Source organism: Anomalospiza imberbis, chromosome 1 (assembly GCF_031753505.1).
Source record: "Anomalospiza imberbis isolate Cuckoo-Finch-1a 21T00152 chromosome 1, ASM3175350v1, whole genome shotgun sequence".
NCBI classification, from domain to species: domain Eukaryota; kingdom Metazoa; phylum Chordata; class Aves; order Passeriformes; family Viduidae; genus Anomalospiza; species Anomalospiza imberbis.
This window is the reverse complement of record NC_089681.1, coordinates 67,688,586-67,832,764: the sequence shown is the minus strand read 5'-3', so window position 1 is coordinate 67,832,764 and position 144,179 is coordinate 67,688,586. Positions and strand designations below refer to the sequence as shown.

The 144,179-nt window shown below is 36.8% G+C and overlaps 1 long non-coding RNA gene across 1 annotated transcript; it reads right to left on the bottom strand.

Moving 5' to 3' along the window:
- Positions 1–39,524: 39,524 nt before the first annotated feature.
- On the bottom strand, positions 39,525–111,715 carry LOC137479561 (uncharacterized). Its single transcript, XR_011002386.1, has 3 exons — positions 111,265–111,715; positions 52,036–52,123; positions 39,525–39,698 (listed from the first exon to the last, which is right to left on the bottom strand). It is a non-coding gene; the product is annotated as an uncharacterized lncRNA (long non-coding RNA).
- Positions 111,716–144,179: the final 32,464 nt, after the last annotated feature.

Below are 144,179 nucleotides of genomic sequence, written 5' to 3'. Positions count from 1 at the left end.
GAAGCGAAGTTCCAAATTTAATTATTGATAATTGCCAGTGACTAGCTCCCTTTGTTATATGCATAGAGTAGATATAGTCAGAATATACAGATATTAGCAAGTGCTGAGACAACCAAATTTACCAACCACAAACTCCAAGTCCCACTTTAATCTTTGTAAATGTTATTGTTCATCTAAATGAAAGAAGAATTTGGTTAACTTCCTGAGATTCAGCCAGCTGTGAAACTAGCCCACTGTGTTAAATAGCCTATGAAGCAATATTGTACAATAAAAATAGTTTGTGCTATGCTCCAAGGATTTATTTAAAAGCTCTAAATGAAAAATATTCTGAAAAAAATGAAAAATGAAAACAGCAATAGAAAAATAATATAGAGATATAGTTATAAAGAACTTGCTCAAAGATTTTGGGATCATGAAGTCCAAAAGTCACAGAAAAGCATTTTTATTAGTATCTTCCAATGGTGTCTCATGAAATTTCATCTCAGCTGGGATATCCATATATGTTTTTGCTCCCCTTAGCTCACACATGTACTTTCAGGCACAAGCTTACTCAGAAGAAAATTGAAATAAACATCGGGGAATATTTCAGACAAAAATCAGCTACAGCCATCATTCCCGGCCCCACTTTGGAGAATCCAATGGCTACAAGACTTGTCAACATATACCAAAGAGCTTATTAGCAAGGAGAGGTGGATGGTTTCACAGCTACAGATGATTCTCACAGTGTATCATAGGTAGGTTCAACCTCACAGTGGCACATAGGTAGGTTTCCTGTAGAGCTGCATCCCTACAGAATCCAGAGATGAGCTCAGTAATGGATTTTACTGGCCACAGCCACTGAGTCTGAGCAGCCCTCCTGCAACTTGCATGATGTAGCACCTCCAGACTGCTCGTGAGATACGAGTGAGTCATGACCAGCAGGCTGCCCATTCCTGCGCAGGAGTTTGAACAGGGTCTGTTGGAAAACAAGTTAGATTTTGAAGAAAACAAGAACCACAACATAACAATTCAACATCAGGAAATAAAAGCCTTTGTGGGAAAATAGCTGTCATGATTCTCATTTTGTGATTCAGGTTACACAGTCAAAATTTATTTCCTGTGTTGCATCATATGCTGCTATAATAAAAAAAAAAAAAAAAAAGTAGTTAAAAACTCCACTTCTAATCAAAAAAAGGGCCTTTTTCATCACTATCCCTTAGACATTTTCACCTTGATGTATAAACAAAACATTTTTTATGCTTTAATATTTACACTTTTATCACATTTACAGTGGGGCAAGGTTCACATTTAAGCACTTTTTTTCCCCAGAGATTGAAACAGTAGTTACATCAAATGCCACAGCATCTAATTTACTATCTTCAAAATGGTGGCATTTCATCCAGATCATCAATGCACACGGAGACCGTGGATATATTAGACTGGCTACAGGGAGAGCAGCTTCTTCCTCTCCTCCCCTCAAGCACATCACTCACTGTGCATGCACACATACCTTGCTACACAGCATAGGAGAAGCTTCACCTTCATAACCTCCACTCTGGTCAGGAATATGGCCACTGCTACCTGCCCTGTCATTTGGACAGACAAGAAGTGATGTATTTCTGCCTCACCATATATCTCAGCACATGGTGCTCATCATGTCACTAATTAACTGGCTCTGGTCTGCCCAAGATTTATTCTTCATATCCTCCAGCATACTTGGAGATCTAAACATAAAGCTGAGAAATCTACTCATGCATCTGCAGTGCACTCCAGAGTACTCCAAATCTTTAAAACAATGAATTACCAACTAAGTTACTCATACTAAGAAACACAGTCAGACAACCCTGGTAATTGTTTTACAATGTTATGTAGTAATAGGACAAAGAATAATGGCAATAAACTGAAAGAAGGTAGGCTTGGATTAGGTATTGGGAAGAAATTCTTTACTGTGAAGGTGGTGAAACACTGGAACATTGCCCAAAGAAGTTGTGAATGCTGCAAGTTGTGGAAGTTGTGGAAGTACTCAAGGCCCGGTTGGATGGGGCTCTGAGCAACCTGGTCTAGTGTAAGGTGCACTTGCCCATGACAAGGGGATTGGAACTAAATACTCTTCAAGGTCACTTACAAGCCAAACTATTTGAGACCTCTAGAATTTAATAATAAAAAAGAAAAAGAAACCAAGACAGAATAAATTTATCACACACATTCTCCCCATTCCCTCAGTGCATTTAATTTCAGATAGATGAAGTTAGATGAGGAAGCATTGCCTTTGACATTTAGAAATAATTGTTTTCTAGTTTCTCAGTATCAGCTACCCAATGTAAATTCACATGTAAAAAGACAGCTAAGAGATTATGCAGATATTAGAATAAAACTAAAAGTCCCCAGGTACACTTTTTAAAGACAAACCACTTCGTCAGGCTAAAGCAATGTTGCACAACACCTGACTTAGCAAATCCCATCAACTATTCATAGTGTTTTTAATGAGCAATACTACTCAGTTTCTATACATTAGAATGAGAAACAGAGGTAATCTTCATTCACTTCTTTAAATTTTCTAAGTGATAACCAAAAATCTTCTATTCTTGAAATTGATATACATGTAAAACAGGTCCATCATCTGCAGCATGGTGGTTTTAACTCCTTGTTGTTTCAGACCACAAAAAGGCAGCTTTAATAAACAGGAATTCCAATGAGCCATGCAGGCCTAGCACATTTAAATTTTTTTATTTTTTCTTCAAAATTACTTTCAGCAAATAGTTTTGGTTTTGTCTAAGATACAGTGTTTTCTATTCTGAAATAGTTCAACACTGTAATTTCTTTAAAGGAAGGTTAGAAAAGACTGACATGAAAGCAATAAAATCCCTCAAGAGGGGATTAACACTTTGGGAGGGGCAAGGATACAAAATCAATTATCATTATTTAACATAATTAACATTGCTGTTTCATTAGACATTTTCTAACCTTGTCATGTATTAGGAATAGTTTGTCCTTAACTTCTGCTACAACTTCAACAAGTCCAAAAATATTCTCAGAAAGCAGGTAGCTAATCTCAATAGCATTTTCCTTATGGCTGCCTCCACTTATCTAATTGGCATAAGTAAGACTGCTTGCACTCCTGACAGCCCCAAGGAGAGTTTGAATTTCACAGTATCCAATTTCACCCTCTCTTTTCTCCTCATACACAGGAAGAAGATGCTCCTCTGATTTGCTCAGGGAAACACTTTAATAAAAACATGATTCATGGCATGAAGCAAAATACCCACAAAACAAATGTGAGATACTGGAGCACAAGGAGAGGTTTTTTTCCTTTTTTCCAATGGCTCCAAGAGAATCAAAGTGAGACAAATATAAGTTTGTTTTTTTTTTTCTAATTACAGATGTGACACAGACAGAAACCTAATGAAGTTACCACATCACTAGTTTTTTACATATATTCTGCACCAGTTATCATTCCAGATGTTAATCATTTCAGATGAAGCAGACTTCAGATTTTGTGGGTGGCAGGTTAATGAAGAAAGATCTATTTATAATTAAAATATCTAAATAATCTTTTTGTACTTACTAGTTACACATAATACAGCATACATGCAAAAAAGTATTCAACTTTACTCGAGAAAGGACCTGTAAAAAATATCCTCAATGCTGCATCTTGATCGACAGAATAGAGAACTAGTTATGGGTCATAATCCACTTGTGATCATTATGCAACATTTCCCAGTAGTACAAAGTTATGAAAATGACTGTGGAGAATAGGAGTAGTTTGTGGCAACTCTGTTCAACTTTACACAAATTCTGTTACTTCTATGACTGGGATGCACTAGCATTAACATGTCTGAACAAAAAAGGCACAGTACTGCAATTCAGGGAATCTGTACTCTGCTGGCAAGGATCTGCTAGAAACCATCTTTCACACATCAGTGTGACACTGCTCCCCTTTCTACTTCTTTTATCTAACAGTGCCAAACAGTAAATGTTTGGGACTAGAATAGCATATTATACTGTATTTCTATTTCCCAAATGCTTGCCAGCTTGGCTTCACTTGAGGCCTTTAGGTGCTAATGAAATATAAATGATAATGCAGACACTGAGCTCTAAGTGCTTCCTAAAAGCTTAGCTGAAAAATACATTTGAAATAATACAGAATTTGTCTTACACCATTTTTTAATATTTTGCACAGAATTCACATTTCTAGATGAGTATGCTTTGAGGTCAGGGCAAGAATTCTCGCATAAGCAACTCAGCTGAAAGTAATTTACTTGAGAGGCTTAATCAATTCTCCTTTTGAATGCATCCAGCTTTGCAGCAAAGCAGCATTTGATGGAGTACATGTGATGCAGTACAAAAAACATACTGGAAAGGTTCCTTTAAATTATAGCATTTTAATTTGACAGAACAAAGTTTGTCTTTTGCAGACTGTGGCTTGTTAGCTAGAAATGCATTAAATTTTGAGACAAGAAATTTCTGTCAGATCAGTCTAATATGTTTGTCAACCACCTGATGTCTCTACTGGGATAATATAAACTTTTCTGTATTGTCATATCTTCACTGAAATCATTGGTTATCCTTTAGACACTGAAAATACCCAGAGGACCAGTCTTTAACAAGAATGATAGCAGAGTGATTATCAAGTCAGGCCCCAAGTACTTTGGACTGCACAGCAGCAGGTGGTACAGGTTTATTCTTTGCACTTCCACAAGTTATTTAATGCATTAGTTGGGCAATCTCTGGCTATCCTGCATAAGTTAAAATATTCTTTCCCAAACAAAGATTAGAATCTGAATTGGATCTTGATCCCTTGACCACAATTTTTCCACATTCCCATGAAATCATTAGTATATTGGACACAATGAAGATGTCAGAACTTGGTCTGCCCTATATGCCTGGGCTGTTGAAATTTGCTACTTTGGAATTAAATGCAGATTATTGCAGAAGCCAGGAGTTGCTGTACCTTCACAATAGTCAATGGCTTTTTATCTGTAATGGCTACCCAGAAGCCTTTGTGTATATAGACATTATTAGTTATTAGTGTATGCCTTTTCAAGCCAATTTCAAATATATACAAGGATGCTTTATAGCAGGTATGCTGGACTGAAAAAATAATCAACCAAAAAACCCCAAACTAGAATACCAAAAATCAACCCTCCCTATCCCTATCCAAAATCCACCCTTTGAACATTGGTGTTCACTGATGAACAAAAAATCTGAGCAATAAGGGAAAAAATCCAAAGAAATTTGGTATTTCAGATGTTTTGGAAAGAAAAAAAAAAATAAATTGATGCAATTTGCAATGAAATTAAAGTCAGAATAGCAATGAACAGATTACCTTGTAATCCTGAACCCAGCTAGACAAAACCAAAACCTCTGGATACTAAAGTATGAATATTCAATAAAATATAAAGATCACTATGCAGAATTTCAAACTGAGAACTTAATGAAATTCTCCAACGAGCACTTCACAAACTGCTGTTTTGAAGAAATTTTCAGTATCTGATTACCAGGGAAAATTACAAGAAAAGGCAGAAATAAAGCCATGTGGGAACAGAAATAACTGATCAAAAATTGCAATATTTGGAATGCCTAAGCAGTAATAAGATTCACATGTGAGAAGAATATTAAATGAAGAACACTGAAGCAGAAATAATCAATTTTTTTTAAAAAATAGAGGCTTCTTAGAAAAGAATTAAGATTACAGAGACGTTCATAAAAGACAAAGATAAAATGGCACAACAACCTCAACTGCACTCCAAAGTTATTCTAGAAGACTAAATGGACAAATAACTATATTCTTTTGCTGCATTTTTAGGCAGACCTTCTGGCTGGTGCTTTTAACACAATAACAATTCCTTCTTGATCCTGCAATGGATCTTGATGACTGCAAAGTCACCTCAAAAATATATTTCTATTGTCTGGTTAACTACATAAAGAATGACTATTCTAAAACCACAATGGTGCCTCCCTGAACATGAGAAATAAGGAAATTTAAAATATGAGAAATTTAGAGGAAAAAGGACAAGGTGTCCTGAGGTCTACCAAAAGTAAGATAAAATAGGATGTTTAAACATGCTACACTTCAAGGGACCCAATATAAAAAAAAATACATGTTTTGCCATTAGGGAACACTAGATTTCCAACAGATTTGCGTGTGAGGTAACACAACTATTTCAGAATGACTCTCAATTATGAATGATTTGGTGGACCAGAATGCATCAAGTTGTATTATGCTACATCCCCGGTGCAGTTAAGACAAGAGGCTTGTCTCAAAGTGCAAGTGCTTGTCTCTCTCCCTGTAAGCAACATTAATCAATGCTTCTAGGTACTTCCAGGGCCTTAATGCTCTTACACTGGTAAATCCACCCTTTAAAAATTTTTTTTTAATATATTTCTCACCGTTTTGGGATATACACTGATTTCCAGATTTCTTCATGCAGACCAGATGGCAATATTCACCAGAAACTCTGGAACTATAAATAAATGTTCATATTTCATTTGTTGTTTCTTTTCTTTTTTTTTTTTTTTCCATAAAATCATCCAAGAAGCAAAATCTGTACAGATTACAGAATCACAGAATACTTGGTCTTGGTAGAGGCCTTAAAGATCATCTAGTTCCAACCCCCCCCACCACAGGCAGGGACAATTTCCACTAGACAAGGTTGCTCAGAGTCCCATTCAACCTGGCCTCGAACACTTAAATGGAATGGCATATTCACAACTTCTCTGTGAAATCTGTTCCAGTGTCTCACCACCCTCACAGTAAAGAACCTCTTCCTAATAGCTAGTCTAAATCTACCATCTCCCAGTTTAAAAACATTACCACTTACCGTCTCACTCCATGACCTTGTAAAAAGTCCTTCTTCAGCATTCTTGTAGGCCCACCTTTTTATCCTGGAAGGCCCACCCCCAGAGCCTTCTTATCCCAACTCTCTCAGCCTACCTTCATAGCAGAGGTGGTCCAGCCCTCTGATCATCTTCCCCTGGGCTCACTTCAACAGGTCCATTTCCTTCTACTTCTCATTTTTGGGGCCCCAAAACTGGACACAAAGTGGAGAATCACCTCTCTCAAAGTGCTGGCCACACAGCTTTTGATGCTGCCCAGGGCATGATTGGCTTTCTGGGCTGCCAGCACACTCATTGCTGGGTCATGTTGAGCTTCTTATCAACCAACACATCCAAGTCCTTCTCCCCAGGGCTGCTCTCAGTCCATTCTCTGCCCAGCCTATATTTGTACTTGGGATTGTCCAGACCCAGGTGCAGACCCTTACCCTTGGCCTTGTTGAACTTCATGAAGTCCTCAAGGGGTCACCTCTGAAGCCTGTCCAGGTCCTTCTGGATGGTACTTCTTCCCTCAAGTGTGTCAGCCACACTTCACAGCTTGGTGTCATCAACAAACTTTCTGAGGGTTCACTCAACCACGAGTTGAAGTAAAAAATTTACCTTCATTCCAACTTGGATGAAGTTATTTTCCATGGTGTCTCGTGGTGTTTTCCCGGTCCCCAGGCAGCTCTGGCACCTAGAGCGGTACTACTTCTCTCGACCCAGGATCACCACGTGTTTCCAGACTTGGCTCCGTGCCACAGTCTGGGCGGGGTTGGCTGCAGATTCTTGCCACTGTGAGCGAGAGACACCAGTAAAGGGTTGAAGGAACGTCCGGATTCCCCACACGTGGAAGGCTGAAAGTCCTTTATTGCTGCAGGGAGCTGTGCAGAGGCACCACGACCCGCTTCCAGCTGGCACATGAGGAAAACGGCCTCGGGCACTCCAAGGCACGGGATTATATTGGAGGCGGGGTTAGGAGAGCAGGGGCCCTCCCGCCCAATGGGGGCAGGTGCCGTGGCGATGACACGGACCACAGCATCCAACGGGGACATGACTGGGGCAGACCCTGGGCTCTGGGGTGAACGGGGTTGGGAGATCGGAGTGGCAGGCACCGAACCCTCCGGGCAGGACGGGGAGTGGTCACAGGAGTGATGGCGGAAGCTCCAATAGTCAGGGACCTGGAGTGAACCGCTGCGAGGGGGGGAAGAGACTACAAGGAAAAATTCTCATTCATCTTAAAGCCTATAGATTATTTTCAGCTTGCTTTCATTCTTACAAAATTGATAATCAGTATCCACTAAGAGCAACAGAGCAGGGTAATTCATGATATTTTCATTTTAATGGATATATACAAGTGTGATGAAATTTGCCGTGTTTGTACAGAGGATGTGCAAAGGGGGAAACTTTTTGTTTAGAACACAAAACAAAACAAACAAAAAAATGAACAAACCTTTCAAAGCCAAAACACAAACAAAAATTTCACCACCACAAAACAACTCACACACCTCCAATCTCATATGATTAGACAATTTAGAAATATATAATATTTAACAAGTGGTAGTTGCTGCTAAGTTGATATTAAAGCATTAAAATTAGTGGGCATGCTGATCACAAAGTAGTTTTATAATTTTTGTTCAGTAATAAATTTATTTTTTAAGGCTCCGACCTTTTAAGAGACTGGAGAATTGAACACAAACTTCCTTCACAATAGGAATAGAATCAATGGCAGAAGTGTTAATTGGAAAGGCCAAAAATAATCATAGGATCATTATGGTTGGGAAATACCTTTAAGATTATTAAGCCCAACCATTAAACCAGCATCACAGTGCTCACCACTAAACCATGTCCTCTAGTACCACATCTACATGTTTTCATGAACACTTCCAGGGATGATGGTTCCACCATTTCTCTGGGCAGCTACTTCCAGTGTCTACTGCCTTTGAGTGAAGAAATCTTTTCTAATATCCAATATTACCCTCCCCTGTAATCTACCATGTTGCAAAATTTTTGTCCCCTTGGTACCACAGGGCACTATTTATGATCTCACCCCCATTTGCTGTCAGTGAGCCCCCAGCTGTGTCGGCACAACAGGAGAGCTGCCTTGATACTACAATCAAAGGTTCTTGGAAATGTCTTTGTAAAGCCTTCTTTAATAATTCAAGTAACTTACATTTTGGTAGTAAAAAAGGTCATAAAAATAAGCTGATAGCAACTCCAATTAGTAGCTCTCTACACTCTGGTAGCATGGATCTGAGAAATCAATCTGATGTTTTGTTTTCCAAGATCTTCCTTTGTGTAATCAGTGTCTGCACCCAGTATATTTATGATTGATTTTTTCCCCTGTTCTACTTCTCTAGACATGTTGCAGACATATTTCAGTTAATCTGTCACCTTTTAACAGCTTCTCTGTGTCCCTAGTTCCATTTGTTTTTAAATTAATTTCCTGCTCATTCAAGCGAAGGATGAACTCCTGATATATAACTGTGCTTAATCTGACTGATCAGTATCAACTTATTGAATAGCTATTTCAAAGGAGAAGGGGACCAATGTGACACTGGAATGCTGGTTCACTGGAGATCAGGGTGATAACAGTAGTACCTACACTATGCTTCTCTATAATAATTTATTTTTACTGCCAGAGTTATTGATGCATGTACAACAAAAATAAAAAAAATATAAATTAATATGACTGATGGAACTCATACAACAGCAAGCAGATTCCACCTGCTAGTCTTAACCAAAAAATTCTGAGACAAAACATAAAAGAAAAACACTCAGAAATTGAACTTGCTGACATCCTTAGCACTGATTTTCCAGCTGTTGAAAAAGGAAGGGGAGTGCTAGCTAGTTTTAGCACTGCTCAAAGCAATACTACTCCTTTTTTCCCCTTCTCATTTTTCAGCAGCAGACTAATTTGGTCTGTACAGTACTATCTACTTTGTTGGCATTGTCAGGAAGTAATTTCCATATTTTCAAATGTGTACTTGGGAAGAAGCAGAAGCCTTTCACATTGTTCACCAAGAAGAAACTGCAGATGTCCATGCATAGGAACCACTTCCTTTATTTCACCAGTTTCTGCTGCTTGGACACACCCTGGATTTCTACTTCTTTGTTAACAATTCATCTGCATGGGAGAGTCAGAGGACATGTTTGTTTGACCACACTCTCTCCTGATGTGCACTGATGACATGTTTGTGGTGTGAAGGCTCAGCTGAGAGGGACAATGGCAAATGTAACGGTCCTTTCATCTGAGAGGCACATTTTTTAACAGTGGAGTAAACCTTATCAAAGGTATTTCTGCAGAAACACAGGAAGGAGTTTCAGGGAGGTCACTTCTCAGAGAAACCTGTATCTGCATGTGGAGATCCATCTCTTCACAGCTGGGTGGGAAATAAGCAGAGGCAGCATCAGTCTCTCCAGGAGGTAAACAGGATACACAATGCATAAATCCAGGAAGTTCCAGCAATGGGCGTCTCTAACAAGGCCATGCAGGGAGTCTGTCATATAACAAGCCACACTAATAACTGGCTGGCAAATACTCTGTAATAGGTTCCTCTAGTTTAACTCTCTACTCAGTTCCAAGAGAATTTAAAGAAACCCTTATACTTTACTGTTTATTATTTTGTTTTTCTTCTCCACATCATTATGCAACTTCTTACATGCATAGCAAAACCAAGGTCTTTTTCTGATTTCATGAATACCAAGAGGAATGTTCTCCTAAGCAATTAGCAATCATCCTAAGACATAGTTTCACTCACAGTTATAGAAAGTCAGGATAAGAAAATATTTGAAATGCAAAGCATATCCACTACTAAATTATCAAAAAGACATAATAGCAGGATAGTAAATATGTGGTATGTATATTTAGTATTTATTATAGAAATTTACTGCATATAAATTATAAGAAAGTGCCAGATGCATCTAATAAACCTGAGTAAGGAAGGTTTCATACCCCCAGAGCTATATATGATGCTGTCTTATGGCTCTCTGGTTGAAAACATTGTGTGAAAATCACTTCACCTTGTTTAATTGGAATTGGATCCTCTAAGTCTTCTATCCTGCATTAACCAGCTAGTCCAAAGCAAGTTTCTATTAACCTATTCTCCACATAAGAAGAAAAATGCAGTCTTTACTAAATAGTATTCCAAGGAACAAAAAAAGAAGTACTTTTTTAGCAGAAGATATTTTCTAACTGTAGTTCTTCCTCTGAAGAAACACATCATAATGGATACATTTTGACCTTAAGTATTATTTTGAAATTCTCCTTTTAATTTTTAAAAGAAAAAAAAAAAAAAGAAAAATATAATCATTATCCTCAGGCCACCAGACCTTGGAAATATGAAAGGGAAATGTTGCCTAGCAAAAAAAAGTAGCTCCCCTAGCTATATATATGCATGAAGAAAGAAGTAAAAATAATGTCTTCACTTCCCCATTAAAACATATATAGATTTTTTGAAAGGAGAACTTATACTCTTTCACTAAGAAGGAAACAAATTTCAAGGAAAATTGCTACAGAATTAGCACAGAGTTTTGTCATTGTTCTAGTGATTGAGAAACAGGGATTAAAAACATACAGATTTCCTCAGACCCTTGATAAGGAATTTTTATGTCAATCCATGTATTTGAGACAATAAAGAGCATTGCCATATTTTTTTCCTTATTTCTTCTGTGACTTTTTCCTAACATTTTAAAATTTGTTTACTTTTAATATGTTTTTCAGTGAAATAGACATTTATGCACACAGTTCATATAGAAGATAACGCTAGCACATCCTCTAGCTAGCTTTTATCTTCTAAAGACAATGACAGCTTAGCATTATATTCACAAGTGAAATAAAGCCAGCTCTACTCACCAATTTAAGACTACTTTGAGCAATTTCAGCCACTACTTTGACTGAATGCTATTTGTCACATATCAAGAGCTTTTCTGACATTCACATTTACTTTGAGGGAAAATGTTTCCCATGCCCATTCACTTTTCAGGCTGGGTAATGTAATGAACAAAGTTCCTGATACTCCCGGGCAGGGCCTCCCTAGTTCCCATGGCAACACTGAAACAACTACTAACTCTAGCTGAGTACCGATATTGAAATGTTAACTAGCTAATTGCTCAGTTTGTTTTTTCTAAACTACCTGGAGATAACCAGCCTCCCACCCCCCCATGCTGCCATTCTGGGACTAAAATACAAATAAAAAACCCTCGGGATCATGGGAATGTTTTCAGGAGATAAAGACACCCCTAAATAAAGAACTAAACACAGTAGAGGGGGGTAGACAAATGCCCTATCTGAGGAAGAGGGAAACACAACCCCTAATCAACATTTGCCAGTCACCATCACTAAAAAAAGACTAGACTAGACTAGGCTGTGGGAAGCAGAGACAGAGAGACAGAACTTCCGAGGCTGCCACAAGGGAAGGAGAGGGGACAGCTGCTGTTCTGGACTTCAGCAACAGACTCTGCATGCCTCCTCATCCTTCAGCTGCTGGTGTGCCACAAGGAAAGAAGAAGGGATGGCTGCTGCTCTGGACTTCAACGACAGACTCTCCACGCCTCCTTCTCTTTTGACTACCTGGGAAAGCTACAGCAGCGGGGGCGAGCTCTGTGTCGGGCCCCCTGCCCAGCTGATCTTTTTAATAACGAGCTGAACATTAATAAAGGCATTAGCCCTGTTCATTTCAGGTAATAGCTCAGACTGCTTGTCAAAATGTAAAGTTCTTTCTGAGTCTGTCTTTGGTGTTGATGGCAAAAAAACAGTGTGAAAGAAGTGAGAGAAATGCTGAAACAGGAGTAACTAAACTGTTTTTGTTTAGGATGCACACAGCATTTACACTACTTACTTCAAGTCAGCTTCATGATACTGATTTTAAAGTGAACAATGAACCAACGTAAATGAATACATAGATGAAGTTATTGAAAACAAATATTGCCCCAAGTCTGTTTATATTTTTTATGATACTATTGCAAGACCAAGCATCAATTTTTACCTTCACTGCCTTTAACTTTTTTCATGTTGCTGAAAGGTAGAACTTAGGAAGGTTCAGGATCTCCTGGAGTCACTAACTTCTTTCAACAATTTAAAGGAAATAAAACCAAATTGTAGAAAAATATTGGATTGTTACCTGACCTCTTTTTTAATCTCATCTGAACATTTTCTACTGAAAACCGCTATTTTCATTTCACTGGGAAGCACTTAAGATATAGTCAGGATACCATTTCCAGCTATGCCTGCTTCAGAGGGTGATTGTCAGAAGTCCCCGCTTCACTAAGTGCTTAGTCTTTATTACAGCAATAGAGGGGACACCTGATATATTTTGAAACCTCCTTGTTCTTGCAGTTGATGCTCATTGGAACTAAAGGTGCAACTAAATATTGTTAGCAAAAGAACTGCCTACTGATTGGATACACTATGAAAGGGCTTCTAGAAGAAAATGTTTTGATAGGCAAGGCACAGAAATACTGGTGTTTGACAGTCATGATATTATACATAGAGTGTCATAAGGTATCTTATCTGCTCGTTTTGAGAGAGCAAAGGACAAATGTAAACAATGTGAAAAATAGCAAGCCCATGCAACCGACAACACAAGTTTTGGCCCAAAGCATTAATATTGTGCTAGGCTATGCTCATGAGAAACTTGCAGACTTCCACGGATCTTCCTCTGCCCTGTCAATCCGCAAATGCTTGACATATAAATCCTAACTAAAAAAAGAACATGCTGTACATCAAAAATGTATGCATGCTGCAGCTGCATTCAATTCTTCCAAGCTGACTTGAAGTCGTTATCTCTAGCTAATTAGCTCTTCAAAAGCCTGTTAAGTCCTGAGATACTCAGGTGATACTGTTGATAACATGCCAATTATGATGTAAATTACAAAGACCTGAGGTTAGGAACTGGAAAGAAATGGACTTACTTTGTCCTTATTAGAATGGGCTATTATTAAAGAGCTGACTTAAATATGACAGATTACATATCACTTCCTACCAGTCTTCTGAGATGAGCATCTTATCTTGAGATCCAGTGTCAGGGATGTTAATTGCTGTGAAGTACAGGAGCACAGAAGTTCAGCTAGGAACCCTGCACATTCTGATTCATGAATATGAAAGAGACTGAAGCAAGTGATAAACTACCCATCTACAGCTAAACGCTGGTAATCTTCATATTGACGCAAGAATCTGCCCAGAACTTTAAATTCACAAGATCTAGAAGCTAAAGGCTCATATTATGGTTTCAGACTTTCTTTGTTACAGCTGGGTTTTAAACTGTGTAGAAACAAAGGTCCTGAAAGTATGATTCATGCCCCAGCTGGAAAACACATAGCTTTCTAATAAGTTTTCTGCTTTTCCCTACAGATTCTGGTATCATTGTGGGCAGGCAGTATCAAGCATGCATTCTCTAAATGGCTGATAGTGGAGCATAACAACTGACTGTGCACGGAATACTGCACTGGCTATACAAGCACGTCTGGTTTGTTGTCATTTCACAGTCAAATTCTTCTTTGCAAATACTTGGAAGCAAATAGGATTGCCTTTCTGATGTTTGGGGCTTTTTCTCTGTTTAGTAAAACTGCATTAGGAATAACATTTCCTGCAGTTTAGGAATCTGGAGTGCACAGTTTTCCATACTCTTAGAATTTGAACTCCTTTCTCTCATGTCCAAAAACAGAACATTTTTTTTTGTCTTGAAATTGTCATTACTGGAAAACACAGCCATAAAGTACTTTAAATATGTTTTATTTTAACACCTACCACCACTTATATAATTGTAGCATTCAGGATCTATCCGCAGCTTGGACCCATTCTGGAAGGACTTGGGGTATACATTTATGAAGAGGCAATTCCTGTCCTGATTGTTTTATCTTTCAGGCAGGTAAGGTGATTAACAGATTACAATTAGAATTTGTGTCCTTTTGTAACATGCTCAAAGTCAAGCTAGCAAGAAATTAAATCATCAGCTGGAATGACTATGTGGAGCAGAAGCAGAATTCGCTTTCTTTCATTATTTCAGTAAAAATCTTATAAAAAATTCATGTTTTGTTTCTAGTCTCTCACCAAGTAAGACTCTGGAAAGCAAACCCATGGTAAAAATATTGTTCTAGAGAAGAATTAAAGGGAAAATTAGCAATTCCCAGTGCTCTAAGGAGGTCTATCTGCTTTCAAAAATATCTCAAAACCCCATTATCCCCTTCAGCTGAAATCACCCCCCTGTAACAGATGATATAGTAATAGTGAAATGGTCACATTTCTCTACTGAATTTACAACCCAGGTTACTCGAATGAGGGATTTTGTCCAACTCAACTATAAACAAGCTTTCCCCTGTTTAATAAAATTAATTTTTAGGTAACTTGATTTGTGCATTTTTCTCCCCATTCCATGTGTCATGTAGCTTTGTTATATTTCATATTACCAGCTAAAATCAAAACCTACTGTATATTCATAAATTCAAGCATGGGACCTGTGACAAACTCCCTGAATTTTTGTGGCAATGGTATTGTGTAAAACTACTCAGTTTCAACTGAATGAAATACAAAAAATACTGTAACCGCTAACAATATTTATTCTCATAGTCATCTTGACAATCAATTTTCAATTTATTGTATTCTTGCATTTTAAATTTTTCAGTGTTCTACAGAACTTCATTCAGAAAATACATTCTAAAAAGTAGGTCAGGGACATTCAGAAATGTAATGCAGCTAGTACTTCATTCAGAAAAGTGTTGAGGGGACTGTAGAGCATGATGGTTGTTGGTTTCTGTAATATCCATATGCAGTTAAACAGCTCATCACTGAGATTTGAAAATCATTAATGTTTACTACAGAGTTAATATTTTTTGGAGTAGGATGGACTGTGGGCAAATTCGAACTCTAAATTATTACGCGATCGCAAATACATTTAATTCTTAATTATTAATCCAGATTGGCTTGTCTCTATTTATAACAATGTGCACCCCACCAACCACTGGATGGTAAGATGCATTGAATCCTAAATTATATTATTTCTTTTCCAGCTGTAACATTAGTAGCTACCTTTAACCTCATGCTGTACGTATCTACTAATAGTCTCTTTGTCCTTATTCCTGTGCAGTATTAGTTTATTTTAAGTCTTATGTCTGTTAGTTTGAGGTCTATTAGATAAATAATTCATACTATAATAGACCAAATCAGCCATTATTAAAGAACTTGTGAACAAGAGTGGGTTTTGGGGTGCTGGCCATTTTAATAAACCTACTGTCTGCTGCCAGAGGCCTGGGCAACCCCAACCCAGGGCAAAAGGCAAGGACTTACCTAAACCCCCACATCCATTTGTAACACCAGGCTACCAGTAAATATTGTGAAATCTCTCACTGGAAGTGTTTACAATCACTTCAGGTATGATTTAAATAGTTTTGATACTATATTGAGGTAAGGAGATGTCCAAGACAACCTTTTGATCTCTTCCGGCCATATTATTATTTGAATATACCTCAGCAGAGCTGTAAATTGATAATTGCACTTGCAGAATGGCATATATGTAATATTGATATACTGCACTCAACTAGACCTATGATAAGAGATATTCAAGAGACAGGTCTGATATTGTTTAGCTATAGGTTTCTGGATTTTTTTTCATCTACTATATAAGCAAAACACTGATAAATTATTACTAATTACTCCTTTGAAAACCCTCCCTTCTTTTCCTTCTGTCTTTATTTTTCCCCTACTAAAATGGGGAAACAACTGTTACAGAAAGAAGTAAATTTTCCCCACTATCCTCCAACTATGACTCTTGAAAGAAGATTAAGAGCCCTAGATATTATTAAACCTGAAATTTTTTTAGTGGTATTATCATCACAAAAGGATTGTTGTTGATATGAGATAAAGCAGCCCCTGTTCACCAACAATCATGTTTTCCCTGTTTTCCATGCTTTCTAGCTTAAAGTAAACCACACAAGAATGCAGAGGAGGATAAACTGTGCATGAGGAAACTTCTTAAAAACATTACATAATGTTTCTCTGTGTCCAAAAGCAAAAACGTTTCTATTCTCTCAACTGTTTTCACCAGAATTTTGAATACTATGTGTTCTTATCTCTGTGAAAATCTTTTGTCAATTCTAGCTCTACTAAGATTTTTTTCTTACTAATACACACTGTAACACAAAGTTCCTGGGGCTGATTATACATTGTATGAAATTATTTTTTTAAAATAATTTTACATGTATTGTAATTTAAGTTTTTGTCTCCTACACAAAGGGGGTGAATGTAAGTATCCACCTGAAGTCCTTCTCTGCAACAGCTACTAATTATTTCCCCCATCTTCTTTCTCCAGCATTCTTTCCTCTGACCTAAACAAAATTTTGAAGTATTTCACCTCATTCGGGTTTTAGTATACATGATTCCACCTTCTACAAGAATTATACTCTCCACTGTATTTTCCTTCCCTAGATATGATGGCACTTTCATACACGTTGCTAAACACTGTACAGATGTTTCCATTGAGCCATCCCTAATTCCAGCTAGAGCTATATGTTTATTTTGGTTTATGTTACATGAAATTTGCTTTGCAGTAACAAGATGAACAGCTTGTATTTGTTCTCCCGATATGGATGGTAATGACATAAATACTTCCACCCTCTATTTTTTTATCATCTATTATTTTTGCATTTCTTAACCCCTTGTTCAGACCATTACAAGATTTAAACTACCTACAGAGACATTTTTTGCTAAAAAGCTTTTACAAGAAATAATAATAATTTAGTAATTCTTACAATGATTATTTGCTTTTACTGCAGTAGTACCTAGGGATCCGAGACACTGACTGAACAAGCTATGTAGCAGAAGAGAAAGAGTAGTTCTCACTCCACACAGTTTCCAGGTTAAAAGAAAATCAATCACTTTTTATACAGATTGGTATTCTCAACTGTAAATATATAAGGACAAACCTACTATGGGTGCAGATATTAATGCAGCTGAGGTGAGTTAAAGCATGCATCCCAAAAACTTTTCATTACAACCTGCATTCTCAACTCCCCTTTCCCTACTGTTCAGTGCTTCCTGAAGAACTAATGACATCCTACCCAAACTACTTTACTGTGAATTTTATGTGACAGATGGTATTTATTTGCAAATAAAGGTGTTCATTAATTCTTCTTTGTCAAGTTTTCATATTTAAAAATTAGAATCACAGTTGGTAAGGTTCAGGATGCAGTTTGAGAGTTTTGATTTTTATTTGAGCGCATCTTGGGTTACAGAATTTGAGTTGTCATTAAAAAGAGAAAAAAAAGAAACTCTACTCACAGACATAACTAAAGCAACAAACATATAAAATGAAAAGTTGATGCAAATCCGATATTCATACCTTCTTGTTTCCAAAGGGAAGCCACGTAGTTATTCAAACCATTAGATTGCTGAATATGAAATCTCAGCATTTTAATTTTACTTTAAATTTTAATTTTTTTTAGCACAAAGTCACTTCTACACAGAATTTCAAGAGTGGCCTTGGTTTCTTTGCCGAACAGAAAAACCTGAATCTGGTCCTAGAAATCACTGTCTCACCAACTGCTGCAACACTACCAGAATAGACTATACTTGAAGAGAGAACCAACCTGTCCCTCCTATCAGAGCAAAGCCATTGCTTAGCAAGAATTTAATGGTCAAAGAAAAGAATAAGAAAGATGGAATGTATGCCTATGCACTCAGTGCACCTTTGGCAGATAAAGTGTTCCTGAACTCTGATCCTTGTTCAAGGCATTGCATATAAAGTTGCATTGAAGAGACATTCTGCAACTAAAAATAAGTAAAATAAAACTCAGAGAATAAACTCTTCCCCATACATTCTGTTCAAAATGCTGCTAGACTTATTTTAGTGATATATTCACTTCCAATTCTACTTTTTATGGAAAAGTTAATTATTTCCCTTTATTTACTACATATTATTAAAAAAATACTCACATTAAGACAGACTTTTTTATGCTTCTAATGAAAGAAATATGACTTGGACTCCCCAGTTGAGGTAAATATGTGACTAAAAAAGCAGTATGCAATGAGCCTAGACAATTTTTGAATAATAAGCAAAACTTCACACAGCTAATTAGAATATTTTTGACTTATTTTAATAAACTTTAACAGAAGTATCAAGGAATATATCTGTCCTTACTGAGAAAAAGTGAAGTATGAATATTTCTGGTTTTTTTTTTCTGGAGAGGGAAAATTTCAAGAAAAACTATGTCGTATTTGGAGCAGAGAATATGAATATTTTAATCTGATGCAGTGATACTCTTAGCTGCCTATAATACACTTCCTTCACTAATTTTGGATCCATGCAGGAACATTGAGTTGATCTACCTTCTTGTGAAATTTTATTTGCACTAGATTTATGGCTACAGCAGAAATACTTTTTAAACTTTCTTTGCGCTGACTAATGGTCAGCATTGTCTTTGTTCACCAAGCTCTGACAAAAGGTCAATTGTATTAACCTGTGATATCTCAGTGGGAAAGAGCTTAACCCACCCCTTCTCAGAACACTTCAGGAGTCTGATTTTTAACAACTGAAAGTGTGCTTTAAATCACTATGTTCACTGTATAGACAGCACTCTGGTTTAAAATTTGGCTCAGTGTACAAATCGGGGATCACACATGAGTAAATCAGTACAGGGGGAAACATGAGAGTACTTCTACACCTGGGCACAGAAGTAGGTTGTAAGCTCATGCCTGCCATGAGCAGCTTACAAGGGAAAAGCTACTTTCACATGGGAACTTTTAAGTGACTGAAGTCTTCTCACTACTCTTCTTTAGTATTTCCAAAAAAAGGATTTATTTTTTAAAAATATCACATTTAAATAATTTTTTTCTAATGATGACAAAGCTCCAATTAACCACACTGTTATACAAGTTTGTTATTCTGTTCTTTATAATGTTTTATTTTTAAGTGTATAGAGCCATTTTATTTTTCTCAGATAAAAAAGCACCGTTTTTTGTCAAATAGAGTGTTCCCACATACAACACATTTTTTTACTATCAGGGAAATACTAAAGTCACCAAGACTCTAGATCTAATTATATAATATTTATAAAGGAAATTTGAGGCTCATATTGTGAGGGTTATTATGGGAAGTCTCTGAGAGTGGTAAAATAGTAAGATCACTCTGGAGCACTATAACGTCTTATTTTAAAGCATGGTAAAGATGGGGGGGGGTGGAAAACAGCACCAATAGACTCATATTTATAATTAACCTAGCCTGTAAAATCCTTGCAATAGTGTCAACTAAGATATTACTGTCTACTTTACTCAAATTAATTTGTCTGAAGCAAATGGGCTTTATGAAAACAAGGCTATCAAAAAATAACATCAGTTTTAAATAGACTTAATAAACATTGAACAACATTAGAATAACCATTCAGTGCTACTTTACTCTGTGTAAAGATATGGTCTGGGTGAATACTCTGAATTACCATTTCAATGTAAAAAAGAAATTTAGAACTAGGGACAACTTCTATACTCAAAATAGTAGTTTCTTTTGATATTTCTAAGCTATAAAAGGGTTGGTAACTGTTTTTGCCTTTTGCTGTTTCATTTTCCCTACACAGGGAAATGCATTACTTTATAAGCATTTCAAACCACTGATTTAATTTACTTTGAAGTGATAAAATGCAGCCATTGAGCAAATAATTTGCCCTAATATTCAGTGTTTCACTGCAAGTTCTGTCATTGGAATACCACGTCCTTATATCTTTCATTTCCCATGGAGAGGAAAGGCCATAAGCTCTCATTTTCCTAATGATGCCAAAAAAGCCAATCCTGCAGAAGAAAAGAGTAATTTCTGTCATCTTCCCCTCTAGTCCTTCCAAAAACTGCATTTTGAGGAGGATTGGGAAGGAGGTTTAAGGATAGAAGTTTTGAGCTACAAAGCTGCATTAGCTGCATTACAAGACACAAACAGATACAGTACATCCAACTTAGAAGTTACCACTGATAAAAGCAGGGCACTGCACTAGTCAACCACCGGAGTCCCTTCCAGACTGCCTGAATCCTTGTTTCTATGCACTGGGGCTTAAGGAGCAAACAGAAAATGCAGAGGATTGAAAAAAAAAAAAAAAAAAAAAAAAAAAAAAAGCAGGGCAGAGCTGGGAACCTCTAAAGTCACAACTGTAGTGAATTTGGAAAAAAAAAACATCTGCCACAAGCTACAGGCATGTTGATTACAATTTATGAAGTAAGATGATTTACAGTCATATTGCCATACTGGCAAGACATCTAGGTCACCTCTCCAGACAGTCCTCAGCTGCTGTGTTGCCATGCATTTCCCAAAGTCCAGAGTAAGCTGGATGCAACCATCACATCCCCCACTGGAGGTTATGGCTTAAGGTGGGGGAGAAGGGGGGACACAGAGGCAGAGAGGCTGAGCAACCACACCTTTCTGTAAAACCAAGACTTAGAGGTATCAATAATATCCAGACACAGGAATAAGATATTTTTGAGGCAAACGTTAAGAGATGCAAGGTAACAGATGGTAATAATGAATGCACATGTGACAGACAAAGACATATAAACCAGTTATTTGTCTGGGCTCAAAACTCTCAGCCAGGCAGATAGGGTGAGTGTCCACTTCCCAGAGCAGACCTTCCTCCAGGCTTCCTGCTTCCCATTGTCCAAGACCCTTCCAGATGACAAACACCTGGGGTGTGAGCTGCTGCCCATGAGAGGCCAGCAGTAGTTCAGATGACAGAGGGACAAAGGAGAGTGAGGAGACTATCCCCCAGCAGCATGAGGATGTAATGGGACCCCCATTGGGATGAGGGACCCCCCCAGTCCTTCCAGCTTTGCTGCATCTCTGTCCAGGCTCTCTGGTGAGGAGATGCTTCCATAGTTGCAATGTAGGGTAGAAAATGTACTGAGATTCTGACTTCATTACTGCCCACATGTGCACACACTTGCTTCCATGGGGCAGAGATGGCTGCCTCTGTGCACAGCTGGGGCAAGTAGTTTCGTGGCAAATATCAAAAGATGATATTCTACATATACTAAAGAACCCAACATTTAAGTCAACAGTATAGGAAACCTCATGTTATATGAGATTCAAGATCTGCATTAGCTTAGCTCTGCTGACTGCACAGGCCAGATTTTCAAGCACATTGGGAATCTTTTATCTGCTTTCTCTCTTGATTACTAAGCACCACACATGAAAGGTAAACCAAAACAATTATCTGAAGATGCACCGTTGAATTTAGTACTACAGATATCTCAGATTCTGATTTTCACTGGAATTGTTGAGTGGTGCTTTGCCAGCAATGACTTTGCTGCAGTGTAGGAAACTGCCAGAAAAGAAAGAGCTGACGAAAAGTAACTTGAAATGGAAAAGTACCCTGCACAACTCCCATACATGTTCATATTACCAAGAAGCAATGAGTATGTATTCAGCCTTAACAACCAAATAGTGTAATTTACAAATAAAACATTGCAAAGTAAATTTCTATAGAAATGGAAGTTCCTGTGTGAAGAGAAGGCCTCATAAATGAATATCAAGCACTACATAAACTGCTGAGATAATACATTTTCCATGCACTAAGAGTATGCATTTAACAGCTTTTATCTGTCCTCATGCATGCAGCTGATAGTCATTACAGTAGCATTAGAACTGCACCAGATTTATCGCATTTGCAATGTAAATTTATCACCATTCAAATAGTCCTAGCACCTGTGCCTTACCACTAATAGACATGCCATTACATTTGCAGCTTCCCCCGCATCATTCACAGTTGAATGAACCTATAAGTGAAGCTGAAATGTAAATTTAAAACCACTCTTTCAGAAGTTTTGCCCTTAAAATCTGTTCAGGGCAGTCTCTCCCACTGCAATGGAAAATAGCTCTTTTTGTAATGCTTCTTGTACAGACCCAAAGTTGATTCAGGGTGATAAAACAGTCACATGAGCAGTGTTCATTCATATTTATTCCACAGATGGCATCAGGCATTCATTTTCACCTAAAATACCGGGGAAGTACGGATTTAAACTACCTCCCTTCTATGAGTGGAGCAGAGCAGGTTAAAGGGGTAACAGAGGACTGGACTTAGTCTGGTCGTACTGCAAGACTGCAGGTCCCTGAGAGCCCTCATGGGTCACTGCAATTTGTATGGAGGCTTCTATACAGACACCTATTTCTAAAGCAGCCCCCATGAAGAACTATCTAGAACAACCAGAGGATCCCTTCTCACACCTGCCTGTAGACTGCAAAAAGCAGACTTGGTTTTTTCTCTCTTGTACAAACTGTAAGACTGGTCTGCTATGCAGTGTGGAGAGCTGCTGGCAAATATTCATGGCACTGTTATCTCATAAAGTTATTCTACACTGTATTCCAGGTGAGATTCATAGCTATGGTACCAAGAACAGTTTAATTTAAAATCCCCTCCCCAAATAAATTTAATAGAGAGATTTATGACAAAAAGTAATTACATCAGCTTAATATGAACAAGATGGATTAATTTTAATCAAACATTTCTATGATGACACAAGCATACTTTATGCTGCAGATTCATGTGTGGTTCTTGAATAAGAAACATACAGAAAATGTTAAAAACAAAATTATTTTTAGAATTAATACAGTGAATATTAAATTATTCTGGAAGTCAGGCTCCCTAAATAAAGTTGAAAAAAAAAATCACCCTGGTTTGTTTTGGTTTTTTTTGACTGAAAATATAAATCATTCAAGTTCAAGAAAAAAAGAGCATTTAAACTAAAATAAGCCAAAACCACCCTAGCATTAATATTTTCTTTTAGGAAATAATGTTAATTTATATTTCAACACTTCAAACTTCTAGAAGATACTTTATTAATTTTTCTAAATCTTTTACTATGTAAAGATAATAACTTCATTACTCATAACAATTCAGGAAGGGAAGAAAGGAAAGAATATGCACAGAACTGAACAGCTTTTTATCAAAAAAAAAACAGGGAGAGGGGAATGTTTTTCATATTTTCTGTGTATTTTCAAAAATCTGTTTAAACTATCATGAAAACAGAATTTTTTATTGGATAATTCTTCTTTATTAAGTCCTTATTGCAGCCAAATATCTTCATCCTGAGCTTCATATAAATTCACTCTTCTTAAAAAGCTTGATTTACATAAACCTTTACTTGTGTAGTATTATAACTAGTATAGTATGGTATAATATTAAAGCTAGACTCTCTATTTATGAAGGCAGGAGGTGAATTTTTTGCACATTGTACAAGGAGAAATCAAGTCTAGCAGTAATACAAACTGATATAGTTGCTCAGAAACAATGTAATTTGCATAATCTAAGAATAACACATGATCCTTCTCCACTATTTTATGGATCTTTTAAAATTATTTTAAAGTAATATATTAGTATAAACATTAAAAGTTTCTTCTTGAAAGTTTAAACAATTTCAGATTTACCTTTGCCTGACTTTGCTTGATGTATATGCTTGTTCTTATTGTCTAAATGTCTTTGTGTCTCATAATTGATAGGTTTGATCTTAAAAGAATCCATAAAAACATAAGGGCAATTACACCTCCAGGTATCATTCTCACACCATTGAAAATAGTATGACACAATGCTTACTAGATCAGGCTCTAATTACCCATCCCACACTGCAACACAAAAATTACCTTACAAAAGGGTTTGAAGTCAATGTTATAGATGCTGTGAATAGGTACACTAAATGATTTCCAGAAAATGTAGCTCAGTTATAATTAGATTAGCTTGGCATTAATAGAATAAAACCTTTAACAAGGTACAGCTGAAAATACCATGGAGTAGACTGTTTGTATGATTGCACTAAAGACTCAGTAACATATCTACAAAAAATTATTTCTTCACACAAAAAGTACTTGATTTCTTAGCTGGGAAAAAAAAAAGATTCCATAATTTTTCCATTTCTCTTTGTGGTTGTTAAATTATAAAATTAATTTGGCCAGAAATGGGATGCAATATTTACTCTCATGTCACAAAGGTATGTTTAAATGAAAACTAGTATAGCTGAAGAATGAGTTATTCTCTTCTGTACATTTGATATACAGCAATAACATTGTGTGTAAAGCTACTTGAAGAATTTATTTATTATTGGTTCATATTAATAAATTTTTAAACAATTTCCTAATTAAATTAGGTCAAAAACGCTGGTACGGGACATAAATAAAATTATTTCTTTATTCTCTCCCATGTACATTTTCTGAATGCTACTTTTATTACAAAGTATGAGAGCAAGTATAAGGTGTCTCTAAGTACATTCATACTTTCCTAGTAAGTTTGAGAACACTGATGAACCATAACTTAAACTACATTAACATAATAATAAAAATAGGAATTTTTTTGAATTTACAATAGCAAGTGGTTACAATAGTAATTTCTTTTTCATTCTAGAAACTGTATGTAAAATACAGCAAATGCAGCTTTGTTTCACTTTGAACTGTTCATTGCTGCAATGCATGCCTTCTACAAATTCAAGGGACTTTAACAGAGGACACAGTGATATTCAGACTTTACCAAACAAGAAACAAACTAAAATGTCACTGAAACCATCTGTTTCTTATTCCTCCAATCCTCATGAGAAAATGAACCAGTGAAATATTTTAAAATTTCTGAAAGCTTCTGTATGAATTAAGTTCATTTACAAAACCTGAATGGGCAGAAAACCCTCCCTTAGTGGCACAAAAAACTTAAATGATGAATGTTGGCTTAAGGAATGACTCTTCAAATTGGTAAGGGTAGCTTCAGGGATCACCTTCCTAGGCTGGTCCCCTCAGCTGAGCACAGCTTGTAGATGGAGGGCAAGAGTTTTCCTGATTGGAGCGTTCCCTGTTCTTTGGTTTGAAGGAAAGAATGAGATCATTATTCTTCATTTTTATGCCCAGTTGCCACACACTTATCCCTGCCAAACAGCAGGAAGCACAACGAGTCTGCCATCTGACCATGACTTGCATTGATGACTCCATGATTTTCTTCTCTCTTTCATTTTCCAGCTTTAGATCATTACTTCAAACTAATTTATCTGATCATGATTTTTTAGTATGAAAGGTAAGAAATACTCACCATGGTATGAGAAAGCATATTGACAGTGATTTTAGGGTGGTAAATTTTAGCCTACCAAGTATGAGGATAACTTCAGTGTTAAGACTGTGGAAAATAAAGTATATCTTTAATCGGGAGCTGAAGTGCAGAAATAGTCATAACTTCTTGCAAAAGTAAATAACCCACTCAAGCAACTGCCAGCCACTATATACCCTAGAGTACATATGTAGCAATATATACTGCAGGATGCCACACTGCACAGAGTCATTCAGGGACGGAGAATGATTAGACACAGATTTCTCTACAGGAGATTGTTAATGCCATCAAAAAATTACCCTCTGGGAAACACTGAAATCCCAGACAGCTTTCCAGCATAATTCTTTAAATCTTTTCTGCATATTGTATGCTAGCTTTTAATGGATACTTTTAGTGGGAAGTTTGCTGAGGGCTACTCTCTGGAGATCTAATGCTTTCATTAATCATTTCAATCCTCAGCAAAGGAAGGGGATCCTATGCTATATATAATTGCAGCAGGTTTGGACTTCAGCTACTACCATTAGCTTGTGGAAAATAACTAAGTTTAATTCTTTGAGAATTCTGACCAAATAAGAGCTATTTTATTTCTATTTCTCTAGCATTGTAAGGAAAACAAAACAAAACCACCAGACAAAACCCAATGTAGTGGATAATTCAATATGGTTAAGGTCATGTATATTTACTGAGAAGCACCATTATTTAATGTTATTTTCAACCATTCAAATTTTTTGATCAATCTATTTGGATATTAAATCAAAAGCACACTTTTACATATTTAGATCTTGCTAAATCCAGAAGATGCAGTCATTAAGATTTCAAAAGTGAAGTGACTGACTGGGGCTGGATTATTTTATATATATAAAATGTAAGATTAATATTATTTTTACATATATAAAAATGATACATATAATTTATGTATAAACACACCTCCCAGCTTTTTTGACATGTAAGAATTTGATTACCTTTACCTCTGAAGATCAGCCCTTATTTTCATCATAAATTATTAAAAACCCACTGAAGTCACCTTGCTCTCTCCATTTACCCCAACAGAATACATTCTGCTTTTATGATACTAATAATATTTGGGAAGGACTTGAAATTAGTTACCTAGAAAACTTGATAATACATTACACAGATATAAAGCTTTAAAAAAACCATCTCATGAAATTTGAAGATCCTAAATTACAGGTGATGCCAACAGCTTATAATAGTTGTTGTTGATTACATCATTCAATGAAAAAGCTAAAATCCCAGTTCCAGGTAATCAGCACATGCCTTGACACTGATGTTAAGAGACTCACAACTTCACTCTTTTTCAGTCTGCTCCTAGCATTATTAGTAGTTACTAATTTCCTAGAACATTCTTTCTGGTACTTAGGGAAGAGCATAACGATAGACAAGAAGGTTCATTTTGGCTGGTCTGAGATGGGTCTGTTTTATTATATTCAGTATTCATATTTCTATGTAATTGAAGCTAAATGAGTAGACAGACTATCATGACATTTTATGATAAGTTTAAATTATATGCAAGTATTCAAGGCCTGGAATGAGAAGCTTTTTATGCTTTAAAAATAAAAATACACTAATTAATGCAATTAATAAAAATTTTATGGAGAGAGAGAGAGAACTACATTCACTGTGCACTAAGGTGTCATTATAATAACCTCCTGCTGAATAAAACATCAAGTACATATTTTTTCTGTTGCCCTAGATGACACAGTTATCACTGATGAATTACAACTGTTATATAATAGATGCATTTCACTAATTTATAGATGCCAAATGGTCTTCATGTGGGACATTCAAAGGAAGATTTTACCATTTTTTAACAGAATGTAAACAGCTAATAAGCAAAGATCTGGCTGTGCTAATTACACTTCTGAGAAGGTCTATTACTTTTTTTTTTTCCCCCTGACACTTAGAGTCACATTTGAGAGCCTGAAATATCCAGAAAGAAACAGTGGAGGATCTTCCATCAAAAGAGAAGATGCAACTTTCAACAATTGTCTTTCAAACAATTTTCATTGTCATTTATTTCCCTTCCACGAAAAAGAGACTATACACATATAAAAAAATAGCACTGCTAAATGGCTCTGTTTAACCCTTTTGCAAAGTGAAACACTTGGAAATATTCACCTGAATACCTTGTATAAGTACCTTGCTTCAGGTGAGGATCACTTGGCTTCAAAAGCAGTGTGAGCTACAACCAGGGTGACTGGCACTTCCTGCTGTGCGAAGTTCCCTTGGAGGGGAGGACCAGGGAGGGGTCATCTGCAGGAGTCCATCTTCCCTGGAAGTGTGAGTATGCCAGACTCCCACAGACCAGTAACTGTCACCTAGTGATCTGCAATGCAGCTGAAAAACACTGTCAAGACCCAACAAATTTAAAGGGAAATTTTTTATAGGTTATTGTCAGTAAAACAATGTGAAGTCAAAGAACTGTGAAGTTTATTCAGATAAAAACATATATTATAAGAGATAGCTTTCAAGATGAGGGAAATTAGAAGTTTATCTTCAGGCCTTGTGCATGAATAATAAAATTACTCTTTCTTTATCTGAACCAATGCCCCTGAACATAGACAACTCTAAATAAGATTAGAAGTAGTTTTGGGTATCATAATAATTATCCCCCTTTTTTTTTTTTTTTTTAATTTGTAGATATTTTAATCACCAGCCAAATCTTTTCCTTTATTCTTCTGTTTCAATTCAAATCCATTGCAATCAGTGGGAGCCTTTATATAAAACACTAGGATTTAAGACAACCTATCTGAGTGGATGTTAACCAGTCTAAGTCTCCTCAGTCTTTGATATAGTCTGATATTTGTCTTTGGTAGATGCTTCTTGTATAAATAAATTTTACAACTTTAGGAACATCTGCCAAGATTTCTAACGGAAACTTTATATTAATTAAATAGTTTGATAGATTACATAATACTTTAGCATCTATATGAACTATTCAGAGAGTACTGTTGACCTCTGAATTAGATCATGCATAGTCCAAAGCAAGTTTATAACACAACTCAAAGCTAGAATACTAACTTCCTGTCTTTCTGTTGCCTACTCAACACAACTTTCTTGGAACAGGTGTTGTTTTCTCCAATAATGTTCTGAAACATTACCTCTTTTTTTTCACTTAGTAAAGTTATTTTCACAAACCATAAACAGGAGGCCTTCATCCCTTTTATGCTTCTACTCATATCTTTCCAGTTTTCACTCAAATCTAATAGTTTGTTTTATACTTATTAAATATTCTGGTTACTTTGAATGGTGAGCCCTTAAAAAGCATTACCACTAAACAAATAAATTAGGTATTTCTCGGTCTGCATGAAAGCAGAGTAGGGTAAGGGTTGGCAAGGTTTCTTTTAGAGGCAATGTATTTTGAAGGCAATTAAAGCAATGCTGGAATCCACTCCTCAGTTCCATCAGCTCATTTTTTTCCCAATTCAATTGCAAATTTAAAATCTGGCAAGTTATAAGGTGCATACCCAGGATATATCTTCCTACTGAACCCATGACCTGGTGAATAGGCATAAATTTTCCAGAGGTCATTATGTCTGGTTTACCTGTATAGCTCAAGAGTGCTAACAGCATGCAATTATTCCTACTGGAAGATTCTACCATTATACCAGGTGTTTTGATTGATTTTTTTTCTATGGTAGGTTTATGCCCACTGTGTCCAGATGCCTGACAATATGTACTTTGCCTTGGAAAACAACCAGCAAAGAAAACAACAAATAGCCAGCCAAATGTCAGCCACTGTGCCCGGTCCATTTTGAGATTTTTGCTGCTCAGATGTGAGAATGATTTCCATCTGTTCCTGTGTGAGATAAAGATTTAGAGCTTCTGGCAATGGGGAGTCTTTAAAAAAGCCAGCCCACGCCAGCGCAGTTTCTCAGTGTGCATGAATGCAAGTGATCCCAAACCTAAATAATGAGCACAGTGGAAGCTGTCTGTTATAAACTAACTGTCTTTTCATTTCTATCACAACTCATTTTCTGCATTGAAATTTAAGCCCTTTGAATCTTCATGACACAGTGTGATGCCCTGGGTCAGGATGACAGTGTCTGCCAGCTAGGAACCAAGCAGCTGTGCCAGCATAAGCAATTACAGGGGTCCTTCTATGTCCAGTGTTGTTTGCACACACTGAACATGAGCTTACCTAAGACTCGAGCTTGGATCCCTGGAGTGAAACAGCAACAGATCTGTCTGATAAATCAGAGAGGATTTTGCTAGTTCCTAAGTGAGGAGATGTTACAGCAAGTTCCCTACAGACCAAACCTGTCCTTTGGTTTCACAGAATCACAGAACCATTTAGGTTAGGAAAGATCTCTGAGATCTCTGAGTCCAACCTTTGACCATCACCAACACGTCAACTAGACCAGGGCATCAAATGCCATATACAGTCACTTCTTAAATATTTCCAGGGATGCTGACTCCCTGGAAGTCCATTCCAATATTTAACCATCCTTTCCATGAAGACATTCGTCCTCATGTCTGACTTGAACCTCTCCATGAATAGTTGAGGCTGTGTCCTCTCATCCTGTCCCTGGTTGCCAGGAAGAAAAGGCTAACATCCATCAGGCTACAGCCTCCTATCAAGTGGTTTTGAGAATGATAAGGTTTCCCCTGAGCCTCCTTTTGTCCAGTCTAAAAAACCCCAGCTCCCTCAGCTGCTCCTCATATGGGACTTATTCTCTAGACTTTCAGCAGCTACATTGCCTTTCTCTGGATTCACTCCAGCACCTCAATATCCTTCCTGAGCTGAGGAGACCAGAACACAAGGTGTGGCCTAACCAGTGGTGAGTACAAGGGGACAATCACTGTGCTGGTTCTTCTGGTCACATTATTTCTGATACAAGTCAGGATATCATTGAGCCTACAGTAGGAAGAGCAGTTTCTTCTCCTTCCACCAGTCTCACTCCTTTCTGCATCATCACTTGAAAATTACCTTTGATTTTCTAACACCATAGGTCAGAAACCAAAGAAGAGACCATGGATTTACCACAAGAATTCCTGAGACATGCAGTTAAGGCCTTAAATAAAAATATGAAAGATATATAAAATCTTAAGATATAGAAAATCTTAAGACGTAGAAAGTTTTGAACAAAATCTCCATCATCGCCGCCAAGCTGAGGCATGTGGTAGATGACTTTGATGAGACCAAGTACTTTCCAACTCCACACTGCCATTTGAAATCTGTTTTGACCATAAAAGGGTTTTACTGGTTTAAAGAACATTAGCAGTTTAAGATTGATTCTGATATTATTATCTGAAAATCCACATGAATTTCTAGTCATCTCCTTTGTCTCCTGGTTTTCTAGAGACAGAACTATAAACAGGTGTATTGAAATATTGAAGAGCTTGCCTGCATTTAGAGGACAAGCAGTCCTCCATGTTGCTAGAACCAGCACAGGTGTTCTGGGAGCAAGATCAAACAGCAGTGTCCCCACAGAACACACCATGGAATCTAAACATGCATTATTTCATGGTAAGTAAATATCTGTGATCACACAACTAGTGTCTTATCCATGCTATGCTTAAATAAAGTGTCAATTATGTTCTTTAAGAACTCAGAGATAATAAAGAAACAATCACATATATACAAAAGTGAAAAATACTGTTTTTTTCACAAGCCGCTAGCACCCTCCTCCCATAAATCATTTGTGGGCAGTCTTGAAATTGTCATTTTAATAATTCTAGGGACATGCAGGCATAGAAAAGGAGCAGAAATAACTGGGCAAATAAATTCAAAGGGTGTCCAAAGTTTGTCCACTTCAACCTTTTCAATCTTGCCATTAGCATGGGTTGAGTCCAAAGGCAGCTCTTCTCTCATTGATCCACAAGCCTTTCCTGGAAAATTAAGGCCATGTTCCACACTGGCTGGTTGTTTTTTGACTACAGGCTTCAGAGTTACTGGCAGAGCTGCTCCTCCCCTGCCTGGGACACAGTGCTGCATGAGGAGGGGATTGCTCTATTTCCTCATTATTCCTCAGGTAAATGGATAGGGTTGAATTGATGCCTCATCTGCCATTTTGAGGTGCTGAACAACTTCAAATGATGTTGGTTGTTTTGTCCACAAACCTACACTTCCAGAAGAAACTCTGAAAATTAAAACTTTACTTGCCAAAACAACATCCAAACTTGTGCCAGTCTGTGCTAGCACACTGCATGGCAGTTTAGTGCAGTGCAGACAATTTACTGTTGGAGGTTTGCAGAAGCTTGCCTGCCTTCCTATTCCCAGAAATCGGGGAGAAAAATGAAGGGATGAACCCAACAGAGCAGTGCCACTGAGGAAAGGTTCAAGATTTTCTTACCTTTTAGTGCTCCATCAATGTCCAGAACAGCCTGTATTGTCAGCGTTACACATCTGCTGTGAGAGGATGAGAAAACCAAGATTTCTGTTCTGGCTATGCATCACCTTATGGAGTATTATACATTTACTCTGTCATGTTGAAAAAAGCTCCACTATCATAAAATAACAAGTTCCTGAATTTCAGACAGCTTCAGACACCAGTGTGTGTTCCTCACAGTCTGCTTAAACTGTATCCAAATTGTTGTTGTTCCCCTGCTGCACTCAAAGTCATTTTCACAGCTGCAGCATTAAACAGCCTCAGGACCTGTAAAATCCCAGTAATGTTTTAGGCTTGAGCCAAAAGTTTGAGGTCAGGGAGGTTTGCTGTCAGGGTGCCAGGATTCCCTTGGGAAAAAAAAAAAAACAACCAAAAAAAAAAAGAAAAAAGAGGATTAAAGGAGAGGAGAGGTTCCAAAGGCTTGGAGACAAATATGAAGGCAGGAAGAGCTCATTCTGAGGAGATGGAAAATAAGAAAGCTGGAAAGAAAGAAAAAGAAAGAAACACTAGTAATATTGCTGAGTTTGGAGAACTGGACCCAAAGTAAGCTGTAGTACAGCATCTTTCTGGGCTAGATCCTACAGTGTTACATGAAAGGGGAGACTTTCTCAAGCTCTTTGTCTGTCAGCACCCCAAAAAAGTCGAGATGTTTGTGCCTGACCAGTCTGCCAGTGTCCCATTGTGGGAATTGTCCACTGAGTGGTCCTGCTGGATTGGAGAGTGGTTCATCTGACCTGTTCAGAGCGGTGGTGTCTCCACTCTGCTCCACCCTTCATCCTCCTAAGGATATATTGAGTGGGGGAAATCATCCAGACTGACTGCATCCCTTTGAGGGAGTAGCAACTGCATTTCACCCTATAACTTCCATACTGCTTGTCTTCTGTTGGAATGGGAATATAACTTCCCACTTCTCTCTAATTTTTCACCATCATTTTCCCACATTGCAATTGGAAAATGACCTGTGTCACAGCCTCCAAGGGATAAGAGGGATAAGGAAAGCAAAGCATTACAACAAAACCATGATGTTTTTACAAGCACAGCACTGGTTGCGGTGGGAGAGAAGATTTTAAAATGTCAGAAAGGATAATTTTTCCTATGTGCTTCTTCTTTCTTCTAACACTAAAGGTAGATGTCTCCTTCCCTTTTTTTCATTCTGCCAAACGTCAAGATATCTATCAGATGTGGCAGCACTTATATGTAGAAGTTTCCAATTTAAAAGGATAAGAAGGATAAGTCAAAATGTGTCCCTCCTACACTTTGGAGATTGGCAAGATCATATTATGACAATATTAAGCTTGAAAAGAAGTTGGGAGTACTCACTTTCATGTGTGGGGTATTTTTCTGTAAAATATTTCATAGTTTCTACCATTTTATTCATGCTTTACCTTAAAAGAGACAAACCCCAAAATATCAGTCTCTTCATTTTTTATTTAACCCACGATATCCAGGCTAGTAAAATAAATTCTGAGAAATATTAAGAGTGGTTTGCAAAACTTCCCCCCTCATCAGCCCCCCAGATATTTGAAAGCATAAATTGAGTCATAGTTGAAGACATTAATCAGTTTTTCTACCCAATCAGTGATCTCAAGTCTTTGACATCTGACGTGCTCTGATGAAAGCACAAAGCTGAAGCAGTAAGTAGGAAGGTTAATATTTAATGAACCTTGATTCAGCTCTAAAACTTAAGGGATTCATACCCCACTCACAGCCTCCCACCTGTAGCACTCCTGTGTTTGAAACCATTTTCACCTCTGCTGTTTCTGATCTGGCAGAGTTTATCAGCTCTCTTATGCACATTGTGGGTTAGCATGGAAAATATTTTTCCACAGCTACTAGATAATTGCTGCTTTTACTCACTTGGAGAGTGTCATCAAGTGTTGTGATAAATGAATCCTTTATACTGCAGTCTTTCAAAGATTTGGAGTGTTTTGCTTTTGTCCTCAGTTGAGACAGGCATCTATTCCAAATATACCATAGTTATTTCAGAAAATATTTACTATGAAAACTACAGCATTTTAAGTTTCTTGCATCGGTAGGAGACATTTTACTTGGTATGGACATCAAGAAAAGGACTGGATATTACACCTATGACAAGCTCAGGAATTTGCTTATTCCTGCCAAATAAGTGATTTAGTAGCAGGAATTAGTAGCAAGTTCAGGTTCTTAAAGGCATACAAACTATGAACCTTGGGCTGACCAAACAACTGGTGAGGGACAGAAGAGACTGTTCAAGTGATTTCAATGAAGATTATCAGAGGAACCTGGATGGCTGAAATTTTTCATTTACTGGTTCACAAATGCCTTACAATGAATATAGTGGATTTTTTTCAAGGTATGAAATTAAGAATCATACCTTTAAATTGCTATTATAATTTTATTTATTTACTTGTGTTCAAAATACCTTGATGGCAAATAAACATCCATTTCTTAAACAGCATAAAGAAAAATATATTAATCACAGAAAGAGACTATCATTGATATTATAATTATCCTTACTAAGATACTGATCAGTGACAGTTGTCACAGCAAAATGATTTCCAAACATTTAGTTACAGAAAGTGTTACTGTAACTTGCTACCAAACAGATTCAATACTTGAAATTTCTATGATTCACGGATTCTTTTAATCATGTTTCTTTTTCTACCCATGCAAGTGACTAAGATAATTTTATGGCATTAAAACAGCATAAGTCAAGAATTTTCTAAATGTCACTACCCTTTATCCTTCTTATCAGAAGCATCTGAATTACAGTTGCTTAACATGAACTTTGCTTTTTTCTAAATAGATTAGTCCAAAAGCGCTATGGTGGTCAAAAATAAAACTTATTTTATTTTTGTATTTTAGATAAAACTTTTCCTCATCATTCTCTCTGCCAGCCAATGTAACAGTTTTAATGGAATGCCACAACCTTCCAATTTCTTTTTTTTTTCTTCTCGCCCCAGGAATCAAGAGAGACTTTCCTAGCATATCCTACAGAGCCAGTCTAGTTCCTTGTATATCCCTGAAAAACAGATGGTTGATGCTTTTTCTAATCTTGTTTCAAAGTGGTCATACAGTCAAAATAATAGAAACCCTGATTCGCTGCCAAATGAGGGTTATGGAAGAGCTCCTGTTAGGTTCAATAAGCATCAATGCTATGTAATCCTAACATTTCTCAAGAATTCTGAAATTCATAATGTACTCCTAAAGTGTTTTTTTATCTCCCTTTCTCGCCACTTGTATTTTTGCGTCACTGAAAATAACAGTACATAATGATATTAGTAATCTGAAATTAGGACTAGATGGTTCAAGGCCATATGCCTTTAATTAGTAAGCATATAAAAGGCTAGTTTATGCTTGCTTTCATTAGTGCTACTAATCAGGGATAGTGCTGCTCACTGCTGCAAAGAGAATTCAGGATGTAAACAAATTTTGAGTTGAGATTGAACAGATCCACAGCTCTATCATTGTGTGGATGCATCACGCCTTTTGAGGAATAAATAAACGATGCTGATTAGCTAAAATGGAGCTACTTAATGCTCTGTTTCCTAGGAACAGAAACTAGCTTAAGACATGATGATCTAATGAAGATTTTATAACCCAAATAAGCACATACACCTCCATCAAGATTTCTGTGGACTGAGTAGCAGTACGTCAGGTTTGAAAAATATGTATGTGCATTGTGCTCTCAACTGGGCATTTTGCAAATGTATTAGTGTTGCCACGTCCCACCACAAAGGAGATCTTCACACTGAAGCGCTTTTATGTCTGATATTAGACCTCAGTACCTGGAGGATTTAATTTTATTCAGGTAAATACATAAATAACAGAAATTCTTACCAATTAGAAACAGCAACAAAACCCCAAACAGCTGACAAAAACCCATGTGTACAGGAAGGAAAACTTGGCCCTAGACAGAAAAGACACACATTAAAAAGATCTACAGAACTCTAAGATATTTTCTTCCTTTATTTGAAGGCACTCTAAATGAAAGATACATTTACTGCTAATGCCCCCAATGTTCTAAAAATGCATGGATAAAAGCACTCAGCTCAAGAGTGCTTTATACTCTGTTATCTAGTCAAGAGGGGCCGTAATCCTTGTTCTTCACCAATGCCAAATACTTGGTCCAGGCTCTGAACAGAGTGCTAAGATACTATAAAAGATGTTCATTCTTCTGAAACAAAACAAGCAAACAAACAAACAAAATACATTCAAAGAAGATAAAACTGCTAAACACTGTTATGAATGAAAAGGGTTGAAAAAATGAGAACAATAACACAAATAAACTTTATATAATTAATAAAAATATTTAATCTGTCCTAAAAATTAAAATCATTGCTCTGCTATATTTCATTATTCCTTTCTCTCACCATCGTAGTAGTCAACTTCTAGTTAACAAAAATCTATGAAAAAGATGTCCTTAAGTTCAGTGTCTGCTGCGATGCTCATTTAGTCTTGTTTTAATATAAACATAAAATTGCTGACTCCAGAAAGCTGTTTTATATCCTTACTTAGAGGTTTCTTTGTGTGTGGGCAGAGGCTATTTCTGAATTCCATGTTTCTTTGTTCATGGTCAGAAAAAGAAATTTGGAACAGACTGCCATCTTAATAGTAGTGAAATCTAAATTAAGGCTGTAAGGCCATCCTTTGACGATATGCTTGAATATTGCTAGCTCGTAACTGTTAGTGGATCAACCCCTAGCTAGTTTGAAGAGTGTATCATAATTATAACATCAATTAGGAACTATCAAGTTAAGGAATACTGAGTTTTCCTGAAAAGATACTCAGAGGTGATTTTATCTAACATTTATTCCACTCTATAACCATGACTTTGAAACAATGTAATTTCAACATATAAACTCCATTTTATTAGCAAGTTCCTCTCACTATTTTTATTGATGATAACAATTCAATATATGAAGAGCACTCAGGCATTCTTGAGCCATACATTGGTTTTTTTTGGATGAATGTCCAACAGCAGAGAATAGGAGCCTCAGAGCCTTCCTTCCTAAAGCCTTCTTTATGTGTAGAACTTCCACAATAAATACAAAATAAGACATTATTATATTGGGAAAAATTATTCTGAACACTAAACAAGTGGTTTCCCACAGGTTTTTCTTCATTGCAAGACTCCTGGAAGGTTTATCTCTTAAAGCTTCGGCTAGATATGCAAATATTATTGCTCTCCTCTTCACCGTAAGCCTCTATCTAGACACTAGATGAAGGTTTTAAGTGATATCCACAGTTATTTAAAGAATGAAGACAGGAACAAGGCTCCCAGAGGGTGCTTTCCTGCTACATAGCAAAATTAAGTAAAGCAAACTCTCATCAAGAGCTTGGGAGCTACAGATCAAATGTGTATGGATATTTCATTACAATTTCAGATCCTAAGGAACTTAATACTGGAAGTCAGTCCTACATGCAAGATGGTTTTGCTTCATTTGGTTGTTGTTCAGTTTCAGTTGGGGTTTTTTGTTTGTTTTTTCGCTCCCTGCCCCCAGTTTTTCTACCTGGGAGTCAATAACATATGGGATATAACTTTCTGTAGTTGAAAGGGGAATGCAGTTCCAGTAGTCCATAGAGTTCTTTGCTATCACATCCTGTTAATTAGCTAAAATCTTGGGGGTAGTATATATGATGCAAAAACTACAATCAAGTCCCCAGTAAATCCACCTCAGCTGCTAAATGCCTAAAAGAGTGAACCAAATTAAGTCCAAAATTGGTTTAAATTTAATGAGTGACACACATGTAAAGCTTTTGTAGTTCACCAGCAACACCTCAAGGTACTAAGCCATCTACTAAGTACAAATTTATTAGCAGAAGCTATCTCTAATGAAAGTAAACAACCACCTGCGAGAAGAATGTTGAGATTGCAAATGAATTTGTAACTCAAACTCTACAGTAAAGCTTCCTTTTTATAGATTCAGTATGCTCCTTCTGCTGAGATTTACAAGGTTAACCTAAAAGTGACATATTGACAACAGCATTTGAATCTAACATTCTCACACTGACATGTGGCAAGGAGGATAACCCAGATGCTGCAGTCAGCCTATATGCTAAGAATGGAATTTCCCATGAGAAGGCAAAGTTTTCTGGTGTTTTTTTTTTCCCCAGAAAGTCTGTGTGAACATTGCATGCATGCAGCCAGAAGGAAAAAGGTCAATCTGAAAAAAATACAGTCCTCCATAACGGTTTGCTTATTTGTTTTGGAAACAATTCCAAGTGGAAACAGCAAATGCATGATGTTGGTCACCAGCTGTCAAAGACAATCCCTGGAACTTGGAGATACTAGGACCTGTATGTATCTGCATGCATAAGTGGTCACATTACTGAGAATGAGAATGTATTTTGTAACTGAGAGAAGATATTCAGTTTGGTAAAGGAAATATGAGAGCTTCTTTGAAGTGAATATAGTTTTAAACTCTGCTGGAACCATCCAACACTAACAAGCATTCAGATCTGTGTAAGACTGACTCCACCCTCCCCTTAATAGCCTAGTCAGTTCAGCAGAAGGTATTCTCTTCCCAACACTTCTCCCTTAACTTATTTTTGTAACAGCTGCAGCCTTGAAACAAGCTCTATTTGGACTGTCCATCCCTTTATAAGGGATAAGCATGGACCCAAACTGTATGTCCTATATATTCATATGCATATATCCATGTCCACTGATGCACATTTCTTTTCAGAGCCTCCGTTTTTAGGCCTTCAGTGAGAAAGTGTCACTTATAGAAGATAGATCTTCAATAAACTGAATCATATCACTGCAAATATAATTTAATTTACTTTTAATGTGGAACTTTCTCAGAATAACACAATCCAAAAAGCCATACATATACCTATGCCAAAATGGAGTGGTGGTTTATTCAGCAAGCTTTATGTATGCACCTGCCTAGGAAAGTCAGCAGTGCATATTTTAATATCTGTAAATGTTTAGTCTAAGTTGGATTAATTAGGAATAATTTTTCTTCATTGAATCCTTTTTAAAAAGCAGTTTGAGATTTAAAGTGTGTTTATTTTTGAAATGTCATAAACTATCTAAAACAGTTTAGAGAAACCATTTCTACACATTTGTATTTAGGGTCAAATTTGAAGTGACAAGTAAAGTGTTACAAAATAAGCTTACTTAAAGATACAGAGATAAATCAGTCATAATCATAGCTACTGTAATAGAAAAGTGCTAAAAGAGATGATATAAACAGGAATAGCTTTCTATGAAGAGGAATTAAAAGTTCTTTTCTTTTCCTTCCTTCCTTCTCTTTTTGGACCTTTCCACACTGAAATTCTACCATGTAAGAGAAGATGAGCTGAAGAATGGGACTTACATCTTGACAATCAAACCTAGAGTATAAATACTTTGTTTAAAGCAATCTGCAGATATTTTACTGCAGTGTAGCTGATCTGTTAGGATGGCAGAGGAAACTGTAAGTTGCGCTGATTTAGAATCCCTCTCGTGTCCCAGGCTGCATTGTTCATCTCCAAATATGGCTCAAAATCTCTGCAGAGTAGCAACATGACTCAGACAACTTCCAGAAGTTCCTAAGAACAGGAAAAATTAAGATTGCAAATTAAAGAGAGGTAGGAGAGTAGGAAGAAAAATAAGAGAGACCAAAGCAAGACACACCACTGCACTCATTTCTCCTGTGGGGAGGGAATAGGAAAACTGCATGACAGATTAGTCATGTTGCTTAACACAACACTAAGAGAGGAAAAAAAATAGTGGCAAGGGTGTTATGAAAACCTGAACAAGAGAACAACAGATTAGAAGTGTACTGTAAGCTAATACTGCCATCTAACTCCCAGGAATTGAGTTTTTGATTTCATCAGCATAGCCTTTGACTTCAGCTTGCTGTGCTCATCCACACGGCAAAAGAAATTATGCTCTCTATGCATTCTTATTGTCATCAAAATAATAATTTATCTATAATGTAGGTTTAAACCTCTGCCTCTGCTGAACTACTAGATTAGTGAGGTATAATTAATGACAGTAAGAAACAGCTCTGAACTGGTAGGTACCTCCAAATTAATGAAAAATCACAAGGTATTCCTATATAGGTCCTTCCATCAGATACTTGCATTTGTACCAATACACAAAATGTATACACAAAAAATCAGTGTCACCTCAGTTTTCTGTTTATGCATATCATTTGAAAAAGTAAAATCTTAGGGTACAAAGTGCCTTCAGAAATCTCCTCCATTTGAGGTTTCTTAGATTTATGGCATTCCCATGCATCCTTAGCATAGAAGGATATCAGCATAGTTACATAGAACTTCTCCATAGTGAACCCATGTTAATGGTGCCTGATGATTGCATTATTCTCTAAATGCCATTAAAGTTTCCTGCATGGTCCATGTAAGCTACATCACAGTTTACTATCTCTTAAACAGATACATCTCCCTGATGAGATAAGCAAATATTTTTATAGATTCATTTTAACTAGAGACTTCTTTTTCTGCAAGTTTTTAAAACTTCACCTGTCAATATTCACTTGCTAGCAGCTTAAAGAGTAAACTCCTCTCCTATTAAAGGAAAATAACATCAGTAAGTTAAACCAACTGAACACACATTTTCTCCCATCTTTAGACAAGTGAAAGTAATGTTTTTCCTCTGCTTAGAAGAAATTGAAAATGCCAGTAGATTTAGAGAGAGCTTTCTGTTTAACATAGCCAGCACTGGGCTACTGTGAAAATAGAATACAGATATATTTCTGGTTTCTGTCTGACTGCTTGCACATTTCATGAAAACATACAACATTTTCAGAGTAGTGAGACATTCAGGTTTTCAGTGGGTTCAGTCAGAAGAATATGTAAGTAAACAAAAGATACATTCATGTCCTTCCTAACTTCAGACTTAATCTCAGAAAATGAAATTGATACACAGAAATCGCTGCTTAATTTAATTTGTTATTTATACCTTCTTATTAATTAATAATATTTTAACACCATTAATTTGTAAATTATAAAAATATGTTCATACATTTCCTGCAATCTATCAAGACAAATAATAAAGGTGTTCTATGCTGTTTATTTTCCTGGGGAGACAATTAGATCTGTCATCCTACCAGCAATGCTGGATGTCCTTTTCCTCAAGTGCTGCATAGGAAACGATTATAATATTTACCTTGGAAATGCCAACTAATAGTTACTTAGTAGCTTTGACATACACAAGACAAATGGTGAATCTGCTAACATGCATGGAGCTGGTATTTGAATAGCATTTAGAGTAATCAAATTTCTATAACTGTGTAAGATCAGTCCCTGCCCCATCCCCAGCTACAGGACATCACTACCAGCTCAACATCCACATTTTAGAAGGACATTTAGAGCTTGGTTCATGCCATAGCTTACATACAAGGACAGCAAGAAAGAGGCAAAAAATAATAAAAATACTATAAATACTTAAGTATGAGGATTCATACACAGAAAACAGTTTGACAATAAGACTTGCAGTTTGGTGCAGAAGAAGAGAGGAGTGATTATGAATACAGATTCAACATGTCCCTGGCACTAAAACAGTCTTAGTCTAAGATGGTTCATTCCAGGAACTGACAGTGACAAGAGACAATGCTAGAGAAAAATGAAACTTAAAATTATAGAATGGTTAAGACTGGAAGGGGCTTTAAAAATCACTTAGTTCCAACTAAGAACGGGGGGAGAGACGCCTTCCACTAGAACAGGTTGCTCAAAGTCCCATCCAGCCTTGAACAATATTGCTTTCGAGCAATAATTAAGATAATGCTAACATTACAATTCATCATTGCAGTTTAAAACCTAATTATTAGAGTCCACTTAGCTGTAGATAAACTGTAACTGTAACTTTAAAGCCATCCAGAAGACTTCTTAAATTTTTATAGCCATCTGCAAAAGGTCATGCCTGTGAATGTTCACAACATCTGCCCTTCATTTTTTAACCTTTTCTAATAATAAATGAACATGCACTTAATAACACAAAATTGCACTCTAATTGGAAATACTCAACAACATTTAAACTTGTCATTACTTCAAACCTTTCTTTTGAAAAGAGACACAAAGGTAAATGCAATTAGATCATTCCAGTGATGGTCATAGCAAAGTGTGTCTTTATTGTTACTTGTAGCAGTAATTGCTACACTCTGCAGTATTCATTGTTAATTACTATTGGTAAGGCACAACATATTAAGTAGAAGACATACTCCTAGATGCCATGGTAACTTTTGTTGCTTAACTGACATCTAAAAAATGTTTAGCTAGCAATTGTATGAAACATTTCTTGTTTCTTTCCTAGTTTATTTCACCACATCATCCTATGGTTGTATGCAGGGAAGAGTTACACCTTTATCTGTTATATCTAAATCTCACAATATTATGTATATTAAACATGCTCCATTTTGCCTACATAGGTTACAGTAGCAAGCAAGAAAGAAACTGCTGGTATATTCTCAGAAGCCCATGTCACTGTGTTATATTGAAATACACGAATGAGCTGAGATGCTAGAAATTTAATCAGAAACTGCAAAGGCAGCAGGTGCAGTGTTGGAAGAAAAGCAATCGATGGAAAAGTTGCCAGGTTTCATAAAAAAGAGAGAAGACTATTGATTCTTCAAATTATTACCCAAAGAAGCTATTGTGACAGCACGTTTGACAAACAGCTCGGACAGTGAAGCAGTCGATGATAGAAATTGCCATTCCCAACTTGTTTAGGATATATAATATTTTTATTTTGCTATCAGCAGCCAAAAAAAATTACTATAGCAAATTATCTTGGTATTTTGAGGCTGGGACAAAATGGTTCTGAAACTCCAGAATTCTTCTAAGAAGTGAAACAAGCCTTCCATATTTTTTTTCCTGAAACAAAGCAAGGTTCTATTTTATCTGTTAGGATGTAATCTAAAAAATTCTTCCCTGAAACATTCATTCCTCATTATTTTGGCCTGCACCTTGGGAGTACTTTTGATTTTTAATTGGCTGGTTTAATTTATATTTTCTTATTTAAAGAAACGAAAAATAATTTCTGAGCTAATATTTTGACAATCCATATATCAATTAAACAATCAACTTCAGAAAAGATGAAGACAGGCTGTACCTTGATCTGCAGCACAATGTTCAGAGCTCAAAGTAAACCATGAGCATCAAGAAGGCAAGGCTTGATGAGAATCAATGGCAATATTATTCAGAATGTGAGGTTCAGTAAATAATGAACAATTTCAATTACCCAAACATCTGCTAAATGAAGATTACACCAAAAAAGTAGAAAGCATTATTCAGCTCACTGAACTATAGCAACCTAAATTGTTATTAATCAAAAACTAATCCAGTCACCTAAACACTGTATCTATAGACCATATAACAAAAGATCTTTTTTCAGAGAATATTTCATTCCTTATCTTCAAATTATCATCATAGTCTGCAGAGGCCCATTAATCATCATTAATTGTAGAAGAAGCACAGCTGACTAGCTTTGGCAGGTAAGATGTCCACCATATTCCTGGAGTATTGTATGAATGCTTTTTGATATAGAAGTCAGAGACGGCTTTTAGCTGTGATTCTGAATAACAAGGATGAAGTGGTTGAGCAAAATGTCACAGGAAGAAGTAACTTCAATTAAAACCACAAGTAAGCAGAAGAGTTAATAACCCTCAGAAATCAAAGGAGAAGCAACAGCATAAACATTTCCTGTCTTCAAGTGGATATTTCATTCTCTCAAGGAAGGTCAGAAACACATCAAAAGATCAATATAGCTAATAAAAAGTTCTGCATTTACTTCAAACATAAGAAGAAAACATACAAGAAATGGCAAAAGTCAGATTCTTAAGATTCTCTGTTCATGCATACATGAACAGAGCATAAGCATGTAGGTACAGTTTAGGTGAGGACAAGGCAAGGAGTTGCTCCATAAGAAATCAAGTGAAGAGTTATTGAAAAAAAAACCTTCTCATGTTGGCTCCTGAATCTCCAGCATCAAAGGATGACCTTGAAAAACATCTAATATCTAACTAGGCTTGTTGCATCAATGGAACTACTAGTTCTGATAAATTGCCTATTCCAATTAACAAAATGGGAATGGCAGAAGGAAGAGGGGACAACTAAGTTCCTCTCTTAGCTCTGCTTGGTGAGATCCCTTAAGTATACTTAAGAGTTGTACTTGCTGATGAAAATTGTGGAGAAAGGATCATAAGACCAAGAAGAGTCTCATACTCAACTACAACCTCTGATCCAGATTTGGGTGATGAACTTCAATGAGATGTGTACTAATCAGAGAAATCAAGAGAAAAAAATGAATAATCAGAGGTCTACAAAATCACACCTGATGATTATTGAATTAATCTAATTTACCTGAAATGGAGAAGGGAAAATGCAAACATGGTTTAAATAAATAAATGGCTTCTGCAAAGGAGGGATTAATCTGTTTTCCTTACCTATGATGGATATAAAATAATGAGTTCACATTACAGCATAAAAGACACAAGGTAAAAATTAAGAAAAACTTTTGAGGTAAAGAGAGTGAAGCAATAGAATTGATTGCCTGAAGAGGCCATGTAATCTGTCTACTTAAAGGTCTTTCATAAAAGGCTTGATAAATATTTATCAGGAAAAGATATTCATGCTTTGAGGCAGAGGAACAGGTTACAAAAGTTTAAGTTGCTCTGGGATGAAATTCTTCAAGTCTTTGTCACCATCTGAATAGTATAATAAGCATAAGGCACTGGAAATGTTCATTAATGAGAAGAAATGCTTAATATAGTCAGCTCTCAAGTATCCTAAAAAGAGGGTTAACTGAGAACACCTTGCCAAAGTATGTTTTGGATAAATCTAATAACGTTGGGATATTTCAGAAGCAGAACAGCTGATGTAACTTAACAAGCCAAACTCAGTTTCATCAAAGAATTGGATTTAGTTCATGGAAGCATAAATAATGTTAGTCAACTTGAAAATTGACCAAATAGGATACTATTCTGTGTTGTAAGTCTTCATTAAGTGAGACTATATTGACATGTCATAGCCCAAACTCATGCCTAGGTAAACAAATACAGCTTTCTCATTGAAACATGTACATAGATCTAGTATTTGACTTAGTGCCACAAAGCAATTTGATGTTTTTAAATTACAGTACAATATCAAAACACCCTAACTGCTGAAAAATTGTCTGATCTCAAGAGGAAAAAAAGTAGAATAAAACTATCAAGGAGCCTGCTTTTATTAATTACTTTCACCATTCATGAAGCTTACTATACAAAAATAAAACAATTATTTATAGGTCTTGTATATAAAATTCAGAGAATAAAGAGAATTATTAAATCATTAAGAAACAGAAATTGGAGGGAAGATATACATAGCAGTAAAAAGCCCTCTAAGAGGGACCTATCATATATAGTGTTTTTATAAAGTGGTAAAATTCAACTTTAGATATATGGAAAAAAATACAGCTAAGCTATGAGGAAGAAGAGTGTGTCTGTTCTTTGAAAAGCAGACACTGAATAAGAAACCTCTGGGTCACAGTGAGCAGAGTCTCATTTGTGACATGTGAGACAACAAACTCAGACAAAAAAAAAAACGGGGAGGAAAAGTTTTTCACAAAATAGAAATTAAGTCCAAGGAGATTGGGGCAGGTGCTTCTAGATGAACAATATCCTCTCTTGACATCAGTCAGCCGTTTGCCAGTATTGTACTGAGATTTCGTCCTTCAGTTTTTAAACAAAAATTTTGCATATTGCTTTACAAACAAAGGCTAAAAACTTGTAAAGTAGAATTTGAGTACAAATCCAAGAGCAGCTCAGTAGGAGTTTGGTTCTCTAGCCCATGCTGCTGTCTGGCAACAGGCAGATGGGAAAAAATTGCAAATTCTTACATTCAAGATAATTCATCTTTTTGACAGCTTCTGCAGCAGCTTTTGGAAATTCTAAGAAAACACTGCTTTAGTACTCTGATAGTGGGTGGCAGATAAACTCGTATCAACAATTTTGTATATTTTCAGTCTGAAATATTTTGAGACTCTTTCACACAAGGATGAGCAGGTTAAGGTTTTCAGGAATAAAGATGAACCACCCATAATTATGACAACTAACTGATAGAGTAAGCGAAAATTATAAAGAGAAAGAAATGGTGGTTCTCCAAGTCAGTGTGGAAACAAATCAATGGATACAGTATATTCATTTCTGTAATCAGTTGGCTGCCCTGGAATCCAAAATTTTAGAAGTAAGTAGGTCACAAAACCCCCACAGAATTATGATTTTTATAATACATGCTAATTCTAAGATGTCACAATGAAACACTTCAGACAGTCATATGAATGAATGAATGAATGACTCCCTTGAGCTTTACACAATGATTACCTTCCTCTTCTTCCTCTTTCACAGTAAAGAGTACATGTAAATTAAGTATGCGACTATCAGCAACATACACTCCTCTCTCTGGCATCCAAACACCTTTATATAGGAATATTAAGCGCTGGTCAAATTTGAGAAGGAATGCCCCTGTCACTTCAAAAAAACAATTCATATCTCTTGACCTACTCTTCCTTTTCTAGCGTTAGTTTCAAACTCTAGTCTAGTATCCACTGAGATCATTCTGATACAAGCTTCAATTTTTTCTGTCACAATAATACCTTGTTCAGTTGTTGTTGTGCAAGGGCACTCGAACTGCAGTTGCCACTGCTGTACTTCTCATAATCCAGACGTCCAGCTCCCAAGCTGCATCATGAAAAAATTATTAGTCACTGACAAGGAATATAGAGTGCTGCAGCAGAACAGAAGAATATTAGAAGTTACTGATATGGAAAGAATAAATTAATTTTTTATTAGAAGTAGATTGAAAAAAGATTGTACTCAAAATATACTAAAGACCATGAAACTAGTGCTGAGAAAAATACTGTAAAATCTGAACTTTTACCTTTCTTTAAGCACCTTTTGGATTTTTTTAGACTTATTTTCTTTAATGAAACCCTAAAAAACAATTTTTTAATTTAAATTTTGTTTAATTCCATAACCAAAGAATTTTCTTCCCTCTTTCCCTCTGCTTTGCTTTAAAACAATCAGAAACTTCTTTCAACCTGACACCTTTAATGTTATAACTGGACAATTCAGTAGTCTGTTTTCAACAATCTTTTATACTTCCTTCATGTTTAATTTTGAAACTTTCTCCCATTTCCCTTCAATGGCAACTGCTTGTGTATCTGAGATTGTGCCACTAGTCATGTTGGGTCTTATTGTATCATAAATAGTTCTCGACCACAGCAAAATCTGCCTTGAATTTTGAACAATGTATTATCTTGATTTATTAGCCTGTATTTTAATTGTCTCTATATAACTCCTTACAGTAAAACTAGAAATCAATCTGATACAAGTTCTTAGTAAGTTTATCTGTAAAGAAGCCTTAAAACATCTTTTCTTAGCAGTCTTAAAATACTGAAAAAATTAAATTTCCAGTTACAGCTGCAAGTTTTTTTTCCAGTGGTTAACTGGGAGTAAAGGATTACTCAGGTGTATTTTATGGGATGTTTAATGCTACTGCCTCTGTGTTTACTCCTCTCAGGCCACTGCAGCCCAGCCCAGTGTGTCTGTATACACAGGGACCAGTCTTTGCATTCCATCCCAATGGGTGCAGCTGATACATTCTCATTTGCAAGTTCAGGCAGCAGTGATACTCAGTGTGAGATCAGATGCGGTGTTCAGTTTTTCTCTGCCCCGGTCCCAGGCAGCTGGGGGTGTCTAGCTAGCGCATCGCTCTCAGAGAGACCGGGGCCGCTGCGTGTGTGTGGACCTCTAGAGCTGAGCCACCGCATGCGTCTGCCACTTCTGCCAGACGCTGAGGTAAGATAAAGGGTCAGAGAGAAGGCTCAGTCTGCCCACCATGGCTGAGAACTCTTTATTCCCGCATGGCCGCAGTGGTGGATAATGCAGCTGTTTCCCAGCCCGCATGGGTAAAATGGCGCTTGGGCACAGGGAACAAGGGATTAAATAGGGGGTGGGCCGACAGGGGCGGAAGGCCCCCTCGCCCAATGGGGACAGACAACAGGGGAGTGACACGGGCCATGGCAACCTATGGGAATATAACAGGGGCGGGTACAACGTCTTGGGACAAATGGGATTACAGAGGTGGGGTGATTGGTACAGAACTTTCCGAGGGGAAGAAGGGAGTGGTTACAAGATTGACAGGTGAAAGCTCATATAGCAGACAGCTTGGAGTGAACAACATTTTGAGGGGGAAATGGGGGTATATAGAACCGATCTAACTAACATTTATTAAAACCCCTAACTGAACCCATCCGGGATGCAACAATCAGACACACACAGAGGACAGCAAGCAATACAATCAGCTACTGAGTGCTGCAGGCTGGGCACTCCCTTTTTACAGGACCCACCTATAACACTGTTAGGACTCACCTAAACACAGCACAGATGGCCAAACCCACTTCTTCCTTTCCAGCTGGTTATGGGTGAAGTTCATCTTGGGAAAGCTCATGCTGCCACACTCCCTAGATCCATAAGCACATTTCAGATCCCCTGAACATCAACGGGAGTAGTCTCTTCCCATTCAACATGTATGCCTGCACACTGACCTCCTCCAGTCTCCACCTGTCAGCTATCCCAGCTTGGTATTTGTTAGTAAGACACAGATACAAGCACCTCACGGTCACAGGTCACACAAGACACACCTACCCCAAGTTAGGTCCTCCTGCTCACCAGCTACCATATTCTATTTGCTACCAAATTATACACACACAAACCCTGACACACACCAAGACAGGAGAAAACCACAAACACTCCAGCCCTTCAAATCTTACACTCTGTAGCCACACAGTGGTGTGTGAGGCCCACACCTGCTCTAGTTGAGCTGGGCAAGCCCAGGTGCACAATCATCCTGATCTGACTCTACCTGCTGACCATTTGTTTCCATCACCCCAGAGCTTGCAATCAGTCCCTACACTGCTCCCTAATAGGGTAGAGTAGTATTGTGCAGAGATAGAAAGGATTTAATAAAACAGGACAGACTGCAGTGACCAGCAAAATAAAACATGCAGAAACTAACAATGGTTTATATATTATCAGCCCTTTTAATGTGCCCCTCTCCCCTCACCCATCTCCACCCTTCTTCTTTCTCTCTGGCCCCTTATTCTAAGGATTTCTTAAATTTTGCACAGACCTACATTCCTCTCACCTATCCCAAATCCTCATATTCCTTGCCTTCATATCTATTATAAAGTCCAGGCCAGACATTTCCACAGCTGTCTCTAGGTTTCTTAATGGTTGTCATTCTCACTCCTTCTTTACTTTTCTAGCTCCCATTTCTGCAGCATGTTTAGGAACCTACCTGAAATTAATCTAGTGTTTATTCTAAAATTACCTGTGCTTTTGCAAATTGTTTGAGTTATTAACCTGCAACATTTCAGTCTCTCACAACAGTAGCTGCTTATCAGTATGCAGTTCCTCACTTCCTCCATCAGAAGTCATTTTTCTACTTATGCTAAAGGTAACACCACCCAAAATGACCATAGAATCATGGAATAGCTCAAGTTGGAAGGCACGTACAGAGATCATTCTGTCTATTTTCCTTCCAAACCACCACAGATTTTACATCTCTGAATCAAAAACATGATACATATGGTCAACTGTATGAATTTCAAGGATTTCCAGAAATGCTTACTTCAGAAAGTGACTTTGTTTTATTTTAAATAGAAGTCCGTATTAATAGAATCTGCTTTCTCAAACCTCCAGATTATTACTATTACTAACCAAGAAGTCTCAGCATTATTTTTTGGGTAATTCAGGCAGGGACAGAAAAAGCTCATGCTATTGGAAATCTATCTCTAAAATACTATCTCCATCTTAATATTTTTATGTTAGGAAAGTGAAACAGAAAGCAGAAGACAGTTCATTGGGTTTTTTGAGGGTTGGTCGTCTCGTGTTCCCCCCTCCCTCTGTCCCCTGACTCCATTAAAGGATTGAAATCTCTCATAACAGCATTTTTGGGTTAAAACTCTTGAGTTCTCAACCCATAAAAAAGTCAATTTATTACTCTAAATCAACAAAAATTAATTCAAAACTAAGTCTGCATTTATCTCTTTATCATTTTTTTTAACCATTCTGGATTTTATCTCTTTTTTTTGGGAAGGGGAGGGGCATAGGAAAAGAATTAATTTTACTCTGCTATCCCAGTATCCTAGTGAAAAATCACCTTTCTAAAACAGATTATATAATTTTCCTGACATTTCAGACTTACTTAAAAGTCACAGAACTGGCAAATAAATCTAACTTTTCAAATGTTAGTCAATAGCCCAAATGTTATGCTTCTGTTTCATCTTTTTTAGAAAAGTATTTTTCAGATAACATTTTTAGCCTCATTGCTTATGACAATTTTACAGCACTGTTATTTTATTGATTTTCATGAAATTTAATTTTGTAAGGCTGTAAAAGCAACATCACATCTGCAGTATTCCATCAGAAGAGAATCTACCATGAGCTTTCATATTTTCATATTGGCTACATGTGAATCATGAGAATCCACAGCTAAGATGAAAACAAATACTCATCTTTGAGCAGAAAAAAATTGAGGTATGTTCTTTCAGGTAAAACATTGAGGTATGTTCTTGTTTGTTATGGATTTTCATTGCGTTAGCACCCATTTTGTTTAGTGTCAGAAGATCCACAAGGAAAGTTTTCTTACTCCATTAAGGGAAAAAATATTGAAGTACACTGGCCATTAAAACAAACAAACATACAAACAAAAAAAAACCAAAACAAAACAAAACAAAAAACCTTCCAGCAATTGGAATGTTAATAAACTGGTTCATTTGAGTAGTAGCTGCAATATTTTAATTGTATTCAATTTATCATTAAGGGATTTTCAAGACTGTAAATCTTCACATAACTTTAGTGGTTGGGGGAAAATGGTGCTCAAATTACATATTTTTTACCTTAATTTCAAGAGCAGAGTCAAGGATGCAGGGCAGGATGCAGGCTGGAATGTGTCAAATGTCTTCCCACAAAAAGCAAACTAAAGGTTTAATTGATTACAGTGTGACTTGCTTTCTTAGAAACAATTTTCAAGGTGAAATGAGAATAAGTAAAAAAGCTGTGAAATACTAAACTTGACCTTTTGTTGTTTGTTTATCTGCTTATTCTTGTTATGCAGCCTACAGACAGGTTCCTCCAAAATACGGCACACTTAATAAAGTGAATTCATAACATATAAATCTGCCTTTTAAAAAGAGGATTTATCAGAAACTACAGTGTATCTAACCTTGGCACCTGTCTGATGTTGCACATTTTCATGTATGGACATATGCATCTGTTCATACAGGATTCATTACCAAATGAAGACTGCATTGCAAGTAAGACTCCCTTTTTAGTAATATATATTTTTTTAATAAGAAAATCATGTTCAACCCTTTAATAGATATATTTCAGGATTTCAACACTGAACATTAATGTTCTAGCAGTGTAGCTAGTATTAAAAAAAGCTGTATTTATTCATTGATTCCCTGCCATTTTAGAGGAAGAGCAGAGCATTAAGTTCAGTATTATCTGAAACACTCACAGTAAAATAAGAGAAGCACCAGATCTTGGAACTGGTTAGATTTCAGACTAGAATAAGTTTTGGATTACATAAAAAAGTGTTAAACAAGGCCTAATTACTAAACACAATATACAGCTAAGCGACTATATTATTAGTCTCAACTTTTTATCATATTTCTTTACATTTCCTCATCTGTTTTACTATAGCAGTAAAATAGCCTAAAGCAGGATTACATTCCTCAGGTTTTTGGTATTTAAGTTCTGACACCCCAATTAGCACTGACAATTTAAAAAAAAATTAAATTTAGCAAATACAAAATGAATGGTTCCTATTACAGGCAACAATGTGTGCAATAGAATACAGGAAATCACTAGCAATATATTACCTGTCTTCTACCATCACTGAAATATGGAGGGAGGAGTGGGGGACACCCAGGAATGAAGCCAATTAGTGGTTCCATCAAGTAAATAAACCTAGAGAATAAATGAATATAAGTTTCAATTAATTTACTATCTCTTGGGCTTGCATGATTGAAATATCATTGAATCTGTCAGGATAGTATTTGATTCCCAAAGTGAACAGAATATAAATTTGTATAAAGGGTATAGGACATATAAAGGCTATAGTAAATAAAATGTACTGTACTGTGTTTCTGAATTCAGTCCCTTATACCAAGTTTCACTGTGGTTTCACTCAAATGTTTCATTGATTTTTTACATAACTGGTGTGGGAATGGGAAGGTTTTTTTTTTGTAATTGCACAGAATTTCAGAGGCAGATGAGAAAAAAAAAACTAGGCAAGATATTTAAAAGTAACCCAAGCTTCAAAAATCTAGACATGAATTTGTATGCCCAATCTAACAACACCAGGTGTCATGTTTTAGTTTAGTTCTTGACAGAACATTGTTTAAGTTTGGCTCTGTGTGGTGTTATATTTTAGTTAAATGGTATGCTTTCTCTCACCCCTCGAAAATGTATGGTTTATTCCAAGCCTGTGATCCTCCCGAGTTCCCAAAGGCTGAAGCCCCTTAAGCACTCGCCCATGCTTTAAATTCACTTAAAAATCTGCAATATGGACCCACATAAGCCGTTTATCACAATTAAATACTCATTTTATCTTTGTACTGTGTTAACACCCTGTCAGAACTGAACAATACCTCCCACCAAAGGCAAACAACAAGTCAAATGGACTGTTTATAGTGTATTCAATTGTACTTATTTTATGCTGTAAAACTGTGTAATTACTGCTTCATTTTTAAATTGTTAATTATCATAATTCTCATCATCTTTTTTTTCTAACAAAAAAGGGTGATTTGTGGTGTTATATTTTAGTTAAATGGTATGCTCTGTCTCACCCCTCGAAAATGTAGGGTTTATTCTAAGCCTGTGATCCTCCCCTGCAGTATCCTGTGTCTGTAATCCCATTGGCCCGATCTGTTCTGCGCCCACTTTGAATCTCCCTGTTCAGTGTGCTGGGGAGATGGTTCTCTCTCTCTTTGCCAGCTCTCCTGGCTGGTGCTCTCTCAGCCCCTCTCTCCCCCTACCCTTTTGCCCCTCGCTCCCTTTTCCCCCCCTCTCCCTCAGAAACCATGCTGCATCCTGGGGGTAGGACCCCCAATAAACCCTCATCTAATGAGCACCCTCAGAAGCCGTGTGGAGTCTCCTTGCCTGCCTCCTGCTACCAGCGAACTCACAGCCTAGCGGGGCCCCCGCGGGGACACCCCCAGTGTGTTCCCCCCCAAAACGCCCTGCGACAACTCTGTATCTCCAACAATCCTCAGATCTTGAGCCTGTTAGAGTCAAGTATGTTCAACATTTACTTACATGTACTTTCACCCCATCCAACCACACTAATATTTATGCTGTGGATTCGTCCTAATGACAGTCCTTGACAGTGAAATTATTGTGATCAAGTATTTCTTTTCTGCTTTTTGACACTGGATATTTTGTGCTTAGATCAATTAAATATTTCTTATTAGTTTAGACTGATCATATTCACCCAATAAAACTACATCTCTAAAGCAAAATACCACTTTTTTTCTCAAAACTGTAAGCACTGCGTGACTTAGCTATCCTGATGTCTGTGTCTGCTAGACAGCAGCACACCGGTGGAGCAGCACATCATTGATGCTGCCCCAGAAATTGTTGTGATTTTTGGTAACATGCACACATGGTCAGTCTTTCTTTCCCAGTGGAGAAACACCACATCCCCATTTCAGTCCCCTTTAAGTTTTACTTCTGCAAACACAAAACTGATCAAATTATCTGTGTCAGTTTTTTAACTTGTAGGGAAACAGAGCCCCAGTAGTTGGGGAAGGACATATTTGACAAGTGATGCAATGGAAAAAAAGAAGGAGTTCAGGATGGTTTCCTTTATTGTCTATGGATCCAAACAGCTTATGAAAACACAAGGTTTTCCCCTAGTAAGGAAAACTATTAATTCACAATCATGTGAAAAATATATATTTAACCACATCACCTCAAGGCCCTACTACTGAACTAGGATGGAACTTACCTCAGTACAAGAAAACAAAGTTAGACTGTATTGAGGTCTTGAGTCACTATAATCCTGTTTACAGAAAACCTTAACCAAGCTCTGTTTTCCTGAGAAGACAAAAAAAAAAAAAAAAAAAAAAAAAAAAAAAAAAAAAGGATAGTACCTGTTCAGCTTCAAAATCTAGGTTTTCCCTTAACCGTTTAATTTCAAGCAGTTTAACTCTCCCTTGACTTTCTTCTAGCAATTGCATGCCTTTAGTGATTGCTTCTGCCGCATTTACATTGCAGCCAAGAGTCAGGAGCACAGCCCTTGAATTTTCAGTGTGATGTAAAGGAAATTTCTTATGTAATGTACAAAAGCCTAACAGTGGAACTCATCTGTGCTTTGAGCAGTAACTTTCATTCTTTTAACAATTACTAAGAAGCCAGAGCCCTTATTTGCTCTCTCATTTAAATAGTAACACAGAAAATTAGCACTATTCAGTAGGATCTGCAACAACACACAGATTTAAAAAGCACTTCCTAGAAGATTCCAGTGCTTAGCAACACAAAAAAAAAAAAAAAAATTAAAAAAACAACAACCAAACAAACAACACCCCAGACCCACCAAAAAAAAAAAGAAAAAAGTTAAATCTCATTTCAGCTATTATTTTCTATAATTGCAATGATATTGATCTGAAAGGCAGGAGATTGGCAAAAAAGATTTATAAATATTGATTGTTGAACTGAAAGACTTTTTTACATGAGGCTGAGAGTTTCCGTGAACAAAGATTTCTTTGATAAATCACCATTGCAGATCTGGGCTGTGTTCAGCTCTACAATATCAATGAAATAATATAAGCTAAAATGGCACCATAAGATCACCACTCAACATAAAACATCCTACCTGGCAACAGTCTATATAAATCTCTCTCTTTGATGTAGATTTAATTCAGTTCTTTGGACAATATTTCATTTCTTGTAAAATTATCTCCAGAACATTCTCACTGAGTATTTTACCTTGTATTTTTCATTATTATATTAAGATTATTTCAAAGTCAAAAAGATTCTGCAGATAACAATCCTGACATAAGGTTCTTAAAGGTCTAAGATTGAGAAGAAGAGCCTCATGTCTGTTACCATCTTAGTTAAAAGTTATAAGGTTTCCAAGGCACTGAATTTCTATGTGCCCCAGATAGAAGTGAGTACATTCACTGTCAGCACTGCAGCAGACATTTCTCGGGCTCTAGGGCCAGCAGTTCTCCTTTCCCCACCCCCCCTCGAAGGCTACATACACTTCAACTATACCAGCTAATAAACCCTTTTTTCTTCCTTCATGCAACTATTTCCACAAAACTCTAATGTCCTCATCCAGCCTTATATAAATATTTCTTTACTGCATTTGCAGCTCTAAAAATACCTATCCCCACCATAGCATAATTTCATTTAAGTTCTATTTGTGCTCTTATAGAAATTACCCTATAGACCTATTGTTTTCATCTGTAGTTAAGTCTATAGAGGCTGGTTATAAAACTTGGCTTTCTTCTTTTGCCTTTTGAATATCACCTTGAAAATTCAAAACAAAACAAAACATCAAGATACAGTATTCGCACACAAGAGGTCTGAAAAACAACTGAAAGATATCTGATTTCTGTTGCATTCTACTGAAAATAATTTCTTCAGCTAGAAAGAAGAACTAAGTGTCTTTTGAAATATGTAATGCTTATCTCAAGTGCATAATACCCAGGGTTTTAAGTAGGGCAAAAGTGTTTCTTATTCCATGAGTAGCTAGCAGAAAAAAAAATTAGTTAAATATTACCATATGGCTCATACTCAATGTGAGCAGAAGTACTATAAAATAATTGTTTTCCCATCATAAAAGAAAATCACACACAATACAAAAAAAATTATTGCTATGGGTAAAGAAATGAACACTTTGCTGCAAATCTTGCTTGCACCATTTTCACACAAGGCATGTTAAAAATAATTTGCTTTGAAAGGCACTCCTCTTGTGTAAGAGAGCAAAGGCCAATCGCCAAGTATAACTTCAGGGGCAGAACTCAACCCCTACAGCACACGCTGCTGCACAGAGCTCCAGCACAGCCGTATCTTTCTGCTGCACTACAGTATCTTGAAGGCCCAGGAAACACTCGGTTGAACAGTTGAGCTGATAATTGAGTAGGAAGAAGATCAAGTGAACAGATATTCGAAGCTGTCTGTATCCAACACCTTCTTCCTGCTTTCACTAGAGTAGGGAGAATGCTCACAACCTGGTCCTTCCATTTAATCTCTTAAAGGTGAGCTGAGTGTTCAGTACATTAAAATCACAACTATAAAGAAGAAAGCATAGTCACCTGCACTTTATTATATTTGATCCTACACTGACACAGTGATAAAATACATGACTACTCAAATACATATTCTTTTTTTGTTTCTTTGCAATCTTTTTTTGATTGGCAGGGAATTTTTTATAAAAATCTCACTGCAGGCCATCAATAAAGGCAAATAAAAAAATACATACTAAAAATGTGTCTCAAAAATTAGCAACTGCATTAGAAGGTTTGGGGGGGGGTGGGAATCAGACACCTGTCCACTGAGGTCCACCCTATCTATACATATTCAGGTTAAATTGGTATTAAAACCTAAATAGACTAGTGCTCCTTCCTTAAATGTAAATGAAAGAACTATGATAACATTGTCTTCCTATAGCAGCAAAATTATAAATGTTTCAGAACCTTACTAGAAAGACATGTGTCCAAAGTTTAACTGAAAATCAGTTTCTTAAGTTAATTTCATTCTGACTTTTATTTTTATTTATTCTTAAAATAATGGGATCAATTAGTAACTTTGATCCTATCATCTGCTGTCAAAAGAAATTTTTCAAATGACCTGCAATTATGCAGGATCAGAATGTGTCATGGAATCACTTATGCTAGGAAAATCCACTACAGCAGTGCCTCAAAAATTAGTACAGATAGACTTAAAGGAGAGCAGAACAAAAGATTAGAAGATTTTTATGTTGGGACTGGCATGGAAATCCTAATATTCTTCTACCTGATTGGTCTGCATCTAGTCTTTGTCAATGAACAAGGTGACTTAGCAATAGCTTCTCTCTGAGAAAAAGCAGAAGGTATAACTGGTATCACGATAAGGGTCAAAGATCACTGGAATGTGCACTTTAATACTGGTTCCTATGACACCCAGTGTCCTTCTATTTGTCTTACTGTAACTAGTGCAGAACACATTCATAAGATTGACTAAAGAAAACCATCAGTGAGAAAGAAAAATCAATTCCCATTTACAGAAACATTTTTATTCACATATGCACTAAGTCTCATTGAGCTGAGCCAAATTTATGAGCTTTCTATATGACAACCTTTAATGACTTGGGATCCCGTGTATATTCAGAAAACATTACTCAGTTCAGAAGCAGCTCTAATTCAGACTATTAAAAGGAAACACTCCACAAGGTAAGTTTTTCATTATTTCTACTCTTCATTGGGGATGATTGAGCTCTGACCCTCATTTAAATCCAAATTAAAGAAGAAAAAAAATTTAGTATCTTTTAAGTCTTTCTTTTTCTTTGAGGGAGAGTAAGGAATTTTAAAGAGGTCCTTGTTAGAGAGCAGAAAACAGCTTCCAAACACAAAGAAGAAATGAAAGAACTGTAATAAGTCTAATCATCTGTCTTTATTAGAGAAATCATCTCAGGACCAAAAATCAGAATGCAATTCCCCTTGAAAATATTAATGTTTTCCTGATATTTTGCTTTGAGATCAACCTGTGATAAACAGCACATTTGGCAACAAAGTTTCTAACAATAATGTTCATGTGCTGCAGCTCTACTCAATTTATCCCTCAGCAATCCTAGAAGTCAACATTGATGTGCATTGAAACAAATGAATGAGGTTGGTGAAATGTAATATTTAAAGCTGAACAATCAAGAAACTTCTGTTTTCCTGCTTTTCCAAGTGTTGCATCCTAATGAGTTATTCCTTATCTCTTTGCAGAAACACAAGGTCCTGAGTTAGTCATACATGAAGTGCACCTCTAACAATAAATAGTAACTGCTTCATAATTTGCATTAGATGAAGGTCTTAAGATTATTCCAATGGAGACAAAATGATTAAGCAAGTGATGACTATAAACTTTCTTCCAGAGAGAGATGTCCTTTTATGAGGTTTGGAAGTGAGGGGGTAAACATAAATTTACCATTTCCCAGCACAGAGCTCTTAGTAAGAGATTAAAGAAGCCAGTCAACAAGGATAAAAGCCAAGAGGAGTCCTTTCTTTCTATTTTATACCTTACAGGGCAGTCCAAGCTGTAAGACAGTATTCCCAATGACTTTCTGTGGACAGCCTGGTCAGAGAGAGAGAAATGGCAATTGTTTCTCACAATGGCTTGTGAGAATTTTTGAGGAGTTGTAGGAATGTGAATGCCACAACTGTCTCCTTTATATCAAAGATTAGGACTTTCTTGGAACAAATACCAGAGTTCAGCATCATCTTCTGGAGGTGCAACCTGATGCTATAAAACATATTTCTTTCCACATGCTCTGCCTTTATTTACAAGGATACTCTCAGAAATATTTTCTGAACAGTAGAAGATGAAGGGTGAGATTAGCATAGCCCTTCATGTCGCAACGTGGTATTGGGACATGCTCTGGAAGAAGAGATTTATATTTCACTCTCTGCAGTCAGGGGAGTGAAATTAAATAAGAGAAACTGCTTTTTTCCTCAGCTGTTACTTTATCAAAATTAAATTTAAAAATCCATCATCAGCTCTTCTTCCCTTTCTCTTAAAGAGAAACAGTAATACTTGATGAATTCTGTAGAAAGCCTGATTCTATCCGCACATGGTAAATATGCTCAGAGAATATTTGTGTTCTAGTTTTTCAGGTCACAGTTAGATCTGGATGAAAGACATGGAGGAAGTAAGTCTATCTCCCTAAGATTAGAAGTGTCATGAACATATACAGAAGTAGAATATTACAGTATTAAAATCCTCAAGGTAAATTGTTTATGTAGAGATGAGTGCTATAGAGTTATACAGTAAAGAGGCTTTTTAAAACAGTAAATTTGGAGGCAAATTCCACTTATTTCCAACTTCATTGTTTATGCTCTTTTCCAGATTAGGATCTTTCTTCTAATCATTAATGATATCTATCTGAAGAGAGAAAAATACTATTTTTAGCAATGGTGTCTCAGTTTCGCTGGAGCCTTTGTTAGCTACTCACCTCACAGCTATCTTTTGCCAATATAAGGAAACACTTAAAATCCTTTTTTCTCTTGACCTATCACACATTATTTTCTTTCCATAATAAGCAATATTCATTCTTAATGTAATATTCTTAATGTAACATTATGTGGCCAAATGGTTCATGTTCCACTTCTGAACTAGCCTTATTCAGTACCTTTTGTTGGGTCATCAAATTAGTCAACTTTGTTCAGTAGCTTGAGGCAGATTTTTCAACACATGACATTCCCCTCATCAGACTGTGGCCAGAAGATGACTGATAATATGTTCATCACCTAATTGTGCTTTAAGTGGAATATCAAGATACTTTTTTCCTGTAATGAATACTTTCATCTATGACAGGCCTTTCTGAGTGCAGCAATTACAGCAATAGTTATAGTCAAACTTTAACATCTTTGAACATTGAGTGCATTTCTACTGCTAAAGAGAAATATTCAGTCTCTCAAATTTAAAATGCCTTAGATACAAAACTTTCAACCAATGCATGGAGAGTAAGATGTGCATGTGAATCTAAAATGTCCTGACTGCTGGATGCACAAGCAGCTATTTGGAATTGCTAATATGTGCTCTCCTTGAAAAAGTTTCTATGTAAGATGTAAGTTATTTACACCAGACTTCCCCTGTACAGAATGACAGGGATAGCAATATCACGCTTCTTCTGTCCCCAAAGATTTCTAAGCTGGAAGATTTATGGTCACTGTTCAGAAAACAAAAAATAAGAACCAGAATTTTAAACATAAACTATTCTTTAGACAAACTAAGTTTATGTTAACTTAATAATTTATGAGCACAGAAACAGTCTTAAATCTATTTATAATTCTGTCCAAGTAGCTCAGCCTGTTCCAAATCATACTTTGTCGGGCAATCCAGATTTCACATTGTCTGACTAAACCTGACTGTGCTGAGAAGTAAAAAAAAACTGACATGAAGAGACTTGTATGTAACATGACACTGTTGAATTTAGGGGAGGGGAGGGAGATAACATGCCCCTTGGCACATGGTTGTGTAATGAGTATCTGTAGAAGCACTGTGTTCTGTGATATTACGTAGCCCAAAAGAATTAATGATGCACAAAAAAGGATTTTGATGCAAGCCTAGCCATTTACAGAATCCCTCTATGGTCCAATTCCATCATAAAAAACCAAGTTATAATTTGGTAAAGGATATAAATAATAATAAGACATTAGGATAAATTTAATGAAGAAATTGAAAAATGCACTTATCAACTGTGGTGGGTTGGCCTTGAACAGCTGCCAATCCAGCAATCCTCTGAACTTTCCTTGCCTAATAGGAGAGGACAAGGGAGAAAATTAAGTAAAAATGCCCATGGGTCCAGATAAAAGCAGTGATATCACTCACATATTACCTGCACATGCAAAATAGACTCAACTTGAGGAAAATATAGTTTACTGGAAGCTACGACAGAGTTGGGAGTGAGTTCTGAAGCCTTCCAGTCTCTGTGACTAGGGAGGCAGACTTCTAGCACCCAGAAAGGGGTGTCAAATGTTTAAGAGCCAGTGTATATTAGGGGTGCAGACTACCACATTCTGCCAAACTAAGGAACAACACTTCCTCATATCTTGCCAAAAGCATTATTTACTCAATTCCATAAACAAATATTATATTGAGGATATCAATTGTAATTAGAAATACATGAGAAAGTACCTCTGCATATGCAGTGGGTGCACTAAAATCAGTCATTCATTATGAATGCCCCAAAGAAAATATGTGAACAGTGAACTCAGACATGTCTATCTAAAGCCTTTTTAGCAAAAAGTATTTCAGTACTCGTGAGAAGTTTCTCCCTAGCAGGCAGTCTTTCTTCCTCAGTGCCTCTGCCCATTCCTGAATGATGCCTTCAAATACTCTCTTAACTCCTGCAGGTTGAGATATGTCCAAAAAGGAAAAGAAGAGACAAGAGAACAAGGCTTATAGACATTGTACAAAATTATGCTATCCCTTATCAGACTGACAGAATAGTGAAACACTCAACACAAAATAAATAAAAAGCAATAGAGAAGATGCAAGGATATACCTTTAAAAAAGAAAAGGCAAATTAAGAATTTAGGAAAAAAAAAACATTTCAAATAGTTAAATACACAGTTTAAATACAGTGATGTTTAAGTAGATACAGAGAAGCTAAGCCATTGCTTACATACTTGGGCCAAATCCAAGGGACTTACACCCACTTAACACAAGACATGATTTGATCTGTGATCTTTAATTAGCCCAGCAGAAGTAATTTGCCTCATGCAACTGCCACAGGTTTTTATTCAACCCGACCTTTAAAGTCACAGGCTAAATGTAACTACTATTTAACATCCAAAGCTGCTTGGGAAGAAGTGGCATACAGCCAAGACACAGGAACAATTGAAAGTGACAGGCAGCAGAAAAAAAGTCACCAAAATTCCTTATCATAAGATTATATATGTCATTTGATGTTGTCCAAAGGAACCGATCTAACTAAGGAGGGAAGAAATGGAGGATGTGCACTGTTCACACATACAGCAGTCTTTGGAGACAACAATATTCTACTTGTGAATCAAGAACAGGTCATGGTCATGACTTTCCAACAGTGCAGAAGATGCTGTCAAATTATATCTGCTATTGCACATTCTCTGCGGCCTATTCAAACCATCAGTCCCTGTGCAGCCCTTTGTTTGATTTCCTTTGGTTTTTATGAGGTGAAACAAGCTTCCAGTTTCCCTTCTGGGCATGAACACTACCTTCATACAGTCTTTCATATCACATTGCATGTCACTCACCAGGATATAAGCAAGTAGCTCAAAAACAGAATTTCAAGTACTAGTTTAACTACTCTAACCAAATCTTTTATTGCTATTATTCATACATTCATAGAAGAGCCTGTGTTAGAACAGACCTTACCATTTTGTTCTGACCCCTCTGCCATGAACAATGACATCTTTTAGTAGGCCAGGTGGCTCAGAGCTCTATCCAACCTGACCTTGGATTCTTCCAGGGATGGGCATCTACAACTTCTCTGGGATATCTGTTCCAGCGCCTCATCACTCACAAAGTAAAGATCTTTTTCCCAATATCTGATTTAAACCTACTCTCTTTTTCCTGTCCCTACATACCCTTGTAAATAGTCTCTCTGCATCTTTCTTGGAGGCTTCCTTCAGACACTGGAAGTTTGCAATTAGATTGCCTCAAATCTTTCTCTTTCCCAGGCTGAATAAAGCCAGTTCTCTCAGCCTTTCCTCATAGGAAAGGAGCTCCATCCCTCTAAACATCTTGGTGTTCCTCCTCTGGACTCACTCCAACAGGTTGATGCCCTTCCAGTGTTGGATGCATCACTCCAGGTGGGATCTCACCACAATGAAGAGGGGCAGACTCACCTCTCTTAACTTGCTGGCCCCACTGCTGTTAAGATCTGATTATAAGATATGCCTCTGCCCAAATTAAAGTGCAAATGAGACCATATGCTGAAGTCAATAATATGGATTCTATTTAACAGTAAATTTGAGGTACAGAGATAGAAAGAATAGGAAAGTGGGGGGAGAAAGAGAGACAGATCAAGGAGAAGATAGTCACCACTCATGGATCCAGAGGTATCCTGTTGGTCCTACTTCACTCTGGGTTTCTTGGTGGTGGAGGTTCCAGAGTTTTCTCCTGGAGGTACCACCAGCACCCCCAAATGCTTCTCAGCAGGGCTACTCCCATTCTCTTCATCCCCCAGCCTGTGTTGGTATTGGGGGTTGCCCTGACCCAGGTGCAGCACCTTGAACTTGGTCTTGTTAAGCATTACGAGATTCCCATAGGCCCTATTTTTGAGCTTGTCCAGGTCCCTCTGGCATTCTGTCCCTCAGGCATATCAGCTGCACCACTCAGCTTGGTGTCATCTGCTAATTTGCTGATGGTACATTCAATCTTTTTTATGCAATTAGTGAAGATATTAAATATCATTGGTCTCAATATGGACACCTGAGGGACACCACTCATCACTGAAGTTCATCAGCCATTTACCATTACCCTCTGGATGTGACTGTCCAGCTTTCTTACCCATCTAACAATCCACTCAAAAATTCATCTCTCTCCAATTTAGAGAGAAGGATGTTGTAGGAGATCATAGTCTTTACAGAAATCCAGATAAATGACATCTAACCCTTCCTTATCCACTGAATGTAGTCACTCTGTCATAGAAAGCCACTGAGTTGGTCAGGCAGGCCTTGTCCCTGGTGAAACTGAGCTGGTTGTCCTGAATCATCTCTGTGCTCTCCCTGTGCCTTAGCATAGCTTTTAGGAGGATCTGTTCCATGATCTTCCTGGGCACAGAGGTGAGGCAGACAAGTCGGTTGTTCTTTCTACCCCTTTTAAAGATGAGTGCAATATTTCTTTTTTTCCAGTCATCTGGGACTTTACCAAACTGCCATGATTTTGGAAATGTCATGGAGAGTGGCTTGGCGACTGCATCAGCCAAGTCCCTGAGGACATGAAGATGCAACTCATCAGATCCCATAGAATTAGGTCCATTCAGGTTTCTCAGCTGGTCATAAATCTCACCTTTATTTGCAGTGGTAAACACTTTCCTTTCCCCATCCACATCCTGCTGTCAGTTCAAGAGGTGTGGGAAGAGAGGTTGCCAATTAAGTCCTTGTTTCTACTGCCAGTACATTTGTTTCTTTCCCTTTAGTTTGATCAGCAATTCTTTACTCAACCATGCCAATCTCCTGCTTTCCTTACCCAATATTTTTTTCTCTTATGCTTTATGGAAAATTTCTTTAGTGATCTTCCAGCTCTGTTTGCAACACTGTCCCAGCTCTCTTATTCTCAAGTGCAGTCTCCCAGGTAATGCCACTGACTACCTTCCTGAAGGGCTGGAAGTCAGCTTTCTAAAGTTCAGGGGCCTAATTTCACTTCTTACATCACCCATATCTCTCAGGGCTGCAAACTCCACCAATGTATAATCGATGTAGCCCGGGCTGTCCCCAGTCTAGACATTCCCAGTTATATCAGTTGCATTGATGACCAACACATCTGGTAACACATCCTATCTGACAGGGCTGTCTATTGTAAAACAATCACCTTTATTTTGAAAATGCCGGCTCTCATATAGCCAACAACAAAAATCAGTGTGTTGAAATAATGATATTAAAGAGAATATTGAATATATTTATAATATCTGAGGGTTGTACATTGTTATTCCATCATTTAATAAAATATATGCTATTGATTTCTAGGTGAAATTAAAAAAAATCAATATGAATTTAGAAATCAAGTTCTCAGACAATCCTAGCTGGATATGTGTTGGGTTTTTTGTAGAAAATGCTCTGATGACAAAACAGGATTTCATTTGAAAATAGAGGTTATCATAAACAATAAAATAATTTATATATTTTAAGCCAAGCTTACAAAACTATCTTTAAAGACACATTTTCTGGGTTATCATTAAATGTATAAAGTGATATGAAATCTCTAAGCAGCAAATAGAAAACTTGGAGGTTTTAAATTACTTTCACTTCTAATTCTTAAACCTTTTTTCTGTGAGAATTTTAAGACATTGAGAAGCCAACTGTATGGCATGAAACCCTTATTTAAGTAACAGAGGAATAAAAGCTCATCTCATCAAAGAGCGTTTAGAAGGACCAGTCCTTGGAATTCAATGAGCACACACAAGGTTACAATCCACTTGAGAGATCCTGGAAATGTCATAAGCCAGCAGAGAGCAGCTCAAGCAGCTTATGAATGACAAAAAAGCCAAGAGAGATGATTATAACCTTGCACTCATTCAGCAATCAAGCATCATCATTATCAAATATAGAGAAGCTTAAAATACTTACGCATTTTAAGGTTGGTCAGGTCAGTCAACTCATTCAACAAAATGTCATATGAAAGTAAAGAAGGGTTGGACAGCTGGTAGAGACTGTGGGGTTTTCTATTTCCCAGTTCTCACATAACAGTTAGGAGAATTAAACAGATTATTCTTGTGAAGACTGGGTTTTACAGGAGGGATAATTTCACTTCTGACTACTTCAAAAATCTATGAAAAATACCTGTAAGCTCTTAGGTCTTCTTTTACTAGTTATCAACAGACTTAATTTATTCATTTGAATAGATCAAACTATTTTTTTTTAATTTAATAGTGCATTTGTGCTTACCATGTGCATACATACCCAAAATAATTATCTCTGGATGAAAAGCAAATTTTTCAGTATTAAAATGAAAAACCTCATATCAACAGAACCATTCCAAATTGCTTATTCCTGTCTGTATCTGTAAAGAAGAAAAATTACAAAAAGCAACTTTAAAAATAAAGCTGTCTTGAAAAGCACTGAACTTTAATTTAAATAACTGCTATTATTTTAGGTGGGATGTAAGACTATTTTAGTCAGAGATGATAACTCAAATTTGGAATTCAGCTGCACATTTTCTTGCCACTAAATAAGTGTGCATAGGACTTCAACAACTTTGCAACAGAAGGTTATAATTACAGTATTAAATTTTCACTGTACTAACTGTTGGACTATTACAACTTTATTCTAATGTAGTTAAAATTAATAAGACAAAAGCAAAACAGATTCCTCTGCATGAAGGCATCACTGCTTCACTGCCCATGAGGGGTCTAGATAGAAAGGGAACAGACACATCACATCCTTCAGCTTTTCAAGGATTACTTGGACAAGTTACAGCTTCTTAAAAAAATTATCTCCCTATTTCCTTCTCAAAGATGATGAAAGAGTCATCAAATTATGGATTTACAATGAAAATGAAAGAAGAGATGAAAGAAAATGAAGTAAATGAAAGAAGAAATCTTACAGTTCCCCTTTTAAAATAACATTGTCGATTTAGACAGTTAGCAAGCTTTCTACAACCTTAAAACATACTGAGTTTATAAATTGCTTTTTGCCACAAACAGTTATTTCCAGACCTAAATATTTAAAAGGTATAAGTCAAGATCCAAAAAAGGAAGACAAAAAAAAAAAAAAAAAAAAAGAAATTTAAATATACTTTAGTGAGTTCTGGGGGCTGAATTTTAAAGACATAGGGTGGCTAAACTGAGAAACTTCACAAAACATGCTTAAAGAATGATACTTATGCTTTCACATAAGTAATAAATTCTGATTACTATCCACAGTCTGAAAAATATTGGTATATTGTCACTTAGCATTGAAAAGAGATCCAAGTACAGATTCTATATGAAACACTGATAAAGTGAAACATATAGAAAACTTACTTCTGTAATTTAATTCAGTTTTTCATCATTTTTCCTGGGCTAAAAAACATCTCAACTGACTGTAAAAACCAAGGAAAACTTTATATTTTCTCTGCAGTCAAATATATAATTATAGCTCGTAGGCATAAAGTTAAATTTTGGAAGACTGGTTTTAGAAGAGGAATAACTCATTAATTTCCTTCTGACCTAGTCAGCCTAGCTGGAACTACTACAGGTTTTCATGCTTTCCCTCCATCCCCAAGCTTGTATCTCTGCTTAGTGTCAAAGTTGTGAAAGGCACCTACTCAAAGCAGGATGAGTGCCAGCATCAGATCCATGCCACTCTCTAACCAAGACCTGGAAATCCTGTGGGATGGAAGGATCCTGCGCCAGCGTTGTTTATCTTCCCAACATAGCAGTTTAACCTAATATTTAATTCAAATCTTGAACGCACTGATGGCTTTCCTTCTGTAAAATTAATTTCTTTGAACAACAATAGCAACTTTGCTTCTCTTTATCTCTAGATGACATGAATGCTTGTGAGGGGAAAGTTCTCAGATCATCTGGATAAAACAGGAAAAAAAATCCTCTCCTGTGCCCTCTTTTCTGGCAGGATTAGTCCTCTCCTGCTGACTGTATTAGCAAGAATGTAGTTCAATAGCAGCAGATGCAGAATGAAGAGGTTGTTGCTGCTGATGAGCCAGGAAATGCACAGTACATGTTTCAGGAAGTTAACACTTATTGGGTCAAATTTGGTGTCATGCACAGAGTATTCACTAGAAGAAGTAGAATATCAAGTTATTTTTGGAGCAAATCTTCTGGTTTTGAATCCTCAAAAGAAATTTGATTCAGAGAGTATGAGAAAGCTCTATAACCTGGGACAAATTTCAGTAAGTGGGTACCATCAGGAGGTTAACTTCAAAAGCATGCTGATGATCTGAACTACAGCTCATTTCCAGCACTCCCTGCCTTTCAAATCCAGGCACTCACAGTAGCTCTTAGATTGAAAGTATTCTCTGCCTTCTCCTCTGGGACACTAGAAATTACTCCTTTCTATCACATCCACAGCTGCAGTGTCACAAAGGACTTAGATTATTACCAACTGGAAGTAAAAATACCAAAGGCAATCCTGACTTCTAACCCATCACCTGGAGTACACGCACTACCTATTAAATACTTGTGCTGTGATGATGGATGCCACAAAGATCCTGACATCTTGGAGAATTTCTCTTGCCCAATTCAAAATTGTAGCAAAATTAAATGTTCAATACCCAGGCTGGTTATATGGGGGCCTAAACCAAAAATATGTTTAATAATATGTTCTTATCTGGAGCTGCAGTAATTAGCTACCAAAACCTAGCTGGGATAAGGTTCAATCCTCTGAGAGAGTAGATCCTGCAGGCACTATCTGATCATGAGTGACATTAGGAAACAATAAGTTCACTGCAGAGAATAGCAACATTGCTCCCAGAGAGACTCTCAAATAGGTTGCATTTTCAACGTTTTCAAGAAAAAGATGCATGCAAGCCCTTTATTCTCATGTTCAAACCAATAACTAGTAGTCTAAAAAGAACATTATCCACAATACTGCAGAAGAGCAAGGACTGCTCTTTTAGACAGGAGCTGTTCACCCACTGGGCAGGATTGGTAAGTGTCCAGAAAACATGCCAGCCTTGCCATTTCAAGTGCACTAGAAGCACAATTAAAACAGCCTCCTCACAGCGTAAGTACCAAGATGAATTACATGTAATGTCAGGGAAATATGTGTGGAGAGTAGTGATGCTAGAGCTCCTTTTAAACTGTTCTCAACAGGAAAGGCATAAATATCAGACTCTTTTACATGCATATGCTCTGACAGCACATTTCTGTGTACACATGTAAAAATTGATTCAATAATTGGAAAAGCAAGAACTCAGAAAACAAGGTATTTGTACAGATATAAAGAGAGTAAACACTTTAAAATGCAGTCATATTTGGATTTTCTTTTCATGTCTTTGTCTTGGTTTGATCTTAAGATAAGCCTGTCTGGCTTTGCCCAAGTTCTGATTTTTAACTGAAAGTAAGTGACACAAACATCATTTTTCAAGGGCTTTTTGCTCATCTTGTAACTATTCTCACAATTCCACTACTGCTTAAAAGTAAATATTCTGAAAAATAAAGCTTTTTTGACAATGTTATTTATCAATCTTTCTGTGAAAGATCACCTTCCTAAGTGCTCATTATAACAGAAAGAGAGATCCTCTAAATCATTTTCTTCAGTTTGCAGAGAAACCCTCTTCTTCCTACTCATACATATAATACAAGTGGCAGGGAGAGCAAAAGGTAATGGCATCATTTAAATCAAAACCAATGAAAATCCAAAATCTATGTAAACCAGTGACTCAGCTGACCTCTGTGGACAGATTTTGACAACAAATTTTTACAACAGGTCTAAGTCAAGGAAAAATTCCTTTTATTTTTTGTTGTTTTTTTTTTTTTCAAAGATACAAAGCCATGTTCACATGGCTAAAATTAATAAGATTTATGAACATTTGGAAAATAAATGACTTCTATTTTATTTTAAATAAGATTGATAACTTTTTTCCTTCCTAAACACACAAGTATTAATCTATTGTTCTCTGTGAATTTGACAGCTGTGGTTACAGAGATAGCACATAGGTCTCCAGTATATTAGAAAACTGGAAGCAAACACTGTCATTGTGCCCTAGTGTTTAAGTTTGAAGAATAAAATTACTAAGGGCAATGGCAAAGTCTCAGATTTCCTCCTTATACTCTGATTCTATAAGGTTATCTGAGTCAAAACATTCTCCTGCAATATGAAATTCAAGTAAGAGCAGGATTTTTCAGGACTGAAGCCTTAGGTCCAGATCCACATAACAATATACATGTCATTTAATGTATACAAGTATGCAATATATACAATCTACATACTTGTATACATGTCATCCTCAGTATCTTTGAAGACTGAAACCAAAAATTCCAAGTTCATCCTGAGGAGGATTTGAAATAAATATCTGGAAAACTGCAGAAGCCTTAGCCCTGCTGGAGAAGGAATAACTGCCTGTGTTCTTCCTGCAAATACCTTAAATTCTCTACTTCTTGTCCTCCACCCGGGATTGATGCCCAGAAATGAAGAGTTGAAAACTAGAGTCCTTCAGGACACAATCATGATTGTTCTGTAGAAAAGTGTCTACACTGCTTCCTATCAAATGCCATATTAAAAACTTCATTTTTTTTATATTCTGTTCACGTCTCCCAGTAATTGCAATTGCATAGCTGGTTCAGTGGCATGTTTTCCCATAACTTACATTTTTAACAAATGAATGCATCAGAGCAATGAAGGAAAAGGATTTGGTCTGGAATTATCTTGTTCAGATGAGGCTGTTAAGCCACAAAGGCCATAGCATATGCAAGCATGGTTTAACTTTCATGGTCAGCTGTGACCAGCAAGCTTCACGAGGGCAGTTAAAGCTGGCCTTATCACCACTAAAGTAATGACAGCAATGAGGTCAAAAATAGTTTCATATTCGAGCCATTTCTCTTAAAAACCAAGTATTGAATGCTTTAAGAAGGCCCAACCTTTGCTTTTAGACTTAATTAAGGAATGAAACTTCCTATAATAAGGCATCATTATACAGCAAAAGAGAGGAATTTTTACATGATAAAATCCTTATCAGTAATCTACAAGGTCAGGAACTCTGTGGAAGTTTTGAAATCTGTTCAGGCTTCAAATTCACTAGCGTTTTCTTAAATTAGTCCTACAATATGTAAGGGGTCAGGATTGAGGTCAGAGTTGTTAAAGTACACAATCTTTCACTATAAACAAACCTATCCCCAGTCTATGACAATGATCCCACTGGACACATATACAGCTATCCTGCCTAAAAGTGATCTGAATGTTAATATGGCACATCTACAGTTACCATTTTTTGCTTCTGAAATGAAGAAATCTGACCCACACTGAAGTCTATCTAACACTAGCATGGTACTGGATGTGGAGTAAATTCCCATGTAATGAATACAAGTTTTAAACAGCTTATTGCAAGCTTACAAGGTCCTATATTTTCACAGCATTTTCAATTTCTTGTATGTCAAACAGGTTTTTTTTCCCGTTCCACTGAATTAGAGATGAATATTTAGTTCATGTCCTATGGTCTGTAATTTATCATAGGACTTTGTTCTTCTTAAGAAAAAAATACATTTGTAGCTACAGATTACGTAGTCTATCAAGCTATTTTTGGTGAAGAAGAGGAATGTTAGAAATCAAAACGGCAGCTTTGGATTCCTCTCCTTGTTCTTCCTCACATCCTTTTAAAAAAAATAAACCAACACACAACCAGTTGGCAACCTCTGACTGTTTTATCTCAGACAAGTCCAGCCCCAAATTTATTAATTTGGATTTAGACCTTCAGTCTCTAATCAGCAGAGCTGACCTCTGCCATTACCCAGCTTTCTCTCAGATCAAGACTCTGCACAGTAAGACCTCTACCTATGGCCTATCATCTTTGTCCTTAGGGAGTCCTCTTCAATACAAAGCAAATCAAAACTAGAAATTCTTTAGTATGAGTAAGAAGAATCATATTCTGAAGTACTCATGTGAAAATAAAGCAATTTATGAAAAGAATGCCAAAACACTATGTTCAACAAATAAAAAGACAATGCTGTCACAGTAGCAAATCCAGGCTGTAGAGCACAAAAGCCATAAGCTCCCTGACAAATTTTTATTCAAATAGAGAATCTTTCTTGTAGCTTAAGCACACTCCACAGGAGCACACCCTTGAGGTCTATCCTCCTGTTTCAGTAAAGGTCATGTATAAAGTAAAGTGAACTTTCAGATTTTTTCTATACTAGAGTGGACAAAGCTTTCACACTGGATTTCTCATTTGAGACTTAAAGGGGAAAAAAAATGAGTAAACAATTCCTTAGTTTTCTTATCTCTCAATTTGTAGCTGATTCAAATCTTATATTCAAGCAATAGGTAGAAGCAATCTGCAACACCTATAGCATATAGTAACCTATAGTATTACTATTTTTTGCCAATAAGAAGTAATGATATGCATTACAGTGTGATTTTAGGCAAGCAATCCTATGAATATTATTTGACCTAGCTTCAAATTCAATGACGCATTTCTAATAACTTGCATGTTCAAAGATGGAGTTTAATGAATGAGAGCAAAACAGAAGTACACGGTCAATCCAAATATCAACACAGGCCAAGTTCTGCCACACATGCTGACACTGAACCTGACCACACAAGCTCTTCTAGTTTGCATTAGTGGAACAACATTTTTTTAAATAATTATATTTCAATAAATGCCCATAGGAAGGGATTCTATGTTATTCAAAACAACACATAAACAAGCAATCAAAATTACTTTTTGTTGCTGTTGCTTAGTCACACCATGCTTACACAAAAGCTCTGGGATTGCATCTCACCCAATACAAAGCTGTGCAGCCCTCTACCATCACACACTATCACTAATCCTCATCACACTCATGCACCCTTTGTCCCTTGACCTCATATCCAACTACAAGAAACAAGTTTCCTTGTTGTTCACAGCAATGCCTCATTAAATTATGTTTCACCTTTAAGATGATTCTCCAAGCACTTCCCTAGAAACAAGCTACGTTCTGCTGCTGCAAACAAGATTAAGTAGCCACTATAAATCCCTCTTGTCAGAAGTATTATACATTTTATTCTCTTTCCATATTGCTAGTAGTTTGCAGTTGTAAATGTTTTACAAGGTTACAGTACAAATTATCAACAAGGTATGTGGGGAAGTAGAATTAGAAGGGACAGCAAAGTTATATTGCTTCAAAATACTCATTTGCATTTTTCTGCTTAAAATACGGAGCTTCTCTGCAATATCTAAACTGTGGGGTATTGTTGTGCTAATGGCCTCGTATGTAAAGCATGAAAAATTGAACAAATGCCTATTGAATTTATATCAGATGATAAATAATTTAATAGATGAGCTTTATAAAATGTAAACATTCTCAAATTACTTTGCTATGAATTAGTAATCAAAAGCTAAATTATTTAAATTTCTGCCGCAAAGGGGAAACATAATGAGATCATAAAGATTCCTTGTAAGAGATTTCCAGACTAAAAGTATGTTTTCCAAGAAGGTACTTTACAGTCTAATAATTTATAGCCATAAAATAGTGTTTCTGCAGTCAAGATGATTTATTTTCTGCACTTACCATGATGAATGTTTGAAGTACAATGATAACCTCCTTTTGCAACTGTGCAATATCATAAACACTGAGAAGGTCTTTCCATAAACTAGACTTACTTTCAGTCCAATTTTCTAGAAGCTAGCTTCAGGTAATCAGTAGCTGAGAATACAGTCATTACTTTATTTTAAAATATTTACAATGCAATCTATCTTCAAGAGTGATGCCCCTAACAGTGTCAGCACAAAAAGAGGAGAGTTAAACATATTAACATGCAACAACCCATCATCTTAGTCTCTATGAGACTCTCATAGTAAAGAGACAATTGACAATTTTTCTCCTTCTTTTTACTCTGAAATTCTGAACTACTGATATATTTGTTTATATTCTTATGGGAAGCATTTCCATTTTCTTTCACTGATTTTAGTTTAATTTAGATTCTGAGCACAAGAAAAACACACTAAAACAGATCAAGCATTATAAAAGCAATTGGTAGATTCCTGTTAAATTTGCCAATGACTGATCTACCTGTGACATGCTTCCTAAAACATAGGAAATACAATAAAAAGAGATGGAGATCCTTTCTCAGTCAGGCACACAAGAAGGCAGCTGGAGAGATGGCTGCTACACTGAGACAAGCTGAACTCATGAAAAGAAGGGGAGAATCATGCCTCTGTTGTGCCCTTAAAGAATCTTAGTTTTGCAAGATGGGTCAAGCAGGGACACAAGACTGCAAGCCACTTGGCTCAAACTCCTAGGGAACATAGGTGGTAACTAGAACAAATTTAAACATCACTTTTATCACGAAGAATCAAAGTAAGAAAGATGGAATATAGCTTTGAAGCACTGTTCCAGATTATAGTCTTAATTTAAGAAAAAAAATAATTGGATACCTTTTCTACACTGAGTAGGACTGGAAGATTTTTTTTTTCTTAATGACTTATCACACTCATAAAGGGCTTATATATTACAGAAAGCAAATTCATCTTTTCTATTTTGATTCTCTGTTGGGATCCAGGACAAGAAAATTTAAAGAAGGTCTAAAGGACAAACTTTGTTGAAGTAATAGTGACAGAATAACCATGCAAAAAGAGCAGTAGAGGTAGATGGTATGTGCCACTCAATTGGGGCACAAACTTACTCTCTGAAAATCAGGGCTGAAAACATTGGTAAAGTAGACAATAAAAATATCATGGGCTTGGAAGCCCATATTTTGGAAAATATGCAGCAGAAATTGCTTACATACTTCTGTAAAAGTACATAGATGTAAGCACAGGCTTCATATCAGGAGAAACAGCACCACTAGCTCAGAGCAATTCCTCACAGGGACAACAGACAACACTGCAGATGAAGATGAATGGGCTATTAGTTTGGAAGTACACTCAATATTTATTTTTGAGTTTACAGGCTTATCAGCTCCTGTCAATTACATTACCACGGAAAAGAAATCAACAAAACAATAAAACTTGCAGCACTGATCTAATCTCTTAAACAAGTTCATGAAGTAAATGTGATTCTGAAGCTGTCAAAAATACAATTTGTAATAGTACTGAGGAAAAAGTACTTTATAAAGTTATTGGATTAAAACTAAACCCATGTTCTATTGCTTTCAAGATTATGTTATTTTTGAAAAAGGCTAAGGGACAAAAACATCCCAAGGAGAAATTGAAGAGTGGCTCTGTAAGAAGTAGAACTTTTTGACACTCCCAGAAGAAAAGCTCAGCTTGGACACTGTTTGTCTGGGAAGAAAAGAAAATTGTTACTTAATTGTCCAGCCAGAGTTCTAATGGCCAGAAGGAAAAAAAAAAATCAATATTTTCATACAAAAACCTGTATATCCATCTTTTCTCTAAAGTACCATTTACATTGTGCATCCAGACATCTGAGAAAATCCACAGAGGAAAAAGCCAAAAGATACTAACCTCTATATAGACTACAATCCAATGGTATAAGAAAAAAGGAGAAAGAGAAAAAGAAAAAGAATGAGGACAATGAGCTGCACTTGAAATGTTCAAACATTGAACATGGCTCCAAAGGGTCATCATCTTTGTATCACCCTTTCCTGTGATGACATTTCACAGTCCTGAGCCTCTGAGAATGAAATTTAGCTGTCTTTCTCTGAGAAGAAAGAAATCAAAACCAAAAGTAAACAAAACCAAAACCAAACTGTGGAGCACAGGGTATCTGTTAACAGCGCTGTTCCAGAGCTGAACAAATTAAAACACAGCATTCCTCTGAGAAGAAACCATCAAATCTGAATATTGACTATTTCTTTTTTTTCAGAGAGGAAAGATGTGGTGGATTAAGGCCATTTTTTGAATCTTAATTGTTCATTGTTTTCATTGTTCTTCTCTGTTTTACAAAGAACTGCAGGCCACTCTGAATTCAAACTGATCTGCTCTGCTACTTCTACAGGAGAAAGTAACAGAACTTGTATACAAGCTTTGGATTGAAAATAAATAAATTAGTTTCATTAGCCATAACAGCGTAAGTTAAATTTATTCTACAATTCTTGCAAATTATATTTTTAATATATTTTTAATACACAAATTTTAAAATTGTAATGAAAAAGAAAATTATTTTCAGTATTTTCTTCACATCTAACGCAATTAAAGCAAATTGTGACAATTTAATTTAAACTCTTTAAATAAGCAAGGTAAGAGAGAAGCAATATAGCAGCCAGAACAGCTGAGGTAGGTTATCAATGCACTGTAGACTGGTGAACTAGTAATAGCCTACCTGAACTCATGAACTAGCTCTAGTGAAGGAGCACTAGTGCCTCTAAACAACTCAAGCTCCATGAAAATGAAATACAGTTCTCTCAGAGCATCACAGTGTGACAGAGCAGTGATACCATTAGTCATTCCCAAACTGACAGCGCAGGAGTCAGTGAAAACTGCTCAGTCAGCACTGAGCATCACAGCACACTGGTTACTGACAGCCAGTCAAAAAATATACTTGAAGTGCTTGTAGTTTATGACCCACCAGCTTTCCATTGTTTGCCTCCCCTATTGCTCCTTTTATATTGCTCTTGTTCCTTGTCTTGTCATATCTCTTTCTCTTTTAGACCTCTTTCAAAATATATCTTCTTCTTTCATGTTCCCACTCTCCCATAAGATTCTTGTATCTTCCATCTTTTGTACATTTTCTTATCTCCTCAGCCCAGAAAATCCCCTGATATCCATTCCTTGAATACCACTTCCTTTCCAATTCATCCATTATTCCTTGTAAAGCTCCGGTCTCAAATTCAGCCCTTGATCCCTTATTCCTGTTTTCCATTTTCTGTTTCACCTAGACACCCCTTTGTCAATTTCTTTCCCGTTATATATGCATTTCCCATGAATAATTTAGTCTTTCTTCCCTGAAGCCACTGATCTTGTCCCCAGCCTTTCTCCATTATTTGACACCCACTATTACATATTTCTCCTGAGTAAAATTAACTATGCTTCCTAAAAGTCACATGTTCTACAGGTATGATAAGGAAGTACAAGAGCCCCATCTTCCCTATTGTGTCTCCTACTTAATTTCAATGTTCACAGAGCCCTATTCATTTTTTTACTCTCTCTTCCTGTAACCTAGGGTGTTCCATAATGTTCAGATCTTCTGACTCCTTCCTGCTGTAGCTAACCCTAAAACCCAAGACAGTTTCCCCTCAGACCACCTATTTTAAGTGACAGATCGCCTTACATAAGTCCCCAAGCCTGAGTTAAGTTACTTATATCTTCTGCTTTTGTCACATGAAGTGTTATTGTTCTCTTCTCCAATATAAGCTATAACATTGTCCACTTTGGACATGTATCAAGCAAGATGTCCAAAAGATAATTTCTTTCTTAAAATTCTGAGCATTAAAACATGCTTTTGTACGGCTTTATCTAAAAGATCCTTTATACATTTCCAATGATAGATTAAGTAATAAGATTCTTCAAACTTCTTTTAAAATCAACTGAACCAGTTAGGCATCGGTTGAAAGAGAATGAAAGTACAGGTCAAGGGCAGCTTTACTCTGTCAGTCTCTCACAAGGACTTTGCCAGCAGTCCTGAGTTGATGAAAATGAGATTGTGAAGGGTGTGGTGTAACCATTCTTTTAAGGGAAAGACACCCTTGGTCTTTACCTCCAAGTATAAGATGGCAAATTAAAACCACAAATGTAAGAGTGAGACTTTAAAATCTCTACACATACGCATAGTGTGCATGTAGAGCATCTGGCACGTAACCCAGGAAAGGAAATTGAGGTCTTTCAGTTAACTAACCTAATCAGGCATGGATCAGGCCTTGAGATGTACAAAAGCTGCCACTGAGGAAAACGACTCTTGCAAATGTCCAGTCTATACCACACATGTCCAAATCTGAAGCATGCTTAAACATGGTGATTTCATCAGGTTTTATCTCAGTCCTGGATTTTCTGCATATCTTGGGCTGAATTATTGTTAGTAGCAGCATAGAAGATTGGAAGAATCTACTTTGCTGGAGGAAATAAAATATGCCCACATTTGTGAAGTGGAAATTATTAAGGGACTAAGTATGAAATTCCACAGTGGCAAATTTTTACTGTAAAATGAAAGGAATGCTTAATGCTGGTAAGAGTATGGCTCTACAGAGACTTGAAATTCACTGTGTGAGGTTAAAGAATATATCCAGCAAGCAGAGCAGCTAAAGGCAAAAAAGGTTTCTACCAAAGAAGGAAAGGTATTCTTAAGCTAACATATTTTTTCCTAAATAAAATTAAATTCTTCATTGATCACATCATGTAATATATAAAAGACATGGCAGAACATGGGTGTTCTCTGGATTAATTTCATCAGTGTTGACATTGCTCTGTCCATGTTTACTTAACATACTGAGCTGAGTCACAATTGTAAACCACTCTAACTGCATTTCAGCAGTAGATACTGAAAAGTCTGTTTTCAAGGTGGAAAATATCAGTTAAAAGGATAACAGAACCATGCAAATTCCTGTGTGGAGGGAGCATGTGCATAGTATGTGGAGAGTAGAATGTAGGAACTCCCAAATGGAAGAGCAGTGCTGAAGTACACTTATCATTAGTATATTCATCCCATAGAAATAAGTATTGTACTTCTAAGTCATTCCACCTCCATCTCCTAGGTGAATCAAATGTGTCTTGCCCTAGAAAAAGGTATGACTAATTTAACATAAATGTTTGGTTTGGTGGAAGTAATAGTTTTCCTTTATACATCTCCTTCCTTGCAACAGTATAAATAACATTTTCTACTACATGGTTTCCTGAATCCTTTGAGGACCAGTCCATGGAGCCCTTGTAATTAATGTCATAATTAACCATCTGCAGTTCCCTGCACAGTGCTTCAACCTTCCCTCAGCTATTTGCCCACTTGGATTTTGCAATAGCGAAAAGATTTTAGTGTATGCTAAGCCCCAAGTTTTTTACAAAAGGAAGGTAGCTATCAGACCCATTTTACCCTTCAGCAAACTTTCTTAGAAATTCTGTTTGTCTTTTTGCCAGGCACTCCAAATGTAGGCTTGAAATTAATTGACCTGAACATAATGTTATATTTAATCATTTTTTAAAATGTAAACCTACTGTAAGTTTTATTAATTGTGCAGGAAAAAAAAAAGTTTTTTCCCTAATGTACCAAGATACACACTTACAATTTATGTTCAATTTGCTTTTTCTGTTTTACGAGAAAAAAGGGAATCATTCCCATGCAATGGTAATCATCTCATTCACTGCTTCTGTCAGGCACATTTCTTTCTTTTCAAAAATGTATTTTAAGTCCTTTCTGAATCCAATCAGCAAAAATAATTTTTCCTAAGACAGTGCAGAGTTACTCCAGCAAAACAAGTGCTTTAATATACTTCATGAGAGATGCTCATGCACACAAACCATAAATAATTTGCTGCTTTTTAAAAAAAAAAAATTATTATTTAGCTGCTTTTTTTGCAAGGTGACACAAAAAACCCTTAATACTTAGAAATACTCAGAAAAAGGCTGAGGACTTGCAATCATTATTAAAATGTACAGTTTCCTGACCACTGATGTATTCTGCAGAAGTTTGTGTCACACTGCCCTCATCAAGTTCTGAGACTTACTTGGAAATGCCATTGCTCAGACACTGAAGGAAGCAAACTTCTGGACTTCATGGTAATATGTAATTCCTAAAGACAAGCCATCAAAAGAAATGTTAGTTGTTGAAATATAAAGTTCAAACTGTGGTAAATGGGACAAAGAAAACTCACTCTGTATGTTTAGGGAACAGGTGAGGAATAGAGGTCACAAGCTGTGAAATGGTTTATGTTTTTTCAGTGAGATGAACCCAGCAGTAAGACTAAATCACAGAAGTTTAATACTACACTAGAGACAAAATTCAAATAAATGAGATAGGTTTAATCAATAAGAAAAAGAAGCAAGCATGAAGAATCTATGATTGATAAGATGCTGGTGAGCCATTCTCATATTTTTCAAAACTAATTCGGTTTCTCATAAGCAATAGTATGATTGGTACCTCTAGGTGAAAAAGCGAATTCTGAGGAATGTGCTGGATGCCCTGAAATAAACTCTAGACAAAGCAACAGACCCTGTCAAAGTAAAGAAGTTATCATATTCATATGGATGATTATGAAAGACAACTTTCTGCCAATACCTGTGAAAAATTACTAAGGAAACCCTATAGTTTATGGAGCTTACAGTCAAAGTCTCTTCACAAAAAGTATGTGAACCTACCTACATTACAAGGTAAAAGAACCATTCTAATCCCATGTAGCGGGCATGTCTGGGGACAAAAAGTTAATACAACTAAATTAACATTTCCTCTACCATTAGCGCTAAACATTAAAGCATTTTTAGCCTATAAAGGTGCATGGGTAGGCTCCAATGTATTCTTTCTGACTGTGACTGCATTTAAAAATTTTGAAGAATGAAGTTGTTGCCACTGTAAGCATCATCTTCTCTAGTGAATAAGATCTAAAAAGTCATAGAAAGAGCACTGATTTTAAAGCAGGGAAAACACAGCAGTTTTTCTTTCCTGTTGCAATAATCAGAGCACTGCATGACACAGCATTATCGAATAAATCTCTTAAAGTTACGTGAGCTTGGGTTTCCTTTATGTTTCTGCCAAAAATCAACCATTACCCAGCTGCTCCTGTGTACTAGATTATTCTTTTTCAGGACTTAGTCTCCAAAAGATGTTTTCTCTACCAGTCTGGGTTAACTGTGAATACATATAGAGTTATTTCCTACCCATATAAAAATAATTATAACAATGTGCAGGTAGGTAAACATTAAGGGAGAAAGAGGAGGAGCAGACAGAAATTAAACATATGACTAGCAAATCCATTATACATGAGTCTGTGAATCCAAGGCAGAGGGTCAAACAATACATTCCATGTAATCAGGAGAAAGCAGTGGTGACAAATGCAGGAATACTGGCATTTCAAGAGAGTAAAACTGAGTGACTAAAGTGAAAGAGGAAAAACTAAAAAAATAAAATAAAAAAGTGGGAATTTGGGTTGATGAAATATACTGTGGCATCTTTTCCTTTCAATTTATCAACTAATGTCCTTTCTGTGGGCTGGAGCTAAATAGCTCTCTGAAGTGAAACTTTTCAGTTGTCATTTTTATTTTGTGACAAAATGGAAAGAAATAAATAAAAAGTGGAAATATTCCCATAACCTCCTTACAACAAAAATCTCACATCATCAAAAAATGTGCTAATATAATTTTTTTTTCAAAAATTCAATTTCTGAATCTTTAGATTATCTGATTTTTTAAAAACTGTTCGTATTTTGTGCTTTCTGAATTTTTATAATTCTATAAAGCAAATATATATTCATTACCTTCTTTTAAAACATTTTATTTAAGGAAAAAATATTGCATGGATGCTATTTCAACAGACAAAGGACTGGCATTTTTAGCAGGTTAAAACCATGCCAAAAATCAAGTCAACAAAGTTATCATTTAGTTTTCTAACACAAATTTACAAAGCAGTAACAAACAACAAAACCCACATAAAAATCCCCAAGCTCACAGGTTTTAAAATTTTAGGGCTTCATTTTCTAATTCTTTTTCCTACAATACCAAAAAAAATGCAATTGCACTCATGTTTCTAATAAAAAAAAACCAAAACAAACAACAAAAAACCCCACAATCTTCTTTCACTCGTCAGGTAAAGGCCTCAACAGCTGCTGGCTTAACCCACGACACAAAGTGACTGATTTTGCCATGCATAGGTGAACTGAATGGACTCAGCTTAGCTATTCTGTCTCTGGTGTGTTATTCCAAGTAGTTCAACAAGAAGGAGAACTAGTCTCCCTTTACTGTGAATTAATGTCTTGGGACCAAGCTTCCATGAGGATTATCAGTTTCAGTTATCAGTCTCTCTCAGAACCATAGCATTTCTAGGTTATCAACATCCACAACTCTTCTGCCACTTCTGCTCAAACTGGCCAATAGATTTAAAATGTTCGATGTGAGAATGAACTTCTTATGATGTGTGACTTAGACCTCCCCTGATTTTCATGGCACTCAGTATGAAAAATTATGAGCTGTTAAAATGAAGCCATTCCCAATGGAGACATGACATGAATTTGATGGGAAGAAATAGCATTTATTGAATGTGACAATCAAGATCTGAACAACAGTCACCACAAAGCAAACTAAATCAACACTAATCTTACTATAGTCATGTTATGATGGAATCCCTTTATTTTATGGATAGGAAGAATCAAATAAATATTTTCTCAAACTCAAATAATTAACAGAAGTTGTGTGCCTTTTTCTTTAGCTCAATCGGTGTTTACTCTGTACCAGTCATTAGCAACACTTCAGATACTTGCTCCAGTTAGAGCCGACAGCCTGGGACACATCTTCTTTTCCCATAGCTGATAGATTCAAAGAAAGAGTGGAAAAATACAGTTCTGGGAGGATAATTTGGAAACATTCCTCTTTGAAGAATTTGGTGTGAATGCTTAGAAATAATTCTTTAATAATAAAGAATAAATTTAATAAGAATAAAATGAAAGACATCTTATGGGACAATAAAATGAGCATGGGACTAAGAACAAGCTTTTCTCTGATGAGATTCCACAACTCATGTAAATCAGATAAAAATATAAAATAATCCAAGGACACACTAACAATAGAGATGTTCACATGAAAAACTGATAGCAGCTTGAGAATTAAAAGAATTAAATACCAAGACAAAATTTATTGTCGATTTTGCCACTTAACTATTAACCATTTTGTTAGAGGCATCAATTTTAGCACCCATGCAATTGCCTTGGAAAAAACTTTGATAATAGGTTCCGTGACTTTTTAAAATTTAAATGTGTAAGTCAGTTTACAATGTAAAAGCTGAGAAAAAAACCCAAAACTACTAAGTTTAATGCATTGCAATGTTTAAGAAGATGAACTCTCAGAAGAGTCAAGTGCATGGAAAAAAACACTCTACAGATCTTCTCTGTGACTAATAAAATATGAGTGTAAATGGGAAGGAAGTCTCAAATCTTTAAGCCCTGAAGGTGAGAGATAAAAACTGTAAACAAGATGCTGGCAAAGAAGGAATATTATTAATAGAGATTTGAAAGCTGCAATTAACAGTGAAAGTCACAAAATTACACTGTAGTTTTAGCAGCTCTTGTGGGTTACCAAAAAAAATCAAGATTAAAATCAAGTTAAACAAGCCATATATGAATTTGATAAGGGTTGTAGTATTGAGTGGGGATTTTGTTAGTAGATGATGTTCATGGGTGATGATTTCTACCAAGTGAGATAGAGAAGATGGAATGAATTATCTTCATTTTCCACATTTTTTGCATTAAAACTCAGTCTATAAGATTTGATAATGAAAGAATAGCCAGCACTTCACATGATCATGCTCCACTAAGAAGTCTAGCAAATTCTGCATGCAGTTATTCTGCAACAGACCTAAGATTTCATTTTCATCATTACTTATTTCTTGTTCTTCCTTTTCTGTCCAATTTTAACTTTTGCATACAGTTTTTTGTGGGTGATCAAGAGTGATAGGTACAGGAACACCATGTACTTGCACAGAAAATGTCAGTTCCCTTTTTAAATGTTTTTATTTAACAACAAAACTCAGATTTGCAAAGCTTGAATTCTGAATGTCACCTAACAAATGGAACCAAGAAGATGGGCAAACACCTTTCATTTGAAGATGTCATTCTCTACTAATCTTCACTGTTTGGTGCATCTCTCATGTACACATTGGGATGCTACCCCACAAGTGTTGCTTCAGTCTGGTATCATAGTTTAGATAACAATGCCTTACATTATTGTGAGAACAGTTGATTCATTTTTATTCCTTGCATCCTTTGGGGCCTAATACTGATAAAAAATTCAGGGGTCACAAGATATACCTCTCTTTTACTTAACCTGAATTAGTTTTTCTGCTGATTTCTCAACCTGTGATTGACCCTTGTGCAATTTTGGAGACACACTTTAAGGTGAGGTCATTGTGGGTGACAAACCCATTGCAAAGGATTTTGGTTCAGAACTCTGCAAGCTGGAATGCATTGACAAGTGAAGAGCACTTTAAACTATCATCAAATTAGCACAATAGGTTTTTCTCAGTCCCTGTAACATTTGTTCTTCATGTTCTGAGGCTGGAAGTATCTGTCATAATCACAATTGCTGCAGAAGAAAAGATGTGCAGTGAGACTCCTCATGATCTATATATCAACTCCAGTATTTTCAAGAGCAGCCAGAGGACTTTGAAAGTCAGTGACTTGGAAACTTAAATTTTAGTCTAGTGATTGTGATTCATCTTTACAGTTATAATTTGACCTTCAAAATTGCTGGTTAAATTCCTGGTGACTGTCTAGAACACCAAAATTGTCCCGATTGTCTGCGTTTTTCAACTGACATTCACTGAGGTAATGTTTTCCATCTCAGTAATCTAACTATGGGTAGTATCCAAATAAATGATTAAAGCAAAATACTCAGAATCTTTTGAGAACATTTTGCCTGTCTTAGATGTCTTCATTCAGACTGCACAAGGTACCTCAGTTTCTGTGGCTTACACCAGCGTCAAGCCCAATTTTGATGCCTTACATTCAATTAGCAATTTACTTCTTATCAGTAGTATATAATCCCTTGCTTATAATATCTTGTAGCTATCTGATGTGCCACAATAAAATAAAAAAAGCCACTGTTCCTAGGTGCGCATACATGTCCTATATTTTGGATTAAAAAAATAAAAGTAAAGTAATTCATATTCACTATAGATATTGCTTCATCTTTTCCATACTCCTTCTTTTTCATTCTTACCAGAGTATGATATAATTGATTTAGCATTTATATCACTTTTATTCTTCTTTGTGACTACCCAGATGCTTGTTCTTCTCACAGGCATTTTTCAGTATTTCCATTCACTCCTAAGGCATGCTTTGCATTCACTCTATTTTCTATTTTCCTTCTCTAGGGTCAGGCCATCTACAATTAAGAGGTTTTCATCTCCCTCTGAGGTACAATCCATTAAAATTCTGTTTGAACTTGTCATGTTTATCTAGGAATGCATAGTTTTATGAGCAGCCGGTGAGGTTCCAATTCATCTTTGGTGTCTCGTGAGCCTTGAGTCCTCCCATGGAAGTTTTTAATTTGAATGCGAATGCTTTCAGATGGCTCACACTTCAAGTAAGCTGGAGACTTATGATCATCAAGGCTCATTTATGCCTTGGATTCTTATTCTCTTTCTTTTTTGTCCCATGTTTATTTGAAAGTATTCAACATTTTAAGTTGCTGACCATCTGTCTCCTTCAGGTCCTGCAGACATCAACATCTTGCAGCTCCTTCCATCTGGCTATGCTTTCAGAAAGGTTTCCATTTAAAAAATCTCATAGAGACATTTTTCTAACAACTTTAGCAGCCATCTCAGTTTTCCTTTGACACTTTGCCTTCTAAACAGAAAAACTCTTTAATTTAACTTCCAGAAATTAAAAGATTTGTTTAATTGCTTGATATACTTTCTGTCATTTAGATTGTGTACACACAGAGAAAATGGTAGGTCACTCTTTTGAGCAATATTTATGATAATTATAGCAGTACCTCTAGCCAAAATAACTGCCTGGCTCCTTCAGGCATCATGCAAACATGCTAGAATGACAGCCCTTGCGCCCAAATTGTTTCCATCTACATTCTCACTTAGAGATCACGGACATGACACCCATTAACAGAAATCAATATGGAGACATCAGAAAGAGGACCTTTATATAAGAAACCATTTACATGACAAAGAAGGTGACCAAATGATAGCATATTTGCACAGTTAATTTCCTATTTAATGGTCACGTAATTAGTTGTCATTTCTAGTGCAGTATAAACTCTTTGTTTAAACACAAAATAGCACCATTAGACATTTATTTTTACTGCACTCTTCCTATTATTTCCAAGTCTAAGATGCCAGATAAACACTATGGTTAGTTTAATTACTATGAATATCTAGATAATGTTCAGTTTTTTAATTACATCCACTGCATGCTTCTCTCATCAACGGATCAGAAAGGGGAAAAAATAACTACTCTAATTTGTATTTTCTTTTGTCCCTCAGAATGTATTACCTGCCAACTTAAAATATATAGCAATGCCTTTGTGCTTCATCAAAGTTGAACGTATTCAATAAAACACTGCAAAGGCATTCAATTTCCCATTTTCTCAACTTTTCTTTCGTCTCTATTGTAAAACACTTTTTCTTGTCCTTAGAACTGCTCTCCTGTTTTAAAAACAGTGGAAATTAATCTCTTTTACTCTTTGCAGGATTGTTTCAATAAATTAAGGGAGAACAAGTGGGAGGTTGAAATGAAAAACTGATTTTCATTTTATGATCTCAATAAAGTAATCTACTGATAGAAAGAAAAATCACACATCAACAAATCACATTGTAATACAATAAATCTTCCCTACCTTGTGAGCATCAGTGTCACATCAACAGGTTGAAAGTCAACAAATGCCATAAAGCTTAGATTAGTAGCTAAGTAGGGGAGGGGGAAGAGGAAGCAGAGCAATCTCTCAGGTGTCCAAGTTTCTTTCATTCAGAAAAGCAGAAATGCTTGACACAGCAAACAAGCCAGGTCAGTATACACTTGCTACTCAGGGAAAAGCTTCTAAGATGGCAACCAAACTTCAGCTCTAAAAATCTATGAGTCACACTCTTTCTTTGCCCTCTTCTGTACATAGCTGCTTTATTCCTGGATTCTTGTAAAAACACGAACATTTCAAAATCTTTAATCTTATTGTGTTTTCACATGTTGTATTACGTGAGTACATTTACTCACTTTCCATACTGCTCCATTCTGATTTTTTTCAAAAGGACAGACACTATCTCCTTGAAGGCTTAATTTTTAATATTTTGGTGGAGAACAGGGAGAAATGAGGAGTAAAGGGAAATGAGAGAGTGGCATCACACAGAGTATACCAGGTGACTTGTAGGGGAAAAAAAACACTTGAGAATAATTGCAACAGGTGTTATTCCAGAAATAATTTACTCTGGAAGTCCATTACCTACTCTATATCTCACATAAACATAAGGGCAAGAGCCACTCTCAGTGTTGAAGAGAAAAGTCACAACATAAGTAGTTTCACACTGAATAAGTGAGCATGGAAGTCTTTCAGAAGGTTCTGAGGGTCTGAATGGAAGACGTGCCCTCCAGTCTTAAAAAAAGGAGGAGGATATTTCCTTAGAGTACAGCTGAACACATGTCATCTACTGGACAGGAACTGTACAGCCAAAGCACACCAAATGATGGCAGAAGCATTTTCATTGACCAAAGGGGAAGAAATTCTCATTTCTTCCTTGGGACTGGGAAATACATTTCTGTTATGATTTTCTCATTCCTCAGTTATTTGCAGTAAGTACTGTTAAGAGTTGGAAGAGTAAATTTGAATGAATTTAAGTCAACAACCATGAAGAAATGAAATTAATAATTGCTGTCAAACTGTTACACATTGATGAGGTTGTACAATAAATATACCACAGCAGGATGATATTTGCATTGAATAATGAGAAACCACATGTAATGAACTGAGTATCAGAGGACATTCTCAAATGTCAAAACCTTGAGATACAGTCTTAAGATATACCTGTGATGTTTGTCCTACCATTTGATTATTTGTCAGTCTAAATATATGAACCTTACAACTGGTAATCACAAAGTGATTTCTAAATTCAGAGTGTGATCTCCCTGTACAAAGTAGCTATCCAAACTTTTAACATGTACTACTTTTTACATCTTCAGCTGAGTGCACAAACCTTAGCAAAAGTTATAGGTATACTGAAAATCTTAATGTTCTCATTGATAATAAAATACTGAAAAACTTTCCTTGTGCATATGTTTAAACATGCCAGAAAATAAGGAAAGAAATGTTGTTATATAGAGACTTTCCCAGTGGGAAAAAAAAAATCACTTGCTGATGTCCAAGTAACTTGTGGTTTCTATATGTCATTTCACTTCATTTTTATTATTTCATGCATGTGTAACTCTCTTCAGTTCTTCAGATTTACTTCTGCTTCACAGTCCTCTGAGCAAGCAGATGAGGCCCATCAGGTTAATACATTCTTATTCATGTATTTTAGTGTTCCTGCTTTTCAGACATAAGACTTTATTTATTTAAATGTGGCATTCACCCTTTAGTGCATTTATTACAAGGCTGACATTTTAGAATTTTTTCCATCAAAATCAACCAGGTGCATTAACTTTTATTGAGGCCTTTATCAGCATTTATCTGCGTTAAAAGTTTTAAAGGCTACTTATCATTTAGATGTTTTTTTGATTTATATAATTTTACTTCATTCTCTTTTTAGAAGTCACACGTTTTTCGAGGTGTGAAGGAAGAGTCCCAAACAACAGCACTGCTTTGTGACTCAGAAAAGGGAAAGTAAAAAAGTGCTTTGGGCAAAGGGAGGATGGGGTGTTCTTGGGAGGGTTTTTTAAGTTTTCTGAGCCAGGAAAAAAAATTCTGATTTCACAAAGAGTGAGAAGAAGCCAGAAATCCTTCTTATCCCATATTAATCTGTAGAAGAAGACCTCTATGTTCTGCCATTCTATGTAGCCAAACACAAGTTGAGGAAAAGGAATTGGGTGCAGGAATGAGGCAAGGAGTTAGAAAGGGATAAACTGGTTTTATTTGCTTTTTAGCTTGTCCACCTGTGTCTTTCCTGAGACAAGGTCAGGAGAAAACTTATAATCCATGTGTTCCATGTGTTGTTGATGCCACACGCAGCAAGCAGCATGTCATCCTAAAAGTTTTCTCCTAATGGTCAGAGCTGATACCCCCAATGAAATGAGTGTTATTGTTGCAAACAGTCCATAATAAAAAGCAGGAAAATTCTGAGCCCTTACTTCTTAGTCTTCTAAAAGGGAAAATAATCAGAGAAATCAGAGAGTTGACATGGTATAACCAATGGTCTTGTTGCATTGGATGTTTTTGCATGTAGTAGACACTTCAGCAGAGATGTATAAAATGATGTCTGGCTGTCATTGGGGTTCCCTGATTATGAACTCCTAAGTATTTGAGAAATTATTCATATTTAACAGGAAAGAGTTTAAATAACATTACAAAATTTGGAGCCATTGGGTAACTATTAATCGTATGATGAAACAATTTGTTGGAGTTATACTGGAATTAAGAATGCCAAATAATATATGATTTAATCATTTTTCCAGATACACAAACTCCCCAACTTCCTTCTCAAAAAGAACCCCAAAGTTTTCTTCACAGCACAAACTGCTGCATAACCCTCAGGTGTACTTGTCATCCACTCGACACTGTCAGGAACAAACCTCAGGTGCGAAGTCTCCACTGAACAGACAAGACACAATACTCAGGAGGAGCACAGCAGCTGCCCTCTCTGGACCTGGGATAGCAGCTTGCTAACTGAATGTTAAGGAACACCTTCCCCCTGGCAATTCCCTCTGCCACTGGCTCCCCCTGAAGCACAGCCTTTTGCACCAAGACAAATCCTGGGGCTCCAGGGGTGGGTGTCTTCAAGGCTCTCTCTCTTCCTCAGTCACCATAATAATTCCCACCCTGCTCAGCTTTCACAACACAAGTGTTAAACAACAATGAGGATTTTTAAGTCATCAGGGACATACCTAAAGGTCATTCTTGTCTGTCTTCTGTTTCATGCTTTTTTTTCTTAATAGAGTTTCTATTCTACACTACTTCCCAGCTCCTTTTTCTACTGTCATGTTTGTTAGCAGCCCCAGCACAGCAAGTGATGTTTAATTTTAATATTGGCTTGTCCCTTTAATCATCTGATCACAAAGCATTTTATGAAAAGTTTAGTATTATATTTCCCATCTGTTAGACATGAACAGAGGATCTCAACCTAGCATTCAACTCCTTTGAAACAGTTCAATGAGAATAGTGTATATTATTTCCCTATTTAAGTATAACCGTAACATTCCCTATTTAAGCTTAACTAAAGACCAAACAAAGCATGTTTTCTAGGCTTAATAAGATAATTCTCTTATGGATTTTAAATGTCAGTGCAAGCATAATTTGAAAATTTCCATTAAGCTATTTTTACCAAACAGTAATTTGTGGCATTCACTGTAAGAAAGATATTTGTCCTTTCTCCACCTCCAGAACATCCCTTCTGACCCTGACCCTCTCAAAAATTTCCATGATTCAAACTGATCTTGGATGGAAGTAGAAAAAAATAAGTATTAAAAAAAATCTCTGCAGCCTCCCTATTATGTCTGTGGATGTGTCAAAGTATCTGAGAGAAATAAGCTAAAGGATTTCTAAGTTGATTGTAATATATTCCTGTCTGTATATAGATTTATAGTTTCTCCCGATGAAAGTATTAGGTAGTTCTAAATGAAATTACTAAATTACTTTGACAGAAATTTCTAGTCTGGAAAGCAATCCCATAACTGATATTAATCTTTTATGTTCAAGAACATTTTTGGAGAGTTCAGTTTATAGAATAAAATATATTCTTCATACTGTCATAGAGATTATTTTTTACAATTTGAATAGATTCTGTATTAAACTCATTCCACAACTAGAAAAAGAGGCTATATGAACTTTTAGTCTAACAGGAAGATTATATAAAAATTAAGAAACTCTGGCCTTCTATGTATCAAGAAAACTTCAAAACCTATTTTTTCTTTTATATATATTCTCAATTTTGTTATGTGAGAGTGGACTTTTTTTTTTTTTCTGCTGAGGATTAGTTCACAGTCTGCCAAAAGCTCTGCCTCTACTTTATACTTGAAGGAGCACTCTAGTGCTTCCACATTATTTCACAATTATCAGAAAATCTAAAACAAAATTTCTAGATTTGTGTCCTCAGCTCCACAACTTGGAAAGCCTGGATATCAAAGCTTTTCTTTGCTTTGGAAAATGAAAGGTTCTCAGCACAGTAAGTGCTTAATGTTTAGCTTCCTAAAGGAGTGTTTACAGTATAGAGGTATATTGCAATTTTCCTTTAGGGTGTGTTTACATGGGTGGCAAAGAGAAATCAGGATTGAATGTTGTTGAAGTTGGTTTCTTTTCGTTATTAAACCTTTGTTATCTCTTGCTAACATTTGTTATTAAAAAAAACCTCCAACAACAACAACAACAAGGAAGAAAAAACAAGTATGGAGGAGGAATAGCAATTAAAAGGGCAAACCAAAGTCCAGTCTTAGCAAATGAAATTTTGTAAAGGTTGTAGTTAGGACTGGATGCTGACAAGTCTGAAATGGGAATACATTGAAAGTGGAATAACTGAAATTTTCAGTGTTATAGAAGTAAAAAATAATAAACCCCCAATCAACTGAAGCCACTTTATAGTGGCAAGATGCCAAAAAAAAAAATTAAAAAAAATCCGGCATAATACATATATACAAAATTCAAGCAGTACACACAACTTTTCCAAACATTAGAATGTTGTAAATTTTTAAATATCAAGTGTCTAAAAAGAGAATACAAGAAGGCTGGAGAAGGGACTTTTTAAGTGGGGGTGGAGTGATAGGACAAGGAGGAATTTCCTTAAAGTGAAAGAGGTTAGATTTAGATTATGCATTAGGAAGTAATTCTCTCCTGTGAAGATAGTGAGACACTGGCACAGGTTGTTCAAAGAAGTTTCAAATCCCTAGAGGGGTGTTCAAGGTCAGGTTGGAAGGGATTTGGAGTGACCTTGTCTGCTGGAAGGTGTCACTGCCCCTGTCAGGGGGGCTCAAAATATGTTTGAGTTTTATGTTTGATTATGACTGTACTTTTCTACCTGGCATGGGAATTGTCCTCACCCTTGTTTACATGACAATAAATACCATCAAAATGAAACTGGAAAATTAATCCAAAATTTCATAAAAATTAAAAATTAACTGAAATTGTGGCTAGTTGCCTTTATCAATTAGGGCATATTTGTTATTTTTCAAAATATCCTAACATTCTAAAGCAGTAAAACCAGTACAAGACCTGTAAAAAAAAAAAACAAAACAGTAAAACACCTCACTCCAGCAAGTTCAGAGATTAATAAAGGTCTTCAGATCATTTCATCTAATTTAAAACAAATCCCTCAGATATATGTTAGGACTTTCCATGACTACTGGTCCTCATCTACCTGATCTATGTGTGGTCATAACAACCTGATCATGATCAGGCCACCCTGCAAGCACCAAGGCATTGACAACTCTCTGTCCAAGCCTACAGTTGCTTTACATTAATGACTTGAGCTTGCCTTTTAATGACAGAGAGAGGGCCTGGAACTTTGCTTATGGGACAGGAGCAGGCAGAAGGTTTTGCATCAGCATGACTTGAACAAAGAGGACTCATTTTGAAAAGAAATGTACTACAATAGTGTTAATCTGTCGAGAGGTCGACAAGGACACTCAAGGATGAAAACTATGAATAATAAACTACTCATGAAGACTTTTAAAGCTCATTGTCAGTCCTTCAGAGGAGGACAAATGCAGCAAATCAGTGTAGATGTATGCCATGATAAAGGGAGCAAGTTGCACAATAAAGAGCATCTCCTCATCAAAATACAAAGCCAGTAAGGCTTGAACCCAATGAAAATAAAGTGATAAAGTATTAAACAAGTCACTCACATGCCAGTCTTCAAGGCAAAGACTAGAAAGCAACTGAAAACAAACTGTGAAAGAGAGAGACAGGAGTTCTTACATCAAACAGTCCCTCAGTGTGTCAGACACCACCTCTCTTCTAATCACATTCAAACTCTTCCTGTGAAATGAGTCTCAGGACAGCATTGCACATAAAAATAATGTATTCTTTACTACCCAGGCACTGGAAAATAGAAATTCTCTCACGAATATGCTGAGAGTGAGAATATCTATAGACCAAGTGTGACTAAAGATAAATAAAATATAAGCAGTTGCAATACCAGCAGGAGACAGAAAATGGTAAAGACTGAAAACCAAGAAAACTAATGTTCTTCACCTCTCAATCTCTCATTTCTATATAGACTAATTTGTAGCTCAATTAGCACTTTACGGAATGTGAGAAATACAAGCTTAACTTCCTTCAAGCTAAAGTATTATTTGAACTGAGGTACATTTCCTGCTCAATTGTTCTAGGATTTGTAGGAAAATACCTATTAAACCCCATCTCTTCCTTTGCTTTGGAGTCATCTTATTGCTTTTCAAAGAAGAATATAAGCTAAAAATGAGTGATTCTACAACTGGTTTGGAGATTCTTTGCATCTATTTTTTATCTTCCTAGAAAAGGCACTTGCTAGAGCTCTGCAGGAACACTTAGCTTAGATTGAATTCTGTTGCTCAGAATAGGAAGAGATTCCACCCTAGACACCCAGTGAATTTTTGGGAACACTACAGAGATATCTGCAACATCAGCAGGATATGGGTGCAAGGTAAGTGCTGGACTGTAGTTTTGTGTGACAGACTTACCGAATCTACCTACATTGTTCTTCACCATCAAAATCCCTTATTTACTTTGGTCTTTGATTTTGGTACTTTTAGATTTTAAGATATTCTGTGGAAGGCAGTTTTGCTATTTTTTCTTTTAACTGACTTTAATAGAAACATTTTAGTGTGCCATCAGTGGTTGTTGCCTACCCTATGTATATTACTGTGATGGCTTAAGCCCAGATAATAGCTAAGTACTCTCTCACTTGCTCACTTCCCCACAGTGGGCTGGGATAAAGAATCGGGAGGCTAAAAGTGAAGAAACTTTAGGGTTGAGGTTAAGGCAGCTGAATAGCTAAAGCAAAAACCACACACAGAAACAAAGCAAAGAAAAATAAGGTAATTATTCACTACTTACCAATGTGGTACTACATAAGCCTCTCTGTAGTCACTTCCTAGCAAGGAAGGCTTCATCACATGTAGAAGTCACTTGGGAAGACAAATGCCATTATCACAGGTATTCCCCCTTCTTCCTCCTTTTCCTGAGCTTTTTTAGCTGAGCACAATGTCATGATATTAATGACCCTCTGGTCAGTTGATATCACCTGTTACGGCAGTGTACTCCCCTACTTGCCATTCATCACCGTAATTTTTGTGGAGAAGAATGAGAAAAAGAGAAAATGTTGTGGAAGTACTGTTCAGCAATAGCTAAAACATTGAGCAACTGTTTTAGTCACAAATCCAAAACACAGCACCATAGGGGCTTCTATATGGAGAAAATTAACACCATTCCAGCTAGACCCAGGACAGCAACTTACTTTGGATTACCGATTGAGATTCCATAGAGTTTCAATATGGAAAAAAAAAATAGTCCTGTTAAAGTGGCTTGTCAGCCCCATTCTGAAAAATATAAAGGTAAATTCATGCTTAGAATGGAGACAGGCTAAAATACTGAATGTACACAGTTCTCAAAGAAATTCCCAAAGCAAGGGAAACAAAACTCTCCTCTGTGTGGAATACAACAACACAAGTTCTGAAACACCTACATGAATGAAAAAGACAAAAAAAGGCAACTTTCCAATTGTGTTCTTAGGTGTCAATAGATGCTTTTAAACAGGTGTAAACCTCACTGTTATTTTTGTTCTGTATTCCCCCTAGAATTTACCACTGGAACCTTGGCCTGACCTTATTTCAAAGGGAGGTTAACACATGATTCATTAAGAATGAAAACGTGTGCCTTCTTTAACCAGGTATGGGTAATTCAAGGTTTTAGTTTTTGATCTTACTTGCACGTTTTTACATTAGGAATACCTGCCAGTTCCAATTACAATTATGTGCTGACTCTAATTGATGAGTTCAGTATTAGTCAATACAGAAAAAAAAAGCAAGAGGAAAATAGACACCAAACATTGGGTTATGGGTTCAGCATAAGTACTCCTGATTCATGGACGTTTAGAGAGAACGCCTATGGAGCTTCAGAGCTCCTTACACATTTATATCCTATTTAAAGGAGGGGTTGGAGGAGAACAGAGTGAGAGAACACATTATGATTTAGAGACCTATAAGAGCGCTAAATTGCCTACTGCATTTTAAGGGATAGAATGAGGATTTTCCTGCAACAACACTGCAGATTATTACCAAAATTCTATAGAAAAGGTTTACACTGTAAGAGGATACAAATAAGAGACACTTTTTTGTAGGCTTCTAAAGACCCAACGCTGAAGCAGTAGAAGGAGGAAACTGTAACATCATTTCTTTGGTGCCTCTCTTTACTGTGACCTTAAAGTCCCCGCAATTCTTTTCTAATAAAATAAAATTCATCTCTAAACAGATGGAGTTGTTTCATCTTTTTGTTCCTTCTGGGCATACCATAATGATAACGCAGGGAATGTTTTTCTCAGCCAGTCTATCACATTGTTTTAGTGGTAAAGTACACTTGACTTATTGGATTCTCTACTTCTTGTTAAAACTTATTATATTGTTATCTGTTTTATCTGAATCATTATAGGTGAAAAAAAAGAGAAGCTTATAATTAGAGAAGTCTGGATAAAATAATTAACAAACAGTAAATTGCAAGCAATAATTGCATTTCTCAAAGTATCTACAATAAAATCTTTCTGCAGCTATTTGTAATGAGCAAAATACTTTCTAGAAGAGAAATAAAAAGAGAGTGAATTTTATTAAGGACTTAGTTTTCCATCTTGGTGACATTTTCATCTAAGTGAGTTAAATGTCCCAAAAGACAGGAGGACCAGAGCCTTGCCTCAGTAGCTCAAGAAATTAAAATCTAGACAGATCCAGGGTGATGAAAACTAAACAGCAGATCTTTGTAAATATGTGAGATCCCAAATCCAAATATTTTCCATTTCAACATTCAGAGTTGAAATATGATCTCTTCTTCAGGGCCATCATCCTAAACAAAATTAGAGGATCACTGGGGCATTGTAACTTAGGTAACTGACATTACGTCTCTAAAAGACCGAGGTTTTGAAACCACTTATTTCCATGTTCCCCCTATGTTTCAGTCTGCTTGCAGTCTGTTTTCAGTCTGTATATTTCTGGAAAGTTCCTCTGAAAATAGGAGGTGGTTTTTTTTTGGTTTTTTTTTTTTTTTTTTTTGTTTTTTTTTTTTTTTTTTTGTTTTTTTTTTTTTGTTTTTTTTTTTTTTTTTTTTGTTTTTTTTTTTTGTTTTTTTTTTTTTTTTTTTTTGTTTTTTTTTTTGTTTTTTTTTTTTTCATTATCCGTTTATACCACAAAGGTCACCTTTTAGTGAACTCAGTCTTTTGAGTCACACATAAAGAATGTAAAAACGTAGTCCTGGGGGTAGGATACAAAAAGCTCTGTACCAGTGAGTAACAGTTTGAAACATGTCTCTTGCTCTAACTCATGTGAGTATGTGTGTCAGCTCCCTGATGTGTGAGCAGCAGACCACGAACCACAACAGGGATCTCTCCTTCCTCCCAGAACAACCACAACAGAGGAAGCTTTACTTGCTTCTGTATGCTCTGCATTCTTCTAGGAGCATCTCTTTACTTCCTTCCCTTCACAAGCATTCATATGCTAACCCCAGGTAAACATCAAAAATATATTTATTCTATTATAACATTATTGTCAGCAGCTACTGTTCTAGAAGTTGTCAAAAAGAAAACTTCAGAAGAAAGATCCCCTAGGCCTTGCATAATACGTCCTCTAGACTGTCCTCTCATTCAAACACATTAAAAGATGTGCTAGGACACTTTATCTTTAATCACAGTTCACAAAGTTGTATCTCAGAAGGAAATATGATGGCTGAGATCACTTAAAAGTATATGAAAAACTACAGTAAAAGAGAACCCATGGCCTTATCTATGCATATACACATTGGGCTTTTTTAATACTTATATCTCAAGCAAATAGGTTAGACATAATTTCTATTTCCTATATACTTTTTTAAGTACTTCAATTCATATACAGGAAAATAATCACTCTAAATGGCAGGTCATATATCAGAAAATACTTTAGAAACACTGCCATACACTATTAAAATAAGACATTTACAAATATTTCCTCTTTTTTCTACTTATTTAAATGCAGAGGGGAGAAAAACACAGCACGTAGGTCCATGAGTGTCTAATAGTTTTTTAAACAAACTGTTGCTAAGTGCTCTTTCAGATGCTTAATACATTAATCTGCTTCATAGACAGGTCTTTCAGGTCTGTACTTGTACACTATTCTTCTAAGTGAGATCAAGGAAACTGTGATGTTTTGAGCCTCGAATTCCATCCGTAACCTCAGTTGATTCAGGCTGGCAATGTAGTTACTAATGATTATGTGTCACTCCCACCAGCAAGAAACCTCAAAGTTAGGGTATTTTCTCTTTGCCCTCCTAGCTTACCATGTGACTTTTTTTCTTCAATGCCTATCAGTGATATCTCACTTGAGTGTATTTTCATAATACAGATTCCAGAAGTAAGCAAATAAATTTGTCAATATTTTCATGTCTTTAATCTTATTAGGAGTTTAACCATATGTTCTTATTTATTTTCATATACTCCCTATGCTAGAGAATTACAAAAAAGAATTACAAGTCTGTCTTGCCTATCTGTGTACTTTTAATATACAGGAATGATTAACAATGCAGCAAATATATTTCTACCCCTAATTTGCTACATTTTATGACAATTACTTTCTGGTGCTATATAGCTACCAAGGGCAATAATATTCTTAGCTGCAAATACCACACCTGAAACCTTCTGTTCATTCCACAGAGCAGAATGACAAGAGCTCACATCAGTCAAAACCTTAAAGATCAGAAGACTTTGAAACTTGAAAAAAAATCCCGGTTTTACGTGAATACGAACTAGAACACTTTTTAAACGGAGAAAGTTCAAAGTGACTGAAAGACTGTATAGATGTAAAAGATGGATAAATTGTTCCTTTTCTTCACTATCTTTCAAGACATTTCTCCAACTTTCAATTTTGATTTTCAATAATTTTATGAGCTGTAGCAAGCCCTGCTCCATCCCCTATTCTCAGGACATTCCCACAATCAGGACCTCTTTGCACTCCCAAGTTCAGCACTTGACCTGTAGGTCTCTCTGCTGATACTTTTACAGTTTCTCCCTCTGACCCCCAAGAAAAAAGCAACTTCTCCTTCCACACCAGTCCTCTGGACTCCCCCACTCTATTCAAACAAAAAATTAATAACAATGAAATTGAAAATAGTTGTTGCCACCAGGAGGAAGTTATGGGTCACCAATGGGTGGCCCCCATGCTACTGAGTTCTGAAGAGGTGACAGTCCCAGTATCTGTCCCAGTTCCTCCCTGTGGCACCAGGGCTTTTCCCAGGGCTGCAAGTGATGGCTCCATGCTCTGCACCTTTTGATGCTGCACACATGAACTACAGACAGGGTTTTACTGGGAGGCCACACTCTGCTTTCCTTGGGTCACATTGTCATCATAAAAGGCATCTGAGCTACTCCTTCCTCCATCACCACATGGGAACATGAATAAATGCACCTTTGTAGCATACACAAAGTCACATCTCAAATAATGCACATCTCTTAACTTAAAGGTAAATTTTATGGCAATTCAAATTTAGTTACATTTTCAGAAGCATCAACTGCAGCAGACACACAAAGTCAGCAGGTAAATCCTTTTCTTTCCAGAGGTTTCTGGAATGTAAACTTAACAAGTTGTTCTGTAGTACAGCAAAGCAGCAGCACGTGGGAGAGGAAGATAATGAGCAGATCACCTCTTCAGATGTCTGCATAGATATAAAGTATTTACCTTCTAGGCATTTCCTCTGAGGAACTGCAGCGGAAAAACAGAACTGCTTGTGACAAAGTAAGAGCTGTGGGGGACACTGGAGGCAGAGGATTATGGAGACAGAATAAGGACACCTTAATTGAAGTTCTTGGAAAAGAAACTTTGGTTGCACCTTTACCGATTCAGAAATGTTGTCCACCATTAATTATGGAAATGTGCAATTTATGAGGAAAGGACTGACTCAATCCCATGACATTTAAATGGCTGATCACATCTCAGGTCTCATTGCAGGTGATCCAAGGGCTTCACCTTCAGTGCATCAAGGTAACATTTTTTTCTTACAGGGAACACAGCTTAGATCTAAAAGGCATCAACCTTAATGCAGACCTATTTTTAAAATATATATTTTAGATGGATAGAAAGAGTTATTTCCTTTTATTAATCCAGGAAAACCTGAAGTATTTATTTTATGAGTATGCAAATCTGTTCTCATTTAGTTTTGCCTTATCAAAGAAAGGAATTAAGAGATTATCAGAAGTCACTAACTCATTTTACTATTAAGAATATAATCTGTTCAAGAGAAATTACACCATTAAATTAATTTGATAATCTATTAATTTGATAATCTTCTTTTTCCTCCCTGGAAGTGTTAGTATCATTACTACAGAGAAATTTTTCACCTTTTTTGGGATCAGCATTTTACTACAAAAATCTTAATTTCTCAAGTAGGAAAAAAAGCTGTTTATAACTCACAAGACTCAAAGCTGGAGAATCCTGTATGTCATGGTCTTGACCGATTTTGTGATTAGAGAGTAGGATCTTCCATCAAAGGAGAACATAGGGAATCACAATTGCCAAACAAACAAACCTTAGGTATTTATATGTAGCCATTGATTGCACTATCTCTGCGGCACTGTTGATGCCTGAACACAATTTTCTAATTAAAAACAAACTAGAAACCAAACTGAATGACAGATATTATTAAATCAAAACTTCAACATGCTTAGTTCCTACAGATGAGTGTCTGAGACCCTTTCAAGAAAACTTTCCTGTTTCCTGAAAACTGAGCTGTCTTGCTCAGGGCTGGGTTTCTACCACAATACAGAGCAAAAGACCACACAAGCAGCTCTTACTGATATTTGCAGTGTCAGTCTGCTGGTGTGCTCACACCCTTGGTAGCCTTGTGCCAATATTCCCAGCTGAAAATAGACAGGAACTTATGAGCAGTTTATGAAGAAGTGGCCACGTTTTCTCGCATGCATAGAGTTTATGAAAGCCCAAATTTTGTCACCAAATGCAGATGAAGCTGCCATCAGCATAATATTCCAAAATAGCAACAACAAGTGTTCATAAGCCAGTGAATATAGGGCTGGGAAGAGGACAAAGGAGGTTGGTGACAGAGTGACAGATCTGAAATTTTCCCTTCACATTGCCTATGCATTTTTCACAGCAAAACCAAGAAACACAGGAAAAAAACAAGTAGATGTTTTTCCCTTTCCCTATTGGTCATGAAGTAACTAAAACAAATTATTTAGATATAGATGTGGTTAGAAGTGGTTAGAAGTGGTTAGAAGTGATTTCCCCATTTTCTTTTTTTTTCCAATAAAATTATTAAAGTAATATTTTATTCTGCACTATGTAGGGAACATAGCTAGACATGGTAAGTAACTTCTCTACAAGAAGAGATAGAATATAAACTACATTTTTTGCAAGGAAAACTTAAGCATAAGTATACAAAAACATAGAATAAAATAAATATTTTGCTGCTTCATAAGTAAAATAAAAAATAACTGGTAATAAAAGCAAAGCTTGGAGGGAAGTAATTGCTTATCATGAGAAAGCTTCCTACGCACGAAGCTATTTTCAAGGATTATTACTCAAAGTCAATTGAAAACAACAGGAATATTTCTGCCTAAAAATAGGGCTTTTTTCTTACATATGTAAATCAATGCCTTGCTCATGATGGTGATGACTTAATGACAAAGCTTGAGAGAATGAACAGAGCAAGCAGATCTTGGGAAGCTTTTCCACCACATTTTACTCCTATCTGTCAACTTCTGTTAACTACTGGTCAATAAAAGCCCATCAACATTTAATTATTTAGAGAGGGGGTCCCAAAAATCATCTTGAGGAATTTGAAATACAGCTAATATTTTGTGGTTTTTAGAAACTATTCTCAAATTATTAAATAACTTGAACACTTCAAGCAGCAGTAATATTTTATACTGAAGTGCTTTGAATGTCATCTAGACACTCAGTGTATATCTTTGTAGTAAGCTCCATGGTAAAATTAGCAGATTTGAATAGGGTTTGCAGCTTTGAGGGGCACTCTGCCATTTGACTCTACCTGTTATGCTTGGGAGGCATTTATGGTAGTACCTGTCCAATCCAGACAGATCTTAAAATGCAGACATCAAAATTCCCAGACTGAGGGAATTTCCAGACTGAAGATTTAAATGGCATTCAGACTTCTGCACTCTGCTTCCTGGCACTGACCAGACCCAAATCCCTGCTTTAAAACACTGCATAGCTTGGGTAATGTTCTACTTTAAGTCCAGATTTGAGTTTTGTGCATGAAATTCAAGACTACAATCTCAAAAGTTATTTAATGAGATGGTTTAATAGGACAAACTAAACACTGAGTGCATTAGAGACACCAAAGTGCTTGTTTATTTCCCCATTCCTCTACAGAATAACCTCAACTTTTCTCCAAAGAATTGTCTACATATTTCCCCAGAAACATTCAATATTGCAAGAAGTGTTTTTCATACTATGGGATTGTGAAAAAATATGTAAAATGATTTTTCCTATTTCCTGACTGAATTAATTTTTCATTAATATTTCCCAATATTCAAATATACCTGAACAGAAAAACAGGGAAAGAATGTCAAATGACAAGAGTTTTGATCAATAAACTGCTCCATAATCTTTTTGTACAGTTTTTTTTTTCTTTCTTCTTACAGTGCTAAGACTTGTTCCTGCTTACACAAAGAACTCACAAAACTCTTCTGAGCTGTAGGATTTCTTTAAAGAAATAAAAGGCCTACTTAAACTGTTAACTTTTATGTTTCATCAAGAGTTACAACAGACATCAAATTTAAAAGTACTTTACATTATCCCTAGACTTCTAATGGGGCAACTTCAGGTTTTATATAATTAAATTTAATACTGCAAAATGAAGCTTGTCAATCCACATTGCCATATTGAATTTTTTAATAGTCATTCTTCAAATAAAGAAATATACCACACCATAAAAACAAAAAATAAAATTTTCTTATGGCTATAATGGTGATAACAGCTTATGGTTTAGATCATATCATCAAAGAGGCTAGTAAAATTGGACCGCTCCTCCAATCTCGAACAACACAGCTTTTATGTTTTTTATTGATTTAAAGTTTAAATAAAATAAAATGAAAGAAGCGTACTAAAAATTAATATAAGATAATGAAAACAGGGGCCAACACATTAATAAAAACTATATATAAAAGACGGTTTGGACTTCTCATAAATGATGGTGTTAATAGCTACATTATTGGAATGTAAAAGGTATGAAGCTGCTACGTAAATCCTGACAGAGCAGACAGATGGTCTAAAAAAAATTTCCAAGTTTTATCTCACAGATAAAACCAATTTTTACCAATTAAGTATGGTCCTGGAACCAGCAAAGCTCTCAACCTCTGGAAACTTACAAGCTAAAGAGTTCTTGTCCTATGGCAAAGAATTTCAGGTGTCATTCCTACATACCACTGCATCTCATTCTCAAAAACTCAAAAAAAGTTAAAAAAAACTCTCCCAGCACAAGGTAAAATCTCAAATCTTGAGAGTAATCCAGGTAAAGAGATTTTCTCTAGGCAGAGCCAGCATGTATCTTCACCTCTGGAAAGGCTGGTTTGTAGTGGACAGCTTTTCCTACATTCACAAAACAAAATAAATTCTGAATACACTGACAAAAAGTACTCAGGACATCATAGCTATTTCAGCTGTACTGAGCATGCTATTCATCTCACATGAACTTTAAAGATTATGCTTAGTCTAAGCTAATTGTCCAGGCACTTTCTGTAGGCAGCAGGAGAAATAGACTTCTCCACACAGCAATTCATGCTACCCTGCATAAATGTGTACCAGCAGCATGGAATTAACAGAGATTCCCTTTTTGACACAGGGATATATAAATTTGATGACATATCTAACTTATTAGATGGATAAAGTGTAATGAATCCTACTGTTAACTGGTTGCAGTGACACAGAACTTTTTGACAACTTTGATTTGCAAAGTGCTGAAAGTGCATTCATTGAGAGATGCAAAAATAATCCACAGCCACTATAGAAGAGAATACTGATTAAACACCTTTTACAATGGTGGACTGAAAATCAGTGACAGAATCCATCAGTTCAATGGATTAACTGATGCTCCTCCTCCAGTGCTGTTATCACTGACAGCCCATGCAACATGTAACAGCCCTGCTACTAATTGTTTGTCCCCCCACTTTTTCAAAACAGAAAATAGGAGGAATATTTCCATCTGTATTGCATCTTAAACTCTACAGGTAGGCAGGGTAAACAGGTTCCACATCCATTTTTCCCAGGTAATTCTGTGTAAAGTCATTTAAAATGAAACCTTGAAAAATTCTACTTTCTAGTAGAGCAAGAGGTGGTATTTCCACTCAAGAGGATAAAAGGAACAAGAATAAATGTACAGTAACAACCCCACTCTGCTAATGAAACAATTTGTTTTACTTCCTTATTAAAATATCTAGTTCTTTTACATTAATATGCTTTGAAAAAATTTCTGGAAATCAATTAATTTGTCACTGGAAAATAATGTTGCTGTCCTGCTCTTGTTCCTGATAATAACCACTATTTATTTGTAAGCCCTTATGCTATTTCCTGAAGAGGTTTAATTAATTGCCTGAGTCTCTTCAGCAGAAAAGCTCTTCTTTCTTAATTTTTTTCCCCTTTTTAGAGAATGACTTTCAAATAACACTTTATTTCAATTGCAAATGAGTTCAAACTTACTGGACCTTTAAAGAATTCATAAATCTGAGTGTGCCTCAGTCAGGTTCAGCTTGAATCGATGCTCTGAAGAGAGCTTTGCTGCAAAATTTCAGGGTATGTCAGGACTCTTTTTTTGTCCAGACATTTTGCAATGAACTGTACCCCTAGCAGGTATCTTTTGCAACCCCACACCTTTTCTTTTGTGTGTTCTAACCAAGTCCAGTATGCTCCACAGAGAACTGGCTGACAGTTAGACCAGAAGGGACTTAATTACAACAATGCTACACTGGACTTCCTACTTCATGCATTCAAAAGAGGGATATGGTTGCATTTATGCAATCAGTTATGTATCAAACTGTTTACAAGCACACAAAATGTACTAGCTTTGCATTAAAATCTTCTATTTGTTTACTGTAAACAGAAAATGTACACACATATTTATGGTTCAAGTTGATTTCCCATATCTGAAGCTCCTGAAATATTTGATAAATGTCTTATTGTTAAAAGACAGCTTTGAACTGGTAAAAAAACGAATGAGGGATATTACATGTATGTCCATAAGTGTCCATATGTAGGTGTGGTGCTGACAAAGCTAAAAAAAGCCCCAACTTACGTTTGTTCAGAGAATTTTTGGCTCCTTCATAGCAAATGCTTATCCATTATGAATTCCAGTCACATCTGATGAAAAGCAGAGACCTTTCCCAGCTGCTCCTAATCCAATGTCCTAAGCTACCGCAGTAGATGCTCTTAGTGGAGAAGTTAGCTTATCATTCAAATTCTTGAAGGGTGGTGTGGAAGAGGGGAACCTTAAGTAAGAGAGGTTCAAGTTGATTGAAAGAGAAAGATATTTTATTATTATATTTTTAGTTCCGTTATTACAATATTCCCATCCAGTAAATACAATGGGACTACAAATAGTTCTTAAGGAGAAGAGCTGTTTAAATTTAGTTTAAAACTCAGTCAAGTTATTGTGGCAAGTGTTGTGCATGCTCCTAACAGTCTAAGTAGATTAAATTTAACATAGCCTATGGTGAAAGCTACAGCACAGGAAATAAAAACTACTTAGTATATCCAATAGATTTTGCTGTGAATAATTGAAACATAATTATGTTTATTTTTGTCATTGATATATTTGGACAGGAAAGAAACATGTATAGAATTGCACCTTTGAGCAACTCTGTCACAAACCATCTCAGTTATATGTCACACCCTGTGCTACAAAGAGAACTGTTCTTCATAGAAAACAACTACTGCATGAAGCGGGTATCTGTCAGGGCCCTGAATGTTGCATCCCAAGTTGGTACAGTTAGGAAATTTAATAAATGTTAGTTAGTTATGTACCCCTATATCCCCCTCATAATAGTTTGCTCCAAGCTGTATCACAGGAGCTCGGTCATGTCAATCTTGTAACCACTCCCCTTCCCCTCGGAAAGCTCTGTATTAATTACCCCACCTCTGTAATCCCATTCGTCCCAGAACCCTGTACACACTCCTGTTATGTTCCCATAGGTTGTCGTGTTCCATGTCACTCCCCTGTTGTCTGTCCCCATTGGGCAAGGGGGGCTTCCGCCCCTGTCAGCCCGCCCCCTATTTAACCCCATGCTCCCCGTAGCCCGACGCCATTTCTGCCCATGCTGGCTTGGGAACAGCTCCATTATCCACCACTGCGGCCATGCGGGAATAAAGAGTTCTCAACCATGTGAGCAGAGTGTGCCATCTTCCCTCACCCTTTGTCTCATCTCAGCGTCTGGCTACGGCACAGCAGACCCACGCGGAGGCACAACCCTAGAACTCCACACACATGCAGCGGCCCCGGTCCGGCCCAGAAGCAGCGCGCTAGCCGGACACCCCCGCTGCCTGGCACCGGGGGAAGAAAAGCACACTGTCGCACCTGAACAGTTCTCTTATCATGCCATGTGGTTTTCCAGGCTTCCCCAGAAAGCAGTAAGTCCTTGCTAAGTGTCTCCATTATTTTACATACATTCTTCACCAAAGCATACTACTTAGTAAAGATTTAAATTAGCAATGTAACCCCTCAGGGAACACGTGAAAGTTTGAGAACACACATATTTTAAAATCAGTACCAAGAACTTCCACCCTTTCCTGCAAAGTTCCTGGTGCTCTCCTCTCCCCATGGGGCTGACAGGGAAGGAGCTATTACTGGCAAGTCACTCAGCAGGCTTCAATGTCACACCACATCACCTGCATGCAGCTGTAAACGCTCCTGTTTTCTTCCTTAGATATTGTGTGCTTGTAGATAAAAATTGAGAGATTTATTCCATGTTCAAATTTATAGCCAAATACAAAGCATATAGAAGCAACTGAAATATATAACTTTATAAATTGGGAATTTGTTTGTGGTGACCAATTTTGCCAGAATATCTTCACCAAAAATTAATCTCATACTGAAATCCTATAGGTCTATTTTTAGGAGATATTTTTCAGCAGAATTACTTTCCAGTATGATTCAAACCAAACTGACAAACATTCTACCTGTTCACATGCTTGTCAGATTCACTGAGTCTCTCAGATACGGTGAAGTAACTGGGGTGGGACATCTTGCCTGGTTTCTTTTTTTTTTGAATGCTGAAATTTATGACAATTTCATCATAAATCACATCCTAGATCACACTGAAATCATATAACTATCCCAAATCTCTCCTTATTTAATGGAGTACACAGACTATAGCTGAAAAATTTGACCTGAAAGTAGGAGTTTATGCTGTGGTGTTGGCACAGTTATGACTTCAACAATAGATGAATTATGGAGTTTTTCATTGGAATGGCTATTTCTAGTTGAGAGCACACCAATTGCTCTCAATATTTTACTCTCTCCATCTATGTTATTTAATAGAAACTTACTTTTTGTGCTTGTCTGTCTTTGTAATTCTTGTCTTTTGAATTGTACAAGAATTATGAATTCTATTAAGAAAACTTCTAAGCTCTTTTACAATATCACCAGGCCAAGAGCTATCTATCATCCATCTACGTTCTTTGTGAATGGAGTGGGAAGGAATGTCAGCATCTCTGGAATGTAGCTGAAATGTAAAGAACTGCTGGATTTTAAAGCTTAGGGTCTCTACATGTAAGTTATAGACAGGGGTATAGATAGATCTGAGACAAGGTCAATTTTCATTTTCATTTTGGTTTCACATCATTTGCACTGGGGAGGATATAATTTAGTGTCCTGTAGGTCTATAATTTTCTTCTTTGTTTCTTCTCCCTTTTTTGATTCACTTTCCCAGTAATTTTTGATAATTTCTTTTGCAGAGGTGACAGTGTAAATCTGTAGCTGTTGTGAATATTTGGAAGTAATTTATATCAGCCTAGTATCTAGTCCAAAATACCATAAGCAATAGAACTTCACATATCTAAATAGCAATGCAAAACAAAGCAGTTTGGCTTAAAATATTAATTTTTTTTTCCCATTTTGTTTTGGTTATAACACCCACAATTTCTTGGGGGGGTTTGTGTTTCTTTTATTTTGTTGTGGGCTTGTTTTTCATTTCATTCAAAGCCTTTTGTCTTTGTGTTTTTCTCATTAGGAATCTGATGATTAATTTTCTCACATTCTACTTCATGGGAAATCGCATATATGTGTGAGAGACACATGAAAAACCCACCTTGTTCATAATTCTTTACTAGGCTATGAAAACAAAATTTGCAGGTCCTTTGAGATTCTCAGTCAAAATCTATTCCATATCCAGACCTAGAGTAATTCCATCCCACATAAAAGAGTAGGTTTGATTTACACCAATGTACATTCAAACAAGATTCTTCTTAAATTCCAATCTTATGCAATTTATTTATTTATTCTTTGCAGTAGTTAAATTTGATGTTCTTTCTCTCATAATTTTTAAGAAACATATAACTAATGATAAAATCTGTATTAAGTTATTCTACTAAGAAAGTTCTCCCTAGAGCCATTTGTGAAATTTTGTTTAGTATATCCCAGGCTTGATCAGCTATCTAAGAGATATCATTCTAGGGGTTTTTAACTGTCTTCATTTTGGAAGCCAAATTGAATAGTTTTTTTTGTTATTAGCACAAAGAAAAAAATGCAAAACCTGATGCAAACAAGAAAACAGCTGCTTACCTTACTGTATAGTTAATTCTTCATTTGTGCTTCATTTTCTTGTCACCAAAAAAAAATGAAAACATTCTTGTAAATTAATTTTTAAAATACTCCTATAACTCAAGTATGCATATAGGCCTCCTAAAAAAAGCTGTATCTAATGCTGTCACTTTTATTCAGAAGTCATCTTGCATATGTGCGCACATACTGAAAGAACTACAGGGATTGCTCCATGTGACGGGACAATTGGCAGGTTATTCTATATTACAAAACCAATTTATTTCTTTATTTATAACTTTTAAAATACTGCCTCTAATTTGAAGCTCTTCATAATGTTTTTTTCCTTCCAAAGAAGGAAGTCATATCCAGAATTTCACCCATTTCTTGGTGGTTTGGTTTTTTGTTTGGGGTTGTTGTCATTATATATATTGCTGTTGTTATTTTCTTGCTCTTGTCTCCCAACCTGAGACTCTGACTTTGAAGCACCCCTAAGTCTGCTCCACCAATACCCACACTGAAGGATCTCAGGAAATAAATCTTACATAGCAGACAGCGAAACTGAACAAAGGTTTCTAAACCATCCTTTCCACAGACTTTCACCTCAACTGACTGTGCATGTCTGTAACTCGCAAAGGTGCATTGTCTCCACTTCCTTCTCCTGGAGGTTACTGAATTTGCTTCCCATCATGCAACAAGCAGAAAACATTTCAGGCATTAAAACATCCTCTGTCTCCACAAATATTCACAAAAATACAATGTAGCATAGATACCAAGAATTTACATTGCTTGGGTCTGCATTTGAGGCATAACTGGTTTATTTTCAATTGCATGTGCTTGTGCCATATTGTCAGCTTTCGTACCTCTAAAAATTTTCAGCCTAGCAGGCAGCTCTTCACATGCTCCACCAAAGCCAGGCTTTCTGTCTACTGCTATCTGACACAAACAAATCTTGAGTGAAACACGTTGGAAGTGGGTTTCTATAAACTAGGTATGACATTTGTTCCTGCCAGAAAGATACCACTAGTCTAAGCAGATCATTTATTCTCCTGCATCCACATAAAACTAGCTACTCCATCCATATGTGTCATTCTCCCACTAGGCAAGGCATTCATTTTAGAGACATTCACCTTAAATATTTTGTAATTTTCCACTCACTGCTTCTCAGTTTTTTGCAAGATTGCACAATTTGCATCAAAGGTGTACAGCATGAAACAATAATTTATTTAATATAAAAAAAATTGGTGCTCCTGTGATCCCAGAAACAGAAGAATTTACAAGAGAGGTAGGAACCTGGTCAGTATTCATGCTGTGGACGCCAAAGACACTGAGCTGACCACTATAAGAACAAGAATGATCTTGAAATTTATTTGTAAAGTATAGATGCAAGTGAAAAGGGTAAAAGGTTATGGTAGGGAAAGGAAAGGAAAGAAAGATGCAGACAGATTAAAAACTTTTCTAAAATATGTATTTTCTCTAAAATTCTCACAGAATAATATTATTTTTCATCTTGCCATGGTAAATTATTAAAATTGAATTTTATAAAAGCTATAACTCAGACTAAGTCAAAAGATGAACACCTTAATTTGATTTTTCCTTCCTTCTCCTACTCCTCTCTGAACCTCTCTTCTTGAATAAAAATGAACACAAAGTCCTATTCATCTCTCATTTTATTTTTTCAAAAAACCTTACCTGAACTGGTAGGGTTTTACAAATTGCAAACTTAGCCTCCTACATCGAACTACAGGAGTTTCACTTCACTTAAAATGTATGGAGTGAAAAACTTCCACAGCTCAATTATTTGCCAACATTTGGGTTGCAATGAGCCTTTACATCGGACATTAATTAAGCCTGTGTGTGTTGGAAGAGGCATCCCTTTACTGAAGGAGAGAGATGCTACACTGCAAGCATTTTGCAAAAGCAGCAGCACAACAACACTTGAATTCCTCCCACAGGCCGGGTGTTTTGGACCGACCAGCCTGTCACAATGTGCCAGTGAAGGATGCTCTCAAGGGGGTACTTGAGGCCACTGTTGAACTTGCAGAGGAAAAAAGAGCTGTGCATCGTTTACGGTTGGTACTGAGATAAATAAAGAACTCAGAATAATCTTTTTAACAAAATCCTCACACCAGAAGCCAGACTGACTTATGTCCTACCATTAATGGGCTCAATTTATTTCGAGCATTCTTATAAACTGCCATGAATACTAAATGGCAATGAACATTTACCATTAAACCTGCAGAAACTAGTGTTTGCTTTGGACCTAGGAATGTTAACCACCATCATACTAATGTAGTCTTTTTGACCTAGTAAGTGACTTTGCATTTTCTTTGGAAACAAAACAACACATTGTGCTTACAGACTCCTAAAGCTGACCATGTCTTCATGTATTTTTGTACTAATTATAGACATTTTCAGTGTTAAACAAATTATTGGATTAAAAATTAACCATTCCAGGGAAAAATAAGGAAATCAAAACAAATTGATGATAATGGATATTTTCATTATTTTCTGCTCCAAAAGCAATTAAAAAAAGAATTAACGTTGGAGGCTTCTGGCTTTCTCATTCTGTATTATATTAACTTGTTTCAACTTCATTAATGGAAGATAAAACTTCACTTTTTGTTTACACATCAGCAAATAATAATGCAGTAATGCAGTAATATGATTGTGAATGACATTCCCTCACAAATTGGAGCTATCAGATATTTGAGGGCAAGAGAGACAACCTTGTTATGGAGTAATAAACTCCTCCATCTGAAAAGAATACATTTAAGGTACTTCAAACCTAAAACAAAACTATTAGCACCAAGAATAATAGTCATCAAGAGGAACTCAAAAATGCATTTCATTGACCAAAATATTTAAAAGTCCCTTTGCATGGATCTGTGCATCTGTATATATAGTTACATAAAGAAAAACACACATATTTTTTTCCAATTTTTTGATAAAAATATATATATATATTGCACATATGCATGTGCATATATGAGGATGAAACATTTAAAAATGTATTCAGCTTGCTACAGAATCATCAGATTTTAAAGTGTTTGTCAATACATAACTGCTTTGCAAGGAGCACATATGCTAATCCTACCACTGAAAACAATAAATGTCTTTTTGTAGCTAAAACTTCTTAGTATTGTGGTTTGGCGACAGATTGCATTATTTTCTTCCCTTGATGCTGCACTTATCTGGCTCATACAGAAACCACATAGGCTAAACACTAAAATTCCAAAGATCCCAAATGAGATACCTAAGTATATGTGTGTGCTTTCAAAGTCCTGGTTTAGTCATTCAGTTTCCACACTTTTCCCAGAGGTTAGGAAATTCCCATGGTTAGCTTCCTTTCAAACCATATTTTTGTGGGAAAAAAAATATTTCCTAAGTTGTTAGCGCTACTACTGCTACAATAAAATGAGTAATTCATACTTTCTAGATCTTAAAACAAGCATCTCACAGTGTAAGTCCCATGATTAATAGTTCATCTTAAGGTGACCTCTCTGCCCACACATGTGCCTCTAAGGTAGAAACCTCTACCCACCGAATTCTCAGCTCTTGTTGCAATTTTGTTGCCACTGAAGTGAATCACCCTCTAAGTTGGCATCCATGGTACAATTGAAGTTTCCTGCCTGCTGCCTGTATATAATCCTGGGAGTTGCATACATAATCCAGAAAACATCTAGACAACAGAACAGACAAAACTTCTGGATGCTCAAACTGACCAGAAGATTTATAGTTATATTTTTTGTATGCTTCTGTTTTAAGTACATTATATGAATTTACATAGTATTTTCTCAGAAATGCAGGGAGACAGGATGTGATAGGCAAAGTTTAGCTATGTGATAATAAAATGTCATCTGTCGTCTATGTGACTTCATTCCATGCAGAAGGAATTCTATTCCTTCTCATATTGTCCCATTTTTAAAGTCTTTATCACACACATAAACACACAAACAAATTCCTCATTCTTTGCAAATATCATCTAATCTAGTGTAAGACTTCCTGTATGGAAAATAAGAACAAGGGACCCAAAGAAAGAATACTGATTTAGGCCACAAACCCCAAGAATAAATACAGGACAAAGACATGTGGCTTTTGCTAACAAATTAATTCTATGTCCTCAATCTGTTCAAAAAAGGTTCATTAAACCACCTTTGTGTGAGCTCTTTAGAAAATGGCATGGGACTCTATCAACTTGACAGATGTTATGGAGAATAGATGTTTTCCATGTGTGCTATTTTAATACTGTAAACTTAAAAAAAAAAAAAAAGGAAAAATGTATAGTGAAATAAAGTACACAATAACATCCAGACAGGAAAAAATTCATTTTAAGTTAAAGCACGAAGACATCCAGCGAAGTAGGTGTATCAAGAGAGCAGAGTGAAAACAGCCAGAATGTATCTCCTTCTTACCGTTAGCCTTTTGCCCTTCTCTCTTTCCCAGCCTTCAATACTCCATTTACAGGGAATCAAGGAGAAGCTGAGTGTAGTATATTTAGAAGGAAAAGAGAGAAAATTATTCAGTAGTCAGAGAACAGAATATATGTGAGAGACCTGGGTGGCCAGACCTCCAACCGCTAACCCCAAGACCTGCAATCCCAGTGAAATATGTGACAGCAACTGAAGAGTCATAGAGGAAAAGAACTCACTAAAATTATTTTATTTGTAACCTTTTGTTTTAAACCCTTTATCTTCATGTAAGCAAAAAAATCTGTATGTTTTATTGTTCAAGCTTTCTCTTCCCAGCAAATGTGTTGAAATCAGCAGACTTTTGGATGTGCTGTCCTCTTGGCAGCAGGGGATGAGCACAAAGTGCTGTGGCCAAAGAGACTGAGCCGTGCTCCAGGATGTGCTAAGAGTACACCCTGCTAAGCTATAAGGGGGAAGCGTTGGTCCTTGTGCTTCCTCAGAGTGCACTCAGGCATGCATGAACATGAATTCTTGCCTAACAGGGGAAGACACCAAAGGTCTGGGTAAGAATTTGCACTGAGCTCTTAAAATGGCATTAAAAGTCAGCTGTGAGCCAGTGCAGAAAGCAATATTGCATAAGGACACGTTGGCAGGATTGGATTTAGGCTTTCTCAGAAACTTGCACTGCACTTATGTGGATATGCATTCTTAATGCCTTCTAGAATTCATCTTGTGTTGACTAGTTCAATATTTGCAGTTTATCCTCAACAGCATTTTCTGATATAGGGTCAGTAAAATACTGATCTTTTAATCCATTCTGAGGAGGGAAACAAAGGCAATAAATCCTCCAAGTCTCTACAAGTCTACACATATAGAAACTTATGTACATTTTTTATCTTTCCTTGGCACCAAGCTTTTATGTTTTAATGTATTCATTAGGATCTGACTTTGTAGTTACATTTATCTAATTACTGAATAAAGACAGCAAAGAGGTCTCTGGATTGGTCTGGGTGGTTCCATTTCATGACATCTCAAGGAGAAAATTTCACTAAGGATTTCTCACCAGTGAGAATAAATTCAATTCAGCGTTTCACAAAATACCATCAATAGCAAATTATCATCCTGTGAGGATGCAAGTAGCTAGCTCTGACACATCAGCTTGCACTTCCAGCTTACTTCAGCTTAGGCTTCTCTCCTGTCTATACCCACCACCCATCAGAGACACCATTCATTGCAAATGCAACCCTGGTTATTTGCTCCTTCTCATAGTGAACTCACTCAAAATATCAAAGTGCACTTTCCATATTAATGGCATTTAATTATTTTCAATGTTTGTCTTTGATATGTAAGGCTGCACTAGAATGACATAGTTGTCACTGGTTGACATGGTCAGGGTTAATGCTGCCTGCCATGGTCTCTATGTACATTTATATAATGCACAAAGGTGCCTCCTGGGTATGTCTAGAGATGTCTCAGTTCTTAGCAAAGGCCAGCTACCAGCTGCAACCTTCACTTACTCATGTTTGGAGACTTGTCTACAATTATATTTAATAAGAGTAAAGAATTCTGTTTAGCATTAACTCTTTATAGAGACCACAAACAATGGATAATTATGGAAATAGTAATGTCAGAAACTAACCATGCTTCCTCAGATTCAGGGGATCCCATCACATAAAGCTTTGGAATTTGCCCATAAATTGAAGAATAAATTAAGGTACTTTTTCAATAGCTGGACTTTGGCTTATATATATATATGTGTGTGTGTGTGTGTGTGTGTATATATACATATATATATGTATATATATATATATATATATATATATATGTGTGTGTGTATATATATATAAAATCCTAAGACATGCAAAGACATAAAAGATAAACATTTAAAAATGTATGCTAATAATACACTACAGAACATAGGGTTTATATAGATGACATGACTGCCAGTACCAAAAAGTTCATACTGTCCAATGTACATAGACATTATTAGAGCCCCTCTTTTAGATCACCTACTACTGCGGTACACTATACAAATCTGATGAAACTTTTACAAATTAATCAAAGGTAAACACAAGTAATTATCCTTGTAAGTCACACATTCAATTGTTTTCATAAGAATTAATCAAAAAGATGACTTCACACAATTTAAAAGTTAGATTCACATGAATATCTAAGTACCTGATCCAAGATTTAGTAAAGATATCTGAAGCTCTCAGAGGGAGGTTAACTTCTAAATGCACAGAGCTCAACTTTAGCTGACAGATCACTATGGTGCACAGAACCAGATTCAGAGTATCTATAAGTCAGTGAAATAATTCCTGTCAATTTTACTGAGCTATAGACTTGATACAAATGAGGATATCACCTTGGATATGGAGATTTTCTTATAAGAAAAGGAGACATTCCAATCAACACAAGGCTAGCACCACTGTTGGCCTTCCAGTTTGGGGATCCTGCCTGGGGCCACCCAGGCACCTCCTGATTCTGTACTGTCCCTTCTTAGATGGAGAAGGGGGCACATCTCCCCTCTCTTTGCCTTGCTTCTCTGCATTTTTATCATAGATCTGGAGAAAAGGATGTCATCCTTGCTGCCAGGAGGATACTGAGCTGTGAACCTGCAGGAGCCTTCTCTTGAGCAAACAGGAAATGGGAAGGCCTACCGAAACAAAAACAGTATGCAAAATTCACACTGTAATCAAGTGTAAAAGAAGTTAACTATATGTTTATATGTGTACACATGCACAATACTGAAGATTTTTGTCAGCTGACATTATTCAGCTCTTTCTTCCCATATTTGATTTGGTAGCTGAGTCCTGGGAGAAAAGTACATCCCCCATCCCGTGGCACGGTACACCTCATTTCAGAGCTGTGTGCAGCCCTCCCTCCCAAATCAGCTTTGGTATGCACACAGCATCTGGAACTTCTCTCAGCCAGCTCAGGGCTCCCTCTGAGCAATGCGGAGTCAGGAGCTCCACCGCGTGGCACCTGGGAAATAGAAATTAAAAGTGGCTGCAACCCAAACAGCAACAGCAGGGACACAGATAATGCTGGTGAGGCTAAATTAGTATGAAAAGGCCCGATTTTTTTTTTAAGGTAACTGCACCTACTTGCCATTTATAATTAAAAAAAAAAAAAAAGAAAAAAAAAAAAACCCAAACAACAAATATCTCATAATGCAGGTAGCCAGCTAGCAGGTGATACAGTGTGTAGCATGTGTAGGTGTGGAACCAAGGAGGAAAGATGTTGTATGGGTTTTTTGGTCCCTTTTAAAACAAAGATTTTTTTAATCATCTGCAGATGAAGATTTAGTTTGCCATGGTTACATTTTGTAAAGCATTTACCAAAATACTGCTAAATTTGGCTTCCAAAACTTGCATGACAAAATACTGTTTGTCATAAGAGCACAGCATGTTGTCATCTGGATGTAACTGCTCATTCCTGGGATTTGCTGAATAAAGTACCACTGCCAGATGAGCCTTGTGTGTACAGGTGCTTAAGGAAAGGTATAACATATAACATTGTTTTTCCACTTGCAGGAATAAGCCCATCCTTTCAAAGCAAAATACTTTTCATTTTGATTAAGAGCAAAAAGATAAAAGAAAATAGAAAGCTTAGCCGCAGATACACTTTTGTATCAGAAAGGACAGCACTGGAGTGATCCATAAGATGCTGTGCTGCTGCAAAAAGAGCCATTTTTGATAAAACACAGTCAAGGGAGCCTTAGGAAGGCAGGAGAAAAATTGTGTGAACTAAGCTTACTTAGCCAGATACAGCATAGCTGTGTAACAACTTTCCTTTGAAATTCTGCTCCTTCATCTCTACCTTCTCCATCTCTGTCCCCTCCAAAATTGTGAGGATGATACAGTGTGTTTCTCCAGCTAATTTGCTTTTGCTGTCTTTTTTTCCTATACTTCTACTTCTCCTCTGGGTAAAAGGTATTCTATGTGTCCTATAGACGTTTATTTAAAGTAACACAATTTAGACAGCATCTGGAGGCTGCAGAAGGAGAGAGCATAGCAACTGGTCCAACATATCCTGGTCCTGGATAACAAGCTTCTCCCATTCTGCATCATCAAAAATGAATAGGATGGCTGGGCAGCTCTGAACTCCTGCCAGTCCTCACTGAACTCTCCTTCAATTTTCAAACAATCACCTTTGTGCTGCATCACACTCCCCTTTCTAGCATCTCAGAAACATCTGCAACCTGTTTTATTGCTGTTTTCCAAATCTCCTCAGAGCACTGCTTTTGCCTATGCCTGCATAACACAATGACAGTCACACTTCTGCTGCGCTGAGGGTCCTGACTATCACCTTAACTAACACAGTCACTTGCATTTCCCATCTGCCTGCATCTGCCAGTCTTACCTTCTACTCAAACACAAGCTCGGAGTGATGACCATTTTTTATTCTTATTCTGCATTTGGACAACTTCTCTAGCTAACAGTGAGATGCGTCAGAAATACAACATTTTGGTATGTGAGGTGTATCATATCCAGCTTGTTGGGATGATACCTTAAGATTTTAGCTTTTACATTTTTCAAATTCTATACTGCAATAGTGCATTTTCTCTAAAATCCATATAAAGTGTAGAAACAGTCTTCACTTTTTGGTTAGAGAAAACAATCCCTCTGGGCCTGTGATCCAAGGACACACCACAGCCTCAGGCCCTAAAAGCATAAAAAAAAGTGAGCAAGGCGGGGAGCGAGCGGGGGGAATATTACTTAATTACTTGAAGCTATAATTGGAGAATTAATGCCTGATATGCAAATAGACTAAACTTATAATTGTCTGAAAAACTTGTGACCATTGTCCATCTTGGGTGCAGCCTCTGCGAGGCTTTTACTCTGCCCAAGGTGTATCTATTGAAGGCCTTTAATAAATACCCACTTTATTCTCTTAACTCTGTCTAGCCTCTGTTCAAGGTAGCCGCTTCAAGGCATCAGGGACAACAAGAAGAGATAAAGTTAAACTATTGCTTCTTTTTAAGGCTTGTAGGCAGAAATATAGTGCAAGCAATTAGTTCCAAAGATGTAGAGCTAAAAAGAAGTTTTGTACCTCTGAAAAAATGGTTTATAATAGTAATAAGAAATATTCAGCATTCCTACATTTTCTGAACGTAATGAAACCAAAAGAATCAACACAACTAAATCCAGTGTTTTAAACAATACCAGAATCCTGTATTTCACAAAAAAAATTGTAGCATAAGACTGTGCTACTCAAATGCTGAATTCTACCTTTCGTTCTGGATACACATAAATTTTGCTGAAAATTTGCCCTGGTCCCAGCCATATGACATACTCCTGTCAGACCCTGTATTTCCTATCTTTCTCCCATGTTTGTGAGTTTCATTAAGGAAATCAGGCCCCAATGCTGGGGGCATGATACAGCTATGATATATCATTACTGGTCCCAGCATTAACAGACCAGAGTATTTTCTTCCTTTGTGATCAACCAGACTATCAACAGGCAGACAGGGCTGACCTCCATTTGCAGGAGACTAATGTCTCCAGGCAGGAATCTGTATTCCAGCAAGTAAAAGAAATGTTGTTCTCAGGTGAAAATACATATCTCAGGTCACAAAAACAGCAAAATGCCTTAGGCACCTTTTACATAGTAAATATTATGGAGTTAATGCAAAACATTCTGATGGCTGGGAAACAAAAAAAAAAAAAAAAAAAAAAAAAAAAAAAAAAAAAAAAAAGAGAAGGAAACCTACAAGTAAATCTGCAAGAAAAAAATTCCAGTGGAAATAAAATATATTCTCCTGTAGAACAGAATTGCTGTGTAGGCATGCCTATATGCATGCTTTACTACACTAGAAACTTTATGTAAAATGATGACTGATTTTCTAATTATGATCACCAAAGGCATAGATTTTGGTAAAACTTTATTAGATATGTTTAGTTTTTCATGTTCACAATGTGCCAAATAGAAGTACTGTTTCCAAAGCACCAGAGTCTGGTCTGAACATATCAGTGTAAATCATAAAAAAACCCCAGACTGAGTCAGAAACTCAAAAGAGGAATCACGGATTGTCTCCAGAAAACATTGTTATGGTTACTTTTTACAATAGCTAAATATCTAAGTGATTATTTGAATTCTGGTTGAGCTGAGACATCTGTTTAGATCTTGACTACTTTCTACTATACACTCAAAAAAACACAGACTCAGAATCAGTCACTGGTCCAGGAAGAAAAAGAGAGAGCAACAGTGAAGTGGTTGCTGGAGTTGGGCCAGTGCTGCCAGACACTGTGGAGCTGAGTCAACCGCAGGACATTTAGCCAAGGTACTGGCTAAATGACTGCTCAGCAACACCTGCAGCTTTATACCACTACAACTTTCTATATATCAGTGGAAATCACAGAAAACCAGAATTTCTCAAGAGATTTCTGGCATTCCAGCCAGAAAGAGGATTTCATGAGTTGGATTTTTTTTTCTCATCTTTTCAGTATTCACAGAATCATAGAATTATTTGGGATGCAAGGGGCCTTAAGGATTATTTAGTTCAAATCCCCTTTATTTTGATATTTTTTTCTTTCAAGACCAGCTTGCTTTTGGAAGTACAGAGGTTTGCAGCAATAACAAATAACCAGAAGAATATCAGCTAACAGAACATTTCTGACCCTTCATAATTGTTTGATTCAGGTGTTCAATGCAAGGCATAATGGAAACACTCCTGCCTGTATGCTTATGACAAACATTTTGGTCAAAGCTCAAAATGTTTTCCTGCATGGCTGTATTGCCATCATTACCTGGCCTCACCACATTCCTGTAATCTCCCATATTAGCCAAACATTTAACTGCTGCTCTTTACCCTATCCACAATATTGCAAGAGACAGAAAGAGAAAGATTGGAGATAAATATGTGTGTATAACCTATTGCATCTATTTTAAGGTCTTTAGGGAAATATTTCTTCAGTATGCATATGGAAGAGGGTGGCAGGCTGTCTTTCCCACATGGAAGTTCCTTTCTACTTTACCTTTCTCCCTAAACAGTAAATCCTGGAAATATGAACAATTAAAAAGATAATATGAACATACGGAATTTTCTAATTGCTGCCCTGCTGCAGCTGATTAAAATAAGAATATGCTTTATTTATGTAGCACCTGTCTGTGAAAGCATCCCAGGCACTTTAAATACAGAGCAAAACTCATGATAAAAATAAGTATGCACAAGAGGAAAACAGAAATCATTAAACATAATTCAAAATACTAAATACAACCAGTGTACCTTAAAAGCTGCATTGTGATTAAAATAATCCTATGAAGCTAAGTGCTTAAAAGAGCCTTTTTAAACCATCTTTTCAGTCCCAGGAGTAAACCTCATCCAACTCACCAAAGCCACAAGAACAAAGATACAGATACTCTTGTTAGCTTCTGCAGTGTTAAAGCAACACATTTTTAAGCTCTCAGAGGAAAAGACCCTGTGGTTTTTATTTACATTACCTTAGATCCTTGGAGGTGAGAGCAGCCAGGATTAAATACTGTGTGCGTGTAACACGTGGTGAGAGCCACAGCACAAACCCCATGGCGGGGCGGGGTGGGGGGGCGGCGGTTGAGGAGCCATTCCTGCCAGACCCCACGAGCCTTTCACCTGAGCCACAGCGTCTCACACCAACACATGCGGAGGTCCTTCCCCAGGGGAACCTCCTACACCACTCCGAAATGGTCACTGCAAAGAGTACAAAGCCACAGTTAACTTGCAAAGCACATAAAGATGGGAGGGAAAGGAAACCAGAGAGATAGAAGCTTAGTTTCAGCTGACATTTCAGTTTCCAAGGTACTTGGAAAACTGCGAAAGACAGAAATAAAACTGAATTCCCGTGTCCAAGCCTAAATCTCTGTCCTTTCGACTTGACAAGAGTTATAACAACTGACTGCAAACATGAGGACAACCTGAGAATGAAGCTGCTACTAAACCGCTTGACCCACATGGAAGATCCAACCTGATGAATAATTATACTGACAGCAAAAAAGGGAATCAAGCACTTAATGCAGAGCAGAGTCTCACATTACCTTCTTGGGTTGCATAATTCCATGATACTATGAATATATTCTACAATAATTGATGCATTCTGACAAGCTGGCCAAATACTTGAGTAGTTCAACAAAACCATGTTGCTGGAGTCTGGACTTAAGGTCAAGCTAGTAAATATGCAATGAATACATAATACAGTAAGTAAGGCCCAAGCAGTCTTCCTGAGAGGCAAAGCCCCAGACATGGACATTAAGTTTACTGAGATTAAATCTTGGTCCTTTTGAAAACACCAATATTTTTTTCTGTATCTTCTTCATAACATCATTTCCTACTCAAGAAATAGACTGGACTTCTCCTGTAGGTTGGATAGTAGATGTTCTGCTGTGCAGAAAATCACTTGGAGGCCAGCAGTCGATGTGGGAGGCGTCTGATTTGCTCATCTCTATTGCTAAGCCAGGCAGGTGTATAACAACACAGATTGCTGAACATCTCTTGTAAAATTCCCTTAAAATATAACTGGGCACATTAAATATTGATGCATTAAATAGAGATGGGCTTCCGAATGCACTTTCACGCACAAAGCAAAAATAATTTCTATTTATACCTCAATTATGTATTTTTGCATGTTACTGCCCTATGCAGAGAATCATACTGAAAATTAATTCCTTAACATTCCCTCCACAGCCTTTCTACTAGCCAGACCTGTCACCTCTGAGTGACCTAGATTTTGACAACACAAGTGAACAGATCTGTAACATGTCACTACTGCTCCAGTTCAGTTGCAGAGATCATGAAAGAAACATTGCTGCCTATTTTTAGTGGCATCAGGGAACCAATTTTATTAAGACATCTCTAAATGGCAATGCTGAGGAAAAAAATTAAGTGCATCGATACTATCAGTGACCCTAAGATCTCTGCCCATAACCAGAGCAGGCGCCCATGAGAACTCCCTGATTGGTTTAGGCATCTCCAACCTGCTTGGATGAGAAACACTCCAGAAGAACCATGCTGACATCAGAACCACCCAGAAGAGGCAGTGCTGGCTGGTGACCCACTGTACCAGAGACTACTCTTATCTGAAAATATTGACAAGGGCTCTTTTGGTCCTCTGTGATAAGAAAGTCATTACTGAGTGACAAGAAGAGCTGACAACATGACTGAAGCTGGCTGAAATTCTTGGTATAAATCAATGCTCCTCATATACAAACACGAATCTGGAAACACAGCAAGACACAGCTATTTCCCCAGTTTTGCAGCTTTCAAGTCACTGTCTCTGACTGAAACAAAGTTCATAAAAATTAATTGGATTTTTCAAAACCAAGACTTTTCAGGAATAATATTAATTTTGTAATCTTTAAGCAGCAACAGTTCCTTACTATTTTTTGTACCACAGCAACTATCAGGCATTAGGCAACTCAGTCTCAGAGAGCTATGAAAAGATGGATTAAGATCTCAAAAAATAGAACTAAATATCTTTTTCACCCATGCAGGGCATATGTATCTCCAGTTATGTTCAGCAATCCTTAGACCACATTTGCAGAGGTGGGTGGTCACATCATTCAATCTAAGGCATGTAACACAGGGACCTTGCACAGAGATACAGTTGCCCAGGGAATCACTTGCAAGAAGAACGCTGTAGCGGAGCACCCAGATTGAGGACAGCTGTGTAATTAGGCCAGATTCTTAAATTTTATTCATTAATTTAGCCCATCTTCTTTAAATTCAACCCAAATCACTGAGCTTCTGAGAGGCAAAGACTGTTCAGAGATAAAGTAATAACAAGATATAAACTTCATCTTCTTTATTAACTTTGTCAGTTATGCATGAGCCTGGTTCAGAATGATCTATGTTGCCCTGAAGTGGGGTGGAAAGCACAACACAGGATAGTCACAGGGAACGTTTTTTTGTCCAGAATAACTGAACCAAGGGCTGGTTATCATACTTCTAACATTATCACAGCGGCAGAGGGGAGGGACTGTGTCTCCTGTCCCAGTTACCTTGGGAACAAGATGTTATAGCAGTGGTAACTTTTTAATCAATTCCTCACAAGACTCCTTTCCATCATTTGATGGTGATGACATGCATATATCTGACCTGTAATGAGACAAAGATATGTACAGCACTTTTTCCATATTTAAGAGTGTAGTTGAATGAGTTATTTGGTGCGGTGTTTTGCTTTTCTTTCCCCCGGTCCCAGACAGTGGGGGTGTCCAGCAGAGTTCTAGGGTTGTGCCTCTGCTGGGTCTGCCGTGCTGTAGCCAGACACTGAGGCGAGACAAAGGGTGAGAGAATGGCACACCCTGCTCATGTGACTGAGAACTCTTTATTCCCGCATGGCTGCAGCGGTGGATAATGCAGCTGTTCCCAAACCAGCATGGGCAAGAGTGGCCCCGAACAAAGGGACACGTGGGACCTTATAGGGGGCGGGCCGACGGGGGCAGAAACCCCCCTCACCCAATGGGGACAGACAACAGAAAAGTGGCATGGAACACGGTAACCAATGGGAACACGACAGGGGTGTGTGCTGGGCTCTGGGACAATTGGGAATGCAGGGGCGGTGTAACAGACCCAGAACTCTCAGGAGTGGACAGGGGGAAACATGGGGGTACGCAGGGGTACACAGAACTGGCTAACTAACATATATCAGAACCCATAATCCGCACTTAAACCCAGGATGCAACAATTTGGTTTTGTGCTGGGTAGAGTTAATTTCCTTCCCAGTAGCTGGTATGGGAGCATGTTTTGTATTTGTGCTGGAAATGCTGTTGATAATTTAAAGAAGTCTTCATTACTGTTGAGCAGTGAGGACTCCTTACACAGAGTCAAGACCTTTTCTTTCTCTCATCCCACCCCACCAGCAAAGAGGCTGCGGTAGTACAAGAGTGGGAGATTATCGGTGCTACAATCCCCAGCGTGGGAAGAATGATGTGCAGGAACTCCATGATATCAGAAGGCTAATTAATTACTTTATTATACTATATTACACTAACAAGAACTATCACTAACTAACTTACTAGAAAACCTTTGACTCTCTCTGCCGAGTCCTGACACAGCTGTGACTCACTTGGTCAATCAATCCAAAACACCACCACCAGAATCCAATCAAGCAATCACCTTGGGTAAACAATCTCCATGACACATCCCATATGTGCACAACAACAAGCAGCAAATGAGATAAGAATTGTTTTGATAATTCTTTTCTCTGCTTCTCTCACAGCTTCTCTCAGGAAAAATCCTGAGAAAGCTAAGTCTCTCTCTGTTCAGATATGTGAATGCAACAGGAGATGACAGAGTGGGGACAGATGACCCCAGTTGATCCAAGGGACATTCCATACCATATGGAATTATGCTCAGCATGCATAGCTAGGGAAAGAAGGACATTTGGAGTGATGGTGTTTGTCTTCCCAAGACACTGTTACAGGTAAAAGACTCCTGCTTTCCTGTCAATGACTGAACATTCGCCTGCCCATGGGAAATGGTGAAGGAATTTTTTCTTTGTTTGTGTGCATGACTTTTTCTCTACCTATTAAGCTGTTTTACCTCAACCCACGAGGGTTCTTGTATTTATTATTCTAATTCTTTCCCTCAACCAATCAGGACAGAGTGAGCAGGTGGCTATGTGAGGCTGAGTTACCAGCTGGGGTTAAACAATGGAAGTTTTCAAAAGTAACCATCATAGTTTCAGAAAACATTAATTCTAAAAGATTATGTGTCCATATTCAACAATATACTGAAGTTTACTTCACTTTGCAACCATCCATATTTACCAAAAGGTCTATGTGCCATGGTAGTTGTGCAAATATTATACTGCTTACCCTCAAACAAGCAAAAAATAATAGAGAAATTATTTGATTTGATTTAGTCTGCATCATTTTCAAATTTAAGGTACAGCTAAACTTGCCACCCCCAATTAATAAAGCTGATTATAAAGCATGAAAATAAAATTAAGACAAATTCAAACAACAAGTCAAAAGGTGCAGTTCTCAACTGAATTATCAAATCCCCAAATACCAAACTTTTTCTAATACTAAATAAGGTAAAACCAAATCCCCAGCTACTGTACATACAAGGCATTTTACAAAGACAGTAATTTCCATAGGTAGGGTCTTGAACTGGCCATGCTTCAGGGTATTTCCAAGCAGAACTTCCTCAGTCAGGGGGAACAGAGGTGTCACTCACTGACAGAGAAACTCTATTTCCAAGCCTCGTAACATCTGGAATATATAGGGTATAAACATCACTAGGATCAAAAAGTTGTTCCTGTTCCCTTTCAATGCTTCCCCTCTGCACTGCGGAATATTGCTTACAGCCTGGTTCTTGGTAGTCATGAATTTAAACAAGTAAAAGCCTTAAGACCCAAACCAATAACTACCTTGTAACATTTTTAACTTTTGATTCGTTCTTTTATTTTCTAGTGCAAAAAGACCAATGCAGCACAGACATGGAAATAATGCTGTCACTCAGTAACAAGTTCCTGTGAAGAACAAAACCCTTCTCTTCATGAAACCAAAACTTCTTTTACACATAGGCCTCCAGAACAAGGGATGACTTGTAGACCAAGTACTCTAAGGAATGCAGAAAAGCCACTGCACCACAGCCTTAAGATCACAAAGTAACAAAACGTGGTGCAAATTTATCACAGTTAATTGTTAAAAACAGCAGAAAAAATGAGGATACTATACAAAATTTATCATTATAAACTAAAATAAAACCCTACTGCTGCTTTATCTCCAAGGAAGAATGAGAGTAAAGGAAAACAGGCCTTATCCAGAACATATTTGGGGTTCAACAGTCTAGGGGCTGAGATCAGTGTAAACATTTCATTCAGGGAAAGAACTACAGTTAGAAAGAGATAAAAAATAGAGATAAAAAAAAGCAAATAAAATACTTTAGATCCAATACATGTTTGTATTCTGCCCCAAAGCTACACAACTCAGCTTGGAACATGTTTCAGGTCATGATCCAGAGAATCCCACAGAAAGGGATTCTTATGCTTCCACTGCTAACACATTCTCCTTTAAATTCATCCTTTGAGGCATCCAGCTGCAGGTTGAGGCTTGAGGTACATGAGGCCATGGAGCTCCACCCTTATAACTCCCTTCTGGAAGAGAGACCTCAGATTCCTTCAGACCCTGATGTTTTCTCAACTTTTTCCTCATTCCTTGTGGGTTTCATTTCTGTGTGTGTTATATTCCTATGGTAGCTAGTAAAATTATATCACAAATAATGCAGAGAATATACTTCTTTGTCTTACTTTCTGTCACATACTCAGGGAAAAAAAAATTAAACAGTCATGACTGCTCCTTTGCTTAGCCAAAATGGCACAAATTACTCATAGCCTATCAGTGGATGCACCCCACTGCATGTGCAGAAAATTCTCTAAGAGCTGCCGTAATTCGCAATCTACTTTCTACCAATGAAAGTCTCAGTTATGAGTGTCCATTTCTCATATTCCTAAAACAAAAAAGAAATAATTCTTTAGAAAGGCTTCCATCTCTGCTTTTAAATCCTAACATGGCAGGAAGTGCTCAACAATTAGCATTCTCCACCTCCAGGAAATGCAGAGATGCACACCAGACAACAAAAAAATATTCTGCTTCTCATTTTAAAGATTCTCATCCAAGATTTTATCTTAACTTACTCTAATTACTTCATTAGATTAATCTCCTCTTGTTAAAAGGCTATAAAGTAATCTCTTCCTCTGGTATGGACAGCAACAAATAACACAAAGAATGGTCATATTTTATTTTCTCATCAAAGCTTGAAAGAAACTATTATAAAGTGTAAAGATCAATGGCAGAGAGGCTCTGCAGAATTAGCACAGATGCAATATGAATTTTCTTTTTAATCTTCCATTTCATCTGTAAATACAAGCACATAATCTAGGTGTGCATCTCATATTTGCAGCTCAGTGCTAATAAAAATATGCCAGAGAGCAACATAATGATAACAAATTCCTTTGGAAAGGTGCAAAATGACACAGAAGAATATATAATGAGTTTCTTAGACTGCAGAGTCTTTCTTCAATTACTCAGGAGATAAGGATGATTTGAGGACTTTGTCATTCAATTGCAAATTAAAGCATCACTTCACATGCAGCAGGATCAGGCACTGAAATCACTTGTCAAGAGTCTGACACTTTTAAGAGCTTCAGTGTCTGGAACTCATCCTATCTTTTCCTGCAGACTCATGTGCCTGGATGACTCTGCTCTCTACATTCAGCCATTAGTGTCTCAGTAAAGCTGTTCGTCCAGCTCAAAATATTCTCAATAAAAGGGAGGAAGGAAGAAAAGAGGAAGCATAGTTTCATCCCTATCTCCTAGCTTGGGAAACATAATTTTGCACTAAGCTAAAATTAGATCAAGAATGTTTCCTTATTAACAAAATATTTTATGTATGCCCAAAGTATGTTAACATCAAAGATACCAGTTAAGACCACCAGTTAAGTGTCATCACTCAGGATATACAAACCAGTTTGATTAGTGTGGGTTCTTTGGAATAATGCCCAGATAGCTAAAGCAATTTCCCCAGTTCTGAGTTACTTGCAGATTTTTTTCTTTCATGATGGGTTATTTCTCCAACATTCAAGCCCAGTCATATGGCTGTAGACTGTTCTGAAGATCAATATATGTTCCTCCACTCACCAGCTGCTTTCTCTACATTTTCTATAAAAATATTTAAAATTACCTGAAGCAGAAACAAAGGTCTCCTTCATCACTGAATAAGCATCCCACATACCCTTACCACCAAAGTACCCATTCTATTTTCACTCAGAAAATAAAGATGTATATTTTCTTAATGTGACCTGCAATAGTTTCAGTAACAGAGGCTGAGAGAATGCCAACCATGAAATACCACATTATTTGGAATTAAGGGCACTACAGTGAAAAACATGACCCAATCTTTATGTCCCCTCAAGCATCTGTGGCATTTCATTATTTGTCCCCTGCATTCCTGGTGACTTCTCTAGCCATGGAAGAATGAACCGAGGACATTCCTGCTCTCCTTTGTTTTAGGTCCAACAGATAATATAGGTGGGCAAATTCATAGCCATCTCACGACTCTCAGCGCAAGTCCTGAGTTACTCATAAGAGGGAAACAATACTGATTTGTTGGTTTTTTTTATCCTTGACATTTACATCCAATCACTAAGAGATCAGGCAGCTTTTGAAGTTTATGTTTTAAGGTCTGATATCTAATTCACTGCATGTATCTTTCACTTTTGATGGCTTCTGGAATCGAGATAAATTTACAGAACCACATTTAAAGAGTGTGGAATATAGCTGTCCATTGGAGCATAAATAGAAGCAGAAAAATTGTAGCCAATTGTATAAGAATTATGACTATAATAACATCTTTTCGAAGTCAATATTAAAAGAAAGTTTTTAAGATTAGATCTGTAGGCCCTGGCAGAAAAATCCATTGCACTGAAATAGTATAAACTGTTTACAGATTAATTAGGAAAAGAGTAAATAGTACTACAACAAATGTGTGAAGATACCTACTTCTAATTTCACAGACCAAAGGGGCTGCCAACTGCAATCATGGAATGCAAGAAACACAATGTTTCAGTTTTAACAAAAATGTGTAGCAAATTTCCTTCATGTCTGTTTGTGCCCACTGACAGGTGACTCAGAGCACAGTCCATCATTAAACTGGTAATACTACCCCTCTGGAAGAACGGCTAGAAGAAATACCTTTTAGAAAACAACCTTTTTTTATTGTTATTTACCCATTATGCTTTATTTATTATGAGGATGTGTTTCACATTATGACAGCCACAAGTCATTTCAAAAAAGTACATTCTTACTGAGAAAGAAAAAAAAACAGTTCAAAGAAGCATTCAGTTTTTTAACACGTCAATTGACTTCATCAAAATATTTTCCGTCTTGCATTTTATGAGGTTTGACATTTTACAAAAAGCTGAATTTTTTCCCAAAATGGAAGAAACCTGGTCTCATGGCACAAGTCATCATGTCTTTAAATTCTCAGAGGCCCCCAACTTGTGGTACCCTTCAGGCATGGCAGGTAAGCTCAAAAATTCACTGTACCACTCACACAGGTCAGACTTTATTGTAAGTGGGAGCTTTTATCAGCAAAGACTTTTAATACCACTGTGCCTGAAGTTTTGACAGTTGTCATAAATTATGAGAATTCTTGCTTCCAGACAAGACTTTTTCTCCCAGAGCCACACTAACATTTAACTGTCCATTGAGACTGAGTAAAGGGGAAGAAAGGGAGGAGTTGCACACCATGGTGTGAGCAGTGAGGAAAAGAGAATTGAAGAACACACAGGGCAAGGAAACTCTTAATATCAAGAAAGTGAGTAAAAATTCATGAGACAGATTCAGAATTTTGCTAGAAGGAAGGCAGGCCTTCTTTTCTTCCTGTTATGATTGCATTTATGAGCCCTTTTCAGAGGAGCAGCCACTAATACTCCTAACAGTGCATCACTTTTGGGAAAAGCAATTACCTGCTTTAGGATGTAGTGAATCATCCTCTGAGACATCCAGCCAGAACTATGAGAAAGAGGCTACAGTTGCAATCCAGCACAGTTATTTTCTTTATTGTTTATACTTGTACTTCATTTGCCCTTACTGAACACTGTGTACCAAGTTGGATTCTACTACAGAATGATATTTAATCACAGTAAATATATTCACTTATCCACAGGAAAAAAATCTTTCCTCCATGTGATTTTGAGAGGCCTTCAGAGATGAAAGGAAATACCTAATTCTCTTCACAGATTCTTCTTGACAATGTAAGACAAAAGAGAGAGAAAAATAAGGAAATGTGTCTTTCATTCATGGGAAAAAAAATCAAAGCAATGAAAGAAAATGGAGGCATGATCAATAAGGCTGACTCTTGTTCCTAAATCTCAGTGCTTGCCTGATTGAAGGTGTTACCTGACAAAATTGATGTACTCTTCCCACACACTTTTCTGCTCTAGTGCTTTACAGAGGATTCTTACCTTGTGTCCAGCCAACCAGAGGAACAAGAAAAAAAAATCAATTTGAAGGTAGTTTTGAATCTCAAGAAAGGAACCAGAAATATAAAACAAATGCAGACATCAGGTATTATCAACTTTTTTCAGGAAATAGTCTTCTATTGTTCCAAAAGATCATTTTGGAACACCTGACAGCCCGTGGTTGTTTAGGATGAGAAGGCTCAATCAGAAATTCAATGAAAATTTCAAATAGCAGAGGCTAAAATTTGCAAATTAGGCACCAGAGCAAGTAGAAATAACTGGTTAAGTTTCACAATAGCCTGCATCATAGAGAAAGCTGTAATCATTTTGCTTCTTAGAAAACACAAAGATAGAATTCTGAGAGCTGTGTTGAATATAAAATCAATACTATTATTATCAGTTATGAGAAAAAAACCAATGTTTTATTGTAACTTGGTTTTTAAAAAAAATTATTCTTCCTATGTAATACCTCTGAAATATTTGAAAGTATGAAAGTTGAATTTATGTCTTTATATATTCTGTATGGGAAGTTTTTTTCATTTATGTATATTCGTAGATTATCTTTTCACAAATACTGTCCAGACTTCTCTATTTGTGTTGAAGCTTAGGTGTTATTACAAATAATACATTTCCAGTAGATATATATATAGATATATATATATATCTATACATACTGTAACTTCTATGACATTATTAAAAGAAACGTACCTTTTAAAAGAAAAATCCATAACTAGGCAAATGACTAACAAAGCCTGAGGATTTCTGAGGAGGGCAGAGCTAATTGTAGTCAGTTGTGGCTGTTACTGCCTGTTTTGCAGCGAACCAGGGAGAGCGATGGGAAGCTTCTTGGCAAAGGCAGGTTGAAGCAGAAGGCAAGAGCAGCAGCCAGAGAAGCAGGTTGATTGCCTGGAAGAGAGCAGGCACCAGAATATCTTGTTGCATTTGATACTGTGTGTGAAGAAAATTTTATACACAAAATGGAATTAAGAATGAAGACAACACATAAAATATTTTACCTTTAAAACTGTTTAGATATTCTATGAAAAATGCTTTGATTGCATAATTGATCATGCATATTCCAAGAAAGATGGATATGCATAATGCCCTCTGCATCAGTATGACTGAAAATAAACATGCTTCCAGTCTTACATGACACTGCAGAGGTTAGTGTCGATTAGCAAACATCTTCTTAGTACCTAGACCCTTGGTCTTGCTATCTGATATGTTTCTTTAGCAGATGGCTGATTCACTGTTTTGCCTCTTTTTGCCAATAATTTAATTCAATTTTTGCCCTCTTTTTGCATACAGCATGAATAAACAGCATTTTTCTGAATTTGCTGCTTGGATATGAATGTATATGAAAGGTCACAATTATAGCAGATATGTTTTCTATCTAGTTCTTGTTTGATTGTATTTGGCTACACTCAAGTTCACAGATGTTTTCATTCAGAGCTATTTTACCAGCTTTGGCAGCAAAGCAGATGTCAAAGGTGGCCTATCCACTCTTCCACTCTTTCAACCTACAAAGAAACACAGAATCACAGAATAGTGAAGGGACCTTAAAGGTCAGCTGGTTCCACCACCCTTCCATGAGCAGGGACACCTTCCACCTTATATAATGGTAATGTAGAAAGAGAACATTCACCCTTTCAGACACCTGACAAATTCTCCCCATACACAGTAGAGTCAAGTACTGTGAAGAAACATAGAATCTAGGTCAGCACTATAGGACTAAATTTAATGAACTTTTTCAGATTTTCTTTAGAGATTCCTTTCAGTTTATTTTGGTTTGGCATTTTGTCCATTTTTATCGAGTTGCTATTTTTTCCATTTACTTAAAAAAAAAAAAAAACAGTTAATTTTGGTTGTCTTGGGTCCTTACTACTCAGTCACATGAAGCTGGACTTGTTCAAGAGAGTTTAGCCACAGATACCACATAGATATTTTCAGCCTAGACTAATTACTTCAGTGATTCTTTAGCCCCCAAAACAGTTACCTGGGTCTCATCTTTTCTTTCACCAGGGCATAGTTAAAACATTATCAACAGATGATTGACATTTTTGGTTGGTACTATATAAGTTATAAAAGTTCAACTTAATCTTTAGCCTATAAATCATTGATTATTCACTGGACAGCAAATGGCAGTCTGCAAAACATCTACAAAACATAAAGCAAAGCAAGAAAAATATAAGAAACAATTATTTAAATTTACTCTTTGTATTGTGTTAGGTTATCCTCAGGCTTTTTGCTTCTGTTTTCCAGAAAGGTTATAAAATCTTTCAGTTCTACATAGCTGGGAAACAGTGCCTGAGGTATATATGCCTGTTTATACTATCCCAAATAAATTCTGCAATAGCCCCCACTAAAACTATTCAAAGCAGCATTGTTTTCTTTGTGCTATCCTATAACTCCCCCACAGAGTGCCAAAATTAAGCCAAAGGAAATACAAGTGATGGAAGAAGGTGCAAAGTTCTGATTAAAGTGTTACTCCTGCTTTTACCCTAAGAGGCATATGACAAATTTCTACAAACTTCCCATAAATCTTTACTAAAGTTTTGTAGCAGCTTAAATTACACAGAGTATATTCTGGCCATGAAAAGAAACTATACAAGTTCTGGCTTTAGTTACACTGCTAACAAGAAAAAAAAGGGAGGAAAAACCAAAATAAAGTCCAAGTGAAAAATGAAATTTGCCTCACTAGTCTTCAATATGATATAGCTTTAGGAATGTATTCATATGTATCGTAACTAAAGACAACAGGTAGTGAACATCTGCCTCAACAAGAGGAATCCTGTTGTATGCCAGGTTGGTTCAGTTAGGGGTTTTAATAAATGTTAGTTAGATCGGTTCTATGTACCCCTATTTTCCCTTCAAAATGGTTCGCTCCAGGCTGTCTGCTATAGGAGCTTTCACCTGGCAATCTTGTAACCACTCCCTTCTTCCCCACAGAAAGTTCTGTATCAATCACTCCACCTCTGTAATCCCATTTGTCCTGGAACACTGTACACATCCCTGTTTTGTTCCCATAGGTTACCATGGTCCTCGTCACTCCCCTGTTGTCTGTCCCAATTGGGCGAGGGGGGCTTCCGCCCCTGTCAGCCCGCCCCCTATTTAACCCCATGCTCCCAGTGTCCAAGCCGCCATTTTGCCCATGCGGGCTTGGGAACAGCTGCTTTGTCCACCGCGGCAGCCACGTGGGGAATAAACAGATCTCAGCACTGTGAGGCAGAGTGTGCCTTCTCTCTAACCCTTTATCTCGCCTCAGCGTGAGGCTACGGGCGCAGCAGACCCACACGGAGGCTCAGCCCTAGAGCTCCGCATACACGCGGAGGCCCTGGTCTTGCCGAAAAGCAGCACGCTAGCTGGGCACCCCCAGCTGCCGGGGACCGGGGCAAAGAAAACCCGAATGCCGCACAATCCCATTCTAGCAAAACAAGGGAATAGAAAGTCTAGTTTTTCACCAAAAATTAATAACAGAAATATTGCATTTTCTGCACACTGACTCAGTGTACCAGGTTGACTTTTGAAAATACAGATTCCTTCTTTTGAAGAAGGTAGGACCACTGAATTAAATATTCCTGATGGTATTGTACCTACACATTGGAAATTAGTATATGTCTGCAGTTATTAGTGGTAGGCAATTACTTTGACTCTGATGTCTTGGAATTGTGATTTGAATGGAATTGCAATGAAATTCTTGAACTTTTCCAAACAAGAGTTAAGATACAGAATAAGAGATGTCTTTGAGAACGATTGCTGGTGACAGCTATATGTGCTAACATAAACTGCCTGAAATAAAACTAGGTCTACATCTGAAATTTATAGTCATTATCAAGGAACTAATCTGGCATTAATTACCAACAATACAGATCCCTTGAAAGATAGCAAAGTCATTTTTTGGCAAAACCAGAATGTCTTATTTAATTTCAAACACCATGTGGGTTGTAGTTTAAACTTTATCTAATTAAAATAAATATGTCAATGAAAGTTGGAAGCAAGACCTCAAAATAGACACAATTATTTACCAACTTTAAACTGTATTTTACCATATTTTGCCTTCTACAGTTAGTATTTCCTTTTTGCACTGCAGTTACTGAAAACTATAAATGTTTCAAATGGTGAAAGGATTTTTTCACTCATATGATATTTTCATATTCATATTTTCATTCATATGATTTTTTTCAGGAAAATCACAGTACTAAATATTAACTGATAAAGTGTAGAGCTACTGCTTCCAATATTTCAAAATCCACTTGTAGCTTTTACTTGAATCTTCTCCAAACTAAAAAGAAAATTCTCATTTCTATTCCTGCTCCCTGCTCTGGTTTTTTATCTATTTATTTTTTCAAATGAGAAGAAAGCAAAGGTCACGAGTATTGTAAATTTGGGGGGATTTTGATTTGGTTAGTTTTTTCAAGGAAATGTGAGAACCACAAAGGTTTACTTTCTTTTTTGCTTAGGACTTTGGTTTTTTGACTAAAGTGAAAAATTTCAAGCAAACTGATTTCTTTAATACAATTTTCTTAGTTAATATTCATGTTGTGTTGACAAATTGCAAAGAAAAATATTATATTTTTTCACAATATTTTTCTGGATGAAACACATGAACTGTAAATACATTACTTGTATGTTCTCATGAAAACTTTGTAAAGACAAAGTTGTAGTTGCCCATGGACTTCATTGAAAAAAAAATTATCTGGTAACAGGATTATACTTAATAAAAATATTCCTATTCTTAAAAAAAAAATCCCAACAGCCCCAAAATTAAGGCCATAGTAGTGAATACCGCTAAGGCCACTGCAGTCAGCAGTCTCTTAGAGTCCTACTCAAACCTAAGAATTGCTCTTATTTGCAGATAACTGCAGTTACTTTGGAAATGGATGCCATCCAGCCTTAGCAACTCCAGAAGCAAGCAACTCTTCTTTTTTCAGAGTTGTTACACATCAGTCCTCTGCTCTGGTATATTTGAAGGGAAACAGCTACTGCATCTTTGGAAACAGATCCTACATTTCCATATTTCAACAGGGAAACTACAGTTGTGTCAAACAGATAGGGCACTCTCTGCTTCACACGTGGTGGTGTGTAGTATCCTGAGACAGGTAAGGGAGCTTAGGCACCCAGCTCCCTAAGCCCCTTCTAAAATATTCAGGCTAAAACCTTCCTTAGCATAATTGTCTGTTTTTTTCCACTTAATAGAGCTTGCTTCCTTATTAGAATTGAAAAATGAGTAAACAGAGCTCTCAGAGTGGATTTACAGCAATGTTTTCATTTTGCCCTGGAGCAGAACTTCCCTCAAGGTAGGAACTACTTTAAATGGCAGCATGAGCTGGGACTGTTTGGCATTCTGCATATGGCAAATTTGAGCAATAGCCAGACTGCCTTTTTTTTTTTTTAGTTACAATTTCACAGTAGACTGTTAGAATACTAATACACACATGGAAAACCCATATTTCTTTTTAGACAACACTGGAGAGCATCCAAACGCAGAAATTAAAGTGTGTGAGACTTTTGCAGAAACACAAATAAATACATCTAAACTTAGAATATTTTGACATCTAAAAAGGACTCAACTCTAAAGTATTTTTAATGGAAATACTTTTATAAAATTCTTGAAAGTTGATTTCGGTTTTGGTTTTGTTTGTTTGGGGTTTGTTTTACTTTTTTTCTTCCCCAAAAGATAAAAATACTAAGGGTGTTTGATTTAAAGAACATTTAGCCAAAATGAGAGTTTTTTTCATTAAATTTGGTAATACTTACAGTCTGCATGCACAGAAAACAATGAGGGATAGTGAATGCAAGATCATCTTGTCTATCAAATCCCAGCTCAACAAAGCCCACCAAAGCCTTTCCACAAAACTCAGTGTACTGGAGTCAACAGCACTGCCTAAAAGGGAGACATGCATTCAGGCAATCCCTGTTCACCCCTTTCAATTAAGAGAAGTCTCTGCTGAACCTAGGAGTAAAACAGGAAATATACTGGTTATTTGCCAGAACTTTCTAGTTTATATGTTGTATAATTTAGTTAAATATCATGTTGTATGATTGAATTCTCCTGTTTCAGCCAGTGCTTTTTTGAGGTTGTGAGAAAAACAGATGCACAAATGGTGAGTATATAGAAGCTTTCTATAACTCTGAAATCAACAGTTCATACAAATACATTGGCAATTTAGGATTTCAGTAACCAAAGGCTACAGTAGACATTTAAAAAGTAGCTCTTCTGATCCAAATGTAGTTGCTGTCTTTAATATGTAACAATATCAATTTATAGTATATGTCAATGATTAATAGAATTTTCTTTGGTTTATTATATCAAGCACTGTAGGTTATCAAAAGTAGAATGCTTGAGTTAATTAACAGCTAATGAATTTTTGAGATATTGAACTGCAGAATGTGAACAGTGTTCTAAATCAGGCAAGGTTACTGACACTCAACATGTTACAATGTTTTAATTTACCATGTTGTGAGTTCTGGCTCCCACAGATAAACTGATGACGCAGAAAGACAACCAAACCATGGTCAAGACAGGAGATATTCTGAATGTTGCACATGGCTTTTGCTGTAACCTCCACATGAAAGTCCAGCTTGTTTTGGTCCTCTTCATAGGACCAATCACTAAAAGATTGATTCATATGCCAAAAGATAGTACTTGTGAGTAAGGGATCTAAGACATTAAATATTTAAAAAGCTAAAGTTCAGGTCTGGACTCAACTATATGATCAACTTGAAAATTATAAACAAATACTCAGGTAACCCCTAGCTTTAACACTTCTAGTTTTAACTGAGCAAACAGAACATTTTCTTTCTCAAAAAAGCTCATGAACAAAAAGCATTGCAACTGCTTTTCCAGAGTTGCTAATTAAATTATAAATTATCTTAAGATATATAGTGAGTTCCTATGTACACTGGTAGTTGCAGATGTAACTAGAGGTAAAGCATGATTAGCAGTGTAAATTAATTTCCAAGTAAAAATAGTTACACAATAATAATAAAAGTAGCACAGTCTGGAGAAGGCCAACATCATTATTGGTTTTACAACTTTTAAGAAAAAAATCTCTTCTCTAGAAATATTTATTCTAGCAATATTTACAAATATATATATATATACATATTATACATACTTGATTTTAAAGCTATCTGATGAGTCAAACAAATGTACAAGACTTAATTTTCATGGCAACGTCAATCCAGAAATAAATTGCAAAGACCCTACAGCATTAATTGCATTCTTGCTACCCTTCGCTTTCTTACTCAATTTCAATGGCAAGAAAAAAAAATACCCCTTTTATCATGTTTCCAATCTTTCATGAAAATTTCCCATTAACTGCAAGAAAGTTGATAAGCATTAAGGCAATCTCAGGCCCATGCACTTCACAGCTGTAATGGAGAAAACCAGATCATATGAGCTGCCTCTCCCAAAGGACAGTGCTAACAGGTGCTCCACTAATGAGAACAAAGAGTCTGAAGAAGGTGTAGGAAGAGCAAGATGTATCTGAAGGATGGAAAGACCATACTTTTATGTGTACTTTTAGAGTTTCCCATTACCATTTTGAGTTCTCCAAGATTTCTTCTATGTTGGAACTCAGAATGTCCCTTGGACACTCTTGGATGTTCCGGGCCCAGGTCAGAAGCATTTGAGACCCTGGAATGCAGCCACAGACCCCTGTGGCTTTGAATCTGATCCATGGAACAATTTACCAACTTTGCAGGAGGAACAAGAAATCACAAAAGTTTAGATATTATAGTAGAAGTAGTCATAAAGTGAAAGGAAGAATTTTTGAGTGCTGTACTGGGGGGTTTTAGGCCTTGTTCAGAGGGGTCTGAGTTTTGTACATGGGGGTCAGAAGTTCTAAGTTGGAGGGACTTAGGTGTGCCCTGTCCTCTTTCCTTCTTCTTCCTAACCTCCATGTTCTTGGTGATGTTGGCACTCACAGATTAGTTTAGAGTAGAAAGTCACTGTTCAATATAGGTGATGGGCATTGGGGAAAAAACTATAAACATCTAATAAGTAATGTATGATCTAAAAGAGGGCACCAGCCCCCTGGGCGTTGGAGTGTTCCCTTGCCTGACTGCTGAACGGACCACAGCAGCTCAGGGAGAAAATCTTTTAGATAACATACAATAAACTACCTTGAGACCGGATGACTGAAGATTACTGAGTCTTTCTTTGGAGACACGGGTTGGAGGAGAGACTTTTCCACCTTTCCGGGCCACCCCAACCAGGGGGTGAGGCCTGACAACACAACGTTCCTACACTCTAGAGTAGGAATCACAGCTTATTCTGTGATTCTGTGAAAATATCTTAAATTGTCCCACATAACATGTTTCTCTCTAAGTTTGAGATACATGGATTTGATGGACAGACTACTCACTGGATAAGGAATTGGCTGGGTTGTCACACTTAAAGAGTTGAACTCAATAGCCTTGATAGGAACAATTTAGCCAATTTAGCTAAATGTCCAAGTGGAGAGCAGTGACGGGTGGCATTCTTCAGGGATAAATATTGGGACTGTCACTGTTTAACCTCTTGTTTTTATGACACGGATGGTACAACTGACTGCATCATCATCAAGTTTATCTGGGTGGTGCAGTTGACATGCTGGAGGGAAAGGATGCCATCCTGTGGGACCCTGGCAGTCTCAATAGGTGAGGCTGTGTGAACCTCATTAAGTTAAATGAGGCCAAGAGCAAGGTCCTGCACCTGGGTCTGGGCAATCCCAAGCACAAATACAGGCTGGCCAGAGAATTGATGGAGAGAAACCCTGGGGAGAAGGACTTGGGATTGTGGATGGACAAGTAGCTCAACATGAACCAAAATGTGCACATGTGCACTCACGGTGCAGAAAGTTGATGTTTCCTGGGCTGCATCAAGAGCAGTGAGGTCAGCAGGGCAAGGGAGCCTCTGCTGTGCTCTGACAAGACCCTACGTGGAGTACTCGCCCAGCTCTAGGGCCCCCAGTACAAGATGTGAATCTGTTGGAGTGAGTCCAGAGGGCTGGAGAACCTGTCCCATGAAGATGGGCTGAGACAGCTGGGGTTGTGCACCTTGGAGAAGAAAAGGCTCTGGGAAGACCTTGGAGCATTTTCCAGTACCTAGAGGAAACCTGTAAGAGAACGAGGGAGGAAGTTTTTACAAGGACATGTAGCGATAGACAAGATCTAATGGCTTTAAACTGAAAGTAGATTTGGATTCAGCATTAGGATGAAATTCTTTTCTGTAAGGGTGATGAGACACTGGAACAGGCTGCCCAGACAAACTGTGGATGTCAAATCCCTCAAAGTGTTTAAGGACAGATTGGAGGGAACCTTGAGCAACCTGGTCTAGTGGAATATGTCCTTGCCCAAGGCAGGGATTGCAACTAGACAATCTTTAAGATCCCTCCCAATGCAAATCACTCTATGATCCTATGATAATATTTGGGTTATTTTCTGTAAAATAAATTAAAATGCCTAAATAAGCCAGAAATAATAATTCTCCTGGAAAGATTGATTTTTAATCGATACCAAAGCTTATTATTCACAAAAATAGAGCCCAGATAAATACTTTCTATAGTCAAAGCTCATTTATTTCCTTTCTTTCTGCTGTTCATCTGCTCATTTACTCTTGGTACTTCTCCATGACTGAGCATCATAGGCAATTGTCTACTGAGAAGATGTTGAGTGGCAAAGGCTTTCAGCAGAGAGGAGCACAGAGATCTAATGACTTCTCACACAGCTGAACTCAGGTCAAGCCACAACTCTGGAAGAACTGTGAACAGGATTTGTTTAGAATAGATTGAAAAAGAAATCACAGAAGAAAAGTGCTAAAACACTTTTTCATTCAAGAAGTTATTTAAGGGTACACTTAGTTAAATGTATCAATCCCCAACCAAAATAAAGCTGAGATCCATCACCCCCTGAATCTCCTAAAAGATCCTGACTTATCTCTAGGAAGAAGTGAAGCCCTTGGTCTCACTTCGGCATAAAGTGGGTGCAGAAAGCAGAGGGAAGGGATATGGTTCCAGCAATGATAACACCTCTGTCAGTATCCGTGCCAATTCAACCGTGATCTTTGAAGGAGCTCAGTCTGAATAGCTTCCATGTAGATTATTTATATCCACTAGAAGACAGCAGAGAAAAATGTAGACACATTTCAGCTGTAGTCCAAATCCTGTCCTTGGACTCATCTGAATATAAACCAGGTAGAGTCACAGCTTAATCATTTGCTTGTGTTTTGCCCTTTTTTTTTTAACTATGCATTTAAATATAGTGCTAGTTTATTATAATTAATTGGAAAAAGAAAAATCAAACATAACAGGAAGTTCCAGTGACTTACCAATTATTCCCTTTGCTATTAATTTGTTTTTCCATACTGTTTCTCTAGTCAAAAGTAACACCATTTTATGGTCTGCAATGCTAGCATTCATTATCCTAATCCCTAATTCAATTGCAAAGGAAAGGACTGAAAAGTGTCACCTTTATTTTTCCCAGAGAGAGGACAGTGCACTGATAATTTGAAGCCTTTTTCTAGGATTTGGTGCCCATTTAAAAGTTGGTATTGATTTTAGATGTAATGAATTTTTAATACTTTAACACAGAGCAAAAAGAATTGCAGTGCAAAGGAATAGAATAGGAAACATTATTCCTGACAAATTTTTCTTTCAATTAAAGGTGGAGGAAAAACAAATCAGAAAAGAGTATGCCAAATTAAGAACAAATATTGCAACACCAATCCAAAGTTCTGTAGAATCTTTTTACTCTCATGAGCTTATTGAAGGCATATAATTGTGGGAGAAAAAAGGCAATTAATTTTGAGAGCAGATCTGTCAAGCAAATCTATGTATTTCTAGTTCAATTTTCTCGGTATGTTTACATGGTAGGTGTGAACTGGGCCAAAGCACAAACAGCTGGCTCAGGGAATGATTTCACCCCCGCTGCTGCATCCAGATTACAAAGTACACTAAAACTGAGGTATTACAGCCAAATGGCTTGCTGAGGCACTGCCATTTCTTGCCTGACAGCAGCCTTGACTATGGGAAACTACTTTACTACTCCAGTTTGTAGGAAAACAGAGTTGGCTTTTACACAGTTGTCTTACGGAATGAATACTCGGATTCCTCTGACCACCTATGGGTACTAAGTTATCAAAGCGCAGTGTTTGTGACCTTCTAGCTGAGATTACTGATACAGTGCTTTTCAGTTTCAAGCTAATCAGGCCAACGAGGGACTTAAGCTGACTTGTCTTTCTGTATACTGGACATGTGGACAAGAGCTGCTTTCCCAGACAAGCATGAGTTGCATCTGTGAGGTATCAGCATCACGCTTCAGGCTTATGTTTTCCTTCTGTGTCTGCCTCTGCACACACTTGCTTGAGGGAGCTGATGCTCCCAGAGAAGTCTCTCTCTTCTGTAAGCTTTTCTTCCAGTCATGATCAGAAAACTAAAGAGAAATGGGCAGCAGCAAAGCCTTGAAAATTTCTTAGAAAAATCACCTAGTTAGTGTTAACAATCTGGTGTGAAAGGAGAACTAACAATAATAAGCATTTGCATGCAGGTGCTTTCACTTGTGTTACAAGGGGTGGCTGCCCTCATGGTGAATTTCTGGGTAATGATAATGCCAGCTACTCCAGAGGGGCAGAAATCTACCTGGAATGTTTCTATATGAATTTCAGAAAATTCAGTGTAGTCCTTGATGCAGAAATCCTACTGAACCTCAGCTAGGAAATAAGCAAACCAATTCAAACTCCTCCAAAAAATTCCAACCTTTTTTTCCCCAAACCAGATTTTTTTTGGAGGATTTACACACTGACATATTACAATTGCACATTCTTTTCTCAATTGCACCAGTATTGATCAAGAACAAGTTAAGTGCAACATTTAAAATAAAATAATAATAAATAAATTAATTATTTAATTAAAAATTTATACTGGGATACCATGTAAGGCAAAATGAGTGGTTAAATGCAAACATTGCACTGTGGTGGCTCAGAGAGCTCTGTATTAGCTCCTAGAAACAACACTTCTTTAAAATCCATTAAATATTACAAGGATACTTTCAAAACTGAAATAAGATAGCTGGAAGACAACCAGCCAGTCAGAAGCATAACCCAAAAAGGCAATTAAAGTAATTCAAGATAGTCAGTAAAAGAGGGAAAAAATAAAAAAGAGAAAAAGAGGCAAAAATATATAGGCAGTTCAAATCAATGAAAAAGAGCAGCTATGTAGAATGAGCAGAAAACACACCAAGCAGTCAATGTCAGGCAGCCACAGCAGAACTGCTGCATCTTTCATTTTCAGACTGAAGACTCCTTTTTTGTTTGCACAAACATTTGGAGAATGATAGTTTCTCCTGTCACAATTCTGATTTACATGTAACAAGGTTACTTATGCACAATCAGGTGTATACATTATTTAGAATCCACTGCAAGCCAGGTGACATTTGTCAGCTGTTACTGCTGGAGAGGCTTCTGCCAATAAATTTATTGACATGTAAATTAGGTAACCAAGCACAGAGCACAACTAAGAAGGAGCAAATAACCTACATAAGTCAACCCACAGGTAAACTGTACAACCAAATTTGGTCTTGATTTTTTTAGTACTCACATATATACAAAAAAGAAACCAATATAAAAGGGAACTGCTTGACCTGTTATCTGACAAACAAAGAATTTGAACAAACAAATCTTGCAAACAAAGAATTATCCTCCCAACTTCATAACCACTGCTGTAAAAATAAAAATTGTCTCTTAGTTCTGTCAGGACAAACTTGAAGAATCACCCACAACACCATTTAATCTTACCTGGGTGGTACCTTGTGAAAAGGTGTTTGCTTAAGAACCCTGGCTCTCTGTTCTTAAAACAAGTTCACAGCAGTGGGTTCACATTTTAATTTTTTTTTCCTTTATTGAGAAAGTGCTGGTACACAGAGGTAATATTTAAATAAGAAAATGGCCCTTTAGCTATACAGACAACAATTCTGGTATCTAAATATGAATGTTGAGTGATTATGAATACATCCTAAAGCCTTCAAGACATTGACACAGGGCTTTCAGTCATCATACAAAACCTACAAGAGACCTATACCCTTTAGAAAAAACATCTGTAGGTCAGGAGAGACATGTCAGGCCATTTGAAATGGTACTGGAAGCCTATATTAAGGCATCCAAAAAAGCACTTTGACATGCTGTTTTATGGAGAGAAAAATGTCACATGCTGAAATATGCCATACATAGCCTATGCACCCTTAAAAATAAGAAATAAGAAGCTGGAAACACAGAACAACACAGAAATTCTGGGTTTTGCTCCCTGTCCCACTTCAGCTGCTCTCTGGACTCACAAAGAGCATGTGCCAGCACAACATCCAGCAGGAGCACCCTGCCTGGCAGGTGGGAGTCCCCTCCTGCAAAGGCTAATTATGAAACAAGACTCAAGGCACCCCAGGGCTTTGGCATGTTTCCAGTTGCCTGCTGTGAGCCATGCCTTCCACAGCACTACATCTCTCGAAGGCCAGAGGCCTGACCGGGGCTGTCCTTCATCCCCTGCCTCCATTCCCATGGGAGAGCTGCAGCTCAGTTCAGGTGGTTAGGATCAACTAGGGAATTAAGGAAGCAGGAACGGTAGTTATGTTTGCTAACTGCTCAGTCTAAATCTATCTGAAATTACCCACCGAGGATTATATCTTGGAGGTATTCTACAAACCAAAAAATCTGAGTAGTGACAGAAAAGCTGGGTTTCATTTCTGTTGCTGCTTCTGACTGCTACTATTTCAGACCCAAAGAAGTCACTATATGGCATCTGCTCTGTTGCTCCATTAACATGCACTCACCTAGCAGAAGCTAATATTCCTGCTCCAACCTCTTTTCTTCCTATTCCCACAGAACTGCCTCACCACACATACAGCACAAAATATCTACCATTCCAGGTGTCAAAAAAGCCAACTCCACAACACTGGGCATTTGTAAAGCCTGTTACTGTGGTCAGTCAATGCAGGTGGAGAGCAAGTGAAAACCCAAGGTCTTACCTGTTTTTTGAGTTTTTGACTGAAGAAAAAGCACTACAAAGAACCAGGACCCTCAATACAATTTTGTTTCAGCCTCTGGCCTCCCTGGTAACCTCCTCTTCTCTGTGAATTACTTTGGGAAAAACAACATTTTATACAACACTGGAAGATCTATTGATAAAAGCTACCAGCAATGACTTTCTTGATTCTACAGAAAAACCTCAATTTATGACATTCTCACAGAAATCCAGATGGCAGAAAATATTTCCTGAATCAAAACTTCACATTTTTGAGTACATGCACCAAAAGAAAGGCAGAGGGAGCACAAACAACTCCCCAAGCCTTCCTATTGTAAACACAAACAAAGAATTATCCTCCCAGCTTATCCTCCCAAATGGAGGTACATTTTTAATGAAGGTAAGGGAGCACTCTTGTATCAGTTTTGGGCTGTTTACTTGAAGATAGGAGGCTGCTTTAATAAGATTTTTATATTTTACAGCTTTCACTATATCACACTGCAATTTTGCTTTGTGTTCTTAAGCCACATGTACATAATTCAAATTAAAGCTGTTGTTGCTCTGACATCCTCAGCATAATTGTCTCACAAAAGACATGAATGGGTTGTCATCAGGCAAAATCAGAAATCCACATTATTTTGATTAGGTGAGCCATTAAGATAATATATCTATTAACATCTATAGGAAGAAACAGATGAAATTGAACTACGTAGTTTTAGCTTTGTTGATTCTTTTAATATACACATCACTATGAAAATAAATGTCTGGATTTTTTAAAAAAACCCTTCCAATTTATGGTTGGGAATGGGACAAGGAAAGACCAACCAGCCTATAAGTAAATTTATAACCCAATTAGATTGCGCTTTTATAGTTTTATTGTTTGTTTCTTTGTAATTCAGGTCTCTTTAATTGGATGTCATCCAATTTAGAAATATCTATGAAACAAAGGTTCTTTTTAAAGAGGACTTACATTTATTTAGAACTCAAGGGAACATATAATCTACTGCTATTTATTTTTATAAATGTATAGAATACTCCTTTTGTAACATATGTAGTCTTAAGAGGGAATTTTCAAGTCTGCTTAATTAACTATTATGCCATTAAAAGATAAAATAAATTAGTTTAGTGAAAATCACGCTTCTGTAATATGTATCAATTTTACAACTTAAGTTTGTAGAGGGTTATCATGTCATTGTCTCAAAATAAAAATATTATTTATAAACTTATTAAATAATAAAAAGACAGAAATATATTTTTATAATTAGGGATAATTAATCACATTCTTAGTGCAATAGCATTTACATAGTCATTAAATATACACAACTTTTATATCTTAAATTCCTGCATTTTTTCCCTCTCCTGTATCTGTTTGCCAGCAGAAAATATGAATTAGATAATACAAGACAGCCTGGAAATATTAACATATGAGTTTCATATATGTAGCACTGCAAAGCAAAGCTGCTGATTTACCTTTAACCACAGAATAGGTAGAGTCAGAGGTACTAGGAAATCATGTGAGTAGGAGGAATCATTAGGAAGAAAAGGAGAGGGAGATTACCTGGCTCAGTTGTATCTCATGCATTAGAACACCAAACAGTGATCCTTGGATGCACATTTACATGGTATGAGTTCCTCACATCATTTCAAGAATTTTTGTTTTCCAGAAGTACTAAGCCATGGCTCAACAAAGAGTCCCATGAGCTAGTTCTTCATACATCACCAGAGAAAAAGAGACATTTAATTTACTTTCAGATTTCTTCCAGCTTATGAGAAAAGGAAGTAGTGAAATAAGAACCTGCAACAAGCACCTTGTACCTACAAGACTAAAACTGTACCTGTTGCACTATTCTGAGAAAGATGCATGTGCTGAAACCTATGGCATGATCTACTCAGGAGTATCAGATCTGAATTTGTAGATTTGCTGAGTGACTTTTATAAAATCACTGGAGAAAGATACTCTATGTATCCTTTAGTCATGCTA